This window comes from Aulonocara stuartgranti (genome assembly GCF_965226115.1).
Source record: "Aulonocara stuartgranti genome assembly, chromosome: 14".
Taxonomy (NCBI): Eukaryota; Metazoa; Chordata; class Actinopteri; order Cichliformes; family Cichlidae; genus Aulonocara; species Aulonocara stuartgranti.
This window is the reverse complement of record NC_138950.1, coordinates 4,631,213-4,775,391: the sequence shown is the minus strand read 5'-3', so window position 1 is coordinate 4,775,391 and position 144,179 is coordinate 4,631,213. Positions and strand designations below refer to the sequence as shown.

Here is a 144,179-nt window from a genome sequence, read left to right as displayed (position 1 = left end):
TTTATTACATACTGACACACATTACATCCTCTCTTCAAGGCTTTGTTGTGTTGCCACAGTATTTAACTGTCTTCTCACATACATTGCACACAGCATAATTTCTATGCTGAGCACCTCCAGTTTCTCATTGGCTCTTGCGGAGCCTTAGCACGCACATGAATGAGAGGTGGAAGGCGATTGTGGTTTCTATTAACAGCAACAGTGGAGGTACGATGTGAGGGAGCAAATAAGAATCTGCTGGTCCAGTGGATCAAATACGAGGGGGATACACGGCAAAGAAATTCTTTTACAACGACAACAATTGTGAAGGTGAAAAGTTTAAAAGAAAGTTTCTTGGAGGTGAAAAAAAACACCACTTCTGCATGTATTCAACACATCACAAACATCTTACATCTGTCTGGAGATGAACCAACAGCAGTGTGTGACCACTCACTTTATAGATGTGACCAAAGCAATAATGTTCATCTATCACACAGTGGGAGAGACAGCTGTGCTGCAGTGTCCCTTCAGTCATGGCCAACCACCGGTTTGGGAGAAGGTGGACCTTTACTTTGGATCAAAGAAAGCCGGGCAAAACTACTCGCATGTGTTTCCATCACGATGTTAAATTATTCAGGTTGGTACATCTGTGGAGGTCAAACCATAAAACAATTGTGCCGGCTTGTAGTGTGCCACAGATTTGGTCCACCTGCAGTGGACGTCTTCTCAGAGGGAGATGAAGTCACTGTGAGATGTTCACAAAAAAGTGAATGGCTCACAAGGTGGTTCATGAAGTCAATCCAGGCACAAGGAAAAATCACTGAGTTTACTGAGATTATTGAAAATCAAAGCAGAATCCTTCTTTCTGATGACAAACTGATAATCTCTAATATCTCACAGAAAGATGCAGGAGAGTACTGGTGTGCAGGTTTAGACTTTTTTGAAGAGTGCAAGTTCACAGAAAAAACAGTTCTGATCTACAGAGAGCCCTTTGGGGTTTACTCGACCTTCTACAGAGTCAGGTGGATACTGCTCAGCGGTCTGCAGGTGATGCTTTGTGTTGTTGTGGTCTGTGTGATACAGAAAACCAGGAGAGGAGAGCAGCTTTCAGCGCAGACACACACTTAATGTGCTCATCAGCATTTATAATGATAATAATAATGATAATAATAATAATGATAATAATAACAAACAAAAATATTATTGTAGATATGAATCTGTGCTCTGAGCTGACTGGATGGCTCACTCTCTTATATAAGTTATAAATGATTATTATTATTATATTTTGCCTTTTTTTTTAAATTCTTTGATGTACATCTTGATGATCTCTTTTCATATATTCTCATTTAATGTCAGCTAAAGTGATTATGTGCTTTTTTCTTTTATGTAATTTGATGTTTATCCATATCTCATTCATGTATCTCTCAGAGTATCATTTTGAATATTCTTCTGTTTCTATCAGTGATCAGTTCGATCTATAAGAAATGTTAGAAACCAGTTGTAAATGTATTCGTTCTTCACTCTGATGTGAATCATTATCATCTCTCTTGGAAAATGTATTTTGTTATTGTGTTTAAGAGCAGATTCATTACAGCACCATGTTTATCTGCACTATATTGTTTTCATTGTTGTGAATCATTTATATTTGCATTTCGATTGTTGTGATGCAGCAGACTGGAAACATGATTGTCTGATACAGCAAACACTTCATAATATGGACTTGACTGCTTTGATTGTGTTTTTATATTCTCCATTTTTGTTAGGAATCATTTCTGAAATAAAAATATCTAAATCTAATTTAACAGGCTGAATGTTGATGTTCTTCTGTCAATGACTCCATGATGATTTTAAATTTTAATAAACACACAATCCTCATATTTCAGTGCAGGATTTAATTAACCGGATCAGAGCTCCCAAACTTTGATGTAAAATGAGTAATCAGTGTGTGTGCGTGTGTGTTCTGAGGCAAGATTAGAAAATTGCATAACTGCCTCAGTGCTTGTGGACCTTATAGTCCTTACAAACTCTGTCTTTTGCTACTGTAGGCCCCGGTCTGGATGGACCTGGGCTCCCTTGCCTTGGTGGGTACCAGAGGACGGGGGTGCCTACTGGGGTCAGCGGGGGAGCTGGCCCTAGGGAGGGGCATCCTCCCCTCCCTCCTTTTCCTCCCCATCCCCGGCTACCTCCCTCTTCCCGCTCCACCACACTCACCCACACAGGTAGGGCCTTGGGGTGCGGGTGTGTCACAAGGGTGCATGGGAGACATCCCCCCCCCGTCCCCTTCTGGCCACCTGTGCCTCAATTTTATCTCACAACTTAGACATCCACATTACTTACACTCTCATAACACACACATATATATAGGGCCTTGAGGGTGGGCACGTTAACGGCGTCCAGTGGACGGTCTGTGTACTCAAACCTACCTCTGGCGCTGGTGCCCACCTCCCAATTTTAAATCCATGTAGACACTGAGGGTTCTCGGGAGGGGCCGTGCTAACACCTGCTGCTCTCTGGCAGCAGCACCATGCTCTCCCTTGTTTTAAATGCACTTTAGACTTTAGAACAACACGCAGCAACACTACACATGAGCGGGAGGAGGGAGGTATGGGGTCTTCACACACCCCCGTTCTCTGCTAGCCATTGGGGCGGGGGGGCTGGGAGGAGATGTTAGCTGTCCGATTGGCCTCCCTGCTGCTGCGGAGCCTGGGACGGTCTGCTTGCCTCCACCCCGGGGGGAAGGGTAACATCTCTTGGGTCTGGGTTCTGTTTCCCCCTCTGGAGGCGAGGGTACCTGGACCCGGGGTATAGAATATGTTTGGGGAGTGCGATTGTGTGTACATGTCCATTTATGTCAATCCTTACGTTGGGTGAGTGCTGAGTGTTTGTATATGTGTGCATGAGGGTGGGAATGCATGTTTGTGTCTGTGTGTGCCTGTTTTTCTGTGTCTATGTCAGGTCGGGTCTTACACTCCACCTCTCTGGGAACTCCCAGGCCCTCCAAGGCCTATCTCCCCTCACCACACTCCCTGCCGGTGACTGATGCCTTTAGGGGTCGGTGCATTGGTGGTTCTTGGTGTCCGGGGCTGGGCACTCAGGTATGTACCGGCTCACTCCCGGTGGCTACCTGGCGGGGCCTGGCGCCTGTTGCTCGGTCGGGCCTCCTCCGGGGTGCGGGGGGCCCTCGGGCCTCTGGGCCTGCCGCTCGGTTCACTCTGGCACAGCTGGCTGCCGGCAGAGCCGGCGGGCACGCCGGTGCAGCCCCCTCTAGCTTCTGCTCGGTGGCTACTGGGTGACGCCTCGTCTGGGGATCCTCAGCCCTTCCCATGAGGGTGGCACGGATGCCCCTCCGGTGGTCCTCTTTGGGCTCTCGTGCTTTGGGAGCCTCTGGATGTCTGGGGCCTGGATCTCCTCCATGCCTACTTCATGCCCTGGGGGACGGGGCTATGGCTTGCTACATCCTCTTGCAGACCATTACATGTGGAAACCATTTGAATACAAGCGCGCTGATCCACACAGGTATGCACACGGGTGTTCACTGCTCGTAGACTTAAATTACACCTTTCTTGGCTGCTACTTCAAAGCACATTGTGCGCTGTCTGTCCTGCGTGCTGCACAACAACATTGAATATTCAGTATTTACTGCTGTTTACACTTAGCTAGATTAATGCAATGGTGTTGTGTTTAGTATGTTGCTTTGGTTTTTTTTTTTTTTTGCTTGTTTTCTATTCTTCTTCTCTCAACAGGTGACCCAGGAGATTTTTTTCTCCCCCCTTTCTCACTGTCCCTCTCCCCTTCTGTTTTTCTTTTCCTTCCTCTTTCTTTCTCCCTTTCCTATCCCTCACTCATGTCTGTCCCGTCTGTAACATCTGAAAATAAAATATAATAAACAATAAAAACAAAGGTCGATCAAATGGACCAATACGGCAATGCCACGATGATCCATTTGGCAAAGTAAATCCATTGGGTATCCTTGTTGGTCTTCAGACAACAATTCTGACGGCTAAAGAACCAAATGGGACAGGCAAAAAAACAAACAAACAAAAAAAACAACAAAAACAAACAAACTCTGTCTTTATTCTGTTTCCAAACTATTTTTCAAGAAACTGATATAACGAGGATCAATTATCCAAACGTAATGAGTTACTATTTTGAATATTAATGATTCTTTTTTATTAAGTCAGTGTTTAAATCAGTTTATAAAGCCCTTAAGTTAATGTCTTTACCAACAAGTGAAAAAAAGAAGGAAAAAAATCTTATAAAATCAGTGGTGTTTACTCAGTGTGTCCTTTCCCTTTTTTACCTTGTTGATTTGTGCTTGTTTATTTAAAAAATCGTGTTTGTTTTGTCTATATGCTCAGTCTTTGTTAGAATGTTATTTTTTTTTACTTTTTGGGGGGGGGGGGGGGGGGTAAATAATGTAAGAATTTATGTTTCTACATCTTTAGGAATAAAAGATTACGAAACAGCTCCATCTCGCGACAGCTTTTTAAACTGCCAATCTGGAGTATGTGAATTCTCGTTGGGAGTTCTGCGTTGTCGCGATACTTTAGCGTGACGTCACCCTGAACAAGCACTTTGTAACCTGTGTTTTCAGTTTTTGTCACGCCTGTTCTCGCACTCAAAGCTTTCTGTCCCGGATCTGCTAATCCAAGGGAAGAGGCGTTATAGCACGGCTGACGTTTACTCGCCTCCAGCTGTCGGACTTTGATTTAGCACTGAGAAGTTACCCCGGGTAAAATTAGCCAGCTTTAGCCAGCACAAAATTTGTCACGCAGCTGCGCGTTTTCACCGGTTTCTGTTCTTTTCCGTCCGAGCGGACCGAGGACTATGGTATTACTGAAAAACCTCCACCCTCCCACCGAGGGAGTGAGACACGAACAAGCCGAGACCACGGCGGTTCTGGACGGCCAGCGGCTCGGCTGCGGCACCCTCTACGTCGCAGAAACGTAAGTGGTGCACGTGGCGCGTGTTTTGCTCTTTGGCTCGTGGGTCTGGGGTTCAGGCTCGTGTTTATTGAGGTTCTTATCGGGATTTCACGCGCACTTCATTGGAAATCACACCAGTTTACATTATAGACATAAAATAAAGGTCTGCTCCGCGCGCTGAAATCACTTCCGGAGCGCACTCTTTCAAAATAATACATTGCAGAACAAAATGTGGATGTCTTCTTTTAAATCCAGTATTAGAAATATGTCTACTTATTATTTATATTACATTTTTTTTCTGGTACCTCTCCGTAAACATGATATATTTTGTGTGTGTTTTGGTATTACTTGGACTCTCGGTAATGTTAAAAGGCGGGTTTCTTTTTCCTTTTTTTCATGTTTTTTTTTTTTTTTATGTATTTTTTATTTTAATTTTTTTGGAATTTGTTTCTGTGCTATCATTGTATTTCTTTCCTTTTTTACATTGTCTTTGCGTTCTTTTTCTTCTTGTTGTCTTCGTGTTGTTATATTATTTCAGTTATTCAATTCTTAATTTAATTTCATATTTATTTTTCTTAAGCTAGTAAAAAATTTTGGAAAAGCACAAAACAGCAATAAACTGGGAAGGAAACATTGTGTGTGTGTGTGTGTGTGTGTGTAAATTCAGATTTTACAGCTGTGTTATGTTTCTCACAGACCCTCGCTGTTGCATTACAATTACATATTTTCTTATTACATATTTTTTTACAAAGCACTTTTTTACTTTTAGGAAGTAGAAGCAAACAATGTTAAAGTAATTTAGTTGGCATTTTGTAACATTTTTTTAAAATATCATATGATAAATTAATAGTCAGTTGAGACCGTAATTAGTCGTTGCCAGAAAAGTCAGATAATAAGCTTGGCAGACATTTAAAAGCATCTAAAAGTTGTTTAGTGCTGTTGTTTAAAGCAGTTTGTTTTCTTTTTATCAGGCGCCTGTCGTGGTTTGACAGCTCAGGCCTGGGTTTCTCTCTGGAGTATCCCTCCATCGGTCTGCACGCCATCTCCAGAGACGTCAGCGCTTACCCACAGGAACACCTCTACGTCATGGTCAACGGCAAACTCAACAGTGAGGCGAAGTTTACATCTGAACTTTATATCTCTTTTTACTTGTTTAGGCCCCCAAAAATATGTAGTTTTTGGGGGGTGAGGGGAGTCCAGTCTTCAGGGTTGTTAAAGCGTGTTTGACCTGTTGTGTACAAATAGTTTCTTTACAGTTTCTGAAGGAGTTTTTGGGTCACTGCTGACTTCTCCTGTTTCCTTACAGAAGAGAACGAGGCAGAAATGGCAGAGAAAGCAGCTGATGATGATGATGACGGCAGCAGTGATGGTGGTGACGATGATGAAGACGAAGGGGCGATCACAGAGATTCGATTTGTTCCCAGCGACAAAGCGGCATGTGAGTGACCTCGCTGAGGATGAGCAGCAGGCTGCACATCCTGTATAAACGACAGTTGGAGATGGCGCAGCATCACACTTATACCTTTGTGTGCCTTACTTGCAGTGGAGTCCATGTTCTCAGCCATGTGCGAGTGCCAGGCGCTCCACCCCGATCCCGAGGATGACGACTCGGACAACGACTTTGAAGGAGAGGAGTACGACGTGGAGGAAGCCGGTGAGGCAAAACTCAAACGCATAGATGCAGAATGCACCTGGCTCAACGTTACAATGGAGTGGCCTGTAAAAATGGGTCTGATTTCAGTCTGGATGATTTAGGATCCTCTTTTCATGCACTTCTTTGTCTCTTTAGCAGACACAAAGAAGACAACAGCTCCTCGCATTCCAACAAACAGTGATATAAATCCTCAAATTAATTCAGAAACACAAAACAAGCAGAAAATCTTTCCAGAAAAAAAAGTTTTCTTTTTAAGCATTTTATTGTATTTGAGAATACAGAGTAGAAATGGCTTTGTGCCTAATTGTATTTCTATTGAAGTGAATTTCTTACATCACCAATGGCTGTTCTTGTAAAGTTGATCTGTTCTGCTCATTTCCAACCTAAAGTTTTATTCTTGGACACTAAATTATCTTTAAACACATTTCATATTTACTTTATTCCTCCTTCCGACAGCACCACAGTTCATCCTCGATCCTCCTTTGTCTGACACAAACCCCTCCCATTTATCTCCTTTAGCTCCTCCCATTTAAGTAAGCTTCCTTCTGATGGATGGATGGATGGATGGATGGATGGATGGATACTTTATTAATCCCACAAGGGAAATTGTTGCTGATTAGCTTTGTCTAGCAAAGAGAAGGTCTGATTAGCCACATTATGGATGTCCCCGTGTTTGAGATTAGACAGATCCAGGTTATAAACTAATCCTCATTAATAAGCGCTTAAAAGCTCATAATGATTACTTGTTAGTATGGTGATCTCATGATTTGTTATGGTGGCTGTTTTACTCTGAGCACGCACCATTGTAGCTGCATATATGACAGAAAATAAGGATTACCAAATAGCTCCAGTTTAAATAGTTTACTGTAAAGAACATTTGATAAAATAGTTCTTTTGTCTGAATGTAAAAGTCTTTTCATTTTTCTCCTTCTGTCTTTTCTCTTTCCACTTCACGGACTGGTGACTCGGACTGCTTGCTTGCAGAGGCTGGTAAGTTTAAATGAGATGAGCACAGAGTAACTGATGTTTATGGCAGTGCAGTGTGGACAGGTGGATTAAACAGTACTCTTTGTAAATCTGTCTTTAAATCACTGAAGAAGCAGCAGGACTGAGAATAGATGGTTATCAGCAGCTGAACTTTCAAAATAAGAGCGAGGGGATTGTGCTATCCTGTTGTTAAGTGATGATGTGTGAACCCTGCATCCAGGTCCAATTTGTCTTTAAATTGTTGCTGCTGAATCACCATCTCTCTCCTCCACCTGCTTAGAGCACGGTCACGCTGACATCCCAACCTTCTACACCTGCGACGAGGGCCTGTCGGCGCTAACGCAGGAGGGTCAGGCCACGCTGGAGAGGCTAGAGGGGATGCTGGCTGAGTCAGTCGCTCAGCAGTACCACATGGCTGGAGTCCGGACGGAAGAAACAAAAGCAGAGTTTGAAGGTCAGAGTCGCACAAACCTCGACCTGTCGCTCTTTGTGTTTTAGTCTTAATAAGTAATGGCATGACACACGGAGCACGATGAGACCGATGTGAGGGACACAATAACACAAAGTTAGACTAAAACTAAACAAAATGGCACCGTAGATACAAAAAAGGTCAACTCATGTTCGACGTTGCTCTGATGCGTATCGGGAAGGCGGATGGTTGATCAGCATGCAGCCTGGCTGTCATCCATTGCTATCTGAACTTTGCAGCATTAGTGTTTTGGTTGCCACCATGTTGGTTTATTCAACGAACTGTATTTGTCAGATAAGTTCATTAAAATGCTTCAGGAGGCACCAGCAGCATGGACAGAGTGGAGGTGAAGCTTAGCAGGCAGCTAGCAGCTACACCTGTGGTGACACACCTGTGAATCAAAGCAGCCAGTCCCTAACTTTAAGCTCTGGTATGAGTTATCATCACCTGTACAGTTGTTACTAAAAATGAAACTATCCTATGTTTTTCTTGCTTTAACCAGTCAATGAGAGACTAATAAATATACTGTTCAGTTTATAATGTAGAGCAAATATAAATTACTTGCATTTCCTCAAAAATCTTTTCTGTGCAGTGAAAATTAAAGTATTTCTGGATGATTTGCAAGATGAGGATCAATTATTTTAAGATTTATTTCTGGTGTGTACATTTATGTTGACAGATGGGATGGAGGTGGACACAGCAGCGATGGAGGCGGGTCAGTTCGAGGATGCTGACGTAGAGCACTGGTAGGTCTCAGTGTGTCGGTCAGCATTTGCAGGAATTGGCCTTTAGAAGCAGGAACAGGCAGTCTGGCCAAAGAGCAGACGTTATGAAGAGAAAGAGAAAGCTCTGTGAAAAATGTGGTGGTAAAACAGTAGCTTGAGGGTGGAAATCTTTTTAAAACTTCATTTTGGGGCAAAGGCGGCACACTTTTAAGCATTTTAATCTGATTTAACAGGTGATGCTATAAGTGCTGATTTTAATTAGCACTGAAATAAGAATTCATTTACGTCATGCTTCAAAAATAAGTACAATTACATTTATAATGGCTGCAAAAGATCATGTGATGATCTTTTGGGTCCAGATCCACCGTCTGAATCTCACCATGCCGGTGAAATGTAACTACACTCACACTACACTACCACTTGTTTAACTAAAAATGTGTGAATGGGTGGATGACTGGATGTGTAAAACGCTTTGGGGTCCTTAGGGGCCATTTACCATTTAAAAAAGGCAGTGATAATATATACAGAATATCATATGCAGAATAAAATGTAAAATGTGTGCTGAGATGAGAAACATACTGCACACGGCCCACTGAGCTAATCATCAATCAGTGTTTGCATTGATTAACCGTGTCGTGAACTTGCGACCACAGAAAAGTTGCCCGTTTGCAGTTTGGTTCATTCGTGTGCGTTCTGACTCTTTCTGTAGATGGAAATCGTGTCTGCAGCCGGTCAAAGCATCAGTGTTGCATCGTGGGATTGAAGACAAGGACAACAGCACTTCTTTAAAGCTCTTACTCTCTTTTCTGTGAAACCTTTTACCGCTGAGCTTCCGACATCTGCTCTGCCGCATCGTGTGGTTTCTGTTAATTCGATAACGGTCACATCGACATACTGTCAGGCACTTCTGTAACAAAGCTACTCTGGACTTTTGAGATGCAGTCCTGAACGTGTTTGTAAAACCAACTAACGCTGAGTTTTTGTTTGTTTTGTACCTAATGACCAATTGAATATTTGATGTTTTTGCTGAGGACAGTGGATCTTTGTATGTGATTGTCAATAAACAAGTAGTTTTTGTATCAGCTTGTTTATTTCAGTGTTAGTGCAGATAACAGTGAAACTCAATGTGGATGGGAGCACCAAAGTTTGTCCGTCTGGAGCTGCTCATTAATTCGTATATCACAGAATTTCAAACACCACAACAGTTTGAGGTGTTTGTCTTCAGTCCTGTTTTTGAGCATCAACAGTTCATTTGTAAGGCGCTGTTCTCAGGCCAGCAGCTCTAGCGGTCCTGGTTAAAGTCGGTGTCAGCTGTGTGAGTCATAGATGTGATTTATTTCCTACAAACTAAAAAAGCTGAACCATCGTCCTCCAAGTGTTGATTACATCAGCGGTCCCCAACCCCCGGGCCTCGGACCGGTACCGGTCCGTGAGTCGTTTGGTACCGGGCTGCGAGAGTTGAGGCTCAGGTGTGAAATGTATAGTTTTTATCGGTTTTCAGCGTTATTTTGTTATCGTTTTTATCGTTTACTCGGTTTTCCTGGGTCTTTTCACGTGTGTTATGAATAAATCTTCTTTGTTTTGGTACCGGTACTAGTTTCATTTTGTTGTATTTATCCGCGACACCTTAAAGGCCGGTCCGTGAAAATATTGTCGGGCATAAACCGGTCCGTGGCGCAAAAAAGGTTGGGGACCGCTGGATTGCATCATTTTTTACATGGTTTGTAAATGGAACAGTTCCATAGCATTATATTCTATAGACCATACTGGTGGATCTGGAGAAGCTGACCATTAAACCACCAGCCTTCCAATAATGGTAAACAGCCTGCACTTCCTCCTCAGCCGTCATTGAACAGGCAGTGAATGCCTACTCATTTGGATATGCGAGGAGCAGCGCCAGGAGCCTCTGGTGGCAATTTTTTAAGGATTTTATATATGATAGAAGCTTCTGAGTAATTTTCAGCTTTGCATGGTCTCACTAAGGTCAGTCAAAAGAGGAAGTGTAATCTCACAAAATTATATTTTCTTGATGGCATCTTGACACTGGATTGAGTCTTGAATTTTGCAAATGTTTAATGGACTTTATCAAAAAACGGTAATCATAAAATAGTGAATGAGCCAATTATTGCATCAGCTTGTAAAAGTTTTCCATCTTGCAGATTATCTGCACAGAAGAAATCAAAAATATCTTTATTTAACTTATTTGAGCAGCCATGTATCCCACACGGTGAAATGAAAACGCCCTTTTCGAAGTTTCCTTCAGTTAATCTTCAGAAAACGGATCAAACTTTACTGCAGGCGTCTCAAACTCGCGGCCCACGTCACACCTATTTGCGGCCCATATATTGACGTGAAGAAATACAATGGAATTTGGTCCTTGAAGTTACTTTTTTTTGTTAGGGAGGATGTTAAAGTGAGTTCTTTAAAAAGCAAAAAGTTTTTTAATATGAAGGCAACAAGAGCGGAGAGCACAAACATGCTGAGGGATTGGCTGTTAGTCCAGTGAGAGAGTCAAAAACTGATGTGCACACTTATGTCTGCGTTTTTATTTTGTTAAATACAAACACAATTATGCGATGTTTCTTGTTTTTCTGGTACTACTTGAACACTAAAGTGGCCCTCCAACAAGATGGCAGCGCAGCAGTGGCCCACAGCTCATTTAAGTTTGAGACCCCTGCTTTATGGTATCAACATAAAACTGATGCATATTTAACAGCAACAGATGTGTTCAGACTGACACTTGGATTTGGCTGAAATGTGTTTTTCAGCCCTGAAATGTGCAAAATTTCATGAAGCTAATATGAAGTATGAAGCTAATAACTTTTCGTGGCTTCTTTGGAAACACTAATGTTTTTGCTGAACCCTTCCCAGGATCAAAGAAACAACCAATCAGCACTGATTACACTGTTTATTTATGTTTGCATGTACAGTATTTACAAAGAGCTCAAAGGCACTAATTGCATTTGTGCAAAAACTAACAGACATGTGCATGTACACTCCTACACTGTGCATGGCTCAGGAATGTTGCATTAGGTAAAAATATGACTAAAATACACAGATCATTCACTCAAAGACAGACTAATGAGGTTGTTGCAATATTATGCTACATCACATTTTCAGTTTGCAGTTGTCAGATTAGTTTAGTAGCTTAAAAAGTGATTGAAACATAAAATAGGGGCTAAGTGTATGTTACTGTATAACATTTGTTTGCAGGGTTACAACACATCTGTGTCCTTTATATCAGCTCTGTGGTTCCAGTCTTTTAAAAAAAACAAAAAAAAACTCATGCAAACATTATTTTAGTAACCCTAAAAAAGGTCAGTGTGTTGACTCAGGATTAAATACAAAAAGTTCTACAGGTTTGATTGAAAGTAAAATGTTGGCGTTGCCCTGTTCACAAATTTAAAAGCTAATTTTGTGTTGAACTTCTCAGATGTGCTTCTGGTATCCCTTAAAAAGAAGTGCATTCGTGCGGTTCTTCTTCTTCCTTCTTTCTCAGCAGCAGGTTGACAGTCCGTCACAAACAGCTTCACCTGAAAATCGCCGTCCAGCAATGCTCACGCCTTCTTCTTGCTCTCCGTGGGAAGATGGCGAGGTGACGGTTTTGTTGAGAGCGCAGGGACGAGTTTGTCGAACAGCAGCACCGAGCTCATCATCCCTGAAAGAACCACGATGCAGAAGAAGAGGAAAAAAATTAAACTTTTAAGACAAAAGTTGTTTTCTGTATGTCAACCATGAAACTTCTGAATAAAACATTTAAGGTGTTACTGTGAAGCGACGCACACCGCTCAGATAAATGAAACAACTCCCAAACAACAGTCACCTCGAGGTGCTTTGTACCCAAAGCTGTCTTATTTTTTAACTACACAACAAATGTCAGTTAAAAACTGGAATATTTCATCGACCAAAATCTGATGTGTGCTCTCTCACGTTTTTGAGTTTTGCTGTTGCATCAAATTAAATGTGCCTGAATCCTGAAACGGCAATCATGGGATTTATTCCATTAAACAAACGATGTCATTCCTGAAGCACCGAGAGATATTTTTAGACGCTCGTCGCTCTGCCAGTGAAGGTAAATTACACACATCTTTGCTTCAAACAAATGAGTCATGAGATTTTAATATTTAAGCAGCTTATCAGATTTGTGTCAACACTTTGAACACAACTGGCTCGCTGGCTGCCAGAGACACAGGCACTAAAACGTAGCAGTGCTCATCGCTAATGTGGTTTCTTCTGTCTAACAGTTCAACTAAAACCTTTACTGGTGATCCACGTGGCAAAGAGGGGTCATTTATGACCACAGCTCTTTATTTCTGTGTACCGTCGTGTAAAAATATTTTCTATCTTGAATCTGTCCTGGAAATATAAAGACGAAACTGTCTTTAAGGCTGCACCACGTTTTGGACTCAACTTGAAAGAAAGGCAGATGTGAAGGGTAAAAGTGAGGTCAGAGGTCAAATGTATATGTATGTATATATGTATATGTAAATATATATGTAAACTCCACGGTGTGTGCATACAAAAATTGAAACAGAAACATTGTGGGGCAGTATACAAGGACAGTTATACAATATAATTAATAAATAAATAAATAAATAAATAAATGAATAAGGGAGGGGCTATGGTCATTTAGGGTGGGGATGGTAATTTCACTGAGACCAAAATATTGCACAGAACATGGAAAGACTGAGAAGGTCAGAAAGAAGGTCCAAAATAAGGTGATATTCAGGAACCCCATTTATCATTCCCTATACGCCGACACGATGAAAATACAATGACAGTAAGAAACATAGTTTTAAATAGCTCTATTATTATCCCTTTGACATTCAGAGCAATCAACTGACCTTGAAGGAAAGGTCGGAGGTCAAATGTGATATGATATTTTAAACCTTTATATGGTATTTTCTATATGTTGACGATACACACCACACTTGTAAGAATCATAGTTTCTTAGTTAAAAGGCTTTTTGTCTGTTTTCAAATAGCATGTAAGGCAAATGTTACTGGATTGTTAACATGACTCCACGCTACACCCCCTCAAAGTTTTATCAGAATTCATTCAGGACTTTTTGAGCTGTTGTGTTTATAAACAAAATGAAAAGCCAGAAGAAATTTCACTTATCCTTATTAAAAGTCAAAGACCTGAATTTATAGCACTGAGGATTTTCCAGCCAGTTTGTGCAAAAATCCCATTAAAAACTATTTTCAAACTGATGTTACTGGCTTCAGTCGGCAGCAGGAAAAATACTTGTGATCTCTTTAAGTTGAGATTTTTCTAGCGTCTCTGTCAGGTGTGTTAGTCTCACCGAGCAGCGGGCCCAGCCAGTAGACCACACAGTACTCGAGGAAGGAGTGTCCACCGCAGGGGAACTGTGTGGAGAAGGCCAGCGCTGGGTTAAAGACAGCTCCGGTCACGCTGCCACCTGGACACACATGCACAGTTTTATTAGTGAACTCACATTTGTTCATCATTTAAATCTGCTATACAGCACAAAGCAGCTGAATGCATTCCTGAATCTGCCTTAGAAAGTTAAAGTCTGTGAAGCTTCTCAGTCATCCAGGTCATATTTGCATCTGGACTCCAGACGCTTTTCTTCTCCATAAAGGTATAAAAAGAGAGCAGAAAATGATAATATTCCAGCGGATGTGTGACTTTAAAGGTTACTGGCTGAAAAAAGGTCATTGATCAAACAGATTCTTGCTTAGATTTTAATTCGATTCTCTGCAGGAAAATTTGAAAATATTTCCTCCTAAATTCTCAGTATTCACTCATCAGCATTCAGTCAAACGTTCATTTACGGGTGTAGTTAAAAATCTGCTAATAACTGACTTTACACGGGAGTTGGTTGGTCGGACACAGTGAGAGATGTAATCTGTTACTCTTCATGTGAGAAAGAAGGTGTCTCTGAGATGTACTAATAGTGTGTTAGTTCCAAATAGTAAATTAGTGAATGTATTTCATGGCAGTTTGATTATTCTGGGACAAACAGTGCAGTCTTCCTCAAAGCATCACTGTGAATATAATCATATAATGTTAAAAATATAATAACAGTCTTTTTATTATTGGTCAATGAAATAAATAAATCCTCTTTATTATCAGAGTGAAAACAGACTTCCACAAACGAACGTCAACTGATGACTCCATAAATATTCACCTCTTTAAAGATGACTAACCTCATTCAACAGCCAAATGACTTATAAAATCCTAAAATCACATATTTCTGGAAGGTCCACTCACTGGTTATTCAGCATGCCAGGCTGCAGTTACACCATGCAGACAAAGGAGCACTCGGAGCAAGTTAAAGGAAAGTTTATTCAAAAGTAGAAGTCTGGGAATGGAGACAGAGGAGTTCACTTAAATCTGTCATGATGAAACGGAAGCAATCAAATCTGCCTAAATCTGACACTCAAAGGTAAACTGGATACCTGGCTGACCATCACGTTCACGACCAGGTGAGGACGGATCAAAGATCAGGAGTCGATTTTAAGCGTTGAGTTTGGCTTGATCATAATTGTCCCTGTCTGCTTGTTCTATATAAACACACAGTGAACATGTGTCCCTCTACACACACTCAGAGTAAAGGTTCACCGGTCACGCTGCCACCTGATTGGCTCCCATTCTTAACACTTTAGGACTGAGGCTTTTCCAAGCCCCAGTGTTTGTGAAGAGAGACCGTTATCATGGCTCTCCCGCAGGGTAACGTGTCACTGCCTTTTGATGCCTGCACTACCCTGAGGTGGGACACGTTGCCACATAACTATAAGCTGCACACTTTTGTGTGTAATATGATGAAAACTACACAACCAATGCGGCTCCGACCCTCACACCGCTAATGCGTGTTTATGAGAGCAGGAGGTCTGAGCCACTGTTCAGCCACATTTAGGTGATTTTTATGTATTCGTGGCTGAAGTGTATGATTGGTGCCCGGTTCGTGTCTCCCCCAACAGACCCCGGCACCATGTAAATACTCTGATGTGCTCGTGATTTCCGATCACGTGATTAATTAGCGGTGGAGCCGGATTTGATTCCCTGCAGCAGTCATATAGAGTTATCATACCTGCATAAACCGCTGTGGTGATGACCGCAGCCACGGCGTGCACGCGGAATTTCTCCTGCACCGATTGCGTGTGCGTGATAACAGTCTGAACCGCAAAGGCGCACGCGAGCTCAACCGCAGCGGCCTCGTGCAGGGGCGCGTGGATGGGGCTGGTGCATCGGAACCCGAACAGCTTGTGTCGCGCGTGCAGTCTCGACAGCCCGACCCCCCACAGCCTCGGCACCGCAGCGCGTGCAGCGGCGGCCGCCGCGAACTGGCACGCGATCCTCCGCAGGGCGCGGGAGCCCGACAACTTGGCGTGGTAGGCGCGCTCGAGCGCACCGGAGGGGTTCCCGATCGCCCCGCTGAAGGTGAGCCCGTGGACCACCGACGCCAAATACGTGAAGGTGAGCGCGAGACCAGGCTCGATGCCGCCCACCTCGGACAGCAGCTTGAGCTCGTGGGTGCAGCAGCACAGCTGGAAGGTGGACACGAGCTCCACCACGTACTCGGAGAGCCCGGTGTCTGCTAGGGCCCGAGCCAGCAACCTGCGGGTCACGTCGCTCAGCACGACGATCCCCGCGAGCACCGCCAAAGACACCGCCACGTCCGCAGACATGCTGCCGGCCGGTCCGTGCTCCCAGCCGGGGACAATCCCTGTGCGTGGCCGCTGCGTGCACTGAGCTGCGGGCCTCCTTTCTCCCACTAGAGCGCCCTGATGATGGGGTGCGGAAGTCTTTGCTGTGCCGGGGTGCTGTTTCTCTATACCGGAGGATGTGGAGTTCATGCGGGAGCAAATGAGCTCCAGTCCCGGTGGCTCACATGGTGCGGAAGTGACTGAGCTCCGCAGTCCTCCTCCTGCTGGTTGTCTGCTCACAGTACGGACTAGTGATGTGTCGGTCGCGAACGAAATGTAAAAGGAAAAGGCTGAAAATTTAAATAGTTAAGAGTTGAAATGTGAATAGTTGGTTTTTGTATTATATGAGTTATTTCTTACATTTTATGTGGAGTGAATAAATAAAAGTATATTTACGGTGGCCCCTACAGACAAAGCATGTGCAAACTCCAAAACACATAAAAACTCAGAAACACACGAAAACTCAAAACACATACAAAAGACAACAGAAGTGCTCCAGGATGCTGGGCGCAGTGTTGAGCTTTTGTTATCTTGTGGCTACACAAGCCAGCAAGTACCAACGACCGGATTTGGTGTGTGGTAATAACAGGTAAATGAACTTTTTTTTTTAAATTATTTGAATATATATGAGTGCTTGTGTATAAATACACAGAAAATACACAAATGCTTTCAATTGTGTAATTTAAGTGATCTAGTAGCTCTGATTTGGAAGTTCAGTTAATGCTAGAAATGTGCTTTGTCTCTAGGGGCCACCGCATATTTATATATAAACATATATAAATAAAACCATTTTTTTTACATTAGTAATTCCTTTTGTGCATAATGTTATATTATTGTTAACAATAAATTAAAGCAACAAAACAACCTGAAGAGCCGGCTCTTTTTAGTGAGCTGAGCCGAAAGACCCGGTTCTCTAAAAAGAGCCGGGAATCCCATCACTAGTACGGACTCAGATCAGTATAACGATGTAGGGAAAGGAGGGCTGATTCACTGCGTTTCTTCTCCTTCTTCCGCTTTCTTCCATGTTTTTTCTCCCACTCGCGGCCCTGTGACATCACACACAAACATTTTAAAATTTACTCAAACAGAAGCAATAATCATATTTACAGTACAAAAGAGTTACTATCAAATTATATTTAATGTCAATAATACTTTTATATTGTGCAGAATCATGAAGTATGATCATGAGTACTGGTTCATTAAAGTATTCTTCACTATTTTGTTGCAGTAGATTATTTCAATTAACCTACTTCATATTCTGCAGTGAAATCTAAATTAGTGAAGAAATAAAGCAGACACCATAAACCATCCCTTAAATTATTTAAATCAATAAGGTGTTGGCCGGCATTCTGTTTTTGGCTGCATGTTAAGGTCAAAATGCTGATGAGGTCTGATCCAGTTTACTGATATACTCTGTTCTACATCCTGCACTGTAATATGAGGATTGTGTGTTTATTAAAATTAAAAATCATCATGGAGTCATTGACAAAAGAACATCAACATTCAGCCTGTTGTTTAGATATTTTTATTTCAGAAATGATTCCTAACAAAAATGGAGAATATAAAAACACAATCAAAGCAGTAAAGTCCATATTATGAAGTGTTTGCTGTATCAGACAATCATGTTTCCAGTCTGCTGCATCACAACAATTGAAATGCAAATATAAATGATTCACAACAATGAAAACAATATAGTGCAGATAAACATGGTGCTGTAATGAATCTGCTCTTAAACACAATAACAAAATACATTTTCCAAGAGAGATGATAATGATTCACATCAGAGTGAAGAACGAATACATTTACAACTGGTTTCTAACATTTCTTATAGATCGAACTGATCACTGATAGAAACAGAAGAATATTCAAAATGATACTCTGAGAGATACATGAATGAGATATGGATAAACATCAAATCACATAAAACAAAAAAGCACATAATCATTATAACTGGGGCCACCGTGGCTCAGGGGGTTGGGAAGCGTATCTTGTCTGGGCAAGACACTTTACCCTACCGCCTACTGCTGTTAGCCAGAGGGGGCCGATGGCGCATTCCACCAGTGTGTGAATGCGAGAGTGAATGAATTGTGGCATTGTAAAGCGCTATATAAATCCAATCCATTATGAAATAAAATATGAGCAGAAATATAGAAGAATTAAGTGTGTGTCTGAGCTGAAAGCTGCTCTCCTCTCCTGGTTTTCTGTATCACACAGACCACAACAACACAAAGCATCACCTGCAGACCGCTGAGCAGTATCCACCTGACTCTGTAGAAGGTCGATTAAACCCCAAAGGGCTCTCTGTGGATCAGAACAAATGCTTCTGCTGACACACACTCATCCTCTGACTTAAAACCTGTACACACATACTCTCCTGCATCTTCCAGTGCGACATTAGAGATTATCAGGCTGTCACGGGAACAAGTGATTCTTTTGTCACTGCAGAACTTATCATCGTACACAATTTTGCCTTCTGTTTGGATCGACTTCATGAACATAAAGCCCGAAGTACTAGTTTTCCAATCATCAGAGCATCTCATAGTGACTTCATCTCCCTCTGAGAAAACCTTTACTGCAGGTGGACCAAATTTAGGGCACACCAAAAGCCAGTACTGATGTATTACTTTTTCACCTTCACAGTAGTAGATACCTGAATCATTTAACGTTAATGATGGAAGTACCAGTGAGAAGTTTCGACCAATTTCTTGATCAGCATCGTAGGAAATTGCTACCTTCATCCAAACTGGGGGCTGGTCATGAATGGGGTCCATGAAGGGACACTCCAGCACAGCTGTGTCTCCCTCTGAAGCATAACGTAGCTTTGTTTGTTTGGTCAAACGTACAGAGTAAGTGCTCACACACTGCTGTTGGTTCATCACCAGGCAGATGTAAGACGTTGGTCGTGTGTTGACATGAAGAAGTGATGCGTTTGTCACCTGCAGGAAACTTTCTTGGACTTTATTCACCTTCAAAATTGTTCTGTCTTCGAAACTACTCAGCCCGGCTTGTTGCCACTCCCCGTAATGTCTGATCCAACGCACCGTCAGATTCTCACCTGCTCCTTTACATTGTACGTCTACAGTAGAATCAGAAGCTAAGATAGATTCAACCCACCTTACTGTCTTGCACACAGTCAGGCTGATGTTTCTCTCATATGTCACGCTGCCCTGAGTCCAGCACACATCTTGGTACAGTCCAGAGTCTGAGTGGGCCAGGTTGTTGAGAGTAAATGAAGGAGAACCATGAAATGTCTCAGGAAATGAGAGTCGTCCTGTCAGGTCTTCATGTACTGTGAAGTTTCTGTTCCGGGGGTCAGAGATGTTCCACAGGACCAGAGTATCTTCACCAACACGTCTGGAGGTGATGCAGAAGCTGTTTTGATCTGGGAGCTTGAACTGTAAAGAGCCTCCTTCTTTTCTTATGGCGATAAATTCTTCTGCATGAATGTTGCTGATGAGAGTGAACAGCAGGGAGAAGCAGAGCTGTGCGACTGCAGCCATCCTGCTCAGAGGTCTCCTGGTGAGTGTCGTACAAGCACTGACACTGCTCGCTTCATGAGCTTCCTGTTTGTGGTTGGAGGAGGAACGTCACTTCTTTATCACATCATCAAGGAACACTTTGAAGCATTTGGCTCGATATCACGCCGTATATCTGCTTTCACTCTTCACAGGCCAAAGTGTGGACACGTTTTTTTTATACTTCGTTGCATGGGTCCAGGGGTATCAAACATGTGGTCTGGAGCACAGAACCGGCCAGTCACAGTGTCCAATCTGAACCATTACAAGTGAGATAATGTCAGCTTTACCACACAGCCATGAATATTTATGAAAATGTAAAAGTCCTTTCTAAACTATTTAAAACTTTTTGAATCGTTTTGTTCACAAAAAAGACAGAAAGATGGCGGGGCGCTAGGTCGCTGCGGAACTATGGCATTACACATGTGACAATTATATTATCTTGGCAGCATTTAGAAGAAATACATAGTTAATATGTTTTAGGCTGTCCCGAATTCTGTGATGTTGGGCTGAGAACAAACAACCAATACTCAGAGCAGGTTCAGTCAATCAACAATTATTTATTATCATACATGTATGGGAGAAGTACAAAATACCAGTCTCTGTGTCGCTCTCAAAGAAAAACACATGAAATCTACTGTTTTATTTTTCAGGGTGCACGCCCCTTCATGAGTAAGCAGATAACATAACATGCGTCAGTTACAGTTCGTGGCGGCTAGATAGAATTCCTTTTTTGGCACTCTTCTATAACACTTAGGATCTCAACTGCCTTTCACTCCAGGTGTTTCCTGTTGTTCTCACTATGAGGCCCAGGATCAGATGTGGCACATACTGAATACATCCTGTTCCTGTATCTGTAGGGATTTATACCAAATCTACACAAGTGGAAAAAATTAAGGTCATTTGTTGCAGAGAAAGGATTGATGGACAATGTGGAGGATATGTGGGAGGAAACGGACGTCAAACCACTGAAGTAAACATGTTTTCAGAGATAATGAAGAACTGCATGTGGGAAAGTGTACGAAACAGATAAAAGCCACGTGAGTGTGTGTGTGTGTGTGTGTGAGAGGGTCATTTTCTAAAGTATCAGATTATAAAGTCAAAGAGAAAACAACTTTACCATAAAAAACAGGCTGCGGAGCATCCACACTTCTTAAATCAGTAGTATATAACTGTCACATGTAAATGTGTAACAGCAGCAGTTATAACAGTCGTGATTGTGTTTTTGAATGCATGTCCAAGGTGTAGTTTATACCCTTGAGTAAGTATCTTGTTTGCATTTTATAGATATGATATTAATGTCATAGACGATGTTATAGAAGCACTCGCTTCTCTCTCTTTCTCGGCAGCTGTCGGAGGGGCTTTTTCAACCCAGGTACGTGATCCATGGTCCAATCAGCAGCCCACTGCACTTCAGTAGAGGAACAACCTGCAGAAATTCTTAAAACACAGGACAAAACACAAGCAGCTAACACAGACTTCTTATGGCAACTGTTGGGAGAAAGAAGTGATGAAACAGATGTCGGCTTTCTCACCCAACGGCGCGTACATGGACATGCCGTCGGGATGGAAAGCTGACAGCTCACAGATTCTGATGACGGGTCTACACTTTGTGTTTACGTCTTTTTTTGTGCTAGATTCTGAAGCTGCAGGTCTTATCACTCTCCAACCAAAATTAACTGAACCAGCAGCAAAAGAAGATCCCAACTACATTTCACAATTCGCGTCACATAAACACCGTCATGAATTCCCTACGTTAAGAAGTGGCTCGGCCTTCCAAAATGCCTCCGCAGCGCTAGACTCTACAGCGACGGGATACTGTCATTGCCTATTGCTAGTCTGGTAGAGGAGTTTAAATGTGCAAAAGTGAGGCTTGAGATGTCACTCATGGACTCCCGGGACCCCATAGTGAGAGGCACTGCTCCCACCTTGGAAAGGGGAGGAAGTGGACTCCAGCCACATCTGTGCTACAGGCCAAATCTGCTCTTCGCCATCGTGACGTGGTGGGTCACATCCAACAGGGCAGAGGAGGATTTGGTCTTGGAACAGTAACACCTCTGTGGCAACAGGCATCCGTAACCAAACGTCGGAAAATGGTGATGGTGGAGGTGCGTCAACAGGAGGAAACAGCCAGACATGCCAGAGCCGTAGCGCTGGCCAAGCAGGGTCACTGGATGAATTGGGAGAGTGTTGAAAAGAGGAACTCTCATGGAGTGAAATCTGAGGAATGGAGTCTAATAGACTAAGTTTCATCATCTGAGCGACATACGATGTGCTACCTTCCCCAATAAATCTGCAGCTGTGGTTTGGAAAGGACCCATCCTGCCCCCTGTGTACAGTCCCAGCAATACTCAAGCACATCTTGGTTGGTTGTAGGACTAGCCTTACTCAGGGCAGAGACACATGGAGACACAACCAGGTCCTCAGGTGTCTAGCCAAGAAAGTTGAGTGCAAGAGAAAATCCATCAACACTCAACCTTTCACAAACCAAGAGGATCGTCGGCCTTCATCAACATTTGTCCAGGAGGGAGACAAGCCGAGGACAAGCCCCTCAACCCCGGACCTGGGCCCGCTGAAGGTTGCCAGGGATTGGTAGATGCAAGTGGACTTGGATCAGAGGCTAATGTTTCCCTCAGACATCATAACAACTACTCTGAGACCAGACCTCATCCTTTGGTCCAACTCCCGAAAACTTGCGTACGTCATTGAGCTGATGGTACCATGGGAGGAAGCAATTGAGCGTAAGAAGCTGCGGTATGCCAACTTGGCAGCTGAGGCAGAGGACAGAGGCTGGAAGATCAAGGTGCGCCAAGTGGAAGTGGGGTGCAGGGGCTTTGTTGCCAGTACAACAGCAAAACTGCTTAGAGAGATTGGGATCAGAGGACAGCGCAATGGCAGGCTATAAGAGAATTAGCTAACACTGCTGAAAGGACCAGTCACTGGCTATGGTTAAAAAGGGCTGACATCACTTTGGCAGCTAAGGCAGTCAGCTAACCGCGACACACATGCCCAGGATGGATCATCCAGTGGAGGGCATGCCTCAGTAGAGGGCTCTTCTTCTCTTTCCTGGGAGGCAGTGGGGAGGTAGAGTGTACAGCCTGATCTGGCGGAGAGGTATGGGAAGCCAGATTGGGCGCCCCCCTTCCGGCTCTCCTCTCTGCTCTCTACTATCTTGTCTCTTTTGTTTTACTTCTCTCCATCACCTTTTCTATCCCTTTAAAGAAGTGAGCCTCCATAAATGTTAAAGAGGTAAGTATTACTTGTCAGTAGCAGGGAATTGATAGAAGAAAATAAATTGTAGAAAACTAAACAGAAGAAAGAAGAGAAAAAACAATTTAACATAAACCAGTGACACACTCCAGGGCCTGATCAACCCTGGCAGAGCCTCCTTGGATGAGGGTGTCTAGTGATAAAGGCCGAAACACCTGATGATTCCAAGGTCCACTACTGACGATGTGTCCCAAAATTGAATATGATAATCTAGATCAGATCTCTAATCCCTACACATAACCAAGGAAGGTTAAAAAATGGCAGATTAGCCTGGGTAAAAGACCAAAACACCCTGTTAAGTTCAGGCATACAACGATGTGTCCTGCTGGTAAAGTTTATGGGCTGCCTTTCCTCATAACAGCCATCCCTCAAGACTTTCTCTATTCGAAGCAGTGCATTATCAGGGATTGTAACATCTAGTCCTTTTACTGAACCACCACGATAAAATCCCACTTCCTGCTGAGCTCTCTCTCTCTCAGTGTACTTCAAGAACAGTTTCCCATCTAAACATCTCTCTTTTCTGCATTATTCGCTTGCTTATTCCACACCAGTCTACCTTTGTGTACAGCACTGTTGGCCGCTGTTTTTTTAATTTTTATTTAACCGTCTTCTTCTACTGCAGAATAGTTTTTAGGTTATCTGCTTTAAAAAGCCAGGCCAGGAAAATCTCCTTCATCTTTGTCTGTGTTTTATGTTCAGTTACTTTGACGCAAAGGCATCTGCTGTGATGCTTACACCTCTGATGAAGTGTCACAAGTGTCAGCTTTCTTTTTATAGATGTAAAAATATGGATATGTACTGATAAATGATCAGAATTATAATAATTTCTGACTGTCTGAGGCACAATTTCCCCAATCCAAATCAAATCGTGGATCGAATCGAATCAGGACCTTGTGAATTAGAATCGAATCGATTCTAGAAATCAGTGACGATACCCAGCCCTGGCGGAGCACTCACAGGCTTTGTGTATTAGTTGCTGTTTCCTAAAAACAATCAAGTATTTGAGTGAAATCCCTTTTCTCATTAAATGTCAAAGACCTAAATTTATAGTACTGAGGATTTTCCAGCCAGTTTGTGCAAAAATAACATTAAAAACTATAGTGGAACCCCCGACTTAGGAAATTAATTCATTCCCGAGGGTCTTTCGTAAGTCGAAAATTTTCGTAAGTCGAAGCACCCATCGCGTGTTTTGACTGAGGCGATGCTGAACGATAGACTATAGGCTAACTAGAACAACAATACGTCGTTCAAGTGGAACAATGAAGCGCAAGTACGGAAGCCAAGGGGTTGTCAAATGATTCGGAAGTCATTGTGGGCATTGTAGGCTCAGCCAATCAGAGCCAGCGGGTTTCATTACTTGGGCATTTTGCCGTAACACGGGCAAAGATATTGCCGTTCAGTGCCTTCGTAACTTTAATTTTTCGTGAAACGGGGTATTCATAAGTCGGGGTTCCACTGTATTTTCAAACTGATGTTACTGGCTTCAGTCGGCAGCAGGAAAAATACTTGTGATCTCTTTAAGTTGAGATTTTCCTAACATCTCTGTCAGGTGTGTTAGTCTCACCGAGCAGCGGGCCCAGCCAGTAGACCACGAAGTACTCGAGGAAGGAGTGTCCACTGCAGGGGAACTGTGTGGAGAAGGCCAGCGCTGGGTTAAAGACAGCTCCGGTCACGCTGCCACCTGGACACACATGCGCAGTTTTATTAGTGAACTCACATTTGTTCATCATTTAAATCTGCTATACAGCACAAAGCAGCTGAATGCATTCCTGAATCTGCCTTAGAAAGTTAAAGTCTGTGAAGGTTCATCAGAGACTCTGTTCATCCCAGTGTGGAGTCCATGCAACTCTGGCCCACAATAAATGAAAAACATAAAAATGACAGTTTCCCTCAACAGCCACTTCAAAATCATACGTAATAGTGGGGTAAAACTGAAAGTATGAAGCAAAGTAAACTACTGATAATTACTCAAAATATTTAAATCTTCACTAAGATGGGTCAATTACAAAACACATATTCATAAAAAAGTAACTTTTCCCAGGATAGCTGAAAACACTATTTAACGTGCCGCCTTAGGTGACGAACTCATTATAAACATAACACAAAATCTCTAACATTTACACGTACCTAAAAGACAAAATGCAGCAGCAGGCCTCTCTGCTGTGGAGGGTGAGGAGTGACAAAATGAATTAATTAAATACACCATTAAATAATTAAATGCCCATTTGTTTCATTTACAACATTTAATAAATTATTTATTTCAATTTTTAAAATGTAAGTAAAGTTTTAAAATACCGCGTTTTTCTGTCACCAACTACATTTTTAATAATTTTTTAGCCACAAATGTAGTAATGTAATCTTCACGTTTGGTCAGGTTGTGAAAAGTCAGCACAGGCGATGTTTTCGGTGATGTCGCTAGCTCTGCTAACAGTCAGCTGACAGAGTGTACTGAGCTCACAGCCCCGGTGTTCCAGCGTAGCTGATTTTGACAATAACTGGGAAGATTAACATAAAGTGACTGACCTGGGTTAAAGATGACAAACAGGATTTAAAAGACAGTTAGAAAACTACAGAGCACTTTATCAGTGGCTGATTATCCAATCACTGGCACACAGCTTTAAAACCTCCACTGAGTTTTAGCTCTCAGTGGTTAAACATTGGACTCAATTCACTCAGGTTCTGTCTGTCAGGTTGTGCTTACTTCGCTGTTTTATTTACAGCTGAGCAAATCGGTTTGGCACAGATTAAAGTTAAGTTTCATGACTGCGTAGTTTTACTGAAGTTTATTGTCTCACTGGCACACATGTTAGACTGAAACATTCGGTTTTCTTTATCTGGTGTTCGTATGTGTTACGTTTTTTTCTTTTTAATCGTGAATTTTGAATTAAAACTAACATTAAAAATCTTTTTTATACGAGGATGTCAATGGAAAATTGTACTTAGTAGTCAGTATAAGCTTTTAATGATATAAGTTTACATGTGATAGAACACTGATGACCTTTGTATGACTTAGACTGTTGTCCACTATAAGATTTGTTTCTGTTTTATAAATTCTTTCCCACAGCGATAATAGCTGAACAAGCAGTTTATCTCCTACCAGGAAGAGGAGAGCTGGACACTTTTATCAGCGCTTCCTAACAAGAAGAGGGGCCGCGTCCTTCAGAAACACACACACACACACACACACACACACACACACACACACACACACACACACACACACACACACACACACACACGGTATTCTGTGTGTATGTAGACGTCATATGTTAATGAACCTATGTATATTCATGTAACCTCAATAAAAGAGCAGTGTTACGGGGGAGTGGACGAGAGCGACTGGGGTCAAGCGAAGGAACGGCGCTTGTCGTGGTTCTCTCCCTCATGCATGAGTAACATGAAGAACTTTGCCTACTTGGTGTTTAATGCTTTTTGCTGTGTAGTTGAATTGTCCTTAACGTTCCAGCGAATGGGTTTATGCTACAAACCTATCACGCCCGCTGAAGGAATGGCCACCAGCCTGAAGCAATGGTTTTGACTCAAACAGCATTAACCCCGCCCCTGAGTTTGAATGTGAGTGAAGTTGGCCCCCCCCCACCTTCTTCAAATCCAACAAAAGTGGTATCAAACATTTGTGCTACGTTTGTGCTGCAAAAATTGTCGTTTGTGCTGCTATCATTTTAAAGATATTCAAGAAAATTTCTAGAGGTCATCAGAGGTCAACCAGCCCCCCCACATTAATGGAATCAAACAAAACTGGTGTCAATCAACTGTGTTACGTTTGTGCTGGTTTGTGCTGCTAAAATTGTTGTTTGTGCTGCCTCTGTTTTAAAGATATTAATGAAAATGCAAACGACAAAAGGTCAACCAGTCCCCCACATCACCCAAATCAAACAAAAGTTGATGTCACAGGTTTGTGCTGCAAAAAATTTTGTTTGTGGTGCTATTATTTTAAAGATATTAATGAAATTCCATCCATTTGCTTATCCTTTTCAGGGTTGCAGGGGGTGCTGGAATCTCTCCCAGCTGTCATAGGGCAAGAGGCAGGGTACATCCTGGACAGGTTGCCAGTCTGTCACAGGGCCAACACACAGGGACAGACAACCATTCACACTCACATTCACACCAATGGGCAATTAGGATTAACCAATTAACCTATCACCACAAGCTGCATGTCTTTGGAGAGAGCCCACGCAAACACGGGGAGAGAACCTGCAAACTCCACACAGAAAGACCCTGGCGTGATGGTGGAATTGAACTCAGGACCTTCTTGCTGTGCGGCAACAGTGCTAACCACCGTGCTGCCGTAATAATAACAACATTAAATAACATTTATGAAGAAATTTAAAGGGGCATGCCAGTAGGTGCGTATCAGTTTATAATTAGATAAGGTGTTTTGAGCCGATAAGCTGGTTGTGGATCACTGACTACCATGTTTCTTAACATTACCTTACTCCATCTAGTGTGCTACCAGCAGGGTATATGCTAAAATGCTAATGGTTGTTAAAACATTAACCTAATTAATATGTGAACTGTAGCTTTTAAGTCAAATGCTAATATTAACAAAAGTGCTGTCATTTGTATGTGGGCTGTCATGAGCAAGTTGTATAAAATTAACATACACAGGAGTGCACTTCAGTGATTCAGCAAATCTGAACTCAAAGGCTCCAAACAGCCTGCAGAACTGTGAATCTCAGATAACTGTCAATGTTACCTGAAAGGGCCGACCTATATTTTTTGCAAGAGTCAAACTTCTGTAGCCATGGTCACAAAGGGCTATTAAATGAGTGGGCTATTAAACACGTGTGGGATTGACACAGACACAGATTTATCTCAACAGAGTCTGGATTTATCTACAAGTATTTTAATGATGAGCTTTGAACATTGACTAAATTCATTTTTATACCAATCAAATGAATTTTGAACTAGATCGTGTTAAGGATAAACTGATAAACTCTGCCAAAAAAACCAAACATAGCGACCTGTGTTTGGTTTGTGATCACCAGGGGGTGTTATCATACACATTCTTCTTCTGAGAGAAAAAAACAAGAGTTGAAGAAAACATGTGCTAGCTATCTTATTTGCATTTTTAAGCTATCCCATGAGCAACAGCAATCATCAACACTTCAATTTACTACGTCAAAACAGTGTATCAAAGTAAGTAATTTAATGTCCACTTAAAGATGTAGAATTAAAGTTATAATCAAATTATAGCAGTAATATATCACATTTTTAATTTTTGCTTGACAGATGCAAAAGAAATCAGTGGTGGACAAAATTGCAGTATTTGAAGTCCTTCATGCTTCTAAAGAAGCAGTCATAAAAAAATGGAAAAGTTTCAACTCCAAGTGATGACATATGGCAAAATCTATGCAAACAACTTGGTGAAAAGATGACACCAAAAGCTCTTTACACTTTTGTTAAATTAAACAGACACAATGTATGGGCTGCTCTGGATTACAGTGACGAAGAGAGACTGACTGACACAGACAGCAGTGACAATGATAATGATTTTGAACAAAGCAGCTCTCCTTTTCAAAACAAAGACTACAAGACTTTCAATGTGGAGCTCCCATTTGAACAGTGGATACATATGATTCCACATAAAGTCACATACAAAAAGAATACTTTCAATAAAAGGGAATACACAATTTTGAAGCCAGGTACATGGACTCATGTTGTAAACCAGGGAATCTGGAAAGAGGTTAAAAGTACATGTACCATTACTTTTAAACGAGCCAAGGTGTACCCCAGAACTGTATCTTGTTTTATTAAAATCAGAGGCTTTTACAAAGAGTGTAGTGGCCAGCTGTACATTACACGTGAAAAGGAACCTGAAAATCACTGCCCAATGGTGCTGAAGTGTGTAATGGCAAACACGGATGAATCCATACACACTGGCTTTTCTAAGAGAGCCATGTCTGGAAGTCTGAGGGCACAAGTAACAAAAGAACTTTGTGAAGGCAGACTGCAGCCCCATGTGTGGAGAGCATCAGAGGCAGCAAAGCTGATGGACTTTGGTGATCCAGAGCCAAGCCATCTACCAAATTTAAAAACTCTGCACAAAGCCAAACACGAACAAAATCAACTAGAAGTTGCTCATAAAACCCAATACTGTCTCTCCACTCATTAAAATACAGTTCCCCTTACATGGAAGCATTTGGGACATTGGATTAGACAAGTTCTTCTGTCACTACTGGAGTCAAACTCAAATGCTGATGTACAAGACTGAAAAGCACCCCATAGTCGCCTTTGATGCGACTGGCTCAGTTGTAAAAAAGCTTCTCAGGCCTAATGGTTTGTCTGGAAATATCTTCCTGTATCAAGGTGTGTTAATAGGAAGGGACAACTCTCACGTTCCAGTGGTGCAAATGTTGTCAGAGAGACATAATGTCCAGGTGTTGGGACAAAGTGTTGCAGGTTACCTTTGTGGTGGCCATCTTGTTTTCCCAGTAAAGAGGAAGCCTGCCTCAATTGCAGCTCTTTTATAGGCCAGTCTGTATTAAGAAGGTGTGTCTTTAGAGTATTTAAAGGGAGCAGGAAATGGATTGGGGGCCATTTTGAAAAGTTGCTGTCTGCATGTGTATGATGTTGGCAAGAGATAATAAAACAATTACTTTAATTAAGATAGAGTGAAGTCTGATGTTTCCCTCACCGCCCCTCACTGCGTAACACCAGGCAATCACAAGATGGTTATCGGAATGGATTCGTGCTGGAGCACCAATCCCAAAGGAGGCCATCTGTGATTTTTCCTTAGCTTGAGTTGGTGCTTTAGTTAAGGCTTTAACGCATCATTCAGATTTGAAGAGCTACATTAATGAATGCTTTTGTATCTTGCTTCGGAAAAAATCCTACAAACTACCACCATGTTTCATCAGTGGATGTGGCACACTTAATCAAAATGATTTGCCAGTGGGACTGTTTGAGAATAAAGCCTCATCGGGTGAAGGATTTCTACGTGCGATCAATGGCACAACTTGTCAAGTCCCAATCCTTGGAAGAAGCAAAGGTCCTAATACGCAGCATTGCTATTGTGGCATTAAGTGAGACAGAAGGCTGTGACAGTTTTGGAAACCCCATTATGTCAGAAGTGTCCAAATCAAATCTGAAAAGAAAAATTGCAGATGAGACTATGTCTGTTTCTGATGACAAGGAAGAAGAAGACATTAGACTGGATCCATGCACAGAAATAAACACTGACTTAAGGCAGTGGGTGGCAGATATTTGTGAGGGGAGCAGGTGCCATGCTGAAGATCATGGTGATCGAGACAATATGCACTATCTACCTGAGCTCGTCCCACACCTAATTAGATTGGGAGGATACCTACCACTCTGGACTGGAGTAATGGTTCCCCTATTTCAGAGCGAAAAGCTCACTGCAACTTCAGCTAATGTTGAAAGCAGAGTTCAAGAACATTAAACATGGTCTGTTCAAGCATGAAAATCTCCCTATAAGGATAGATAAATTCATTGCACGTCATCTTGGTTTTATTGAAGGGAACATGCGGATCTGCTCTGCAAAACAAATACGAAAAGAAGCAGAGGTTGCCAGACAGGATGGTACAAAATTGACACAGACATGGACATTGAAGAAACAGCAGCTTTGGAAAACTGGAGAGGCCTTGCAGTTCCACCAAAGAAGAGGAAATTGGCCTCATACCTCTCCCCTTGTCCTGAATGGCTCCACTCAGATCCAGCTGTGAAAAAGAAAAAAGTAAAGCTAGGGCTGTTAAAAAATGGAAATAATCAACAACCAGTAAAACTTGGCAAAGGACAATACTGTGTCATGAACACCTGTGCCTTTGATGCCTTCTGTCAAAGTCTGTGCTGCTCTTACTGTGACAGTCGTACTGCTCAAAACATGTTGAATAGTTCAGAGGAGAACAAAGTATTCCAGCTTGTGAAATCCCTTGCTTCAAAGGGTGTCACTCAACATGCCTATTCATTGAGGGCAGAGGTGCTGAGCTCAATATTCTGCCCTGTTCAGTTGAAGACTGGTGTTCATCGTGTTGATGCACAGTGCCATATGTCCACAGTAATTCAAAAAACAATGACGCAAAATCCAAGTGTTCACTTCACAAGACAGTGTTCCTCCCAGTACTGCTTTAGAACTTTACACACCAAACACAAGGCAAATACCTTTTGTTTCCATTGATCTGTCAGTCCTCTCAGCTTCTGGCATAGCTCACCTTCAGTCTGCTGTTGAACAAGGATCGCCATGCCTAAGACCAATCGAAAGTTCTGATGCATCTCCAACAGCATTTAAAACAGATTCATCAGGAAAGCAACTTTGCACAGGGACTGCTTGTCACAGTTTCACCCTGAGAGAGCTTGTATGGATTGACACAGACCTTGGAAAATGCTCTACAGAAACTCTGGAGCACAGTTACCACAGTCCAAAAAGGTTTTTGCTTACTGAATTTCCATCCACTCTGCTACTTCAGGGAGAGAAATTCACACTGAAAGCAGTCATTACATTTCAGGAGGGCCCAACACCAGAAACACTCGGGCATTATATGACATTCTGTAACAGGACCCCGTACATCTGGGAGATGTATGATGACCTAAGAAAGGATGTAACTATAGCATCTGAAAACACCAGCGTATGTCCGCACGCTGTGCTCTACACAAAGGAATGATGGCAAGATCTCATGAAAGAAAGTCCTTTTCTAGTTTGTGAGTTAGATAATGGAAATAGCTGTTATTTTTCAGTTATTGTATTAGACTTGTGAGGCTCAGACAGTTCCATGTATTTACCTTTTCTAACAGGAAACATATATACTACATTGTTCTCGTAGTTTTGTATTTTGTTACCAGCAAATAAAGTTTTTTCTCCAACCGAATGCATTAATTATTTAAAATGCTATATTTAACCTAGTTTTTAAATAAGTTATAGCAGTTTGATTACTAGGTTTAAGAGTGTGATCATAAGAAAAAAATATCCAATGCTGGTTAATATCTCTCAATTTCTTTACAGTAAAGAAAGTGGCTGGTTGAACTTTAGAAACTTTTGGTAATATCTTTAAAATGAAAGCGGCACAAACGACAATTTTAGCAGCACAAACCAGCACAAACGTAGCACAAACGTTTGACACCAGTTTTGTTCGATTCCATTACTGTGGGGGGGCTGGTTGACCTCTGATGACCTCTAGAAATTTTTATCAATATCTTTAAAATGAAAGCGGCACAAACGACAATTTTAACAGCACAAACGTAGCACAAACGTTTAATTTAAAAATTAAATCCTTAAATATATTAAATATTAAAACTAGTGCTGTCAGTGTTAATCTTGTTAAAATGACGCTGCAAATCTCCGTTAGTGAATTAACGCAGATTGTGTGGTTGTTTGCTGACAACAGAAAAAAGTTGCATCTAAGAACGCGTTTTTTTCTTACTGATGCTCATTAGTGAAACACAAAGACATTAGACTAGTGATGGTGAATTTGATTCCTTTTACTGAATCGAGTTTTAATGAGTCACTCACCAAAGTGAATCGGGTTTTTGAGTCATTTGATTCACTGAGTCAGTTGACCAGAGTGTGCAAAAAATGTACATTTTCACTCAAACTTAATTTGTTTCTCTTTTCATGTAAATCCCACTGCTGAGATGAATGATTAAAAAAAAACCCCAACTATTTTATAGAGCAAAAAAAGAGCAAAAATATTTCTAAAATTAAGCAATTTCCTATCAAAATTGCTTAATAAACATTTATTTTGTTTATCTTTATTTTATTAGTATTTTCCTTAAATGTGTCATATATATTTTCTCATCTAAATGTCCACTGAAATGTGAGCCAGGGGGCGGTAATGCGCCTTAACATTGGTTGCCAACCAAAAAGAAGAAGCTGTGAGCCAGGAGGGAGGGGGTGAGCGAGTCCTGAGCAGTGTTGCCAACTTAGTGACTTTGTCACTATATTTAGCGAGTTTTCAGACCCCTTAGAGACTTTTTAGTCTCTAAAAAAAGACGTGAAAGCGCATATCACTTTTACTCTCAACAAGCAGCGGGTGCTGTAACGCAGTCAGTTCTTCTTTTACTCTTATGCTGTTTTGTGGATCACAAGGTTTAAAACGACTTATAAACACACACACAAAATAACTCCAGAGTGTCTATTTCGGGTCACTTTTGCCGGTCCAAGGAAGGAGCAGGGTTGGAATTGTGACATTAAAAAAATCAATAATTGCTAAAAGAAATTTAATTTGTAGTTCTACATAAACTCTAAATGCATTTAGGACGTTTTTTACTGACTTTATGTCTCTTCCACGATGTTATTTCTCTCTCCAACAAATTAGGTTACAATTAGATTAGCATGACCAATTATGCAAATTAGGCGATGACGTCATTTAGCGACTTCTAGCGACTTTTAGGACAACCAATAGCGATTTTCCTTACTGAGGAGTTGGCAACACTGGTCTTGAGTGATTCACTTATGCTTATGATTCAGCACAGCTAGGGAGGGGGTGAGTAGCTCAAATGTGCTGTTAGCATGTTAGCAGAGCGATGCTACTGTGAACCGAGGAGCTATTCTTGATGTGAGCTTCTACTCAGGGTTTTTTCTTCCAGTTCAGAGCAGAAATGTTTTTGTTAAGATACTGGATGTTGTCTTTTTCTCCACAATTTTAATTATAAGCTAGATACATTGCTGCTAACAGCAACAGGGATGAGTCAGTGAGTCAGTTGGACTTGTGAATCATGATTCATGAGTCAGTAAAGTGATTCTCGAGTATTGAACGATTCGTTCATGATTCGCGCGTCACTACATTAGACAAAAATGAAACTTTAGACCCTCTCTTCCCCCCCAACAGAAGTCAAAAGGATCTTCCAGGAATAGTGACACTATTTTCTGGAGAATTGATTGGTCAGTACGTCGTGATTTCATACCTGCTGATCTCTAATCTGGAACCTAACCGGCACCAGCAGAGTAACAGACACTTAACAGATAAATTGAATCAAGCATAAAAACATTTTAGGCATCAAGACAAGTCATATTATCTGTGAATTTCCCTTTTTTTGATTGGTCAGATGCTGCCAACACCTCCCTTTCCTTGTGAAGGTGCATGAGAAACCCTGGATTAACTTTGCTAACCAGCGGACAGCCCAGTGTGCCCAGCAGAGCTGACATGAGGGCTGTTTCAACTGAATCACACACTCTGCTTGCCAGAGGTGAGTGAGTGGAGTCATGTGGGGTCCCTTTAGGGAAGTCAGGTCCTGGGTTTTAATTGCACCTTAGAACACATATGCATCAACACTACAATGAGCGGGTGGAGGGAGGTTTGGAGTCTTCTCCCACCCCCATTCTCTGCGGCCTGCTGGAGCGGGAGGGCTAGTAGGAGGAGTTGGCCGTCCGACTGCGGTCTGGGGTGTGGGGCCTCCCTGCTCCACCGCAGGGAAAAGGGTAACACCACCTGGGTCTGGGTGCAATTCCCCCCTCCAGGGGCAAGGGTACCTAGACCCGGTTTGTAGAGTACGCTTGGGGAGTGTGATTGTGTGTACAGCGTCTCTTTATGTCTGTCTCCACGTTGGTTGAGTGTGGAGTGAGTGCATATGAGAGCATGAGGGTGGGAATGGATGTTTGTGTCTGTGTGTGCCCGTATGTCTGTGTCTATATGTCAGGTTGGGTATCAGACGCCACCTCTCTGGGGACACCTCAGGCCCTCCAAGGTTTGGAGGCCTATCTCCACCCACCACCACTTCCCCTGCCGGTGGCGGACTCCCTCAGGTGTCGGTGTGTTGGTGGTTCTTTGTGTCTGGGGGTGGGCGTCCGGGTACACACCGGCTCACTCCTTGGCGGCCGCTTGTCGGGGCCTGGGGCCTGGGGCTCGCTCGGGCCCCTTTGGAGGTGGGGTGCCCCCGGCCTCTCGGCCTAGGGCTCGGTCACTCAGGCGCAGCTGGGGGCCGGCGGAGCTCACGGGCGCGTCACTGCAACTCCCCCTGACTTCTGCTCCGCGGCTGCTGGGCGAGCCCTCATCTGGGACTCTCCTCAGCTCTTACTGGGACAGTGGCGCGGCTGCCCCTCTGTTGGTCTTCCATGGTCTCTTGTGTTCTGGGGGCCTCTGGATGTCTGGAGTTTTGATCTCCTCCATACCCGCTTCACACCCTGGAGGACGGGGCTGTGGCCCCCCCACACTCCCTAGCAGATCATTACATGGAGAAACCTTTGGAATGCAAGCATGCTGATCCACACAGGTATGCACACATGGGTATTCACAGACGCGGACTAAAGCTTTCTTGGCTGCTGCCTCAAAGCACACTGTGCGCTGTCTATCTTGCGTGCTGCACAATATCGTTTATTACTTAGTAAATACTGATATCTATGACTAGCTAGTTTATTGTGATGGTGCTTTGTTCTCTCTATTATTATGTTGCTCTTTGTTGTTTGCTGTCTCCTCTGTTTGTTTTTGTTTGTTTGTTTGTTTGTTTTTTTTCTCCATACAGGTGACCCAGGAGTTTTTTTTTTTTTTTTTTGTCTCTCTTCCCCCCCCTTCTCACCGTCTCTTCTCCCCTTTGGTTTTCTTTCTTTCTCTCCCCCTCTCTCTCTCATTCATTCCCCCTGTCCTATTTATTAAAAAAAAAAAAAAAAAAAAAAAAAATGACAAAGGATGAACTGAAGCTCTGCCATCACGTAATGTCGCATACTGCTGTTTCTGATGTCATTTAGAAAAAAAAAAAAAAAAAAAAAAAAAAAAAGGGAAGTCAGGTCCAGCGTACCGCCACTGCAGACTCTGCACATTATCGCTGCTGTAGTCTCAAATTTGTGCTAACAGTGCATTGTGGGTTGTGTTGTATCCGAATCTGCTGGCAGGCATCTTTTTCTCAATCCTGCCAAACTCCGCCCCTTTCATGTAAGCGTGCAGGGAAGACCCTGTGTTAGAGAACTGATAACAAACTCTGTGTGACAGTTTATCCTGATTACAAACGTTAGGGTACGTGAATCCAGATGATGGAAAGATAGCCCGGGTCTGTTGATGAGTCTCCACTTAAACACTGACTTTGTTTGTGTTTCCTGGAGTCCCATCCCATAAATAAAACCAGTACCGCTGCCAAAAAAAGAAGAGTTATTCAAAACACATGGGAAAAGACCCAGGGAAACAGAGTTAACAATTGAAAAGATTTTAAAAATAACGCTAAAACCCCTGAAGAGCATCAGTTTCACACCCGAACCTCAACTCTCGCGGCCTGGTACCAAACGACCGGTGCCGGTCCGTGGCCCGGGGGTTGGGGACCGCTGCTGTGAATAAAAGGAATCTGTTTGAAGGCTGTGCAGAGCAGCGGGACCACACATTGTCACGTAACGTTTTTCATCATATTAATATTTATTTGTAAAATAGTAAATTTTAGTTTTAATGTTCAGTAAATAAAATTACATTATTCAATACTACATGCTACGCAATAATAGTAATAATATTACTTCTAATAGTCGTAATAGCAGTTGTTGTTGTTGTTTTTGTCATCATGCTGTTAAAATTGTGACTTTTTACATTCAGTTTTTGATTAAAACATTTTAATTCATTAAAATAAAATATTAATTTTTTTTTAACTCTACCACCAAAAACCGAATACTAAAAAATAATAATAAATGATGTTAACATGTATTTATTATGTTGCTCTTTGTTTGATTTCTCTTCTGTTTTTTTTCTCCATACAGGTGATCCAGGTGTTTTGTTTGTTTTTCTTTTTGTTCCTTCCCCCCTTTCTCATCATCTCTTCTCCCCTCTGTTTTTCTTTCTCTCCCTCTTTCTTTCATTCTTTCCTTCTCCCTGTCCTTTCCCCCAGTCATGTCTGTCCCGTCTGTAACAATCGATAATAAAATAAAATAAATACACAATTATAATAAAGGTCAATCAAGTGGACCAACATGGCATCTTTCTTGGCCTTCAAACAACAATTCTGATGGCTAAAGATCCAAATGGGACAGGCAAATAAATAAATAAATGATGATAACCATGTGCAGCTTCTCTCGTCTTCCATGTTTCACTGATATGTTTCACTCTAAATCAGACACGTGTTAAAGTGTGTTGGCTGCATATTAAGTTCAAAATGCTGATGAGCTCTGATCCAGCTGACTGATATACTCTGCTCTACATCCTGCACTGAAATATGAGGATTGTGTGTTTATTAAAATTAAAAATCATCATGGAGTCATTGACAGAAGAGCATCAACATTCAGCCTGTTAAATTAGATTTAGATATTTTTATTTCAGAAATGATTCCTAACAAAAATGGAGAATATAAAAACACAATCAAAGCAGTAAAGTCCATATTATGAAGTGTTTGCTGTATCAGACAATCATGTTTCCAGTCTGCTGCATCACAACAATTGAAATGCAAATATAAATGATTCACAACAATGAAAACAATATAGTGCAGATAAACATGGTGCTGTAATGAATCTGCTCTTAAACACAATAACAAAATACATTTTCCAAGAGAGATGATAATGATTCACATCAGAGTGAAGAACGAATACATTTACAACTGGTTTCTAACATTTCTTATAGATCGAACTGATCACTGATAGAAACAGAAGAATATTCAAAATGATACTCTGAGAGATACATGAATGAGATATGGATAAACATCAAATTACATAAAACAAAAAAGCACAAAATCACTATAACTGAAATAAAATATGAGCAGAAATAAACAAGAATTAAGTCGAAAGATAGAAAAAGGCAAAATGTTTAAAATATATAATCACATAAGAGACTGAACCGTCCAGTCAGGTCACAGATTCATATCTACAATAATATTTTTGTTTTGATTTCTTCACTTCTATGTATTATTATTATTATTATTATTATTATTATTATTATTATTATAAGCATATTAAGTGTGTGTCTGAGCTGAAAGCTGCTCTCCTCTCCTGGTTTTCTGTGTCACACAGACCACAACAACACAAAGCATCACCTGCAGACCGCTGAGCAGTATCCACCTGACTCTGTAGAAGGTCGAGTAAACCCCAAAGGGCTCTCTGTGGATCAGAACAAATTTTTCTGCTGACACACACTCATCCTGTGACTCAGAACCTGTACACACATACTCTCCTGCATCTTCCAGTGAGACATTAGAGATTATCAGGCTGTCACGGGAACAAGTGATTCTTTTGTCACTGCAGATCTCCTCACCGTACACAATTTTGCCTTCTGTTTGGATCGACTTCATGAGCCAAAAGCCCGAAGTACTTTTTTCCCAATCATCAGAGCATCTCATAGTGACTTCATCTCCCTCTGAGAAAACCTTTACTGCAGGTGGACCAAATTTAGGGCACACCAAAAGCCAGTACCCCTGTTTTACTGTTTCACCTTCACAGCTGTAGATACCTGAATCATTTAACATTAGTGATGGAAGTACCAGCGAGAAGTTTCGACCAATTTCTTGATCAGCATCGTAGGAAATTGCTACCTTCATCCAAACTGGGGGCTGGTCATGAATGGGGTCCATGAAGGGACACTCCAGCACAGCTGTGTCTCCCTCTGAAGCATAACATAGCTTTGTTTGTTTGGCCAAACTTACAGAGTAAGTGCTCACACACTGCTGTTGGTTCATCACCAGGCAGATGTAAGACGTTGGTTGTGGGTTGACATGAAGAAGTGATGCGTTTGTCACCTGCAGGAAACTTTCTTGGACTTTATTCACCTTCCAAATTGTTCTGTCTTCGAAACTACTCAGCCCGGCTTGTTGTTGCCACTCCCCATAATGTCTGATCCAACGCACCGTCAGATTCTCACCTGCTCCTTTACATTGTACGTCTACAGTGTCTTTACGACTTTCGATATATTCTTCCCCCCTTACTGTCTTACACACAGTCAGGCTGATGTTTCTCTCATATGTCACGCTGCCCTGAGTCCAGCACACATCTTGGTACAGTCCAGAGTCTGAGTGGGTCAGGTTGTTGAGAGTAAATGAAGAACCATGAAATGTCTCAGGAAATGAGAGTCGTCCTGTCAGGTCTTCATGTACTGTGAAGTTTCTGTTCCAGGGGTCAGAGATGTTCCACAGGACCAGAGTATCTTCACCAACACGTCTGGAGGTGATGCAGGAGCTGTTTTGATCTGGGAGCTTGAACTGTAAAGAGCCTCCTTCTTCACTTATGGCGATAAATTCTTCTGCATGAATGATGCTGATGAGAGTGAACAGCAGGGAGAAGCAGAGCTGTGCGACTGCAGCCATCCTGCTCAGAGGTCTCCTGGTGAGTGTCGTACAAGCACTGACACTGCTCGCTTCATGAGCTTCCTGTTTGTGGTTGGAGGAGGAACGCCACTTCTTTATCACATCATCAAGGAACACTTTGAAGCATTTGGCTCAATATCACGCCGTATATCTGCTTTCACTCTTCACAGGCCAAAGTGTGGACACGTTTTCTTTATACTTCGTTGCATGGGTCCAGGTGTCACGGTCCTGGGTTTCCTGACCCAGCGTTTTTAGTTCTTTGTGATGTTTGTATTATTGTACTTGTTTGAGTTATTCTATGGTTTCTAGTTTTGATCCCTTGCCCTTCATGTTGCTCTGTGTCCCCTCTGTTCTGTGTAAGTCTGTGTCTGCATGTTTGAGTTCCCCTCTGTGTTTCTCGGTTCTTAGTGTCCTCTACCTTATGGTTTATGGCTCTGTGTTTCTTAGTTGCTGTCTCCACTGTGTCAAGTTCGCGTCTCTGTGTGATCCTTCCTGTTTTACTTTGAAGGTCTGTGTCTTATGTGAATGTGTCCTGCTTTGCTTGTCTCGTCAGTCCTGATTTCTCCCAGCTGTGCCCTCCTTCTGTGTCTCATTCCCCTCGTTACTCCCCAGTGTATTTAAACCCTGTGTTTCTCTGAGTCAGTGTTGTGTCGTCCCTCATGCTGTGTGCATCTCCCTGTGTCTCCTGTGGGTTTAGTTTGTGAGTTTCCAGTTAGTTTGCTTCGTATGACTTTCTCCTGCCAGCGAATAAAGTTGAGTTCTTTGTGTTTAAACCTCGTGCCTGCATTTTGGGTCCAACTCCTGCCCGCCGCACAGCGATTCATGACAGTATGACGCGATCAGACATGCACCCAGCAGCACTCAACCCACCAGAAGAACTGCTTCTGGACATAATTTACTCCGTGGAAAGACTCCTGCATCTCTGGCTTGAACATGAGGGGAGGGAATTTCGCCGTGCTGTGGAAACCAGACTACAGCGTTTAATCTTTGGTCTTCCTTGGCTACTCAGTGCGCTCCACCCACTCGAACAGGATTTAATCCGAAATGAGCTCCACCTTCATCCCCCAGCTGCTACTGCCCACCTGCCTGCCTGAAGGGCTGGACGTGGAGCTGCTCGGCCTGTCGGAGCCATCATCAAAAAAGAAGCGGCGATCACGCCGCCGGCGTCCATCACCACAGCCGGACCCTGAGTCCTCTGAGTTACCAGCTGTGGTAAAAGAAAGAGACAATATTCAAGAGTTTCCTGGATTTGGGACTGTTTATTCCGGAGCCGTTTGTTTTCACTCAGCTGCCCAGCCAGAAGCTCTCTTTGCTGCCCAGCTACAAGCTGCATCTCCTGTGTCCCTGCTAGCACCGTCATTAACTCCACCACAAGCTCCATTTTCACCTCTACCATCGCTTCAGTCATCAGTTCGGTCTGCCACTCAGTCGCCCTTAGCTCCATCATCCACACTACCACCTGTTTCCCTTCCACCACAACCATCACTACACCCAGCCATTCAGGCTGCTACTCAGTCAGTCATTCAACCCATAGCCCTGCCATTAATACACTCTATAGCTGAGCCATTAGCCGCCCGACCCGCAACCAATTCAGCCACTCCTCCACCCGTTACACCTCCACTACAACCGTCACTGCAGTCTCCAGCTCAGTCCCCTGCAGCTCAGCTTTCCCCAGTGCAGCCTCCCTTAGCACAGTCATCCACTCAATCACCAGCTCCACTTTCCCCCCAACTATCACTACTACCTCTAGTTCAGTCTCCTGTGCACTCACCTCTGGCTCAGTCTCCTGTGAAGTCATCAACTCCACCGCCTACTCCACTCTCACCACCACCGTTATAACAGACATCAGTTCAGTCTCCCGTGCAGTTATCTACTTCACCACCATTAGTAGCTCAGCTCCCCATGTCTCCAGTAGCTCAGCTCCCACTCTCACCCGTGTCTCCAGTAGCTCAGCTCGCACCTGAGCCATTGGCCCAGTTCCCCGTAGCAGTGCAGTTTTCTAGCCAGCTTAACATTGAGCCAGGGGTCCCAATCCTCTCTGGCTCTTTATCAGCTCCTGCTGGAAGCTCTAATGAGCTCATCCAGGACTCCGCGGCTCCCGCGCCGCCATCTACCTTGTCCGCTGGGGGTTCCAGTGAGCCCGGCCAGCACCTCCTCGTCTCCGCTGGAGGGTCCGAGGGGCCCGTTCAGCCACCCATCTCCGCTGGAGGGTCCGAGGGGCCCGTTCAGCTGCCTGCTGCTCCACCAGCGTCACCCATGCCGTCGCCTGGTCCAGCTTCGCCCACGCCGTCGCCTGGTCCAGCCTCCGCTTCAGCCTCCGCTTCAGCCTCATCTGGTCCAGCTTCAGCATCCTCAGCGTCGTCTGGTTCGGCCTCATCCGAGTCTTCACCCCTGTCTGGTCCTGCCTCGCCTGGTCCTGTGCCCTCCAAGCCTCGGCCGGTACGCCTGACACTTGGGAGCCGCCGCTGCCTTCCGCGCGGCCGGCCCCCTGAACTGCTCCGTCGTCTCCTTCGCTGCTGCCTTCCGCGCGGCCGGCCCCCGGATTGCCATCGCCTGAGTCGCCGCCGTTGCCTTTTATACAAAATAAAGTTAATACATTTCAATATTGCTTCTGTTCTGATTCAGTTACATGTCGAAAGGGAGAGAGAAGTGTCATGGTTCTGGGTCAGTTTGACCCAGTATTTTGAGTTGTCATCTTTTTGCAGGTTTAGTTTAGTTCCATGTGTCATTTTCTGTCTGTCTCTCTATGTCGAGTCTGCATCTTAGTGTGATGGTTTCTTGTTCCTGTTTTATTGTGAAGGTCTGCGTCTCATGTGAGTGTTCAGTTTTACCTCTGTCTCGTCTTGTTGATTATTCCCAGCTGTGTCCACCACCTGTGTGTAATTCCCCTGTGTTTCTCTGTGTATTTAAGTCGTGTCCTCTGTCATTGTAGTTGCTGGTCCGTCTGCGTATTCACCATGTTTCATCTGTGTGTTCCCTGCTATCTACCATCGTCTGCCTCTGCTCGCCCTCCTTCATGTTCGTGTTCTGGTTTCTGCGCTGTAGTTCAGTTGTTTTCCAGTATAGTTTAGTTTGTCTTCGTTTGCCATTTATTCAATAAACCACCTTCACAACTGCCTGCGCTTGGATCCTCCTTGATTTCTTCCACACGGCTCTTCTCACTCACCGTGACATGAAGAAGTACACACTTATTTAATCGCACCCCTTTGCCATAAGTTATCCATCAATATTTAGTCAGCTTCCTTACTGATATAATCTGTAATAAAAATAGTGAACAGATTTCTGATATAATACATACTATAATATCACATCAGGAAATTTTCTAAATAGCGACATTCACTTAATTTCATCAGATGCCCGAACCACCTCAGCTGGCTCCTTTCGATTAAAGGGTTAGGGTATCAACACCATTTAGTTTAATCTTAGCATTGTATTTAAAGTACTATTTCCAAATAACACAATTTTAGTTTTATTCAAATTTAATGATAATTTGTTTTTATCAAGCCAGAACTTCACTTTACTTATTTCATTAGTCATATCATCCAATAAATTCTGCAGATCATGCAGAAGATGTTTGTATCGTCAGCAAAGAGAACCATTTTTAATACTTTGGACACTTTTGGTTGTTAAACAGTTTTTCAAGAATTTCTGAGAATTGAGGTAGTAAAGAGACCGGCCTGTAGTTTATGAAATGGTGTTTGTTGCCAGATTTGTATAGAGGTATAACTTTTGCTATTTTCATTCTGTCTTGAAATCGACCAGTTTGAAATGATAAATTACAGATGTACGTAAACGGTTTTATAATAGCCTTACTATATCTTTTAACCACTATCATATCAATATCAATTGGGTTCCGGCTTGAGTGAACGCTGGTGCGCCTGGCTGAGCTACTCACCGGTACATTTTTGATTATTTAGATTATTTGGATTCAGATTTGAATGAACAGGGACATTCACACTCAGGACCAGATCGATCTCTGCCAGGGATTGATTTGCAACGCTTGTCCTCAACATCTGCTGTTTCAGCTGAATGTGCTCTTATGTCTTCTTCTCAGTGAGCTGCACTAGCTTAACTGTTTGAGCTATTTTAGTCTACCTGTTCGTCGCTCCGGCTGGCTCGGCTCTTTTTCCTCCACATAATCGAAGATGTGGCCCAAGATGTTCCTGAGCTGGTCGGCACTATTATGGATTCTCCTGACACTCGTCTACCATCCTATGGCTGGACTGCTCCGCTATACAGCCGCTGAGCTCCTGCGCCTTCGTGGGCAGCTGTTGCTCCCGTCGCCGGCGGAGCTCCACTACCACCCAGACATCACTTTCCAGCCTCGCCGGAGATACATCCATCGCGGGTCCCGCAGGATTTTCCATAACTCCAATGGAACTAAATCGTTTTGGTCTGTTACTTGCCGCCCTCGCGGGAACCCTGATCGGGTTGTCAACCACCGATCTCTAGCCCACCTGCCCAGGGCGCCGACTGCGATTAGCAAAAAAGAAAATACTCCACTCAGTTTCGATCTTCTAAACATTCGCTCAATGACAAATAAAGGGACCTCTCATCCAAGAGCTCCTATCTGACCGTAAATTTGACTTTTTCTGCTAAACTGAAACCTGGCAACAACCTGATGACTTTTCTCAGCTAAATGAATCTACTCCTCTGGGGTTTGTTTACCTTTCTAAACCTCGCTGCATAGGTCGTGGGGGTGGTCTCGCGATCTTCTTTCGCCAGCACTTGAAAGTCCTGCCAGTTAATGTTGATACCTTTAGTTCCCTTGAGTGCCTTGCATGTGAGCTGACTGGACCCATTCCCACCATCATAGCTACTGTATACTGCCCCCCCCCAAACCTAACCCTGTCTTCCTCAGTGACTTTGCTAATCTACTAACCCATCTTTCATCTCTCTCCCCAGATGTGTCCTTGATTCTCTGGCTCCTGTAAAAACCCACTCTGTTTCCTTTGCTCGCTCTGCTGCCTATGTGACGCCCACAAGTGTATGGTCACAATTGTAATTTTGTTGTGAATTGTTTTTGATGTAAAAGACCTGATTTTATGGTGGTATTGCACTTTTCGTTTAGCGTTATGGACAATGTAATTGCGTGGCATTGCCACAAGGGGGAGATAGTGGTGAGTGCGATAGGCCGTTGCAACGCGTCTCTGCCTCAGACGAGGAAGAGCCTGCAGACCGAACGCAACTGATGTCTCCTGTCTCTGCTTTTCTGTTAAAAAAACAGGTTAGTGGTTCAAGTTTGCTCACTGCAATGTACATATAAAGGCAAGAAACCTTTTTCTGTCTTTGTTTAAAGACCACGAATGTTGTGAGAGAGTGTGTTTTCACTGACTGAGAGAAAGCTAACTATACCGCCATTTGTAATGGAAGCCGCCATTTCACTCGTAGTCTAAATAGGCAGCTGGTCTTATTACCTGTTCTATTTTGTGACAAATGCAGCTCTTAAGACACTTCTTTTATCCTGACATTATTGGAAGTTACAGTTGAATAGGACCTACCCAGTTCTTATGTGTCAAATGTAAATAGTCTGATGTATACTGTTTGTGGATGATTGTGAACTGTTTGTGAGCAATGGAAGAATATTTTTGTTTATTGGTTACAAATGTAATATATTGTTTGGATCTGTTAAAGTATAAGAAAAGTATAAAGGCGACATAAGCGGGTTAATTGCAGTGTTAGTGGTGCTGCACAGAAATGTTTTTGATGCTGAACAGCAGCAGAATTGGTTACAGATTTATTGTAAATAAGGACGTTCATATACGATGATTATTTTGTAAGTTTATTCTTGTGAGAGTGCAAGGTAACAAAAAGGGTTTGAGCTATGGACCTAATTGAATGTTTGTGTTGTTAAAAGAGAAATGTGTGTGTAAATGAAAAGAAAAGGACATTGTTAAACTCTGTTAATAAATCAGACGAGGAAGAGCCTGCAGACCGAACCCAACTGATGTCTCCTGTCTCTGCTTTTCTGTTAAAAAAACAGTTTAAAAACAGACCCCATCGAAGGCCTGTAACACCTAGTTTACCTCTGACCTCCGAGTTTTGAAGGCCAAAGCTCGGCAGCTAGAGCGTAGTTATAAGAAATCTGCTTTAACTGTTGACGCAGAAATCTATAAATACCATGTACTTAAAAGACTCCATCAGCAAGGCCAAACAAAGTTTCTACTCTGGTATTATCAGGTCTTATTAGGGTAATGCAAGGACTCTGTTTTCAGTTCCCAACAAACTAATTCAACCCCCCAACGCTTTACCACCACACTTCTATTCCTCTGAAACCTGCAACTCCTTGATGCTGTTCTGGACTACGAAAATGAATAACATCCACCAGCAACTCAGATCAAATGTTGTGTCTACGCCCTCTCCAGAACCTTTTCTCCTTTTTGAGCCGTTTTCCACTTTTCATCTTCCCGATTTATCCGATATTTCCGAGTTCATATGTAAATCAAAACCTGCCACATGTCATCTTGACCCCATGCCCACAGGGCTTGTGAAATCCTGCCTCTGTTCCTTACTCCCACTCATCTCTGCTATCATTCACTCTTCACTCACCACCGGCATCGTTCACTCAAGATTGCTTCAGCCACTCCAGTACTGAAAAAACCCTCCTTAGATCCTAGCAACTTTAACAACCTCTGTTCGGTTTCTAATCTACCTTTCATCTCTAAAATACTTGAAAAAGTGGTTGCAGCTCAACTTTATTTACACCTGGTTAACAATAAGACCTATGAGAGATTTCAATCTGGTTTTTGCTCATGTCATCACCAATGGTGATGAGACGGCTTACAGGGAGGAGGTCAGCGCCCTGACCCACTGGTGTCAAGACAACCATCTCACCCTCAACGTTGCAAAGACAAAGGAGTTGATAGTGGACTTCCGGAGGTGCAGAGAAGTACACACCCCCATCACCATCAACGGCGCTGCTGTGGAGAGAGTGAGCAGCTTCCGTTTCCTTGGAGTACATCTGGCTGAGGATCTTACGTGGTCAGTACACACAAACAAAACAGTGAAGAAGGCCCAGCAGCGCCTCTTCTTTCTCAGGAGACTGAAAAGATTCGGCATGAGCCCCCGCATCCTCAGGACCTTCTATCACTGTGCCATTGAGAGCATCCTCACTGGATGCATCACCACCTGGTATGGCAACAGCACCGCCTACAACTGCGAAGCTCTCCAGCGAGTAGTGCGGTGCTCTGAACGGATAATTGGAGGTGAGCTTCCCTCCCTCCAAGACATCTACAGGAAGCGGTGCCTGAGGAAAGCGGGGAGGATCATCAAGGACTCCAGTCACCCCAGCCATAAACTGTTCAGACTGCTTCCATCAGGAAGGAGGTTCTGCAGCATCCGGTCCCGTACCTGCAGACTGAGAGACAGCTTTTTCCATCAGGCCATCAGACTGCTGAACACGTCATAGACACCTCAGCTTCACTACGGGAACTGCAACACTATGCACTCCACACACTGTACATAAATGCCACTTGTTTTGCACATATCCAACTCTGTATATTTTTATATATTTTATTTATTATTATTATTTTATTTTTTTTACTATTTAATTTGTAAAACTGTGTATACACACACACACACACACACACACACACACAGACACACACGTAGGATAATATTTAGTATACACATCCAGAAATGCATACACTATTATATATTGTACATATATTTATTAGTTTCAGATGTAGCCATTCTTGTATTTTGCTCGTTTATGTTGTTGTGTTTGTCTGTTGCTTGTGGGGCTCGCACACAAGAATTTCACTCGCTTGTGCTGTGCCAGTGTGCCTGCACATGCGATGTGACAATAAAAGTGATTTGATTTGATGTCACAGTACAGAAACTGCTTTACTTAAAGTCACTAATGATCTTTTAGTCAGAGCTGACTCTGGTGTTCTCAACATTCTCATCCTTTTGGATCTGAGCTCAGCCTTCGACACCATCTCTCACTCTGTACTTCTAAGCAGACTTTCCTCTCTCGGCATCTCTGACACACCCCTCGCCTGGTTTCAATCATATCTCCTTGACCGCTCCCAGTTTATTCAACTAAGATCATTCCGCTCTCGTCTATTCCCCGTCACCTCTGGTGTACCCCAAGGCTCAGTTTTTGGCCCTCTTCTCTTCATAATATACATCCTCCCTCTAGGTACCATTTCCCGCAAATTTGATCTTCAGTTTCACTGTTTTGCTGATAACACCCAGTTATATCTCTCTTGCAGACCTGATTCCTCCGTCCCACCTTCCTCACTTTCAGAATGTCTATCCGAGTTAAAATCCTGGTTTATCTCTAATTTTTTCAAGCTCAACGAGGATAAAAGTGAAATTCTTCTTATTGGTACCAAATCCAACCTTTTGAAGGTGAACCATTTCTCTCTCACTATCGATAACTCCACAGTTTTCCCTTCTCCTCAGGTTAAGAGCCTTGGTGTCATCCTAGACAGTTCACTATCCTATAAATCTCACATCAATAATCTCACCCATTCTGCCTACTTCCATCTACGTAACATTAACAGATTACGTTCTTCTCTTTCCACCCAGTCTACGTCCATTCTTGCCCACAGTCTTGTTACCTCCCGTATTGACTACTGCAATTCTCTTTTGCATGGTCTCCCCCAAAAATCCCTCCATAAGCTTCAACTGGTTCCGAACTCTTCTGCCCGCATTATCACTAGAACCCCCTCCTACCAGCACATCACCCCTGTTCTTCAGGAACTTCACTGACTCCCTGTGAAATTCCAGATAATATTCAAACTTCTTCTGCTCATCTTCAAGGCCATTCATAACCTCGCTCCTCCTTACCTTTCTGACCTGTTAAGCAGTACCTGTTCTGCCCGTTTACTTCGATCTTCTTCTATCCAGCTTGCTGTACCTTCTTTCTGCCTCACCACCATGGGAAGCAGAGCTTTCAGCTGCTCTGCTCCCAGACTGTGGAGCTCTCTACCCCCATATATAAGAAACATTGGTTCTCTCCTCCAGTGTAAATCCCAACTCAAAACCCATCTGTTCAAATCTGCATATTCACTGTGAATCCACTGTTAGTTAATTTAATCTTGTGCTTTTTGTTTTATTGTTCTTATTTTGACATTGTTTTATTATGTTTTGATCCTATTGTAAAGTGTCCTTGGGTGACTTGAAAGGCGCTCATAAATAAAATGTATTATTATCATTATTGTTAATATCAGTACAATCCAAAGATTGCCACAACATCCATATTATATTCTTCACGGTCATTACAAATTAAATACTTGGGATGGTTCTCTTGTCCAGCTCCACGTTTTATAACACTGTTCAGTATTTCCCATAAACTTTTAATATTATTTCTATTTATATCTAATTGCTTCTTATAGTATTCCTTTTTACTATATTTAAGTATATTAATTAACTTATTTTTTATATCTTTTGTATCTGATTTCAGCATCTTCAGTTCTCTTTCTTAAGACATTTTTCTTTATAGATGCATTTTGCAGACCTTTTCTTATCCATGGACAGCCCATATATTTATGTTTCCTACTATATTGCTTTATTGGACAGTTGGTATTATACAATAATGTAAACATTCTAAGGAATTCATTATACGCACTATGAACGTCTTGTTTCTGATATATTTCACCCTAGTTCTGTTTCATTAAATCTTTTTTTCAATGCATTCACTCTTTCTTCTGTTCTTGCTTGTCTGTACTGTTTTTTACTGTCCACTTTATTGATCTTGTAATTCCTATCATAGATGGTAAAAATTGGAAGATGGTCACTTATGTCTTTAATCAGGAGTCCACTTACAGTCTTATTTTTAATGTCATTTGTAAAAATGTTGTCTATGAGAGTTGCACAATGTGATGTGATCCTGGTAGTCTAGTAATTTTTCTGCATTTTGGATGTGAAGGAACTTTACCTCCACAATTTCAAGGATATTTTTCTGCTGCAACCTGATAGTGGAAATTTCCTCCATTAAGAAGTAAAGAGATCTTTTAATGTCCCCGACTTCCTCAGCTGATGGAGTCTTCTTCAGCCCCATTGTATCTGGTTCCACTGGTAGCAGGTTCAGTCAGCTGTTTCCTCGGTCAGCTGTTAGCTTTCTCAGCTGTTAGCCTGGTAGCTTGTTGGCTAGCCTGCAATTACCTCTTTAACTTTGATAATCCAGTCCAATATCCTGTATCAGAGTCATACAGTTATAACAGTCATGATTGTGTTTTTGAATGGATGTCCAAGGTGTAGTTTATACACTGGAGTAAGTATCTTGTTTGCACTAAAGAGGTTTGATATTAATGTTATAGACGGCTGTAATGCAGGCACCCAAAATGCAGACGGAGACGGGAAACTCAAAAACACTGAAAGGCAAATAATGCAAAACTTTACTGGGACATATATAAACTAAACATACAAAGAGGCACACGGAGGAAACGCACAGCCATGAGGAAGAATGCGACACTATACTTAGAGAGACAGCGGCAAACACAAAGTACAATGACGAGGGAACAGAAGACACATAAGGAACGCAAGACTGACACATGAGTTTGACAGAGAAGTGGAGGAAAGGTAGATTAGAGGGAGCGAGGGAACGAGAGGAGACATGAGAAACATAACAGGCAGGGGGGAAGAGAATGAAACATGAGGAGGGAAGCAAGACACAATAACTCACAACATATATAAACAGACACACAGAGAGACACAGAGGCCAAACACACAAGAGGGAATCTGATAATCAAGACGCTAAACAGGGAATATAAGAAACTCAAAACAGAATAACTAAGACTACAAATGAACCAGAGTATGAACTATGATACAAAGTAACACTAAAACACAAGACATGCAGCACTATTAGTTCTAACAGTCTCAGAGTAGCATTTCTAATTTTGATTGAAACTGTCAAAGAAAACGGCAGCCTCGAGCAAGCCAGGATATTAGTTTATAGACGCTGTTAAAATTATATGTCTAACGTTAAAATGTTGGTGACACAATAATTTCATCCTAATGGTACTGACATATTCATAGGGTTAATTTTTGAGACAAAATAGTTTGCACAAATTGTTTTAAAAATGCACTCAGCCTGCAAACATTACTGATGAGTCAAGATCTGCACAAAGTGACAGAAACACTGAAGTAGCTACACATTTTATTCTTATTGTCATGTATGTCCTATTTATCAGGTGACAGAAGAACCAACACAAAGCTCAGAGAGTAATGGTAATACAAGATCACAGGTGAAATTGGATGATGACTTGGTGGTTCATGTCCGTTACGTTACTCAATGAGAGTAACATATTCTGAATACTTTGGATTACTTAATATATTATCACGCTATTTACAACTACATGAATGTACTATTGCTGTGTGATTTGTTACTATTACTGTAGGTTCTTGCCATACCAATACCAACTAGATTTTTAAATCTTAATAAAAAATGAGTAACAGTAGGTGGACATTAGGTAAAGCTGCACTTTTAGCAGCGATCTCGTATAGAAAACTATTCCGCAGGTATATAAAACAGGTCCGCGGCTCCGAACCGTAGTAAAGGGACCTCTGGCTAATACATCGGGTTCGTGTCGGGCTTGTCGCCCAAAACTAGCTTTACTTTGTTGTCTGGGTCAACTTTGCTAGCGAGGGACAGAGAGAGGCGTTGAAAGGCTGCTCCAACGGAACTTATTGTTTCGGAGGAAAACACAAACACAGTGTACAGTCGACTCTTAATAGCTTACTTACAACTGAGGCTACATTCTTTAGGGCTATGCCTGGAACAGTCTGCCTGTTGCTTTTATATTAAATAATTTTTGAACAATAATTGAAAAAAAGAATTTCTCTACGTCATTATGTGGGCTGCAAGTAGGGTGACATGGGCCGCGCGATTGAGACACCGCCATTAGAGCCTCTTAATGCGTGTTTTTTTGGGGGGTTTCTGTCGGTATGGAATTGCCAAAAACAGAGAGGGCATAGCCGAACATATGAAACAGGAAAAGACCGCCGTGTAATCCCTTTATTTCAAAAAAGTAACTGTATTCTGAATACCACCATTTTAAATGGTAACTGTATACAGTTACTCATATTTTGTATTTTAATACGTAACTTCGGTACATGTATTCCGTTACTCCCCAACACTGAAAATAAATAAAAGAACATTGAAGTTCTTGAGATGTTCAGTGCAATGACACACAAACTAATCCAAAAGTTAACAGCTCACATCATGACTTATGACCTCAAAGTCTGCCTGGATCTAAATGATGGAACCATGCGGACCTCATCAACAGGGCCTGCTGCAGCACACAAACAAATTTATATATATACACACACACACACAAATATATATACATATAAAAATATAAATTTGTTTTATTTTTTTTTAATTACCTCTTCATCTGCTTTCAGCTGCACAAACTCAAGTCTCACATATCAGTGACAAACCACAGTTGTGCTGTTGGAGCATCCACAGCCTCTATGTGAGTGCACTGCAACATCATGACATGAAGAACACTGGACACTTAAACCCACTTTCAGTCTAACTTTAACTTTTTATCGCCAATAGACAAGTTGGCAAAATGTAACACTCAGAACATGGAGTCAAAAAATAATACTAAAATGTTTAATTATTACTACATTACCTTTGACTACAACTCTTGTTTGCGAGCAGCTTATTGATCTTGATAAATATGTGCTGCTTACTTGTGTAAAAACAGTGAAATATAAAAAGTGTTTACTAATTTGTACCAACGTGAGAGAGAAATGGAGCTGAAACCACTGAAACCAGAGTGTTTGCAGACACACAGATAATGAAGACATGCTGCTCGGAAATGCTAGATACAGATAAAAATGGTGTGTGTGTGTGTGTGTGTGTGTGTGTGTGTGTGTGTGTGTGTGTGTGTGTGTGTGTATTGAGCCAAGATTGCCAAACTGCCTAACTGCCTTAGTCTTCCTCCCATTAGGGCCTACATGGATGACATGACCATCATTACAACAACAAAACCATGTACTAGGCCAAGGGCGTAGATTTGGCATGGACAGAGGGGACATGTCCCCACCAATAATTTGATCTCTTCAAGTAAAGAAAAACAAACGCGATAGAAAGAAAAAAACGATCTGTCAACGTCTCATTCAACCAGCGGTGAAGAAAGATTTAAATTACGTTCTCTACCTCATGTGACAAATATGGCCAATGTGATTGGCTGTGCCTTTCAGGGAGCTCTTGTTGGGTCTGTGTTTCCACAAACCCCGCTAATTCTAGAGACTTATTCATCATGAAGAAAACAAGACAGTCGATCGATCCATTACTTGCACAAAGGGAGGCCTCGTCTGTGTCCAGCACGACAAAGAACCCCAAAATGGTGGCCTCCTCTCGCTGCCTTTTATTGACAAACTTCAAACAATAGTTTACAAAGCACCTCCCCTTGCAACCCCCCTTTGGTTACAAAGACAAGGCACTGTATGTAAATGTATACACTGAGTGTGTGTGTGTGTGTGTGTGAGAATGTGTGTGTGTGTGTGTGTGTGTGTGTGTTTGTTGGTTGGTCAAAGGGTCATAAAACCTAAAAGCAGGAACAACATCCTTGGTCATAAAGAGGGTAGTCTTCCCCCACACCCAATGTATGGTTTACCAAAGATAACACAGTGAAACCATACAAAGGGTAGGAAGCTCTACCAAACATCAAACAGATCTTCAAGTTAGGATGTATCTACAATAAAACCTCCCCCAGCACAGAGTGGCTGGAGAGGTGGTCAGGATCAAAGGAATGGCTTTGATCCTACTGCTTAAACTAAGACTATACAAATTTAAGAAACACAATGGCGACATTCAACAATTAGACTTAACACTCTGTTTAGTTTTAGCAGCAGCAAGCCTGCACTGTGAGGACCTGCAAGTAGGAGAGGAGGATGGCAGCAAAAAGGAAGAACCTGGATATAAGAAAGTATTTTTCAAAGAAACCTGTAAGTCACTTAAAGCCAAGTTCACTCATAAAATGTGTCCGTCATAATAACGTTACAGGCTATGCTAGGCTTTGGCCCACATCAGTCTAAAACTGTATGTAACCATGAATAACGTGTTTTGGAAACTAACTGCACAACAGGCAGCACTATTAGTTCTCTCAGTCTCAGAGCAGCATTTCTAATTTTGATTAAAACTGTCAGAGAAAACAGCAGCCTCGAGCAAGCCAGGATAATAATACTAAAATGTTTAATTATTACTACATTACCTTTGACTACAACTCTTGTTTGCGAGCAGCTTATTGATCTTGATAAATATGTGCTGCTTACTTGTGTAAAAACAGTGAAATATAAAAAGTGTTTACTAATTTGTACCAACGTGAGAGAGAAATGGATCTGAAACCACTGAAACCAGAGTGTTTGCAGACACAACACACAGATAATGAAGACATGCTGCTCGGAAATGCTAGATACAGATAAAAATGGAGTGTGTGTGTGTGTGTGTGTGTGTGTGTGTGTGTGTGTGTGTGTGTGTGTGTGTGTATTGAGCCAAGATTGCAAAACTGCCTAACTGCCTCAGTAATTATGGACCTTATAGTCCTTACAAACACTGTTTCACTAACTTCAGTAAACATTTTGCATACATATGTCACACCGTGAACTCAGCGGTGCACGAGCCACTGCAGTGGTTCAGACTGTTATCACACACAAACAATCAATGCAGGAGAAGTACCGCGTGCACGTGGTAGATGCGGTCATTTACACAGTGCTTCATGCAGGTGTGATAACGAGACTGTTTGACTGCTGCAGGAGAAGATTGTTGATTTATGTATCTGTGCATTTTCAGATTTTTGTGTTCCAGCTGTTGTATGTTTGTTTTTTCTTACAGGTGCAGCAGTTGGTGATTGTGCATTTCTATTTGGACTCTATTCTTTTATTACATCTTGCACTACAACCCCCATGCACCAATGCCGTGCACCGGGTGTGGTAGGCCTTTGTGTTGCTCAGTGAACGGAGTTGATTCAGCACAGTCCTCCAAGCTATGTGCAGTAAATGTACTATCGTCAAGTACTGATTATTATCCACTTTTTATACTTTTTCTATTTTTTTGCCTTTTTGTGTCATTTCAGATATTGTGTCAGTCACTGTTCCCTCTGAGCACTTGAGCAATCGTGCACTGCTAACACAGTCTCCGCGCACTGTAAATCAGCGAAATAAAATAACTACATGTATTTACTTTTATTCCAATTCAGGCTTGATTTTTTTTGTGCGCAGAGCAGATTTTCTGTGTGGGGAGACCGTGTCAGCAGTGCGCGACTGCTCACGCGCATAGCTTTATTACTTCTGCTGGATTACTGCAATTCATTATTATTAGGATGTCCTAAAAACTCGGGTTCATTATGACATCTATAAAGAGAAACTTCACAATTATAATTTACAACTGAGGAGTGCAAGGAGGTCCTACTTCTCTGACATCATCACCAAAAACAGCCATAATGCTCGGGTCTTATTTTCTACAGTTGACAGGCTAACAAACCCTCCTGTGTCAGTGGCAGCTGAACTTCATTTGACCATGGCCTGCAATGACTTTGCCAAATTCTTCACAGACAAAATCCAAAAGATTAAACAAGCAATTGGTACATCAACAGCAGATTCAGGATATGTACTGTGTCCACCGAAAAACTGTTTAAACACCATGAAACAGTTTCACCCGATTAACAGCAAAGACCTGGAGGACATCTTAGGTCAACTGAACTCCTCCTCCTGCTGTTTAGATGTCCTGTTTTTCAAAAAGGTCTCAAAGACTTTAGAGTCAGACCTGTTACAGATCTTCAACTTTTCTTTAATGTCATTTGTGTTTCCAGAACCACTAAAAACTGCTGTAATTAAACCTATATGAAAAAAGGACAATCTTGACAAGATACAAATGAAGAACTACAGGCCGATCTCAAATCTCAAATCTCCCTGCTTGTTTGTTTGTTTGTGTGTATTGCTAAATTAAAGTACCTTTTTATAAAAGAGCTTATGAGGTTCTCAGTGGCAGAATATAATCTGCAATAAGACGTTATTTTTTAGCAAAGTCAAAGGAAAATAAGAAGGTACAATCTGCACAGAAATGAACATTTGTGAGATATAGAATGAATTTTGATTTTACAAACTTTTCCCTTCCTATTTTTTTCTGTTTCCATATCAAAGCTGAATGATACAGGGCTGGCGGTCCATAAAGATGACTGAGGCTCAAATTTTGTATCTCTATATGTAATCATGGGAAATGAGGGATTTGTGTCTGGTCAGAACATACCATGAGAGTGAAGCGATGATCATGAGTTGTTTGTTTGGTTTTTTTACTGTTTTTGTTTTTTTTTTCATGTGGATGACTGTCATAATTACAAAACTTTCAATAAAAAAAAAAGAAAAGAAAAAGAAATGTGCAATTCACTTGTATTTTTACTTGTATTTTTATTCCTATTTATTCTATTTATCCCCTTCGTATATTTTATTTATATATGTCTCTGTATTTATGTGTGTGTGTGTGTGTGTGTGTGTGTGTGTGTGTGTGTGTGTGTGTAATATTCTGTAACTCTGTAACTTCTGTCAGTGCTGTGCTTTTGGAAACCGAATTTCCCAGAGGAACCCACCTGAGGGATTAATAAAGTTTTATCTTATCTTATCTAAATGCTTCAGTGTTCCTTGATGATGTAATAAAGATTTGGCGTTCCTCCTCCAACCACAAACAGGAAGCTCATGAAGCGAGCAGTGTCAGTGTTTGTACGACACTCACCAGGAGACCTCTGAGCAGGATGGCTGCATTCGCACAGCTCTGCTTCTCCCTGCTGTTCACTCTCATCAGCAACATTCATGCAGAAGAACTCATGGTCATAATCAAGGAAGGAAGCTCTTTTGAATTCAAGCTCCTAGGTGAGGGTGACTTCTGGATAACCTCCAACATGTTGGTGGTACATTTCTCACTTTGGGAAGAGAGTCCCCACATTACATGAAGATGTGACAGGACGAGTCTTTCATTCAGCATTAAATGGTTCTTCTTCATTTACTCTCCATAAGCTGACCCACTCGGACTCTGGACTGTACCAAGATGTGTGCTGGACTCAGGGCAGCGTGACATATGAGAGAAACATCAGCCTGACTGTGTGCAGGACAGTAAGTAAGGAAACAAGTTATATTAAAACTCTTGAAGCAACAGTGGACGTACGATGTGAGGGAGCAGGTGAGAATCTGACAGTCCAATGGATCAAATATGAAAAGATGCTTGGGGACGATTTATGGACTGGAGGTTTCAGGTCGCTTTACAGCTGTGAAGGTCAAACAATGATACAACGGTACAAACTTTTGGTGTGCCCCAAATTTGGTCCTCCTGCAGTAGAGGTCTTCTCAGAGGGAGATGATGTCACTGTCAGATGTTCAGCAAAAAGTCTATTATTCATGAGGTGGATCATGAAGCCGATACAAACAAAAGGAAAGATTGTGCACTTTGATATTCATTCTGATTGGCTTATTAAACAACTTGGCAGGACAACTCTTTCTAAAGACAGACTGATATTCTCTAATGTCTCACTGAAACATGCAGGAGAGTATTGGTGTGCAAAGATAAATTCAGATGATGAGTGTGTGTCAGGACAAAACATTTGTTCTGATCCACAGAGAGCCCTTTGGGGTTTACTCGACCTTCTACAGAGTCAGGTGGATACTGCTCAGCGGTCTGCAGGTGATGCTTTGTGTTGGTTTGGTCTGTGTGATACAGAAAACCAGGAGAGGAGAGCAGCTTTCAGCTCAGACACACACTTAGTATGCTCATCAGCATTTAGAAGAAGAAGAAGAAATCCTTATCACCATTTATTATTATTATTATTATTATTATTATTATTATTATTATTATACATAAAAGTAACAACATGAAAAAAACTGGACTTCTTTAAGTTGCTTGAAGACGTTTCACCTCTCATCCGAGAAGCTTCTTCAGTTCTAAGGTCAAATGGTGGGGAGTCCCAGATTTAAGCCTAGTGGGAGATGGCTAGTGGACCCCACAGAGGGACAAAAGGACCCCCTGATGATCCTCTAATGGCGTTCTTAAAGTCAGCAAAGAGGCACAGAAAAGAAGACCAGACACCAGCGAGGGAGGATAAGAAGGACAGACGCAACAACATTGTCATCCCCTATGTAGCCGGTGTATCAGAGAAACTCAGGAGAGTTTTCTCCAAGCATGACATCCTGGTTCCCCATCCCATTTCAGACCCAGCAACACGCTCAGACAAAAACTGGTTCACCCGAAAGACAAAACTCCAAAACACAGACTTAACAATGTGGTGTTTGCTGTACAGTGCAGCGAGGAATGCCCAAACCTCTACATCGGAGAGACCAAACAGCCACTTCACAAGCGCATGGCACAACACAGAAGAGCCACCTCCACAGAACAAGACTCGGCAATCCATCTGCATCTTAAGGATAAAGGTCACTCTTTGAGGATGCCAATGTTCACATTTTGAACAGAGAGGACAGATGGTTTGAAAGAGGAGTGAAAGAAGCCATCTATGTCCACTGTGAGCGACCATCTTTGAACAGAGGCGGTGGTTTACGACACCAACTGTCTGCCATCTATAATCCAGTTTTGAGTTCCCGTCCCAGACGCCTTAACGCCCACTCACATCCTGGGCCATCTGACCTCAGGAATTCGCATGATAAGGTGGGGCCAGGTTTCACAATGAGCTCACCCGAAACTCTGGCTGATTGGGACCCACACCCAGTTTCACACCTTGGCTCATGTGATTAGAGGATCATCAGGGGGTCCTTTTGTCCCTCTGTGGGGGGAAACTCCCACTAGGTTTATATCTGGGACTCTCCACCATTTGACCTTAGAACTGAAGAAGCTTCTCGAATGAGAGGTGAAACGTCTTCAAGCAACTTAAAGAAGTCCAGACGCTTTTCTTTGCAAGCTCCTTTGACTACGATGACCTGGATGACTGAGAACCTTCACAGACAACGTGAAAACAAAAATATTATTGTAGAAATGAATATATAATATCATAATATTTAGACTTTAGAAACTTTATTGTCATTGTCACGAGAACAACGAAATGAAGAATGGTCCCCGATCATTGCATCATCCCTAGCAATATCAAAATATAAATAAAACAATAAAATTCAATAAATAAATTAGATAGAATACTTAAAATACTAATAAGATGTAACAGTAAAACATTCACATACATTCCCACACACATGCTTCAGGCCGTGCATAGATTAACACAAGAGTGGCGTGATGGACATTTTTTTGTAGTATTCAGATGTGTTATTGCAGTTGGATAACAGCTGTGTTTGAGTCTATTAGTCCTTGCTCTGATTGCCCTGTACCGTCTGCCTGAGGGCAACAGTTCGAACAGGGAGTGGCCAGGATGTGAGGTGTCTTTTATGATGTTTTGGGCCTTTTTAAAACAGTGGGCATTGTGTAGAACTTCCAGTGTGGGGAGAGGGCAGCCAGTGATCTTTTGGGCGGTGTTAATGATCCCTTGGAGTGCTTTCCTCTGAGCCCCTGTGCAGCTAGTGTACCAAATACATATGCAGTAAGTTAGAACACTCTCAATGGTGGCTCTGTAGAAGGACACCAGCAGTTTCTGTGTGATGTTATTCCTCCTGAGAATTCTCAGGAAGTACAGTCTCTGTTGGGCCTTTTTCAGCAGCTCGGAGGTGTTCACACTCCAGGAAAGGTTCTCCTCTATATTGACTCCCAGGAAGCGGAAGCTTGCCACCCTTTCTACACAGTCCCCATTTATGAATAGTGGTTGGATCTCTGCCTTTTTCCTTCTGAAATCTATTATGAGTTCTTTGGTTTTTGAAGTGTTGAGGAGGAGGTTATTGGCCTTACACCATGACGTCAGCTGCTCCACCTCGTCTCTGTACGTAGACTCGTCTCCCTTGGAAATGAGCCCCACCACTGTGGTGTCATCTGCAAATTTCACAAAGATGTTGCTGTGGTGGCGAGGAGTGCAGTCGTGTGTGTAGAGAGAGTAGAGCAGTGGACTGAGCACACAGCCCTGGGGTGAGCCAGTGCTGAGACTCAGGGCTGAGGATGTGTGATATGGACTTTACTGCTTTGATTGTGTTTTTATATTCTCCATTTTTGTTAGGAATCATTTCTGAAATAAAATAATATCAAAATATAATTTAACAGAAGATGAAAAAATGCTGTTCCATATTTCACTGCAGCGGGCCTTCATTCATGATAACCATTAACACAGTAAATAAAGTGACACAGATCATGCAAATGTTCATTCTAACTGTATTTTCCTATTCATGCCAAAACCTGCTGTCATATTTGGAGTTTTAACAGTTTCTAAGCTCACTGTTGAACTCTGAACATCACACTGCTGGAATAAAAACTGCTTCTTGTTGAGTTGTTGCTTTGCATGAAAAACGCACATTTATATAAAGTCAAGTGTGTTTAAGGCTCGATATAATCAGTTTGCAGTAATAATGCCCTTTGCTTAATTCCAAACAAGAAAAATGAGGAGGCTGAAGAAAAATCAACATGCTGTTTATATCACAAATAACTCTTTGGGTAGAAATTGCTGAGCAAAGGGTCTGAGAATTAGGACTCAGGTGCAGATTCATCAAGAGGAGCGTGGCGTTATTACAAACTGTTCCACCCTATAAACACTAAATGCATGTGAACAGGTGACCGGCACAATGAGCTGAAGAGCACAAAACATTATTTACCTTCAGATCACGAGCCGTCGCAGTCGGACATTTTTGAAAAGCAATAAATTGTGTGCCAAAGACTTCTTATTCACATTTATTTGTGACATATAAGTGTAACTACAAACTCACAGGCTAAGCCATAAATTTAGCTGCAAAAATATTCCTGTTCACAACTTTCAGTTACAAAACTGACACTGTGCCTCTTCAGTAAATCCAGCAGCTTTTTAACATTAAACACTTTTTGCTGCAGATGTTAGTAAATTTGACCCAAAGTGTAACTTTTCTTTAAATTTCCGGTGTTTGTACTGAACGGATATTTTTCACACATGCGTCTCATTTAAATGACCTGCATGAAACAACAAGGTTAGATCATGTTCTGGTGAAGTAAGATGGGCTTTTTTTTGTCCATCTTTTGTCTGGATCTAGCACATGCTGAGACTTGGCCCCTGTGGGAAAGGGGGGGTGACAAGCGGTTCTTGGGTGCCTGGGGCCCTGGGACCTCATTCTTACTTCTTGTACCAGGGTGGCTGGCCTTTAGCGGCATCGTGGGGACCCTATCTGGGGCCTCCTTCCTTCTCCTTCTGGGATGCATGCGCCGATGTCACTGTTTTGTGCGCTCTCAGGTCTTCAGTACTCTTCGGGACTACGGATGGTCCGGTGGTCCTGGTTCCATCTCTCTCTCCCTGTGGCTCCTGGGCAACGATTTCAAGTACATTTCATGTCAAAGACACACTCTCTTCCTCTCCCTCTCAGGCTACAAAAGGATTGTGGGTTTATGTATCTGTGCATTTTCTAATTTTTGTGTTCCAGGTGTTGTATCTTTAATTTTTCTTACAGGTGCAGTAACTGGTAGTGACACATTCTGCATGTGTATTTGTACTCTATCCTTTTAATATATTTTCTCGCCCTCCTTTTTTCCCCTCCTGCCTCAGACACTGAAACTGAAATAACACAAGTGGAAATTAAGAAATAAAGATAAAAGATTCACATGAACAAGAGGAGCCTACAGAGATCTTATACAGCTGTTCTTGGATGAACTCGAACTGGCAACCTTCCGATTACAAGACAAACTGCCAACTCTTGAGCGACGATCACCCCCTAACTTTCAAATATGAATGTTATTGTATTTCACTGGTAGTCTAAGTCTAAAAAACAAACAAACTAATATGTAGTTGTGTTTTTCTCGACGTTATTGTGTTTTACTTGCACTTTTCAGTTGTGGTTGCTGACGATAAATAATATTGATTTGAATAATTAATGATTTTAGTACGAGATACTGATGAGTATAGATAACTATTTCTCAAATATTTTGATTCAATTTTAAACTAAAATGTAAAGTACATGCAAAGGTATTCTGTGAACCACATACTGAATTTTTTGTCTGAGATAAATGTAAATAAATACCTTATTTTAACACAAACGTTAAAATTTGAGAAATTTATTTCAACTTACCAAACTCAAATAATTACTAAAAGGATATTCATAGATTTTATCAGGCTCATCTAGCTTATATTTATAGTGATATTTACCAAGCCTCTGAATTACTTTTTAGAGTGTATATGGAATATGGCTGAAGTAAACTAAAGCCTAAAATACTTAGTAATTTGTTTAATAGTAATTTAACATTACATAATTCACATATAAAACTATGAATTGTAATTTTAAATAATTTAAAAGCATGTAGAATAGCATATGCAGGCAAGTATATTTCTCCTTTTTTTTATTATTATCAAAAAGCAAAGACAGAAAGGAAAAAAAAAGAAACAGGGTAGGGTTCGGTGGTTGAATCATCCGTCCCCACTAATGCCAAAACCAAATCTACGCCATTGTACTAGGTGACTGCTACAGAAGCTCCAGGAAAACATAGAATGGGCAAGAATGGAGTTTAAGCCAAGTAAATCTCGCAGCATCTCCATCATAAAAGGAAAACTGACAGCCGAGCAACTCTATATCAGTGGAGAACAAATTCCAACAGTCTTAGAGAAGCCAATAAAGAGCCTGCGACGGTGCTACAATGCAGACCTCAAGGATACGTGGCAACTAGAACTAAGGCAGAACCTGGCTGATGACCTAAGGCGGATTAACAACACTGCACTCCCAGGGAAACTGAAGCTATTATTACCCAGACTAATGTAATGGTAAATGTTCTGTATTTGTATAGCGCTTTATAGTCCTAAGGACCCCAAAACACTTTACACTATACACAATAATCCACCCATTCACACACTGGTGATGGCAAGCTACATGTAGCCACACTGACAGAGGCGAGTCTGCTGGACACTGGCGCCACCAGTAGGCAACCGGTAAAGTCTCTTGCCCAAGGACACAACGACCGAGACTGTCAGAGCCGGGGCTCGAACCGGCAACCTTCCGATTACAAAACGAACGCCCAACTCTTGAGCCACGATCGCCTTTGACAATGTACAAGATCTCACTCAATCTTGCCAATCGACTAGAGAGGCTATTGAGCTCCTACGTTAAGAAGTGGCTCAAACTTCCCAAATGCCTCAGCAGTGTCGGACTCTATAGCGATGGGATACTGCCATTGCCCATCCCTAGTCTGGTAGAGGAGTTTAAATGTGCAAAAGTGAGGCTCACGTACTCCCAGGGCCCAATAGTGAGAGGCACTGCTCCCACCCTAACAAAGGGGAGGAAGTGGACAGCCACATCTATGCTAACGTTGGGATCCTCGAAAGAGTGACCTTTGTCTTTTAGATGCAGATGAAAACAAGATAAAAAATACAGTCATGACATACATATGTGCAGCATAATATGCATTTATATACCACCCTGCTACTACATAGCATATGTCTAATTGTCTAATTAATGTCTAATTATGTGAACTTGTACTATCGATGCTATCCCAGACAACCTCCAAAATCGCGGGTAACTAGCTTAACAAAAGGATTAGCTTTACAGCCAAATACTGCATTGGTGGGCAACATATTGCACAAAAACAAAGTTACAACTTATACTTTAAGTACATACCAGCGATACAACCACAAACAGAAGATGCAGACACTATTTTCTCCGACAGGACACCATAAACTGCGTGCCGATATGTTTCACTTCTTTTGCTCACTCGCTTTTCTTGACTGAGCTGACTTCCTGTTCAATAAAGTTTTTTCTAAATAAAGCCGTTTCTGAAGTGCATTACTTGGAGCAACCACAGAGGGCGCTGTAAACACATAATGAATAACAACTGACTGAGAATGATATTTTGGTGATACAACATTTCACAACTTTTAGTGATAACAGAACAGCTGGTAAGTTATTGCAGTGCCAGCTGTTTAATTCACAGTAAGCTTATGCAGTAGGATGATCTGATTTCCTCGTGTTGGTGTTGTTCCCAGACCATCATGAAAATGTTGTTCCAGGTTCAACATTGCAAGTGACCAATCACATTGTTGTGACGTTATTCTTTTGCGCGCCAAGCCATTCGTGCATTTATGAAATTCCAATGTTGCAAGGACAATATCAATTCTGCTTACTGTTTATTAAAGGGTTACGGTTAGGGTTAGGGTCAGGGTCCGTTGATCGGCGGACAGAGGCGGTTTCACGCAGCTTTAGTACAGTTTTTTGTTTTACGCCGTTTTTTCCCGAAGTCGCAAAAGTATGACGTCACAACATTCTGATTGGTCACTTGCAATGTTGATCCTGGAACAACATTTAGTATGATGATCTGGGAACAACACCAACACGAGGAAATCAGATCAACCTATGCAGTAACCACGCTAACTACGGCTGGATCGACGCAGGTCAGACTTTGGGAAATACTCCTCATGTCTCTGAAACTAAAAAGTGGTCGTTCATCAGCTGTGTAGAGAGTTTTCCAGCAGGGTATTGCAAACGGAAACGTGTTGATGATGAAAATAGCGGGTCTGCCTTTACAGTCTTTAAGTTTCCCGGATGAGTATCAGTAACAAAGTCACAGACACAACTTTATTTAACTTTCTCATGTTGGTAAAAACGAATCTGCAGCTGAGAGAATAACAAACTCAAACTGTCGGAGCTGGTTTGATTTTTGGATTATAAATCAGCAGGACGTTTTCACTCAGTCTTTATTTACAGCATGTTTTAAAGCGTTTAAAATGGGGGAATGATGGGGGAATATGTTTTAAATGAACAGCAGTTGTAAAGCCTGCTGTGCGAAAATCACTGAATGAAGAGCAAACAGTGGCACAGCAACATGTGTGAATTAATTTGGTGATTTATTAAATGTATAAATGTTTTTATACTTGATTTTAATCTGCTGCTGAGTCTTTTACACTGATGGAAATGCCAATATCACAGAACATGCAGGAACACCTGTTCAACCAATCACATTCCACTTTGATCTGCGACAAACTGAAGCATTCACCTCTTTTACGACAGTGTTGTGTTTGACTGCTATATTGTTATTTTCTTTATACTGTAGATTTTCATGTCTCTGGAATAGTTGGCAGTAATAAGGATTATTGTCTGTAAAAGAATATCGACATGTGAATTCGATTAGTTTGATGCTGCCAACACTTTCATGTAACTGCGCTGCTGGTTTAAATCAACTAACGGAAAGATATCCTGGATATGCTGACTTTGCTCCGTGGTGTACAGGACTCTGAGACAGCATCTGGACTGCCTGTTTAGCCTCATGATTAATGTCCACAATGAAAATATTAGTCGAACATCGTGAAGTCTGTATAGGTTTCACAGTGTCGAACAAGCCTGGTACAGTTAAACCTGAGAGTTACTATATGGCGGGAACACCAATATTATCTCTTTTAAAAAAGTGTATACACAGGTCACACTGATTATTGGACAGAAAACACAAAGATCAGGTGTTAATCTGATTTATTTAATCTCTCTCCTCCTTTTTAATATTAGTTATAATTCAGAAATGGCGACTGAAACGAGTAGATATAACCCTAGTAAATGAAGCCGGTGTACAGCCAGCTGGGGTTATGACAGTTGTGTACTGGGTCTATCACACGCTTTGCTGTGAGACAGACATCCTGGAAATCCACAAAATCAGCACTTCTTCAAAGAGGCTCTATCTTAACAAACCGCTACATCCTCGGCTAAAAAAATATTAAAAGTTTATTTGGTGACACACAAACAGAGTACTTCAAATCACAGTTCAGTTATTTTCTGCATGTTCATAGTTGTTGTTGAGAAACGCCCACTGAAGGAATGGCCACCAGCCCAAAGCAATGGTTTTGACTCAAACAGCGTTAACCCCGCCCCCTGAGTTTGATGGGTGATGCTGACAGATAAAAATAAATCAAGAACACAGCTGCAGGGTCAGGAGTGCCAAAATGAATAAAAAAAAAAATACATAATTAAATAATGAATTAAATGTTTTGTATAATTAATTAAAAATGGAAAATGAAATTAATGGGCATCTATTAATTACTGCCACATTTAATTAATTATTTATGGTGTATTAATTAATTAATTTTGTCACTCCTGACCCTCCATACTCTTGATCCCTGCATCCCTTCATCAGCACATTGGGGGCATTTAGCCCTAAGAACTAATACTTAGTAAAGCAAAATACACCAAACTTATAATTTAGTAAAGGGGGAGGAGCTACGGAGAATGAGCCTTATCAGTGTGGAGTCCATGCAGTTCTGGCTGGGAAACCCCACACATGTACTATCGGTGTCCCACTGATGCCCCACTACAACAGTGACATGTGGAACCTTAGTATTACAAAAATTCCATCTGAATAATAAAAAAATTAAATATATACAATGCACATTTGAGAAAGTTCACTATGACTCACTCAGTACATTATAGCTCAGTAAGGAGCTTGGAAAGAAAAACATCTGGCATCAGGAAATCTAGATGTTTTTCTTCTCTACAAAGGTGTATTAAAAAAAGAACAGCAAATTATAATATTACAGCGGATGTGTGACCTTAAAGGTTTCTGGCTGAAAAAAAGGTCATTGATCAAACTGATTCTTGCTCGCTGAGTGCAAAAAAACATTTTAATCAGATTCTCTGGAGGAAAATTTGAAAACATTTCCTCCTAACTTCTCAGTATTCACTTATCAGCATTCAGTCAAATGTTCATTTACGGGTGTAGTTAAAAAAATGCTAATAACTGACTTTTCACAGCAGTTGTTTGGTCGGACACAGTGAGAGATGTAATCTGTTACTCTTCATGTGAGAAAGAAGGTGTCTCTGAGATGTACTAATAGTGTGTTAGTTCCAAATAGTAAATTAGTGAATGTATTTCATGGCAGTTTGATTATTCTTGGACAAACAGTGCAGTCTTCCTCAAAGCATCACTGTGAATATAATCATATAATGTTAAAAATATAATAACAGTCTTTTTATTATTGGTCAATGAAATAAATAAATCCTCTTTATTATCAGAGTGAAAACACTTCCACAAACGAACGTCAACTTATGACTCCATAAATATTCAGCCATTCAAAGGTGACTGACCTACTTCAACAGCCAAAATCACATATTTCTGGAAGGTCCACTCACTGGTTATTCAGCATGCCAGGCTACAGTTACACCATGCAGACAAAAGAGCACTCGGAGCAAGTTAAAGGAAAGTTTATTCAAAAGTAGAAGTCTGGGAATGGAGACAGAGGAGTTCACTTAAATCTGTCATTATGAAACGGAAGCAATCAAATCTGCCTAAATCTGACACTCAAAGGTAAACTGGATACCTGGCTGACCATCACGTTCACGACCAGGTGAGGACGGATCAAAGATCAGGAGTCGATTTCAGGCTTGGGCTTGCTTTCATCATATTAGTCCAATCCAACTTTATTTATAGAGTACGTTAAAACCAACATGGTTGAACAAAGTGCTTTCCATCACAAAAACTGAGATAAAAGTAAAAAAAACCATAAACAGACAAAGAAAGTGAAATAACAATAAAATAAATACATAAATGAAAAAAAGATTTCAAAATTAAATCCTTAAATATATTAAATATTAAAACTAGTGCTGTCAGTGTTAATCTCATTAAAATGACGTTAACGCCACGCGGCAAATCTCCGTTAGTGAATTAACGCAGATCGTGTGGTTGTTTGCTGACAACAGAAAAAAAACATCAAAGGAGAAAAGTTGCATCTAAGAACATGGCAACATGGCATCTTTCTTGGCCTTCAAACAACAATTCTGGGCCCTGTTTCAGGAAGCCGGTTTAGAAAAGTCAGAGTGAAAAACGATACTCAGGGTTGAGTAACCCCGAACTGTCCAACTCGGAATATTCGGTTTCAGAAAGGCTGATAACAAGTAGTTCAATCAACGCGGAGTTGCATTAACCCCAAGTCAAGCGCGCGCACGAGGATACATAAAGCCCTGATCAGTGGAGCACAGATTACGCGAGTCACCATGGAGACGGAGGGAAAGAAGGTGCGGTCGACGTATTTCACAGCGCTTGAGGCCGAAACCCTGATGGCAGCATATGCCGACAGCATGCACATCTTGCAGAAAAAAAGTAACACAGCCGCAGCTGCAAAAGAAAGGGAGCATGCATGGCAAAACATAGCCGACAGAGTCAATGCGTGAGTGTCAATTTAAACATTGATCTAGGGATTTCCACCCATTTAACACGTTATCTTAGTATATGTTATTTCATTTTTTATGTCATACAGCGCAGGTGCAACCCAACAGGCCCCAAACGTTCCTGGCAGCAAGTAAAAATGAAATATAAAAACATAGTCCAAACAGGTAAGGTGTAATTATAGTATGAGCCACAGTGCTTGGTCTGTTTGTCCCATGTAAACCAATTGCAGTTACAGGCTACATTAATTTACCTCCTGTATGCTCAAATGTGTGCCGTCACAACCAACAGAAAAAAAGCGGAGGCCCGAAAAACAGGTGGGGGTCCTCCACCACCACCACTCACAGAGGCTGAGCAGTTGGCCCTCAGCCAAAACAGTGGGCGCCCTGTGGCCGAAGGCATCTCTGCGGGGACATCCTCTGAGTCAATAACCCCGCAAGACACAAGTGCCTACATAGGGGGTAAATTCAAAATAATACATGATGTGCATACATCCATTCTTCACAGTCACCTTGACCAAAATGAACTATGTCGTAGTGAAGTTATTGTCCTACTGTCAGAGATTTACAGTTATCAAACAGTTAGGTGAATAAACAACACTGAGACACTTGGAGACTGTTAACGTGCTGCACGGGTGAGGGCTCAGGGAGAGACCCACTCACACCGAGCTGCAGGTAGTTCGTCTTTATTTATAGCATAGCAGTGTCCTTTAATTTTGCATACATGTGTGTGTGTGTGTGTGTGTTAATCTCTCACAGGGTGAGCTTCCTGTTTCTAGAGACAGAGCGAGTAGTACATTTTGTTCTTTCCCCATTAAGAGTAACATATGAACATATACTCTAATGCAACATAAAACTCATAAAAGCATTTCCACCTTAACACCTACTGATTTTGCCTTCCCTCAGTGTCGGTTGTCTCTGAGAGCATACTGACAATGAGGTGTATGGTGATTGGTATGTCTGGTAGTTGCCAGTTGTGCCCACATAAGTCATGAGTGACCTGTATGAACCCCATATTCTGCCAGTTGATGGTGATGGTGTACTGCATCTGGTGCAGCCCCCTGTTGAGCCAGACCAACATGCAGTTGTGAGTACTCGTAATACTCCACAGACTACATGTGTCAACAGTAGAACAGCAATGTTGTTAAATGTCTCCACCACAGGCATATGATGACGAAACAGTGACAGCTGTTACAGAGGAGGACGCAACAGAGCCACACTATGAGGTATACAGTGTACAGTGGAAAATATAACAACTGACTACAATGTGGTACTATGATAACACCATGGACTTACTATGTCCCTGGCAGAGTGATGCTGGAAATGAAGAGGAAGAGGGTCCAGCCACTCCTACAACAAACCTTTCCACAGTAGGATTTTCAGCACTGATTTACAACCAACCTAAGTAGGCATGTACTATGGATGCCAATGCTATGTCCTGTGTTGCAATAGCTCCCTGTGAAGCAGCTGTACAAGACATATCTGGTCAGGAAAATACAGAAGTGCGACATGGAAATGGTACACCTCAAGCTGCAGATCCAAAAGTCCAAGTTGGAGATTGTACTGCTGGAACAACAGTTAAGGGTGGGTGGAGTGATCAGAGATGGACGAATCATGTCAGTGTTTGTACAACATACTAATATACGCATTTATTCTTTGTGTACAGGACATACAGGGTGACCAATAAAGCCAGTTGACCACAGAATCTGTGTATTTGTCTTGTAACATGTTGGGTTGACGGGTCACAGGAAATGGTTGTGGCATATGGTGTCTCTGACTGCTCTTCCATCCTGTACGTTCGTGGGTGGGTCAGGATGTTCATCGTGTGGATCACTGCTGATGTCTGGTTCAGCTGGACAGTGTTCACCTCTAATCGTGGCAATGTTGTGAAGAATCACACATGCCACAATAATGTCACATGCCCTTTCTGGGGCGACCCTGAGTCTTTGAAGGCACTGGAACCGGGCCTTGAGCATTCCGATGGTCATTTCAACTCTGGCCCGTGTCCTGCAATGGGCCAGATTATAACGCTGCTGTGGGCCCGGTTCAGGGTCAGGGTAAGGGGTGAGCAAATAGGGTAGACATGGGTACCCCCTATCACCAAGCAGGTGGCCAGTGAACTCTCCTAGGACAGAAGAATACATGTCAGTGCAAACGTCCCTGTGGCAATTGGTCTCTGTATATTTCACAGTAACTTTGACCCACCATGTCCAAATTTGGTGCTCAGTGTACATTCCCGGAAGATTCGTGAGTCATGTACAGAGCCTGGCCACTTGGCTTCCACATTTGTGATGATGTTGGCAGCATCACATATGATCTACACAGTGCAGAGAACACAAATTAGCATCCATTACTATGATGCCATCACTTGTTAGTGTGAAATGCTACAGGGAACTATGTACCTGCACATTAATGCTGTGGAAAGACTTCCTGTTCACATAGTCTCCTTCATTTACTGAGGGTGCAATGATTGGAATGTGAGTGCCATCTGTACAGCCAATCACGCCTGGGAACCCTGGAAATTAATGTACCATTTAAGTAGTAGTCCAAGTATCACCACATCATGAATTAAGTTTTGGTCATCCTGATACCTGCAATTTTGTGGCATCCCTCTTTGATAAATCTTGTGGGTCTGTGACCGGGGAACACAGACGAGTACAGGAGACGTTTCAGTGCAACTGTAACATTCCTGACTGCCCGACAGACGGTAGCCTTGGAAACGTGCTCAGCGTCACCAATATTATACAGAAAGCTCCCGTTTGCAAAAAAACGGAGTGCAGTACAAAGAATATGTAATGAACTGAGAGCATGTCCGCGATGTGTCACATGCGTAATATATGGCCTGAGGATGTTATCCAAATAACTTATAGATTGTGCTGAGAAACGGTAACGTTCGCACAGAAAATCATCAGGTAATGATAAAATGTCCAAACGCGCTCTAATCACTCTCCCGGCGGAGAGCTCTGCGGAGAATTTGGGCTTCAACATCTACTGGCTCTTCGAGGTAGGGGCACGCCATGTCTGACACTTCCTACAGTCAGGTTTCTGACAAAGAGGCGGGGAAAGTCAGGGTTAGTTGAAGTAAACCTGCTGGGGAGCAGGTTAGCTTCACGGAGTGTGTCGTCATAGTAACTCACTCAGGATTAATCTGAACTCGCTTTGTGAAACCGAAAACCCAGAGTTTTCGTTAACTCAGGGTATACTTACTCAGAGTTTGCACTAAACCGGCTTCCTGAAATAGGGCTCTGATGACTAAAGATCCAAATGGGACAGGCAAAAAAATAAATAAATGATGATAACCATGTGCAGCTTCTCTCGTCTTCCATTTTTCCCTGATACGTTTCAGACACGTGTTAAAGTGTGTTGGCTGCATATTAAGTTCAAAATGCTGATGAATGCTGATGAGCTCTGATCCAGTTGACTGATATACTCTTCTCTACATCCTGCACTGAAATATGAGGATTGTTTGTTTATTAAAATTAAAAATCATCATGGAGTCATTGACAGAAGAGCATCAACGTTCAGCCTGTTAAATTAGATTTAGATATTTTTATTTCAGAAATGATTCCTAACAAAAATGGAGAATATAAAAACACAATCAAAGCAGTAAAGTCCATATTATGAAGTGTTTGCTGTATCAGACAATCATGTTTATTCACAACAATGAAAACAATATAGTGCAGATAAACATGGTGCTGTAATGAATCTGCTCTTAAACACAATAACAAAATACATTTTCCAAGAGAGATGATAATGATTCACATCAGAGTGAAGAACGAATACATTTACAACTGGTTTCTAACATTTATTATAGATCGAACTGATCACTGATAGAAACAGAAGAATATTCAAAATGATACTCTGAGAGATACATGAATGAGATATGGATAAACATCAAATCACATAAAACAAAAAAGCACAAAATCACTATAATTGAAATAAAATATGAGCAGAAATATAGAAGAATTAAGTAAAAAGATAGAAAAAGGCAAAATGTTTAAAATATATAATCACATAAGAGACTGAACCGTGCAGTCAGGTCACAGATTCATATCTACAATAATATTTTTCTTTGTTTTTGTTTTGATTTAATCACTTCTATGTATTATTATTATTATTATTATTATTATTATTATTATTATTATTATTATTATTATAAGCATATTAAGTGTGTGTCTGAGCTGAAAGCTGCTCTCCTCTCCTGGTTTTCTGTGTCACACAGACCACAACAACACAAAGCATCACCTGCAGACCACTGAGCAGTATCCACCTGACTCTGTAGAAGGTCGAGTAAACCCCAAAGGGCTCTCTGTAGATCAGAACAAATTTTTCTGCTGACACACACTCATCCTGTGACTCAGAACCTGTACACACATACTCTCCTGCATCTTCCAGTGAGACATTAGAGATTATCACCCTGCCATGGGAACAAGTGATTCTATTGTCACTGCATAACTCGTCGTACACAATTTTGCCTTCTGTTTGGATCAACTTAATGAACATAAAGCCCCAAGTACTTTTTTCCCAATCATCAGAGCATCTCATAGTGACTTCATCTCCCTCTGAGAAAACCTTTACTGCAGGTGGACCAAATTTAGGGCACACCAAAAGCCAGTACGCGTGCATTACTTTTTCACCTGAACAGCTGTAGATACCTGAATCATTTAACGTTAGTGATGGAAGTACCAGCGAGAAGTTTTGACCAACTTCTTGATCAATATTGTAGGCAAATGCCTCCCTCCACCAAACTGGGGGCTGGTCATGAATGGGGTCCATGAAGGGACACTCCAGCACAGCTATGTCTCCCTCTGAAGCATAACGTAGCTTTGTTTGTTTGGTCAAACGTACAGAGTAAGTGCTCACACACTGCTGTTGGTTCATCACCAGGCAGATGTAAGACGTTGGTCGTGTGTTGACATGAAGAAGTGATGCGTTTGTCACCTGCAGGAAACTTTCTTGGACTTTATTCACCTTCAAAATGTTGAGGTTGATATTCATCCAGGATAGTTGCCACTCCCCGTAATGTCTGATCCAACGCACCGTCAGATTCTCACCTGCTCCTTTACATTGTACGTCTTCAGTGTCTTCAAGACTTGTGATATATTCTTCCCCCTTTACTGTCTTGCACACAGTCAGGCTGATGTTTCTCTCATATGTCACGCTGCCCTGAGTCCAGCACACATCTCGGTACAGTCCAGAGTCTGAGTGGGTCAGGTTGTTGAGAGTAAATGAAGAACCATGAAATGTCTCAGGAAATGAGAGTCGTCCTGTCAGGTCTTCATGTACTGTGAAGTTTCTGTTCCAGGGGTCAGAGATGTTCCACAGGACCAGAGTATCTTCACCAACACGTCTGGAGGTGATGCAGGAGCTGTTTCGATCTGGGAGCTTGAACTGTAAAGAGCCTCCTTCTTCACTTATGGCGATAAATTCTTCTGCATGAATGTTGCTGATGAGAGTGAACAGCAGGGAGAAGCAGAGCTGTGCGACTGCAGCCATCCTGCTCAGAGGTCTCCTGGTGAGTGTCGTACAAGCACTGACACTGCTCGCTTCATGAGCTTCCTGTTTGTGGTTGGAGGAGGAACGCCACTTCTTTATCACATCATCAAGGAACACTTTGAAGCATTTGGCTCGATATCACGCCGTATATCTGCTTTCACTCTTCACAGGCCAAAGTGTGGACACGTTTTTTTTTATACTTCGTTGCATGGGTCCAGGGGTATCAAGCATGTGGCCTGAAGCACAGAACCGGCCAGTCACAGTGTCCAATCTGAACCATTACAAGTGAGATAAAGTCAGCTTTACCACACAGCCATGAATATTTATGAAAATCCTTTCTAAACTATTTAAAACTTTTTGAATAGTTTTTTAGTTTCAAAAACAACTAAAAAATGTGATCCTTCATAAAACATCACATATTTTGAAACATAATTCAGGGTTTGGTTTGGTCTAAGTAAGCAGAGAAGTCCAGGCATCCAGTTTCCATGCAGACGTTTACATGAAGCTCATCATCTGATGATGAAACTTACTTTGCACCCAAGCAGCCCAACCAGAAATTGAAAGTGTACATGCATCAAGGGACGGAGCGCATCCCGTCAATAGGTCCAAAGTGCAATCGAGGCTAATCCCATGATCTTCTTATTTTCTTGTAGACCGAAGTTGAAAATCTGGCAGTATTTATTTTTGTGATTTTTTTTTCCACTCTCAGCCGTCCTTCTCCTGTATTTGGGCCTGTTTGTTAATTTATTTCAATCATGTAAACAATATACAGGTGCATTTAGCAAAGAACCCGTTGCCTACTGGTGGTGGTCAGAGGGCCCGGTGGCGCCAGTGTCCGGCAGCCTCGCCTCTGTCAGTGCGCCCCAGGGCGGCTGTGGCTACAATGTAGCTGCCATCACCAGTGTGTGAATGTGTGGATGACTGGATATGTAAAGCGCTTTGGGGTCCTTAGGGACTAGTAAAGCGCTATATAAATACAGGCCATTTACCATATAATCTGTAATAAAAATAGTGAACAGATTTCTGATGTAATATATAATATAATATTACACCATGAAATTTTCTAAATAGCGACAATTCACTTAATTTCAACATTTTCCCTCTTCTTTATAGCTCAAGAAGATCATATCTCTATAACTCTTGTTGAACTGTTTTATGTTTGGATATTGCTTCAATTTCATATTCAAACTGTTCCACAGCTTCACTCCATGCACTGAAACACAAAAGCTTTTTCCTGTTGCACGTACCTTCCCTGTTTTGAGTTACAAAAACCCCTTAAATTATAACTTACTCCTTTAAAAAAATAACATACTCTGAATATAATCTGGCAGTTCCTTATTTTTTGCTTTGAATATAATTTGTGCTGTTTGGAATTTCACTAGATCAGCAAATTTCAATATTTCAGACTGCAAAAATAGTGAGTTTGTATGTTCCCTATAACCTGCATTGTGGATGATTCGAACTGCTTTTTTGTTGAAGAGTAAAAAGTGAAAGTAATGTGGTTTAATAGTTGTTGCCCCAGACCTCTGCACAAAAGCTTAAGTATGGTGAAACCAGTGAACAGTAGAGAATATGAAGTGATGTCCCGTGTGATACCTACTTTGCCTTGTTTAGTATTGCAATGCTTCGTGATACTTTGGAATGAATATATCTTACGTGAGCACTCCAGTTTTTCATCTATTATTACCCCCAGAAATTTATTTTCACTGACTCTTTCAATATCAACACCATCCATCCATCTTCATCCGCTTTATCCGAGGCCGGGTCGCGGGGGCAGCAGCCTAAGCAGAAAGGCCCAGACCTCCCTCTCCCCAGCCACCTCCTCCAGCTTATCCGGGGGAACACCAAAGCGTTCCCAGGCCAGCCGAGAGATATAATCTCTCCAGCGTGTCCTGGGTCTGCCTGCTGGGCGTTCCCAGTTATGTAAAAATAGAAAACAATGATCCACGCTGCAGTTTCACACCTTGCATTTCCATCCACTGGGACAAATTGGACCCTTTGCCATCCTACTTATGGGGGATTTTAATATTATTTAAATAAACTGCCAAACGTGTTTTGAATTTGCCCTAAAATAAAGTCATTAAAAAAATTTCCACTTGGAGTTAAAGTGGACATTAAACACCACGTGTATAAAGATTAATTTGCACCATGAAGCTCTGCTGTCACAAACTTGCATAGATGTAACATTGTCTGTGAAGTTAGATTTAAGAGAGAAGTCCTTGACGTTTTTACAACAGAACGTGACGTCATCAGGTTGGTGGGTTGGCTGCAGCTCATAGACTTACATTATATTAGAAAACCAGTGAACCTCAGTGGAAAACAAGATTAAAACTAACAAGTCTAAGGGGGGTCACTTTGGTGCTCCCCCTGGTTACAGCAAAGAGTTTCATGTTAAGAAACCAAAGATGTACTGTCCACTTTCACTCTGTGTCTCCTAAACAGTCAGTGTTTCCTCGTTGTTTGGCTAGCTGTGAAACGGGAAAATCCACCTGTTGGCTGTAATGTTCATGCAGGTGGCAGCAGGGAAAGTGGATATTTATTATTCAACATGCGTCTGAGCTTATATTGACATCATAGGAGGTAAACTCTGTCGTGGAAGTAGGTTTCCATCTAAGTTAATGCCAGCTGTGACAGTTCTAACAGTTGTCCTGCTTGTTGTAGATCAGAAATAAATATAAACAGCTTATATTAAGTTGTGCCCAGTAGCTCAGCAGATACTCTAAAACTCACGATGTAATGAGGAAAAGAAAACAGGCTGATATCCAGATTGACGTTTTGGAAACTGATTTTGCTTCTGCAGCATCCTGTGTGCAATCCTGTTAGAATATGTCTGATCAGGGCGATGGTTGGATCCTGTTAAATACCCCAATTCTTTGATCTTTGGGCTGAAAGAAGAACAACACTTGGTGTTTAATGCTCAATCAACAATCTCTTTAGACCATACAACCCTTTAGGCATAAACGTCCGGATGGGAGATTTGCACAGGAGGTGGAGTTTTCCATCTACCCAGCTCCCCAAGTGTCCACCGCTGTGCTTGAGCCATACAACTCCATCCTGACCACCCACACCACCCTAGAGCACTCTGACTGTGCCTTCATGGTAGATAACGAGATGACATCTGCCGTAGGAACCTCGATATTGAGCGTCCTACCTACACCAACCTGAACAGGTTGATCAGCCAGATTGTGTCCTCCATCACTGCTTCGCTCCGCTTTGATGGCGCCCTCAATGTTGATCTGACAGAGTTCCAGACCAACTTGGTGCCCTACCCTCGTATCCATTTCCCCCTGGCCACCTACGCCCCCGTCATCTCTGCAGAGAAAGCTTATCACGAGCAGTTAACTGTATCAGAAATCACAAACGCTTGCTTCGAGCCAGCCAATCAGATGGTGAAATGTGACCCTCGCCACGGCAAGTACATGGCCTGCTGCCTTTTGTACCGTGGCGATGTGGTGCCCAAAGATGTCAACGCTGCCATTGCTGCCATTAAAACCAAGCGCACCATCCAGTTCGTGGACTGGTGCCCCACCGGTTTCAAGGTCGGCATCAACTACCAGCCACCCACTGTGGTTCCTGGTGGAGACCTGGCCAACGTCCAGAGGGCTGTGTGTATGCTGAGCAACACCACCGCCATCGCTGAGGCCTGGGCATGACTTGACCACAAGTTTGACTTGATGTACGCCAAGCGTGCATTTGTTCACTGGTATGTGGGTGAGGGAATGGAGGAGGGTGAGTTTTCTGAGGCTAGAGAGGACATGGCAGCTCTAGAGAAGGATTATGAAGAGGTTGGAGTTGACTCTGTTGATGGGGAGGGAGATGAGGAAGGTGAGGAGTAGGTTTATTGCAATGAAATCATCAAAGTTATGCAAGTTCGCTCAGAAGCACTGTTACGTTCTACCAAATCTTGTTACACATTCCTGTGTATATTTTTCAACTTTAAATAAATGTGTTTGAAAATGTGTTTTAATGCTATGTGAGAGTGTAACATGGAGACATGACCACTTTGTTTTGTAGTTCTGTTCTTTCAGTATCAGCACTTTCTTTTATTAAGGTGCTTCTTAATAAAGAGTACATGAGCTGTTTAATCACTGCTATGCTTAATTTTAACCCTCCAAAATCTAGAAAAGAAAGTTAACCGCCAGGTTAATTCTGAATAAAGTAAAATAACGTAAATAAATTACAAATATAATAATTTAACATTATAATAACTAAAAGCGACATTTTTAGTGAATCTATATCTTTCTTAACCCCCCTAGTTCACAAAGCCTTAAAGTTTACTCTTCGGGCGCCCCTCATCCCCCGTTTTTTTCCGCCAAAATTATGCACACCCACTGCCGCGCTATGCATTCTGGGATATGTTGGGCCACGAAGTCTACACCGCCACATCCTTAAAATTCAGGGAAATGAAGGACGCATTTGAGGGCCGGATTTCGAGCAGCCTTCGAAGTGGGACAGCCTTCGTCGCGTCGCTGTGACGTAATCGGCCTTAAAATGCAGCCTTTAAGGCTGCAGACCCTGAATTAGGATACAGCCATAGCCTAACATATGAAACAGGAAAAGACGGCCATGTAATCCCTTTATTTCCCTTGAGAGAGAAATGGATCTGAAACCACAGAAATCAGAGTGTTTGCAGAGTGCAGACACACAGATAATGAAGACATGCTGCTCGGAAATGTTAGATACAGATAAAAATGGAGTGTGTGTGTGTGTGTGTGTGTGTGTGTGTGTGTGTGTGTGTGTGTGTGTGTGTGTGTGTACTGAGCCAAGATTGCAAAACAGCCTAACTGCCTCAGTAATTATGGACCTTATAGTCCTTACAAACACTGTTTCACTAACTTCAGTAAACATTTTACATACATATGTCAATGCTGTGTAATTTACAGCAAACGCCGTGAACGCAGCGGTGCACGAGCCACTGCAGTGGAGCTCACGTACAGCTTTGTGGGCTCAAAATGTGGTTAGAAATATTTTGTACTTGTACTTTTGTATGTGTAAAAAGAATTTGTGTGTGTGTAAAAAAGATTTGTATGTGGACTTAGCCAAAAAAAACCCGTGTGAATCTCTGCAAGTTACAAGTACGAATTTTGACCCTATTTTTCTTCCTTTCATCTGATTGGTCAATGTCATGTCAATCACAAATGTAACAATCCAATCAGAGAACAGATGGGTTTGGCTGTCGGAGGGGAGCTTTTTTGAACTGCGGGTTATTACTCTATAATATTACTTACTCTAATATTACTAATAATAATTATTAGTATTACTAATAATAATTATTAGTAATATTAATTATTAATTATCTAATAATATACTAATCTAATATTACTTACACCGCACTTTACAGTTATTTATTTGTAAAAAATGTTTGGAATCGTATGATTTTTGTTCCACTTCTCACATGTTTACCACTTTGTGTTGGTCTTTCACGTGGAATTCCAATAAAATTGATTCATGTTTGCGGCTGTAATGTGACAAAATGTGGAAGAGTTTAAGGGGGCCGAACACTTTTGCAAGCCACTGTAAAGAACTTGGAAAGAAAAGCATCTTGCATCAGGACATCCAGATGTTTTTCTTCTCTACAAAGGTGTATTAAAAAAAGAACAGCAAATTATAATATTAAAGCGGATGTGTGACCTTAAAGGTTTCTGGCTGAAAAAAGGTCACTGATCAAACTGATTCTTGCTCACAAAAAACATTTTAATCAGATTCTCTGCAGGAAAATTTGCAAACATTTCCTCCTAACTTCTCAGTATTCACTTATCAGCATTCAGTCAAACGTTCATTTACGGGTGTAGTTACTGCTAATAACTGACTTTCCACAAGAGTTGTTTGGTCGGACACAGTAAGAGATGTGATCTGTTACTCTTCATGTGAGAAAGAAGGTGTCTCTGAGATGTACTAATAGTGTGTTAGTTCCAAATAGTAAATTAGTGAATGTATTTCATGGCAGTTTGATTATTCTTGGACAAACAGTGCAGTCTTCCTCAAAGCATGACTGTGAATATAATCATATAATGTTAAAAATATAATAACAGTCTTTTTTATTATTGCTCAATGAAATAAATAAATCCTCTTTATTATCAGAGTGAAAACAGACTTCCACAAACGAACGTCAACTGATGACTCCATAATTATTCAGCCATTCAAAGGTGACTGACCTGCTTCAACAGCCAAAATCACATATTTCTGGAAGGTCCACTCACTGGTTATTCAGCATGCCAGGCTGCAGTTACACCATGCAGACAAAAGAGCACTCGGAGCAAGTTAAAGGAAAGTTTATTCAAAAGTAGAAGTCTGGGAATGGAGACAGAGGAGTTCACTTAAATCTGTCATTATGAAACGGAAGCAATCAAATCTGCCTAAATCTGACACTCAAAGGTAAACTGGATACCTGGCTGACCATCGCGTTCACGACCAGGTGAGGACGGATCAAAGATCAGGAGTCGATTTCAGGCTTGGGCTTGCTTTCATCATATTAGTCCAATCCAACTTGAATCCAGATGATGGAAAGATAGCCCGGGTCTGTTGATGAGTCTCCACTTAAACACTGACGTTGTTTGTGTTTCCTGGAGTCCCGTCAGTCCTGTAAACCAGCGTCCCCAACCTTTTTTGTGCCACGGACCGGTTTATGACCGACAATATTCTCAAGGACCGACCTTTAAGGTGTCGAGGATAAATACAACAAAATAAAACCAGTACCGCTGCCAAAACAAGAAGAGTTATTCAAAACACATGGGAAAAGACCCAGGGAAACAGAGTTAATGATTAAAAAGATTTTAAAAAATAACGCTAAAACCCCTGAAGAGCATCAGTTTCACACCCAAACCTCAACTCTCGCGGCCTGGTACCAAACGACCGGCGCCGGTCCGTGGCCCGGGGGTTGGGGACCGCTGCTGTGAATAAAAGGAATCTGTTTGAAGGCTGTGCAGAGCAGCGGGACCACACATTGTCACGTAACGTTTTTCATCATATTAATATTTATTTGTAAAATAGTAAATTTTAGTTTTAATGTTCAGTAAATAAAATTACATTATTGAATACTACGTGCTACGCAATAATAGTAATAATATTACTTCTAATAGTCGTAATAGCAGTTGTTGTTGTTGTCATCATGCTGTTAATATTGTGACTTTTAAAATTTTAATTAATTAAAATAAAATATTTAAAAAAATTTAAACTCTACCACCAAAAACCGAATACTAAAAAATAATAATAAATGATGATAACATGTATTTATTATGTTGCTCTTTGTTTGCTTTCTCTTCTGTTTTTTTTCTCCATACAGGTGATCCAGGTGTTTTGTTTGTTTTTCTTTTTGTTCCTTCCCCCCTTTCTCATCATCTCTTCTCCCCTCTGTTTTTCTTTCTCTCCCTCTTTCTTTCATTCTTTCCTTCTCCCTGTCCTTTCCCCCAGTCATGTCTGTCCCGTCTGTAACAACTGATAATAAAATAAAATAAATACACAATTATAATAAAGGTCAATCAAATGGACCAACATGGCATCTTTCTCGGCCTTCAAACAACAATTCTGATGGCTAAAGATCCAAATGGGACAGGCAAATAAATAAATAAATGATGATAACCATGTGCAGCTTCTCTCGTCTTCCATTTTTCCCTGATGTGTTTCACTCAACATCAGACACGTGTTAAAGTGTGTTGGCTGCATGTTAAGGTCAAAATGCTGATGAGCTCTGATCCAGTTGACTGATATACTCTGCTCTACATCCTGCACTGAAATATGAGGATTGTGTGTTTATTAAAATTAAAAATCATCATGGAGTCATTGACAGAAGAGCATCAACGTTCAGCCTGTTAAATTAGATTTAGATATTTTTATTTCAGAAATGATTCCTAACAAAAATGGAGAATATAAAAACACAATCAAAGCAGTAAAGTCCATATTATGAAGTGTTTGCTGTATCAGACAATCATGCTTATTCACAACAATGAAAACAATATAGTGCAGATAAACATGGTGCTGTAATGAATCTGCTCTTAAACACAATAACAAAATACATTTTCCAAGAGAGATGATAATGATTCACATCAGCGTGAAGAACGAATACATTTACAACTGGTTTCTAACATTTCTTATAGATCGAACTGATCACTGATAGAAACAGAAGAATATTCAAAATGATACTCTGAGAGATACATGAATGAGATATGGATAAACATCAAATTACATAAAACAAAAAAGCACAAAATCACTATAACTGAAATAAAATATGAGCAGAAATATAGAAGAATTAAGTCGAGAGATAGAAAAAGGCAAAATGTTTAAAATATATAATCACATAAGAGACTGAACCGTCCAGTCAGGTCACAGATTCATATCTACAATAATATTTTTGTTTATTTTTGTTTTGATTTCTTCACTTCTATGTATTATTATTATTATTATTATTATTATTATAAGCATATTAAGTGTGTGTCTGAGCTGAAAGCTGCTCTCCTCTCCTGGTTTTCTGTATCACACAGACCACAACAACACAAAGCATCACCTGCAGACCGCTGAGCAGTATCCACCTGACTCTGTAGAAGGTCGAGTAAACCCCAAAGGGCTCTCTGTGGATCAGAACAAATTTTTTTGCTGACACACACTCATACTGTGACTTAGAACCTGTACACACATACTCTCCTGCATCTTCCAGTGAGACATTAGAGATTATCAGGCTGTCACGGGAACAAGTGATTCTTTTGTCACTGCAGAACTCATCATCGTACACAATTTTGCCTTCTGTTTGGATCGACTTCATGAGCCAAAAGCCCCAAGTACTTTTTTCCAAATCATCAGAGCATCTCATAGTGAATTCATCTCCCTCTGAGAAAACCTTTACTGCAGGTGGACCAAATTTAGGGCACACGAAAAGCAAGTACGCGTGCATTACTTTTTCACCTACACAGCTGTATTTACCTGAATCATTTAACATTAGTGATGGAAGTACCAGCGAGAAGTTTCGACCAATTTCTTGATCAGTATCGTAACGTACTTCCTTCATCCAAACCGGGGGCTGGTCATGAATGGGGTCCATGAAGGGACACTCCAGCACAGCTGTGTCTCCCTCTGAAGCATAACGTAGCATTGTGTCTCTGGTCAAACGTACAGAGTAAGTGCTCACACACTGCTGTTGGTTCATCACCAGGCAGATGTAAGACGTTGGTCGTGTGTTGACATGAAGAAGTGATGCGTTTGTCACCTGCAGGAAACTTTCTTGGACTTTATTCACCTTCAAAATGTTGAGGTTGATATTCATCCAGGATAGTTGCCACTCCCCGTAATGTCTGATCCAACGCACCGTCAGATTCTCACCTGCTCCTTTACATTGTACGTCTTCAGTGTCTTCAAGACTTGTGATATATTCTTCCCCCTTTACTGTCTTGCACACAGTCAGGCTGATGTTTCTCTCATATGTCACGCTGCCCTGAGTCCAGCACACATCTCGGTACAGTCCAGAGTCTGAGTGGGTCAGGTTGTTGAGAGTAAATGAAGGAGAACCATGAAATGTCTCAGGAAATGAGAGTCGTCCTGTCAGGTCTTCATGTACTGTGAAGTTTCTGTTCCAGGGGTCAGAGATGTTCCACAGGACCAGAGTATCTTCACCAACACGTCTGGAGGTGATGCAGAAGCTGTTTTGATCTGGGAGCTTGAACTGTAAAGACTCTCCTTCTTCACTTATGGCGATAAATTCTTCTGCATGAATGTTGCTGATGAGAGCGAACAGCAGGGAGAAGCAGAGCTGTGCGACTGCAGCCATCCTGCTCAGAGGTCTCCTGGTGAGTGTCGTACAAGCACTGACACTGCTCGCTTCATGAGCTTCCTGTTTGTGGTTGGAGGAGGAACGCCACTTCTTTATCACATCATCAAGGAACACTTTGAAGCATTTGGCTCGATATCACGCCGTATATCTGCTTTCACTCTTCACAGGCCAAAGTGTGGACACGTTTTTTTACACTTCGTTGCATGGGTCCAGGGGTATCAAACATGTGGTCTGGAGCACAGAACCGGCCAGTCACAGTGTCCAATCTGAACAGTTACAAGTGAGATAAAGTCAGCTTTACCACACAGCCATGAATATTTATGAAAATCCTTTCTAAACTATTTAAAACTTTTTGAATCGTTTTTTAGTTTCAAAAACAACTAAAAAAAATGTTGTTTCCTATGTGATCCTTCATAAAACATCACATATTTTGAAACATAATTCAGGGTTTGGTTTGGTCTAAGTAAGCAGAGAAGTCCAGGCATCCAGTTTCCATACAGACGTTTACATAACGCTCATCATCTGATGATGAAACTTACTTTGCACCCAAGCAGCCCAACCAGAAATTGAAAGTGTACATGCATCAAGGGACGGAGCGCATCCCGTCAATAGGTCCAAAGTGCAATCGAGGCTAATCCCATGATCTTCTTATTTTCTTGTAGACCGAAGTTGAAAATCTGGCAGTATTTATTTTTGTGATTTTTTTTCCACTCTCAGCCGTCCTTCTCCTGTATTTGGGTCTGTTTGTTAATTTATTTCAATCATGTAAACAATATACAGGTACATTTAGCAAAGAAAATTAGAGAAAAAAATACTATACAAAATAAAGTTAATACATTTCAATATTGCTTCTGTTCTGATTCATTTACATGTCGAAAGGGAGAGGGAAGAAGTACACACTTATTTAATTGCACCCCTTTGCCATAAGTTATCCGTCAACATTTAGTCAGCTTCCTTACTGATATAATCTGTAATAAAAATAGTCAACAGATTTCTGATATAATATATACTATAATATCACATCAGGAAATTTTCTAAATAGCGACATTCACTTAATTTCAACATTTTCCCTTCATATCATATCAATATCAATTGGGTTCCAGCTTGAGTGAACGCTGGTGCGCCTGGCTGAGCTACTCACTGGTACATTTTTGATTATTTAGATTATTTGGATTCAGATTTGAATGAACAGGGACATTCACACTCAGGACCAGATCGATCTCTGCCAGGGATTGATTTGCAACGCTTGTCCTCAACATCTGCTGTTTCAGCTGAATGTGCTCTTACGTCTTCTTCTCAGTGAGCTGCACTAGCCTACCTGTTCGTCGCTCCGGCTGGCTCGGCTCTTTTCCCTCCACATAATCGAAGATGTGGCCCAAGATGTTCCTGAGCTGGTCGGCACTATTTTGGATTCTCCTGACGCTCGTCTACCATCCTATGGCTGGACTGCTCCGCTATACAGCCGCTGAGCTCCTGCACCTTCGTGGGCAGCTGTCGCTCCCGTCGCCAGCGGAGCTCCACTACCACCCAGACATCACTTTCCAGCCTCGCCGGAGATACATCTATCGCGGGTCCTGCAGGATTTTCCATAACTCCAATGGAACTAAATCGTTTTGGTCTGTTACTTGCCGCCCTCGCAGGAACCCTGATCGGGTTGTCAACCACCGATCTCTAGCCCACCTGCCCAGGGCGCCGACCGCGATTAGCAAAAAAGAAAATACTCCACTCAGTTTCGATCTTCTAAACATTCGCTCACTGACAAATAAAGGGGCCTCTCATCCAAGAGCTCCTATCTGACCGTAAATTTGACTTTTTCTGCTAAACTGAAGCCTGGCAACAACCTGATCACTTTTCTCAGCTAAATGAATCTACTCCTCTGGGGTTTGTTTACCTTTCTAAACCTCGCTGCATAGGTCGTGGGGGTGGTCTCACGATCTTCTTTCGCCAGCACTTGAAAGTCCTGCCAGTTAATGTTGATACCTTTAGTTCCCTTGAGTGCCTTGCATGTGAGCTGACTGGACCCATTCCCACCATCATAGCTACTGTATACTGCCCCCCCCCAAACCTAACCCTGTCTTCCTCAGTGACTTTGCTAATCTACTAACCCATCTTTTATCTCTCTCCCCAAATGTGATCTTGGTGGGAAATTTCAACATTCATATGGATAATAATGACCGTCTGCTCACCAGAGACCTTTCCTCTTGTCTCGAAGGCTCTGAATTTAAACAATTTACTGACTTTGCCACTCACTCTAAAGGACACACCCTGGACTTGGTCTGCTGTTCTGGTCTTACTCCCTCGAATCTTTCTGCTGCTGAAATCCCCATAACTGACCACTTCCTCCTTTCATTTAACCTCACTCTCTGTTGCGCTACTACCAAGCCAACCCGTCTCATCTCGTTCCGCAACATCAAGAACATTGATATGGACATTCTCGTTACCAGTTTGGACAATGTTCAGATTCCGGACTTCTAATCTACTCCTGATGATTTGTTGTTATATTATAATAATTGTCTACGCATTGTCCTTGATTCTCTGGCTCCTGTAGAAACCCACTCTGTTTCCTTTGCTTGCTCTGCTGCCTAGTTTACCTCTGACCTCCGAGTTTTGAAGGCCAAAGCTCGGCAGCTAGAGCGTAAATATAAGAAATCTGCTTTAACTGTTGACGCAGAAATCTATAAATACCATGTACTTAAAAGACTCCATCAGCAAGGCCAAACAAAGTTTCTACTCTGGTATTATCAGGTCTTATTAGGGTAATGCAAGGACTCTGTTTTCAGTTCCCAACAAACTAATTCAACCCCCCAATGCTTTACCACCACACTTCTATTCCTCTGAAACCTGCAACTCCTTGATGCTGTTCTGGACTACAAAAATGAATAACATCCACCAGCAACTCAGATCAAATGTTGTGTCTACGCCCTCTCCAGAACCTTTTCTCCTTTTTGAGCCGTTTTCCACTTTTCATCTTCCCAATTTATCCGATATTTCCGAGTTCATATGTAAATCAAAGCCTGCCACATGTCATCTTGACCCCATGCCCACAGGGCTTGTGAAATCCTGCCTCTGTTCCTTACGCCCACTCATCTGTGCTATCATTCACTCTTCTCTCACCACCGGTATTGTTCTCTTCTTATTCTGCTCTAGTCATTCCTATACTGAAAAAACCTTCTTTAGATCCTAACAACTTTAACAACCTCCGTCCGATTTCCAATCTACCTTTCATCTCTAAAATACTTGAAAAGTGGTTGCAGCTCAACTTCATTTACACCTGGTTAATAATAATATTTACGAGAGATTTCGATCTGGTTTTCGCTCATGTCACAGTACCGAAACTGCTCTACTTAAAGTCACTAACGATCTTTTAGTCAGAGCTGACTCTGGTGTTCTCAACATTCTCATCCTTTTGGATCTGAGCTCAGCCTTCGACACCATCTCTCACTCTGTACTTCTAAGCAGACTTTCCTCTCTCGGCATCTCTGACACACCCCTCGCCTGGTTTCAATCATATCTCCTTGACCGCTCCCAGTTTATTCAACTAAGATCATTCCGCTCTCGTCTATTCCCCGTCACCTCTGGTGTACCCCAAGGCTCAGTTTTAGGCCCTCTTCTCTTTATAATATACATCCTCCCTCTAGGTACCATCTTCCGCAAATTTGATCTTCAGTTTCACTGTTTTGCTGATAACACCCAGTTATATCTCTCTTGCAGACCTGATTCCTCCGTCCCACCTTCCTCCCTTTCAGAATGTCTATCCGAGTTAAAATCCTGGTTTATCTCTACTTTTTTCAAGCTCAACGAGGATAAAAGTGAAATTCTTCTTATTGGTACCAAATCCAACCTTTTGAAGGTGAACCATTTCTCTCTCACTATCGATAACTCCACAGTTTTCCCTTCTCCTCAGGTTAAGAGCCTTGGTGTCATCGTAGACAGTTCACTATCCTATAAATCTCACATCAATAATCTCACCCGTTCTGCCTATTTGCATCTATGTAACATTACAGTTTTTTCTGATTGCTTAAGCCCTTTTTTTGCAACTATTGGCTAATTTTGCAAAACTCTTCACACAAATAAGAAAACCTGTCACCCAATCATCAAAACATTGTAGTTCTCTTGCAAAAGCAAACACAGCTAGATTAACTCTTCACACCTTCGTAAAAATCGCGTTTCCGTATCAAACAGTACACACAAGCCATCATCTACTAAGCACACAATGCGCCAACTGCACACTGATGGTATGAATACAAAACACATCTGGCTTTTGCTTTCTCTGTGCACAAGGTAGGCCATGTCAGTTTGAGCTCATACTTCTGTCATAGATCCATAAGCATAGAGGGATCCAAACTTCAAGTACTGGTGTTTATTCAAACACATCAAAACAAACACAAGTGTTTATTTCCAAGTATAGGATTATTTGCAATCGCCATAATGACTATATGGGTTACGTGGTCTGCAGTGAACATGCTTCCTCTCCCCCCTCCTCGTCCTCCTCTTGCTCCTCCTTGTCCTTGTCGTCCTCTTCATCCTACTTCTTCACCTCCACGTCCTCTTCCTCGGCCTCCTCTACTTCTCACTCTTTCTTTTCCCTCCATTGTACTCCGCACACACAGCTTACCTGTATTATAGTGCTTAGGCTGATTGCAAAGTGAACTAATTATCTAAGAAAGTCTTCACATGTGAAAGTGTGCCAGACAGTTGGCAAATTAGTGTTAATGATAGCCATACATGTGTGTACTTTTGCTAGGAGTGTGTTGGAAATTTGGAAATTGAGTGTTGTGCAGTGAATTGTGCCTACAGTTTTGCAAAGTGTGTGTTACAAAATTGCAAACTGAGTGCAAAGCAGTTTTTGTGCTTTTAGTTTTGCAAACTCAGTGAGTGGTTTTGCTATAAGTCTGATTAGTTTTAGAAATTGTGCTACAGGAATCACAGTTTGGGTTTAAGCATTCAGAAAAAACTGTAACAGATTACGTTCTTCTCTTTCCACCCAGTCTACGTTCATTCTTGTACATAGTCTTGTTACCTCCCGTATTGACTACTGCAATTCTCTTTTGCATGGTCTCCCCCAAAAATCCCTCCATAAGCTTCAACTGGTTCCGAACTCTTCTGCCCGCATTATCACCAGAACCCCTCCTACCAGCACATCACCCCTGTTCTTCAGGAACTTCACTGACTCCCTGTGAAATTCCGGATAATATTCAAACTTCTTCTGCTCACCTTCAAGGCCATTCGTAACCTCGCTCCTCCTTACCTTTCTGACCTGTTAAGCAGTACCTGTTCTGCCCGTTCACTTCGATCTTCTTCTTCTATCCAGCTTGCTGTACCTTCTTTCTGCCTCACCACCATGGGAAGCAGAGCTTTCAGCTGCTCTGCTCCCAGACTGTGGAGCTCTCTACCCCCATATATAAGAAACATTGGTTCTCTCCTCCAGTGTAAATCCCAACTCAAAACCCATCTGTTCAAATCTGCATATTCACTGTGAATCCACTGTTAGTTAATTTAATCTTGTGCTTTTTGTTTTATTGTTCTTATTTTGACATTGTTTTATTATGTTTTGATCCTATTGTAAAGTGTCTTTGGGTGACTTGAAAGGCGCTCATAAATAAAATTTATTATTATCATTATTGTTAATATCAGTACAATCCAAAGATTGCCACAACATCCATATTATATTCTTCACGGTCATTACAAATTAAATACTTGGGATGGTTCTCTTGTCCAGCTCCACGTTTTATAACACTGTTCAGTATTTCCCATAAACTTTTAATATTATTTCTATTTATATCTAATTGCTTCTTATAGTATTCCTTTTTACTATATTTAAGTATATTAATTAACTTATTTTTATATCTTTTGTATCTGATTTCAGCATCTTCAGTTCTCTTTCTTAAGACATTTTTCTTTATAGATGCATTTTGCAGACCTTTTCTTATCCATGGACAGCCCATATATTTATGTTTCCTACTATATTGCTTTATTGGACAGTTGGTATTATACAATAATGTAAACATTCTAAGGAATTCATTATACGCACTATGAACGTCTTGTTTCTGATATATTTCACCCTAGTTCTGTTTCATTAAATCTTTTTTTCAATGCATTCACTCTTTCTTCTGTTCTTGCTTGTCTGTACTGTTTTTTACTGTCCACTTTATTGATCTTGTAATTATTATCATAGATGGTAAAAATTGGAAGATGGTCACTTATGTCTTTAATCAGGAGTCCACTTACAGTCTTATTTTTAATGTCATTTGTAAAAATGTTGTCTATGAGAGTTGCACAATGTGATGTGATCCTGGTAGTCTAGTAATTTTTCTGCATTTTGGATGTGAAGGAGCTTTACCTCCACAATTTCAAGGATATTTTTCTGCTGCAACCTGATAGTAGAAATTTCCTCCATTAAGAAGTAAAGAGACCTTTTAATGTCCTCAGCTGATGGAGTCTTCTTCAGCCCCATTGTATCTGGTTCCACTGGTAGCAGGTTCAGTCAGCTGTTTCCTCGGTCAGCTGTTAGCTTTCTCAGCTGTTAGCCTGGTAGCTTGTTGGCTAGCCTGCAATTACCTCTTTAACTTTGATAATCCAGTCCAATATCCTGTATCAGAGTCATACAGTTATAACAGTCATGATTGTGTTTTTGAATGGATGTCCAAGGTGTAGTTTATACACTGAAGTAAGTATCTTGTTTGCACTAAAGAGGTTTGATATTAATGTTATGACGGCTGTAATGCAGGCACCCAAAATGCAGACGGAGACGGGAAACTCAAAAACACTGAAAGGCAAATAATGCAAAACTTTACTGGGACATATATAAACTAAACATACGAAGAGGCACACGGAGGAAACGCACAGCCATGAGGGAGAATGCGACACTATACTTAGAGAGACAGCGGCAAACACAAAGTACAATGACAAGGGAACAGAAGACACATAAGGAACGCAAGACTGACACATGAGTTTGACAGAGAAGTGGAGGAAAGGTAGATTAGAAGGAGCGAGGGAACGAGAGGAGACATGAGAAACATAACAGGCAGGGGGGAAGAGAATGAAACATGAGGAGGGAAGCAAGACACAATAACTCACAACATATATAAACACAGACACACAGAGAGACACAGAGGCCAAAGACACAAGAGGGAATCTGATAATCAAGACGCTAAACAGGGAATATAAGAAACTCAAAACAGAATAACTAAGACTACAAATGAACCAGAGTATGAACTATGATACAAAGTAACACTAAAACACAAGACATGCAGCACCATTAGTTCTAACAGTCTCAGAGTAGCATTTCTAATTTTGATTGAAACTGTCAGAGAAAACGGCAGCCTCGAGCAAGCCAGGATATTAATTTATAGAAGCTGTTAAAATTATATGTCTAACGTTAAAATGTTGGTGACACAATAATTTCATCCTAATGGTACTGACATATTCATAGGGTTAATTTTTGAGACAAAATATCATGAGTTAGTCATGATTTTGCAAATATTCCACCTTGTAGTGCAGTTTGCACAAATTGTTTTAAAAATGCACTCAGCCTGCAAACATTACTGATGAGTCAAGATCTGCACAAAGTGACAGAAACACTGAAGTAGCTACACATTTTATTCTTATTGTCATGTATGTCCTATTTATCAGGTGACAGAAGAACCAACACAAAGCTCAGAGAGTAATGGTAATACAAGATCACAGGTGAAATTGGATGATGACTTGGTGGTTCATGTAGGCAAGTATATTTCTCCCTTTTTTAATCTTTTTTTTGTCTTTAGCAAAGACAAAAAGGGGGGAAAAAGAAACAGGGCAGTGTTCGGTGGTGGAATCATCCATCCCCACCAATGCCAAACCCAAATCTACGCCCTTGGATTACAGAATACATGCCCCAAAATGTATTTTGTAACATAATCCATTACGTTACTCAATGAGAGTAACATATTCTGAATACTTTGGATTACTTAATATATTATCATGCTATTTACAACTACATGAATGTACTATTGCTGTGTGATTTGTTACTATTACTGTAGGTTCTTGCCATACCAATACCAACTAGATTTTTAAATCTTAATAAAAAATGAGTAACAGTAGGTGGACATTAGGTAAAGCTGCACTTTTAGCAGCGATCTCGTATAGAAAACTATTCCGCAGGTATATAAAACAGGTCCGCGGCTCCGAACCGTAGTAAAGGGACCTCTGGCTAATACATCGGGTTCGTGTCGGGCTTGTCACCCAAAACTAGCTTTACTTTGTTGTCTGGGTCAACTTTGCTAGCGAGGGACAGAGAGAGGCGTTGAAAGGCTGCTCCAACGGAACTTATTGTTTCGGAGGAAAACACAAACACAGTGTACAGTCGACTCTTAATAGCTTACTTACAGCTGAGGCTACATTCTTTAGGGCTATGCCTGGAACAGTCTGCCTGTTGCTTTTATATTAAATAATTTTTGAACAATAATTGAAAAAAAGAATTTCTCCACGTCATTATGTGGGCTGCAAGTAGGGTGACATGGGCCGCGAGATTGAGACACCGCCATTAGAGCCTCTTAATGCGTGTTTTTTTGGGGGGTTTCTGTCGGTATGGAATTGCCAAAAACAGAGAGGGCATAGCCGAACATATGAAACAGGAAAAGACCGCCGTGTAATCCCTTTATTTCAAAAAAGTAACTGTATTCTGAATACCACCATTTTAAATGGTAACTGTATACAGTTACTCATATTTTGTATTTTAATACGTAACTTTGGTACATGTATTCCGTTACTCCCCAACACTGAAAATAAATAAAAGAACATTGAAGTTCTTGAGATGTTCAGTGCAATGACACACAAACTAATCCAAAAGTTAACAGCTCACATCATGACTTATGACCTCAAAGTCTGCCTGGATCTAAATGATGGAACCATGCGGACCTCATCAACAGGGCCTGCTGCAGCACACAAACAAATTTATATATATATACACACACACACAAATATATATACATATAAAAATATAAATTTGTTTTATTTTTTTTTAATTACCTCTTCATCTGCTTTCAGCTGCACAAACTCAAGTCTCACATATCAGTGACAAACCACAGTTGTGCTGTTGGAGCATCCACAGCCTCTATGTGAGTGCACTGCAACATCATGACATGAAGAACACTGGACACTTAAACCCACTTTCAGTCTAACTTTAACTTTTTATCGCCAATAGACAAGTTGGCAAAATGTAACACTCAGAACATGGAGTCAAAAAATAATACTAAAATGTTTAATTATTACTACATTACCTTTGACTACAACTCTTGTTTGCGAGCAGCTTATTGATCTTGATAAATATGTGCTGCTTACTTGTGTAAAAACAGTGAAATATAAAAAGTGTTTACTAATTTGTACCAACGTGAGAGAGAAATGGAGCTGAAACCACTGAAACCAGAGTGTTTGCAGACACACAGATAATGAAGACATGCTGCTCGGAGATGCTAGATACAGATAAAAATGGTGTGTGTGTGTGTGTGTGTGTGTGTGTGTGTGTGTGTGTGTGTGTGTGTGTGTGTGTGTGTGTATTGAGCCAAGATTGCCAAACTGCCTAACTGCCTTAGTCTTCCTCCCATTAGGGCCTACATGGATGACATGACCATCATTACAACAACAAAACCATGTACTAGGCCAAGGGCGTAGATTTGGCATGGACAGAGGGGACATGTCCCCACCAATAATTTGATCTCTTCAAGTAAAGAAAAACAAACGCGATAGAAAGAAAAAAACGATCTGTCAACGTCTCATTCAACCAGCGGTGAAGAAAGATTTAAATTACGTTCTCTACCTCATGTGACAAATATGGCCAATGTGATTGGCTGTGCCTTTCAGGGAGCTCTGTTTAGTTTTAGCAGCAGCAAGCCTGCACTGTGAGGACCTGCAAGTAGGAGAGGAGGACGGCAGCAAAAAGGAAGAACCTGGATATAAGAAAGTATTTTTCAAAGAAACCTGTAAGTCACTTAAAGCCAAGTTCACTCATAAAATGTGTCCGTCATAATAACGTTACAGGCTATGCTAGGCTTTGGCCCACATCAGTCTAAAACTGTATGTAACCATGAATAACGTGTTTTGGAAACTAACTGCACAACAGGCAGCACTATTAGTTCTCTCAGTCTCAGAGCAGCATTTCTAATTTTGATTAAAACTGTCAGAGAAAACAGCAGCCTCGAGCAAGCCAGGATAATAATACTAAAATGTTTAATTATTACTACATTACCTTTGACTACAACTCTTGTTTGCGAGCAGCTTATTGATCTTGATAAATATGTGCTGCTTACTTGTGTAAAAACAGTGAAATATAAAAAGTGTTTACTAATTTGTACCAACGTGAGAGAGAAATGGATCTGAAACCACTGAAACCAGAGTGTTTGCAGACACAACACACAGATAATGAAGACATGCTGCTCGGAAATGCTAGATACAGATAAAAATGGAGTGTGTGTGTGTGTGTGTGTGTGTGTGTGTGTGTGTGTGTATTGAGCCAAGATTGCAAAACTGCCTAACTGCCTCAGTAATTATGGACCTTATAGTCCTTACAAACACTGTTTCACTAACTTCAGTAAACATTTTGCATACATATGTCACACCGTGAACTCAGCGGTGCACGAGCCACTGCAGTGGTTCAGACTGTTATCACACACAAACAATCAATGCAGGAGAAGTACCGCGTGCACGTGGTAGATGCGGTCATTTACACAGTGCTTCATGCAGGTGTGATAACGAGACTGTTTGACTGCTGCAGGAGAAGATTGTTGATTTATGTATCTGTGCATTTTCAGATTTTTGTGTTCCAGCTGTTGTATGTTTGTTTTTTCTTACAGGTGCAGCAGTTGGTGATTGTGCATTTCTATTTGGACTCTATTCTTTTATTACATCTTGCACTACAACCCCCATGCACCAATGCCGTGCACCGGGTGTGGTAGGCCTTTGTGTTGCTCAGTGAACGGAGTTGATTCAGCACAGTCCTCCAAGCTATGTGCAGTAAATGTACTATCGTCAAGTACTGATTATTATCCACTTTTTATACTTTTTCTATTTTTTTGCCTTTTTGTGTCATTTCAGATATTGTGTCAGTCACTGTTCCCTCTGAGCACTTGAGCAATCGTGCACTGCTAACACAGTCTCCGCGCACTGTAAATCAGCGAAATAAAATAACTACATGTATTTACTTTTATTCCAATTCAGGCTTGATTTTTTTTGTGCGCAGCGCAGATTTTCTGTGTGGGGAGACCGTGTCAGCAGTGCGCGACTGCTCACGCGCATAGCTTTATTACTTCTGCTGGATTACTGCAATTCATTATTATTAGGATGTCCTAAAAACTCGGGTTCATTATGACATCTATAAAGAGAAACTTCACAATTATAATTTACAACTGAGGAGTGCAAGGAGGTCCTACTTCTCTGACATCATCACCAAAAACAGCCATAATGCTCGGGTCTTATTTTCTACAGTTGACAGGCTAACAAACCCTCCTGTGTCAGTGGCAGCTGAACTTCATTTGACCATGACCTGCAATGACTTTGCCAAATTCTTCACAGACAAAATCCAAAAGATTAAACAAGCAGTTGGTACATCAACAGCAGATCCAGAACATGTACTGTGTCCACCGAAAAACTGTTTAAACACCATGAAACAGTTTCACCCGATTAACAGCAAAGACCTGGAGGACATCTTAGGTCAACTGAACTCCTCCTCCTGCTGTTTAGATGTCCTGTTTTTCAAAAAGGTCTCAAAGACTTTAGAGTCAGACCTGTTACAGATCTTCAACTTTTCTTTAATGTCATTTGTGTTTCCAGAACCACTAAAAACTGCTGTAATTAAACCTATATGAAAAAAGGACAATCTTGACAAGATACAAATGAAGAACTACAGGCCGATCTCAAATCTCAAATCTCCCTGCTTGTTTGTTTGTTTGTGTGTATTGCTAAATTAAAGTACCTTTTTATAAAAGAGCTTATGAGGTTCTCAGTGGCAGAATATAATCTGCAATAAGACGTTATTTTTTAGCAAAGTCAAAGGAAAATAAGAAGGTACAATCTGCACAGAAATGAACATTTGTGAGATATAGAATGAATTTTGATTTTACAAACTTTTCCCTTCCTATTTTTTTCTGTTTCCATATCAAAGCTGAATGATACAGGGCTGGCGGTCCATAAAGATGACTGAGGCTCAAATTTTGTATCTCTATATGTAATCATGGGAAATGAGGGATTTGTGTCTGGTCACAACATACCATGAGAGTGAAGCGATGATCATGAGTTGTTTGTTTGGTTTTTTTACTGTTTTTGTTTTTTTTTTCATGTGGATGACTGTCATAATTACAAAACTTTCAATAAAAAAAAAAGAAAAGAAAAAGAAATGTGCAATTCACTTGTATTTTTACTTGTATTTTTATTCCTATTTATTCTATTTATCCCCTTCGTATATTTTATTTATATATGTCTCTGTATTTATGTGTGTGTGTGTGTGTGTGTGTGTGTGTGTGTGTGTGTGTGTGTGTGTGTGTAATATTCTGTAACTCTGTAACTTCTGTCAGTGCTGTGCTTTTGGAAACCGAATTTCCCAGAGGAACCCACCTGAGGGATTAATAAAGTTTTATCTTATCTTATCTAAATGCTTCAGTGTTCCTTGATGATGTAATAAAGATTTGGCGTTCCTCCTCCAACCACAAACAGGAAGCTCATGAAGCGAGCAGTGTCAGTGTTTGTACGACACTCACCAGGAGACCTCTGAGCAGGATGGCTGCAGTCGCACAGCTCTGCTTCTCCCTGCTGTTCACTCTCATCAGCAACATTCATGCAGAAGAACTCATGGTCATAATCAAGGAAGGAAGCTCTTTTGAATTCAAGCTCCTAGGTGAGGGTGACTTCTGGATAACCTCCAACATGTTGGTGGTACATTTCTCACTTTGGGAAGAGAGTCCCCACATTACATGAAGATGTGACAGGACGAGTCTTTCATTCAGCATTAAATGGTTCTTCTTCATTTACTCTCCATAAGCTGACCCACTCGGACTCTGGACTGTACCAAGATGTGTGCTGGACTCAGGGCAGCGTGACATATGAGAGAAACATCAGCCTGACTGTGTGCAGGACAGTAAGTAAGGAAACAAGTTATATTAAAACTCTTGAAGCAACAGTGGACGTACGATGTGAGGGAGCAGGTGAGAATCTGACAGTCCAATGGATCAAATATGAAAAGATGCTTGGGGACGATTTATGGACTGGAGGTTTCAGGTCGCTTTACAGCTGTGAAGGTCAAACAATGATACAACGGTACAAACTTTTGGTGTGCCCCAAATTTGGTCCTCCTGCAGTAGAGGTCTTCTCAGAGGGAGATGATGTCACTGTCAGATGTTCAGCAAAAAGTCTATTATTCATGAGGTGGATCATGAAGCCGATACAAACAAAAGGAAAGATTGTGCACTTTGATATTCATTCTGATTGGCTTATTAAACAACTTGGCAGGACAACTCTTTCTAAAGACAGACTGATATTCTCTAATGTCTCACTGAAACATGCAGGAGAGTATTGGTGTGCAAAGATAAATTCAGATGATGAGTGTGTGTCAGGACAAAAAATTTGTTCTGATCCACAGAGAGCCCTTTGGGGTTTACTCGACCTTCTACAGAGTCAGGTGGATACTGCTCAGCGGTCTGCAGGTGATGCTTTGTGTTGTTGTGGTCTGTGTGACACAGAAAACCAGGAGAGGAGAGCAGCTTTCAGCTCAGACACACACTTAGTATGCTCATCAGCATTTAGAAGAAGAAGAAATCCTTATCACCATTTATTATTATTATTATTATTATACATAAAAGTAACAACATGAAAAAAACTGGACTTCTTTAAGTTGCTTGAAGACGTTTCACCTCTCATCCGAGAAGCTTCTTCAGTTCTAAGGTCAAATGGTGGGGAGTCCCAGATTTAAGCCTAGTGGGAGATGGCTAGTGGACCCCACAGAGGGACAAAAGGACCCCCTGATGATCCTCTAATGGCGTTCTTAAAGTCAGCAAAGAGGCACAGAAAAGAAGACCAGACACCAGCGAGGGAGGATAAGAAGGACAAACGCAACAACATTGTCATCCCCTATGTAGCCGGTGTATCAGAGAAACTCAGGAGAGTTTTCTCCAAGCATGACATCCTGGTTCCCCATCCCATTTCAGACCCAGCAACACGCTCAGACAAAAACTGGTTCACCCGAAAGACAAAACTCCAAAACACAGACTTAACAATGTGGTGTTTGCTGTACAGTGCAGCGAGGAATGCCCAGACCTCTACATTGGAGAGACCAAACAGCCACTTCACAAGCGCATGGCACAACACAGAAGAGCCACCTCCACAGGACAAGACTCAGCAGTCCATCTGCATCTTAAGGATAAAGGTCACTCTTTGAGGATGCCAATGTTCACATTTTGGACAGAGAGGACAGATGGTTTGAAAGAGGAGTGAAAGAAGCCATCTATGTCCACTGTGAGCGACCATCTTTGAACAGAGGCGGTGGTTTACGACACCAACTCTCTGCCATCTATAATCCAGTTTTGAGATCCCTTCCCAGACGCCTTAACGCCCACTCACATCCTGGGCCATCTGACCTCAGGAATTCGCATGATAAGGTGGGGCCAGGTTTCACAATGAGCTCACCCGAAACTCTGGCTGATTGGGACCCACACCCAGTTTCACACCTTGGCTCATGTGATTAGAGGATCATCAGGGGGTCCTTTTGTCCCTCTGTGGGGGGAAACTCCCACTAGGTTTATATCTGGGACTCTCCACCATTTGACCTTAGAACTGAAGAAGCTTCTCGAATGAGAGGTGAAACGTCTTCAAGCAACTTAAAGAAGTCCAGACGCTTTTCTTTGCAAGCTCCTTTGACTACGATGACCTGGATGACTGAGAACCTTCACAGACAACGTGAAAACAAAAATATTATTGTAGAAATGAATATATAATATCATAATATTTAGACTTTAGAAACTTTATTGTCATTGTCACGAGAACAACGAAATGAAGAATGGTCCCCGATCATTGCATCATCCCTAGCAATATCAAAATATAAATAAAACAATAAAATTCAATAAATAAAATAGATAGAATACTTAAAATACTAATAAGATGTAACAGTAAAACATTCACATACATTCCCACACACATGCTTCAGACCGTGCATAGATTAACACAAGAGTGGCGTGATGGACATTTTTTTGTAGTATTCAGATGTGTTATTGCAGTTGGATAACAGCTGTGTTTGAGTCTATTAGTCCTTGCTCTGATTGCCCTGTACCGTCTGCCTGAGGGCAACAGTTCGAACAGGGAGTGGCCAGGATGTGAGGTGTCTTTTATGATGTTTTGGGCCTTTTTAAAACAGTGGGCGTTGTGTAGAACTTCCAGTGTGGGGAGAGGGCAGCCAGTGATCTTTTGGGCGGTGTTAATGATCCCTTGGAGTGCTTTCCTCTGAGCCCCTGTGCAGCTAGTGTACCAGATGCATATGCAGTAAGTTAGAACACTCTCAATGGTGGCTCTGTAGAAGGACACCAGCAGTCTCTGTGTGATGTTATTCCTCCTGAGAATTCTCAGGAAGTACAGTCTCTGTTGGGCCTTTTTCAGCAGCTCGGAGGTGTTCACACTCCAGGAAAGGTTCTCCTCTATATTGACTCCCAGGAAGCGGAAGCTTGCCACCCTTTCTACACAGTCCCCATTTATGAATAGTGGTTGGATCTCTGCCTTTTTCCTTCTGAAGTCTATTATGAGTTCTTTGGTTTTTGAAGTGTTGAGGAGGAGGTTATTGGCCTTACACCATGACGTCAGCTGCTCCACCTCGTCTCTGTACGTAGACTCGTCTCCCTTGGAAATGAGCCCCACCACTGTGGTGTCATCTGCAAATTTCACAAAGATGTTGCTGTGGTGGCGAGGAGTGCAGTCGTGTGTGTAGAGAGAGTAGAGCAGTGGACTGAGCACACAGCCCTGGGGTGAGCCAGTGCTGAGACTCAGGGCTGAGGATGTGTGATATGGACTTTACTGCTTTGATTGTGTTTTTATATTCTCCATTTTTGTTAGGAATCATTTCTGAAATAAAATAATATCAAAATATAATTTAACAGAAGATGAGAAAATGCTGTTCCATATTTCACTGCAACGGGCCTTCATTCATGATAACCATTAACACAGTAAATAAAGTGACACAGATCATGCAAATGTTCATTCTAACTGTATTTTCCTATTCATGCCAAAACCTGCTGTCATATTTGGAGTTTTAACAGTTTCTAAGCTCACTGTTGAACTCTGAAGATCACACTGCTGGAATAAAAACTGCTTCTTGTTGAGTTGTTGCTTTGCATGAAAAACACACATTTATATAAAGTCAAGTGTGTTTAAGGCTCGATATAATCAGTTTGCAGTAATAATGCCCTTTGCTTAATTCCAAACAAGAAAAATGAGGAGGCTGAAGAAAAATCAACATGCTGTTTATATCACAAATAACTCTTTGGGTAGAAATTGCTGAGCAAAGGGTCTGAGAATTAGGACTCAGGTGCAGATTCATCAAGAGGAGCGTGGCGTTATTACAAACTGTTCCACCCTATAAACACTAAATGCATGTGAACAGGTGACCGGCACAATGAGCTGAAGAGCACAAAACATTATTTACCTTCAGATCACGAGCCGTCGCAGTCGGACATTTTTGAAAAGCAATAAATTGTGTGCCAAAGACTTCTTATTCACATTTATTTGACACATATAAGTGTAACTACAAACTCACAGGCTAAGCCATAAATTTAGCTGCAAAAATATTCCTGTTCACAACTTTCAGTTACAAAACTGACACTGTGCCTCTTCAGTAAATCCAGCAGCTTTTTAACATTAAACACTTTTTGCTGCAGATGTTAGTAAATTTGACCCAAAGTGTAACTTTTCTTTAAATTTCCGGTGTTTGTACTGAACGGATATTTTTCACACATGCGTCTCATTTAAATGACCTGCATGAAACAACAAGGTTAGCTCATGTTCTGGTGAAGTAAGATGGGCTTTTTTTTGTCCATCTTTTGTCTGGATCTAGCACATGCTGAGACTTGGCCCCTGTGGGAAAGGGGGGGTGACAAGCGGTTCTTGGGTGCCTGGGGCCCTGGGACCTCATTCTTACTTCTTGTACCAGGGTGGCTGGCCTTTAGCGGCATCGTGGGGACCCTATCTGGGGCCTCCTTCCTTCTCCTTCTGGGATGCATGCGCCGATGTCACTGTTTTGTGCGCTCTCAGGTCTTCAGTACTCTTCGGGACTACGGATGGTCCGGTGGTCCTGGTTCCATCTCTCTCTCCCTGTGGCTTCTGGGCAACGATTTCAAGTACATTTCATGTCAAAGACACACTCTCTTCCTCTCCCTCTCAGGCTACAAAAGGATTGTGGGTTTATGTATCTGTGCATTTTCTAATTTTTGTGTTCCAGGTGTTGTATCTTTAATTTTTCTTACAGGTGCAGTAACTGGTAGTGACACATTCTGCATGTGTATTTGTACTCTATCCTTTTAATATATTTTCTCGCCCTCCTTTTTTCCCCTCCTGCCTCAGACACTGAAACTGAAATAACACAAGTGGAAATTAAGAAATAAAGATAAAAGATTCACATGAACAAGAGGAGCCTACAGAGATCTTATACAGCTGTTCTTGGATGAACTCGAACTGGCAACCTTCCGATTACAAGACAAACTGCCAACTCTTGAGCGACGATCACCCCCTAACTTTCAAATATGAATGTTATTGTATTTCACTGGTAGTCTAAGTCTAAAAAACAAACAAACTAATATGTAGTTGTGTTTTTCTCGACGTTATTGTGTTTTACTTGCACTTTTCAGTTGTGGTTGCTGACGATAAATAATATTGATTTGAATAATTAATGATTTTAGTACGAGATACTGATGAGTATAGATAACTATTTCTCAAATATTTTGATTCAATTTTAAACTAAAATGTAAAGTACATGCAAAGGTATTCTGTGAACCACATACTGAATTTTTTGTCTGATATAAATGTAAATAAATACCTTATTTTAACACAAACGTTAAAATTTGAGAAATTTATTTCAACTTACCAAACTCAAATAATTACTAAAAGGATATTCATAGATTTTATCAGGCTCATCTAGCTTATATTTATAGTGATATTTACCAAGCCTCTGAATTACTTTTTAGAGTGTATATGGAATATGGCTGAAGTAAACTAAAGCCTAAAATACTTAGTAATTTGTTTAATAGTAATTTAACATTACATAATTCACATATAAAACTATGAGTTGTAATTTTAAATAATTTAAAAGCATGTAGAATAGCATATGCAGGCAAGTATATTTCTCCTTTTTTTTATTATCAAAAAGCAAAGACAGAAAGGAAAAAAAAAGAAACAGGGTAGGGTTCGGTGGTTGAATCATCCGTCCCCACTAATGCCAAAACCAAATCTACGCCATTGTACTAGGTGACTGCTACAGAAGCTCCAGGAAAACATAGAATGGGCAAGAATGGAGTTTAAGCCAAGTAAATCTCGCAGCATCTCCATCATTAAAGGAAAACTGACAGCCGAGCAACTCTATATCAGTGGAGAACAAATTCCAACAGTCTTAGAGAAGCCAATAAAGAGCCTGCGACGGTGCTACAATGCAGACCTCAAGGATACGTGGCAACTAGAACTAAGGCAGAACCTGGCTGATGACCTAAGGCGGATTAACAACACTGCACTCCCAGGGAAACTGAAGCTATTATTACCCAGACTAATGTAATGGTAAATGTTCTGTATTTGTATAACGCTTTATAGTCCTAAGGACCCCAAAACACTTTACACTATACACAATAATCCACCCATTCACACACTGGTGATGGCAAGCTACATGTAGCCACACTGACAGAGGCGAGTCTGCTGGACACTGGCGCCACCAGTAGGCAACCGGTAAAGTCTCTTGCCCAAGGACACAACGACCGAGACTGTCAGAGCCGGGGCTCGAACCGGCAACCTTCCGATTACAAAACGAACGCCCAACTCTTGAGCCACGATCGCCTTTGACAATGTACAAGATCTCACTCAATCTTGCCAATCGACTAGAGAGGCTATTGAGCTCCTACGTTAAGAAGTGGCTCAAACTTCCCAAATGCCTCAGCAGTGTCGGACTCTATAGCGATGGGATACTGCCATTGCCCATCCCTAGTCTGGTAGAGGAGTTTAAATGTGCAAAAGTGAGGCTCACGTACTCCCAGGGCCCAATAGTGAGAGGCACTGCTCCCACCCTAACAAAGGGGAGGAAGTGGACAGCCACATCTATGCTAACGTTGGGATCCTCGAAAGAGTGACCTTTGTCTTTTAGATGCAGATGAAAACAAGATAAAAAATACAGTCATGACATACATATGTGCAGCATAATATGCATTTATATACCACCCTGCTACTACATAGCATATGTCTAATTGTCTAATTAATGTCTAATTATGTGAACTTGTACTATCGATGCTATCCCAGACAACCTCCAAAATCGCGGGTAACTAGCTTAACAAAAGGATTAGCTTTACAGCCAAATACTGCATTGGTGGGCAACATATTGCACAAAAACAAAGTTACAACTTATACTTTAAGTACATACCAGCGATACAACCACAAACAGAAGATGCAGACAGTATTTTCTCCGACAGGACACCATAAACTGCGTGCCGATATGTTTCACTTCTTTTGCTCACTCGCTTTTCTTGTCTGAGCTGACTTCCTGTTCAATAAAGTTTTTTCTAAATAAAGCCGTTTCTGAAGTGCATTACTTGGAGCAACCACAGAGGGCGCTGTAAACACATAATGAATAACAACTGACTGAGAATGATATTTTGGTGATACAACATTTCACAACTTTTAGTGATAACAGAACAGCTGGTAAGTTATTGCAGTGCCAGCTGTTTAATTCACAGTAAGCTTATGCAGTAGGATGATCTGATTTCCTCGTGTTGGTGTTGTTCCCAGACCATCATGAAAATGTTGTTCCAGGTTCAACATTGCAAGTGACCAATCACATTGTTGTGACGTTATTCTTTTGCGCGCCAAGCCATTCGTGCATTTATGAAATTCCAATGTTGCAAGGACAATATCAATTCTGCTTACTGTTTATTAAAGGGTTACGGTTAGGGTTAGGGTCAGGGTCCGTTGATCGGCGGACAGAGGCGGTTTCACGCAGCTTTAGTACAGTTTTTTGTTTTACGCCGTTTTTTCCCGACGTCGCAAAAGTATGACGTCACAACATTCTGATTGGTCACTTGCAATGTTGATCCTGGAACAACATTTAGTATGATGATCTGGGAACAACACCAACACGAGGAAATCAGATCAACCTATGCAGTAACCACGCTAACTACGGCTGGATCGACGCAGGTCAGACTTTGGGAAATACTCCTCATGTCTCTGAAACTAAAAAGTGGTCGTTCATCAGCTGTGTAGAGAGTTTTCCAGCAGGGTATTGCAAACGGAAACGTGTTGATGATGAAAATAGCGGGTCTGCCTTTACAGTCTTTAAGTTTCCCGGATGAGTATCAGTAACAAAGTCACAGACACAACTTTATTTAACTTTCTCATGTTGGTAAAAACGAATCTGCAGCTGAGAGAATAACAAACTCAAACTGTCGGAGCTGGTTTGATTTTTGGATTATAAATCAGCAGGACGTTTTCACTCAGTCTTTATTTACAGCATGTTTTAAAGCGTTTAAAATGGGGGAATGATGGGGGAATATGTTTTAAATGAACAGCAGTTGTAAAGCCTGCAGTGCGAAAATCACTGAATGAAGAGCAAACAGTGGCACAGCAACATGTGTGAATTAATTTGGTGATTTATTAAATGTATAAATGTTTTTATACTTGATTTTAATCTGCTGCTGAGTCTTTTACACTGATGGAAATGCCAATATCACAGAACATGCAGGAACACCTGTTCAACCAATCACATTCCACTTTGATCTGCGACAAACTGAAGCATTCACCTCTTTTACAACAGTGTTGTGTTTGACTGCTATATTGTTATTTTCTTTATACTGTAGATTTTCATGTCTCTGGAATAGTTGGCAGTAATAAGGATTATTGTCTGTAAAAGAATATCGACATGTGAATTCGATTAGTTTGATGCTGCCAACACTTTCATGTAACTGCGCTGCTGGTTTAAATCAACTAACGGAAAGATATCCTGGATATGCTGACTTTGCTCCGTGGTGTACAGGACTCTGAGACAGCATCTGGACTGCCTGTTTAGCCTCATGATTAATGTCCACAATGAAAATATTAGTCGAACATCGTGAAGTCTGTATAGGTTTCACAGTGTCGAACAAGCCTGGTACAGTTAAACCTGAGAGTTACTATATGGCGGGAACACCAATATTATCTCTTTTAAAAAAGTGTATACACAGGTCACACTGATTATTGGACAGAAAACACAAAGATCAGGTGTTAATCTGATTTATTTAATCTCTCTCCTCCTTTTTAATATTAGTTATAATTCAGAAATGGCGACTGAAACGAGTAGATATAACCCTAGTAAATGAAGCCGGTGTACAGCCAGCTGGGGTTATGACAGTTGTGTACTGGGTCTATCACACGCTTTGCTGTGAGACAGACATCCTGGAAATCCACAAAATCAGCACTTCTTCAAAGAGGCTCTATCTTAACAAACCGCTACATCCTCGGCTAAAAAAATATTAAAAGTTTATTTGGTGACACACAAACAGAGTACTTCAAATCACAGTTCAGTTATTTTCTGCATGTTCATAGTTGTTGTTGTTGAGAAACGCCCACTGAAGGAATGGCCACCAGCCCAAAGCAATGGTTTTGACTCAAACAGCGTTAACCCCGCCCCCTGAGTTTGATGGGTGATGCTGACAGATAAAAATAAATCAAGAACACAGCTGCAGGGTCAGGAGTGCCAAAATGAATAAAAAAAAAATACATAATTAAATAATGAATTAAATGTTTTGTATAATTAATTAAAAATGGAAAATGAAATTAATGGGCATCTATTAATTACTGCCACATTTAATTAATTATTTATGGTGTATTAATTAATTAATTTTGTCACTCCTGACCCTCCATACTCTTGATCCCTGCATCCCTTCATCAGCACATTGGGGGCATTTAGCCCTAAGAACTAATACTTAGTAAAGCAAAATACACCAAACTTATAATTTAGTAAAGGGGGAGGAGCTACGGAGAATGAGCCTTATCAGTGTGGAGTCCATGCAGTTCTGGCTGGGAAACCCCACACATGTACTATCGGTGTCCCACTGATGCCCCACTACAACAGTGACATGTGGAACCTTAGTATTACAAAAATTCCATCTGAATAATAAAAAAATTAAATATATACAATGCACATTTGAGAAAGTTCACTATGACTCACTCAGTACATTATAGCTCAGTAAGGAGCTTGGAAAGAAAAACATCTGGCATCAGGAAATCTAGATGTTTTTCTTCTCTACAAAGGTGTATTAAAAAAAGAACAGCAAATTATAATATTACAGCGGATGTGTGACCTTAAAGGTTTCTGGCTGAAAAAAAGGTCATTGATCAAACTGATTCTTGCTCGCTGAGTGCAAAAAAACATTTTAATCAGATTCTCTGGAGGAAAATTTGAAAACATTTCCTCCTAACTTCTCAGTATTCACTTATCAGCATTCAGTCAAATGTTCATTTACGGGTGTAGTTAAAAAAATGCTAATAACTGACTTTCCACAGCAGTTGTTTGGTCGGACACAGTGAGAGATGTAATCTGTTACTCTTCATGTGAGAAAGAAGGTGTCTCTGAGATGTACTAATAGTGTGTTAGTTCCAAATAGTAAATTAGTGAATGTATTTCATGGCAGTTTGATTATTCTTGGACAAACAGTGCAGTCTTCCTCAAAGCATCACTGTGAATATAATCATATAATGTTAAAAATATAATAACAGTCTTTTTATTATTGGTCAATGAAATAAATAAATCCTCTTTATTATCAGAGTGAAAACACTTCCACAAACGAACGTCAACTTATGACTCCATAAATATTCAGCCATTCAAAGGTGACTGACCTACTTCAACAGCCAAAATCACATATTTCTGGAAGGTCCACTCACTGGTTATTCAGCATGCCAGGCTGCAGTTACACCATGCAGACAAAAGAGCACTCGGAGCAAGTTAAAGGAAAGTTTATTCAAAAGTAGAAGTCTGGGAATGGAGACAGAGGAGTTCACTTAAATCTGTCACTATGAAACGGAAGCAATCAAATCTGCCTAAATCTGACACTCAAAGGTAAACTGGATACCTGGCTGACCATCGCGTTCACGACCAGGTGAGGACGGATCAAAGATCAGGAGTCGATTTCAGGCTTGGGCTTGCTTTCATCATATTAGTCCAATCCAACTTTATTTATAGAGTACGTTAAAACCAACATGGTTGAATAAAGTGCTTTCCATCACAAAAACTGAGATAATAGTAAAAAAAACATAAACAGACAAAGAAAGTTAAATAACAATAAAATAAATACATAAATGAAAAAAAGATTTCAAAATTAAATCCTTAAATATATTAAATATTAAAACTAGTGCTGTCAGTGTTAATCTCATTAAAATGACGTTAACGCCACGCGGCAAATCTCCGTTAGTGAATTAACGCAGATCGTGTGGTTGTTTGCTGACAACAGAAAAAAAACATCAAAGGAGAAAAGTTGCATCTAAGAACACGTTTTTTTCTTACTGATGCTCATTAGTGAAACACAAAGACATTAGACAAAAATGAAACTTTAGACCCTCTCTTCCCCCAACAGAAGTCAAAGGGATCTTCCAGGAATAGTGACACTATTTTCTGGAGAAGTGATTGGTCAGTACGTCGTGATTTCATACCTGCTGATCTCTAATCTGGAACCTAACCGGCACCAGCAGAGTAAAAGACACTTAACAGCTAAATTGAATCAAGCATAAAAACATTTTAGGCATCAAGACAAGTCATATTATCTGTGAATTTCCCTTTTTGTGATTGGTCAGATGCTGCCAACACCTCCCTTTCCTTGTGAAGGTGCATGAGAAACCCTGAATTAACTTTGCTAACCAGCGGTTATCCTGATCACGACTGTTAGTGTAAGTGAATCCAGATGATGGAAAGAAAACCTGGGCATGCTGAAATCACTTCGTAGTATGTGCCCCAGGGTTCAAAGGCCATCCAGTCGCACCATAACAAGAACATGGGAACACTAATGTTGTTTCTCCTTTTACAGTCATAATCTGCATTCATGAATGTTAAAAATGATTTTATTAGAAATATATTTTGAAACAGAAGAGGTATTTCAGTTAAGATAACACAGAACCACTTCAGTGACAGTGGACGAGATCTTTCCACTGCTGTGCAGTCCAGATGTACAGCTCACAGACTGATGGCAACCTCTCAGAAAACACGAGTTACAGTAGTAGTGATAAACAGTGAGACAAAGATCCTCTGCTGAAGCAGAAAAGGTTTAATATATTTCCTATGTAACCTGCAGGGGTGATTCTCAAGTCTGTTGGAGCCCAGGCAAAAAGGGACAAGGACACCTGACAGCCCAGTGTGCCCAGCAGAGCTGACATGAGGGCTGTTTCAACTGAATCACACACTCTGCTTGCCAGAGGTGAGTGAGTGGAGTCATGTGGGGTCCCTTTAGGGACGTCAGGTCCAGCGTACTGCCACTGCAGATTCTGCACATTATCGCTGCTGTAGACTCAAATTGTGCTAACAGTGCATTGTGGGTTGTGTTGTATCCGAATCTGCTGGCAGGCATCTTTTTCTCAATCCTGCCAAACTCCGCCCCTTTCATGTAAGCGTGCAGGGAAGACCCTGTGTTAGAGAACTGATAACAAACTCTGTGTGACAGTTTATCCTGATTACAAACGTTAGGGTACGTGAATCCAGATGATGGAAAGATAGCCCGGGTCTGTTGATGAGTCTCCACTTAAACACTGACGTTGTTTGTGTTTCCTGGAGTCCCGTCAGTCCTGTAAACCAGCGTCCCCAACCTTTTTTGTGCCACGGACCTACAATATTCTCAAGGACCGGCCTTTAAGGTGTCGAGGATAAATACAACAAAATAAAACCAGTACCGCTGCCAAAACAAGAAGAGTTATTCAAAACACATGGGAAAAGACCCAGGGAAACAGAGTTAATGATTAAAAAAGATTTTAAAAATAATGCTAAAACCCCTGAAGAGCATCAGTTTCACACCCAAACCTCAACTCTCGCGGCTTGGTACCAAACGACCGGTGCCGGTCCGTGGCCCGGGGGTTGGGGACCGCTGCTGTGAATAAAAGGAATCTGTTTGAAGGCTGTGCAGAGCAGCGGGACCACACATTGTCACGTAACGTTTTTCATCATATTAATATTTATTTGTAAAATAGTAAATTTTAGTTTTAATGTTCAGTAAATAAAATTACATTATTGAATACTACGTGCTACGCAATAATAGTAATAATAGTACTTCTAATAGTCGTAATAGCAGTTGTTGTTGTTGTCATCATGCTGTTAATATTGTGACTTTTTACATTCAGTTTTTGATTAAAACATTTTAATTAATTAAAATAAAATATTAAATTTTTTTTAACTCTACCACCAAAAACCGAATACTAAAAACTAATAATAAATGATGATAACATGTATTGATTATGTTGCTCTTTGTTTGCTTTCTCTTCTGTTTTTTTTCTCCATACAGGTGATCCAGGTGTTTTGTTTGTTTTTCTTTTTGTTCCTTCCCCCCTTTCTCATCATCTCTTCTCCCCTCTGTTTTTCTTTCTCTCCCTCTTTCTTTCATTCTTTCCTTCTCCCTGTCCTTTCCCCCAGTCATGTCTGTCCCGTCTGTAACAACTGATAATAAAATAAAATAAATACACAATTATAATAAAGGTCAATCAAATGGACCAACATGGCATCTTTCTTGGCCTTCAAACAACAATTCTGGGCCCTATTTCAGGAAGCCGGTTTAGAAAAGTCAGAGTGAAAAACGATACTCAGGGTTGAGTAACCCCGAACTGTCCAACTCGGAATATTCGGTTTCAGAAAGGCTGATAACAAGTAGTTCAATCAACGCAGAGTTGCATTAACCCCAAGTCAAGCGCGCGCACGAGGATACATAAAGCCCTGATCAGTGGAGCACAGATTACGCGAGTCACCATGGAGACGGAGGGAAAGAAGGTGCGGTCGACGTATTTCACAGCGCTTGAGGCCGAAACCCTGATGGCAGCATATGCCGACAGCATGCACATCTTGCAGAAAAAAAATAACACAGCCGCAGCTGCAAAAGAAAGGGAGCATGCATGGCAAAACATAGCCGACAGAGTCAATGCGTGAGTGTCAATTTAAACATTGATCTAGGGATTTCCACCCATTTAACACGTTATCTTAGTATATGTTATTTCATTTTTTATGTCATACAGCGCAGGTGCAACCCAACAGGCCCCAAACGTTCCTGGCAGCAAGTAAAAATGAAATATAAAAACATAGTCCAAACAGGTGAGGTGTAATTATAGTATGAGCCACAGTGCTTGGTCTGTTTGTCCCATGTAAACCAATTGCAGTTACAGACTACATTAATTTACCTCCTGTAAGCACTTATTGAAATTACCTGAGCACATTACAAGTACACATTTGCCTACTCTGTATGCTCAAATGTGTGCCGTCACAACCAACAGAAAAAAAGCGGAGGCCCGAAAAACAGGTGGGGGTCCTCCACCACCACCACTCACAGAGGCTGAGCAGTTGGCCCTCAGCCAAAACAGTGGGCGCCCTGTGGCCGAAGGCATCTCTGCGGGGACATCCTCTGAGTCAATAACCCCGCAAGACACAAGTGCCTACATAGGGGGTAAATTCTAAATAATACATGATGTGCATACATCCTTTCTTCACAGTCACCTTGACCAAAATGAACTATGTCGTAGTGAAGTTATTGTCCTACTGTCAGAGATTTACAGTTATCAAACAGTTAGGTGAATAAACGACACTGAGACACTTGGAGACTGTTAACGTGCTGCACGGGTGAGGGCTCAGGGAGAGACCCACTCACACCGAGCTGCAGGTAGTTCGTCTTTATTTATAGCATAGCAGTGTCCTTTAATTTTGCATACATGTGTGTGTGTGTGTGTGTGTGTGTTAATCTCTCACAGGGTGAGCTTCCTGTTTCTAGAGACAGAGCGAGTAGTACATTTTGTTCTTTCCCCATTAAGAGTAACATATGAACATATACTCTAATGCAACATAAAACTCATAAAAGCATTTCCACCTTAACACCTACTGATTTTGCCTTCCCTCAGTGTCGGTTGTCTCTGAGAGCATACTGACAATGAGGTGTATGGTGATTGGTATGTCTGGTAGTTGCCAGTTGTGCCCACATAAGTCATGAGTGACCTGTATGAACCCCATATTCTGCCAGTTGATGGTGATGGTGTACTGCATCTGGTGCAGCCCCCTGTTGAGCCAGACCAACATGCAGTTGTGAGTACTCGTAATACTCCACAGACTACATGTGTCAACAGTAGAACAGCAATGTTGTTAAATGTCTCCACCACAGGCATATGATGACGAAACAGTGACAGCTGTTACAGAGGAGGACGCAACAGAGCCACACTATGAGGTATACAGTGTACAGTGGAAAATATAACAACTGACGACAATGTGGTACTATGATAACACCATGGACTTACTATGTCCCCGGCAGAGTGATGCTGGAAATGAAGAGGAAGAGGGTCCAGCCACTCCTACAACAAACCTTTCCACAGTAGGATTTTCAGCACTGATTTACAACCAACCTAAGTAGGCATGTACTATGGATGCCAATGCTATGTCCTGTGTTGCAATAGCTCCCTGTGAAGCAGCTGTACAAGACATATCTGGTCAGGAAAATACAGAAGTGCGACATGGAAATGGTACACCTCAAGCTGCAGATCCAAAAGTCCAAGTTGGAGATTGTACTGCTGGAACAACAGTTAAGGGTGGGTGGAGTGATCAGAGATGGACGAATCATGTCAGTGTTTGTACAACATACTAATATACGCATTTATTCTTTGTGTACAGGACATACAGGGTGACCAATAAAGCCAGTTGACCACAGAATCTGTGTATTTGTCTTGTAACATGTTGGGTTGACGGGTCACAGGAAATGGTTGTGGCATATGGTGTCTCTGACTGCTCTTCCATCCTGTACGTTCGTGGGTGGGTCAGGATGTTCATCGTGTGGATCACTGCTGATGTCTGGTTCAGCTGGACAGTGTTCACCTCTAATCGTGGCAATGTTGTGAAGAATCACACATGCCACAATAATGTCACATGCCCTTTCTGGGGTGACCCTGAGTCTTTGAAGGCACTGGAACCGGGCCTTGAGCATTCCGATAGTCATTTCAACTCTGGCCCGTGTCCTGCAATGGGCCAGATTATAACGCTGCTGTGGGCCCGGTTCAGGGTCAGGGTAAGGGGTGAGCAAATAGGGTAGACATGGGTACCCCCTATCACCAAGCAGGTGGCCAGTGAACTCTCCTAGGACAGAAGAATACATGTCAGTGCAAACGTCCCTGTGGCAATTGGTCTCTGTATATTTCACAGTAACTTTGACCCACCATGTCCAAATTTGGTGCTCAGTGTACATTCCCAGAAGATTCGTGAGTCATGGACAGAGCCTGGCCACTTGGCTTCCACATTTGTGATGATGTTGGCAGCATCACATATGATCTACACAGTGCAGAGAACACAAATTAGCATCCATTACTATGATGCCATCACTTGTTAGTGTGAAATGCTACAGGGAACTATGTACCTGCACATTAATGCTGTGGAAAGACTTCCTGTTCACATAGTCTCCTTCATTTACTGAGGGTGCAATGATTGGAATGTGAGTGCCATCTGTACAGCCAATCACGCCTGGGAACCCTGGAAATTAATGTACCATTTAAGTAGTAGTCCAAGTATCACCACATCATGAATTAAGTTTTGTTCATCCTGATACCTGCAATTTTGTGGCATCCCTCTTTGATAAATCTTGTGGGTCTGTGACCGGGGAACACCACAGACGAGTGCAGGAGACGTTTCAGTGCAACTGTAACATTCCTGACTGCCCGACAGACGGTAGCCTTGGAAACGTGCTCAGCGTCACCAATATTATACAGAAAGCTCCCGTTTGCAAAAAAACGGAGTGCAGTACAAAGAATATGTAATGAACTGAGAGCATGTCCGCGATGTGTCACATGCGTAATATATGGCCTGAGGATGTTATCCAAATAAATTATAGATTGTGTTGAGAAACGGTAACGTTCGCACAGAAAATCATCAGGTAATGATAAAATGTCCAAACGCGCTCTAATCACTCTCTCCCGGCGGAGAGCTCTGCGGAGAATTTGGGCTTCAACATCTACTGGCTCTTCGAGGTAGGGGCACGCCATGTCTGACACTTCCTACAGTCAGGTTTCTGACAAAGAGGCGGGGAAAGTCAGGGTTAGTTGAAGTAAACCTGCTGGGGAGCAGGTTAGCTTCACGGAGTGTGTCGTCATAGTAACTCACTCAGGATTAATCTGAACTCGCTTTGTGAAACCGAAAACCCAGAGTTTTCGTTAACTCAGGGTATACTTACTCAGAGTTTGCACTAAACCGGCTTCCTGAAATAGGGCTCTGATGACTAAAGATCCAAATGGGACAGGCAAAAAAAAAAAAAAATGATGATAACCATGTGCAGCTTCTCTCGTCTTCCATTTTTCCCTGATATGTTTCAGACACGTGTTAAAGTGTGTTGGCTGCATATTAAGTTCAAAATGCTGATGAATGCTGATGAGCTCTGATCCAGTTGACTGATATACTCTTCTCTACATCCTGCACTGAAATATGAGGATTGTTTGTTTATTAAAATTAAAAATCATCGTGCAGTCATTGACAGAAGAGCATCAACATTCAGCCTGTTAAATTAGATTTAGATATTTTTATTTCAGAAATGATTCCTAACAAAAATGGAGAATATAAAAACACAATCAAAGCAGTAAAGTCCATATTATGACGTGTTTGCTGTATCAGACAATCATGTTTATTCACAACAATGAAAACAATATAGTGCAGATAAACATGGTGCTGTAATGAATCTGCTCTTAAACACAATAACAAAATACATTTTCCAAGAGAGATGATAATGATTCACATCAGAGTGAAGAACGAATACATTTACAACTGGTTTCTAACATTTCTTATAGATCGAACTGATCACTGATAGAAACAGAAGAATATTCAAAATGATACTCTGAGAGATACATGAATGAGATATGGATAAACATCAAATCACATAAAACAAAAAAGCACAAAATCACTATGACTGAAATAAAATATGAGCAGAAATATAGAAGAATTAAGTCAAAAGATAGAAAAAGGCAAAATGTTTAAAATATGAAATCACATAAGAGACTGAACCGTCCACTCAGGTCACAGATTCATATCTACAATAATAATTTTGTTTGTTTTTATTTTGATTTCATCACTTCTATGTATTATTATTATTATTATTATTGTTATTATTATTATAAGCATATTAAGTGTGTGTCTGAGCTGAAAGCTGCTCTCCTCTCCTGGTTTTCTGTGTCACACAGACCACAACAACACAAAGCATCACCTGCAGACCGCTGAGCAGTATCCACCTGACTCTGTAGAAGGTCGAGTAAACCCCAAAGGGCTCTCTGTGGATCAGAACAAATTTTTCTGCTGACACACACTCATTCAGTAACTTTGAATGTGTACACACATACTCTCCTGCATCTTCCAGTGAGACATTAGAGATTATCAGGCTGTCACGGGAACAAGTGATTCTATTGTCACTGCAGAACTCATCGTCGTACACAATTTTGCCTTCTGTTTGGATCAACTTAATGAACATAAAGTCCGAAGTACTATTTTCCCAATCATCAGAGCATCTCATAGTGACTTCATCTCCCTCTGAGAAAACCTTTACTGCAGGTGGACCAAATTTAGGGCACACGAAAAGCCAGTACGAATGTATTACTTTTTCACCTTCACAGTAGTAGATACCTGAATCATTTAACGTTAATGATGGAAGTACCAGTGAGAAGTTTCGACCAATTTCTTGATCAGCATCGTAGGAAATTTCCTTCATCCAAACTGGGGGCTGGTCATGAATGGGGTCCATGAAGGGACACTCCAGCACAGCTGTGTCTCCCTCTGAAGCATAACGTAGCTTTGTTTCTCTGATCAAACGTACAGAGTAAGTGCTCACACACTGCTGTTGGTTCATCAACAGGCAGATGTAAAACGTTGGTTGTGTGTTGACATGAAGAAGTGATGCGTTTGTCACCTGCAGGAAACTTTCTTGGACTTTATTCACCTTCAAAATTGTTCTGTCTTCGAAACTACTCAGCCCGGCTTGTTGCCACTCCCCGTAATGTCTGATCCAACGCACCGTCAGATTCTCACCTGCTCCTTTACATTGTACATCTACAGTAGAATCAGAAGCTATGATATATTCTTTCCCCCTTTACTGTCTTGCACACAGTCAGGCTGATGTTTCTCTCATATGTCACGCTGCCCTGAGTCCAGCACACATCTTGGTACAGTCCAGAGTCTGAGTGGGTCAGGTTGTTGAGAGTAAATGAAGGAGAACCATGAAATGTCTCAGGAAATGAGAGTCGTCCTGTCAGGTCTTCATGTACTGTGAAGTTTCTGTTCCAGGGGTCAGAGATGTTCCACAGGACCAGAGTATCTTCACCAACACGTCTGGAGGTGATGCAGGAGCTGTTTTGATCTGGGAGCTTGAACTGTAAAGAGTCTCCTTCTTTTCTTATGGTGATAAATTCTTCTGCATGAATGTTGCTGATGAGAGTGAACAGCAGGGAGAAGCAGAGCTGTGCGACTGCAGCCATCCTGCTCAGAGGTCTCGTGGTGAGTGTCGTACAAGCACTGACTCTGCTCGCTTCATGAGCTTCCTGTTTGTGGTTGGAGGAGGAACGCCACTTCTTTATCACATCATCAAGGAACACTTTGAAGCATTTAGCTCGATATCACGCCGTATATCTGCTTTCACTCTTCACAGGCCAAAGTGTGGACACGTTTTTTTTATACTTCATTGCATGGGTCCAGGGGTATCAAACATGTGGTCTGGAGCACAGAACCGGCCAGTCACAGTGTCCAATCTGAACAGTTACAAGTGAGATAATGTCAGCTTTACCACACAGCCATGAATATTTCTAAAAATGTAAAAGTCCTTTCTAAACTATTTAAAACTTTTTGAATAGTTTTTTAATTTCAAAAACAACTAAAAGAATGTTGTTTCCTATGTGATCCTTCATAAAACATCACATATTTTCCAACATAATTCAGGGTTTGGTTTGGTCTAAGTAAGCAGAGAAGTCCAGGCATCCAGTTTCCATGCAGATGTTTACATAACGCTCATCATCTGATGATGAAACTTACTTTGTACCCAAGCAGCCCAACCAGAAATTGAAAGTGTACATGCATCAAGGGACGGAGCGCATCCCGTCAATAGGTCCAAAGTGCAATCGAGGCTAATCCCATGATCTTCTTATTTTCTTGTAGACCGAAGTTGAAAATCTGGCAGTATTTATTTTTGTGATTTTTTTTTCCACTCTCAGCCGTCCTTCTCCTGTATTTGGGCCTGTTTGTTAATTTATTTCAATCATGTAAACAATATACAGGTACATTTAGCAAAGAAAATTAGAGAAAAAAATACTATACAAAATAAAGTTAATACATTTCAATATTGCTTCTGTTCTGATTCAGTTACATGTCGAAAGGGAGAGGGAAGAAGTACACACTTATTTAATCGCACCCCTTTGCCATAAGTTATCCGTCAATATTTAGTCAGCTTCCTTACTGATAAGGAAGGACGATCGTGGCTCAAGAGTTGGGAGTTCGCCTTGTAATCAGAAGGTTGCCGGTTTGAGCCCCGGCTTGGACAGTCTCGGTCGTTGTGTCCTTGGGCGAGACACTTCACCCGTTGCCTACTGGTGGTGGTCAGAGGGCCCGGTGGCGCTAGTGTCCGGCAGCCTCGCCTCTGTCAGTGCGCCCCAGGGTGGCTGTGGCTACAATGTAGCTGCCATCACCAGTGTGTGAATGGGTGGATGACTGGATATGTAAAGCGCTTTGGGGTACTTAGGGACTAGTAAAGCGCTATATAAATACAGGCCATTTACCATATAATCTGTAATAAAAATAGTGAACAGATTTCTGATGTAATATATAATATAATATTACACCATGAAATTTTCTAAATAGCGACATTCACTTAATTTCAACATTTTCCCTCCTCTTTATAGCTCAAGAAGATCATATCTCTATAACTCTTGTTGAACTGTTTTATGTTTGGATATTGCTTCAATTCCATATTCAAACTGTTCCACAGCTTCACTCCATGCACTGAAACACAAACGCTTTTTTCTGTTGCACGTACCTTCCCTGTTTTGAGTTACAAAAACCCTTAAATTATAACTTACTCCTTTAAAAAAAACATACTCTGAATATAATCTGGCAGTTCCTTACTTTTTTGCTTTGAATAGAATTTGTGCTGTTTGGAATTTCACTAGATCAGCAAATTTCAATATTTCAGACTGCAAAAATAGTGAGTTTGTATGTTCCCTATAACCTGCATTGTGGATGATTCGAACTGCTTTTTTGTTGAAGAGTAAAAAGTGAAAGTAATGTGGTTTAATAGTTGTTGCCCCAGACCTCTGCACAAAAGCTTAAGTATGGTGAAACCAGTGAACAGTAGAGAATATGAAGTGATGTCCAGTGTGATACCTGCTTTGCCTTGTTTAGTATTGCAATGCTTCGTGATACTTTGGAATGAATATATCTTACGTGAGCACTCCAGTTTTTCATCTATTATTACCCCCAGAAATTTATTTTCACTGACTCTTTCAATATCAACACCATCCATCCATCTTCATCCGCTTTATCCGAGGCCGGGTCGCGGGGGCAGCAGCCTAAGCAGAAAGGCCCAGACCTCCCTCTCCCCAGCCACCTCCTCCAGCTTATCCGGGGGAACACCAAAGCGTTCCCAGGCCAGCCGAGAGATATAATCTCTCCAGCGTGTCCTGGGTCTGCCTGCTGGGCATTCCCAGTTATGTAAAAATAGAAAACAATGATCCACGCTGCAGTTTCACACCTTGCATTTCCATCCACTGGGACAAATTGGACCCTTTGCCATCCTACTTATGGGGGATTTTAATATTATTTAAATAAACTGCCAAACGTGTTTTGAATTTGCCCTAAAATAAAGTCATTAAAAAAATTTCCACTTGGAGTTAAAGTGGACATTAAACACCACATGTATAAAGATTAATTTGCACCATGAAGCCCTGCTGTCACAAACTTGCATAGATGTAACATTGTCTCTGAAGTTAGATTTAAGAAAGAAGCGCTTGAAGTTTTTACAACAGAACGTGACGTCATCAGGTTCAAGTCAAGTCAAGTCAAGTCAACTTTATTTGTCAATTCTGCCACATGTACAGGACATACACAGAATAGAAATTGCGTTACTCTCAAACCCTAGTGATTAGAAAAATGCAAATAAAATAATTAAAAAGTAAAAATTTAAATAAATACAATACAATTTTACGTATAACAAAAAAAAGCTATGCAATATACAATATACAATGTTCAAGTAAGAAGGCATAGTGGTGCAAAATAGGCAAATAGTGCAAATGGGGATTTAGTAGTGTACGGTAAGAGATAGTGTAACAACAAAGTCTTATGAGGTCCAATGCTTAAGCAGTCCAATGCTCCACAAAGTGACTGGTGCAGGCCAGTGAGTGAGTCAGAGAGTGTGTGTGTTTGTGTGTGTGTGACAGAGTTCAGTGAGACCGTGGTGGAGAAGAGGGGAGAGGGGGGCAGAATCGGGAGGGAGTTTAGCTTCCTGACAGCCTGATGGATGAAGCTGTCCTTCAGTCTGCTGGTCCTGGCCTGGAGACTCCGCAGTCTCCTCCCTGACGGCAGCAGCTTGAAGAAGCTTTGCATTGGGTGCGTGGGATCAGCCGCTATGCAAAGGGCTTTTTTAGTGAGACGGGTGCTGTAAATGTCCTGGAGGGAGGGGAGAGAGACACCAATGATCCTCTCTGCAGCTCTCACTATGCGTTGGAGGGTTCTATGGCAGGACGCATTGCAGGCTCCAAACCACACAGTGATGCAGCTCGACAGGATGCTCTCGATGGTGCCTCTGTAGAAAGTGTACATGATAGGGGCTGGAGCTCCTGCTCTTCTTAGTTTGCGGAGAAAGAAGAGACGCTGCTGTGATTTCTTGGCCAGTGCTGTGGTGTTGTACGTCCAGGAGAGATCCTCTGTGATGTGCACACCCAAGAACTTGGTGCTGCTCACTCTCTCCACAGACGCTCCGTCAATGGTCAGAGGAGCATGTTGGGTGTGCATTCTCCTGAAGTCCACAACAATCTCCTTCGTCTTGGTGGGTTGGCTGCGGCTCATAGACTTACATTATATTAGAAAACCAGTGAACCTCAGTGGAAAACAAGATTAAAACTAACAAGTCTAAGGGGGTCACTTTGGTGCTCCCCCTGGTTACAGCAAAGAGTTTCATGTTAAGAAACCAAAGATGTACTGTCCACTTTCACTCTGTGTCTCCTAAACAGTCAGTGTTTCCTCGTTGTTTGGCTAGCTGTGAAACGGGAAAATCCACCTGTTGGCTGTAATGTTCATGCAGGTGGCAGCAGGGAAAGTGGATATTTGTTATTCAACATGCGTCTGAGCTTATATTGACATCATAGGAGGTCAATTCTGTCGTGGAAGTAGGTTTCCATCTAAGTTAATGTCAGCTGTGACAGTTCTAACAGTTGTGCTGCTTGTTGTAGATCAGAAATAAATATAAACAGCTTATATTAAGTTGTGCCCAGTAGCTCAGCAGATACTCTAAAGCTCATGATGTAATGAGGAAAAGAAAACAGGCTGATATCCAGATTGACGTTTTGGAAACTGATTTTGCTCCTGCAGCATCCTGTGTGCAATCCTGTTAGAATATGTCTGATCAGGGCGATGGTTGGATCCTGTTAAATACCCCAATTCTTTGATCTTTGGGCTGAAAGAAGAACAACACTTGGTGTTTAATGCTCAATCAACAATCTCTTTAGACCATACAACCCTTTAGGCATAAACGTCTGGATGGGAGATTTGCACAGGAGGTGGAGTTTTCCATCTACCCAGCTCCCCAAGTGTCCACTGCTGTGGTTGAGCCATACAACTCCATCCTGACCACCCACTCCGCCCTAGAGCACTCTGACTGTGCCTTCATGGTAGATAACGAGGTGACATCTGCCGTAGGAACCTCGATATCGAGCGTCCTACCTACACCAACCTGAACAGGTTGATCAGCCAGATTGTGTCCTCCATCACTGCTTCGCTCCGCTTCGATGGCGCCCTCAATGTTGATCTGACAGAGTTCCAGACCAACTTGGTGCCCTACCCTCGTATCCATTTCCCCCTGGCCACCTACGCCCCCGTCATCTCTGCAGAGAAAGCTTATCACGAGCAGTTAACTGTATCAGAAATCACAAACGCTTGCTTCGAGCCAGCCAATCAGATGGTGAAATGTGACCCTCGCCACGGCAAGTACCGGCCTGCTGCCTTTTGTACCGTGGCGATGTGGTGCCCAAAGATGTCAACGCTGCCATTGCTACCATCAAAACCAAGCGCACCATCCAGTTCTTGGACTGGTGCCCCACCGGTTTCAAGGTCGGCATCAACTACCAGCCACCCACTGTGGTTCCTGGTGGAGACCTGGCCAAGGTCCAGAGGGCTGTGTGTATGCTGAGCAACACCACCGCCATCGCTGAGGCCTGGGCATGACTTGACCACAAGTTTGACTTGATGTACGCCAAGCGTGCATTTGTTCACTGGTATGTGGGTGAGGGAATGGAGGAGGGTGAGTTTTCTGAGGCTAGAGAGGACATGGCAGCTCTAGAGAAGGATTATGAAGAGGTTGGAGTTGACTCTGTTGATGGGGAGGGAGATGAGGAAGGTGAGGAGTAGGTTCATTGCAATGAAATCATCAAAGTTATGCAAGTTCACTCAGAAGCAGTGTTACGTTCTACCAAATCTTGTTACACATTCCTGTGTATATTTTTCAACTTTAAATAAATGTGTTTGAAAATGTGTTTTAATGCTATGTGAGAGTGTAACATGGAGACATGACCACTTTGTTTTGTAGTTCTGTTCTTTCAATATCAGCACTTTCTTTTATTAAGGTGCTGCTTAATAAAGAGTACATGAGCTGTTTAATCACTGGTGTGCTTAATTTTAACCCTCCAAAATCTAGAAAAGAAAGTTAACCGCTAGGTTAATTCTGAATAAAGTAAAATAACGTAAATAAATTACAAATATAATAATTTAACATTATAATAACTAAAAGCGACATTTTTAGTGAATCTATATCTTTCTTAACCCCCCTAGTTCACAAAGCCTTTACTCTTCGGGCTCCCCTCATCCGCCGTTTTTTCCGCCAAAATTATCCACACTCACTGCCGCGCTATGCATTCTGGGATATGTTGGGCCACGAAGTCTACACCGCCACATCCTTAAAATTCAGGAAAATGAAGGACGCATTTGAGGGCCGGATTTCGAGCAGCCTTCGAAGTGGGACAGCCTTCGTCGCGTCGCTGTGACGTAATCGGCCTTAAAATGCGGCCTTTAAGGCTGCAGACCCTGAATTGGGATACAGCCATAGCCTAACATATGAAACAGGAAAAGACGGCCGTGTAATCCCTTTATTTCCCTTGAGAGAGAAATGGATCTGAAACCACAGAAATCAGAGTGTTTGCAGAGTGCAGACACACAGATAATGAAGACATGCTGCTCGGAAATGTTAGATACAGATAAAAATGGTGTGTGTGTGTGTGTGTGTGTGTGTGTACTGAGCCAAGATTGCAAAACAGCCCAACTGCCTCAGTAATTATGGACCTTATAGTCCTTACAAACACTGTTTCACTAACTTCAGTAAACATTTTACATACATATGTCACTGCTGTATAATTTACAGCAAACGCCGTGAACGCAGCGGTGCACGAGCCACTGCAGTGGAGCTCACGTACAGCTTTGTGGGCTCAAAATGTGGTTAGAAATATTTTGTACTTGTACTTTTGTATGTGTAAAAAGAATTTGTGTGTGTGTAAAAAAGATTTGTATGTGGACTTAGCCAAAAAAAAAAAACCCGTGTGAATCTCTGCAAGTTACAAGTACGAATTTTGACCCTATTTTTCTTCCTTTCATCTGATTGGTCAATGTCATGTCAATCACAAATGTAACAATCCAATCAGAGAACAGATGGGTTTGGCTGTCGGAGGGGAGCTTTTTTGAACTGCGGGTTATTACTCTATAATATTACGTACTCTAATATTACTAATAATTATTATTAGTAATATTAATTATTAATTATCTAATAATATACTAATCTAATATTACTTACACCGCACTTTACAGTTATTTATTTGTAAAAAATGTTTGGAATCGTATGATTTTTGTTCCACTTCTCACATGTTTACCACTTTGTGTTGGTCTTTCACGTGGAATTCCAATAAAATTGATTCATGTTTGCGGCTGTAATGTGACAAAATGTGGAAGAGTTTAAGGGGGCCGAACACTTTTGCAAGCCACTGTAAAGAACTTGGAAAGAAAAGCATCTTGCATCAGGACATCCAGATGTTTTTCTTCTCCATAAAGGTGTATTAAAAAAAAGAGCAGCAAATTATAATATTAAAGCGGATGTGTGACCTTAAAGGTTTCTGGCTGAAAAAAGGTCACTGATCAAACTGATTCTTGCTCACAAAAAACATTTTAATCAGATTCTCTGCAGGAAAATTTGAAAACATTTCCTCCTAACTTCTCAGTATTCACTTATCAGCATTCAGTCAAACGTTCATTTACGGGTGTAGTTAAAAAAATGCTAATAACTGACTTTCCACAGCAGTTGTTTGGTCGGACACAGTGAGAGATGTAATCTGTTACTCTTCATGTGAGAAAGAAGGTGTCTCTGAGATGTACTAATAGTGTGTTAGTTCCAAATAATAAATTAGTGAATGTATTTCATGGCAGTTTGATTATTCTGGGACAAACAGTGCAGTCTTCCTCAAAGCATCACTGTGAATATAATCATATAATGTTAAAAATATAATAACAGTCTTTTTATTATTGGTCAATGAAATAAATAAATCCTCTTTATTATCAGAGTGAAAACACTTCCACAAACGAACGTCAACTGATGAGTCCATAAATATTCAGCCATTCAAAGGTGACTGACCTACTTCAACAGCCAAAATCACATATTTCTGGAAGGTCCACTCACTGGTTATTCAGCATGCCAGGCTGCAGTTACACCATGCAGACAAAAGAGCACTCGGAGCAAGTTAAAGGAAAGTTTATTCAAAAGTAGAAGTCTGGGAATGGAGACAGAGGAGTTCACTTAAATCTGTCATTATGAAACGGAAGCAATCAAATCTGCCTAAATCTGACACTCAAAGGTAAACTGGATACCTGGCTGACCATCACGTTCACGACCAGGTGAGGACGGATCAAAGATCAGGAGTCGATTTCAGGCTTGGGCTTGCTTTCATCATATTAGTCCAATCCAATCCAACTTGAATCCAGATGATGGAAAGATAGCCCGGGTCTGTTGATGAGTCTCCACTTAAACACTGACGTTGTTTGTGTTTCCTGGAGTCCCGTCAGTCCTGTAAACCAGCGTCCCCAACCTTTTTTGTGCCATGGACCAGTTTATGACCGACAATATTCTCAATGACCGACCTTTAAGGTGTCGAGGATAAATACAACAAAATAAAACCAGTACCGCTGCCAAAACAAGAAGAGTTATTCAAAACACATGAGAAAAGACCCAGGGAAACAGAGTTAATGATTAAAAAGATTTTAAAAAATAACGCTAAAACCCCTGAAGAGCATCAGTTTCACACCCAAACCTCAACTCTCGCGGCCTGGTACCAAACGACCGGTGCCGGTCCGTGGCCCGGGGGTTGGGGACCGCTGCTGTGAATAAAAGGAATCTGTTTGAAGGCTGTGCAGAGCAGCTGGACCACACATTGTCACGTAACGTTTTTCATCATATTAATATTTATTTGTAAAATAGTAAATTTTAGTTTTAATGTTCAGTAAATAAAATTACATTATTGAATACTACGTGCTACGCAATAATAGTAATAATATTACTTCTAATAGTCGTAATAGCAGTTGTTGTTTTTGTTGTTGTCATCATGCTGTTAAAATTGTGACTTTTAAAATTTTAATTAATTAAAATAAAATATTTAAAAAAATTTTTTAAACTCTACCACCAAAAACCGAATACTAAAAAATAATAATAAATGATGATAACATGTATTTATTATGTTGCTCTTTGTTTGATTTCTCTTCTGTTTTTTTTCTCCATACAGGTGATCCAGGTGTTTTGTTTGTTTTTCTTTTTGTTCCTTCCCCCCTTTCTCATCATCTCTTCTCCCCTCTGTTTTTCTTTCTCTCCCTCTTTCTTTCATTCTTTCCTTCTCCCTGTCCTTTCCCCCAGTCATGTCTGTCCCGTCTGTAACAACTGATAATAAAATAAAATAAATACACAATTATAATAAAGGTCAATCAAATGGACCAACATGGCATCTTTCTTGGCCTTCAAACAACAATTCTGATGGCTAAAGATCCAAATGGGACAGGCAAATAAATAAATAAATAAATGATGATAACCATGTGCAGCTTCTCTCGTCTTCCATTTTTCCCTGATGTGTTTCACTCAACATCAGACATGTGTTAAAGTGTGTTGGCTGCATATTAAGTTCAAAATGCTGATGAGCTCTGATCCAGTTGACTGATATACTCTGCTCTACATCCTGCACTGAAATATGAGGATTGTGTGTTTATTAAAATTAAAAATCATCGTGGAGTCATTGACAGAAGAGCATCAACGTTCAGCCTGTTAGATTAGATTTAGATATTTTTATTTCAGAAATGATTCCTAACAAAAATGGAGAATATAAAAACACAATCAAAGCAGTAAAGTCCATATTATGAAGTGTTTGCTGTATCAGACAATCATGTTTATTCACAACAATGAAAACAATATAGTGCAGATAAACATGGTGCTGTAATGAATCTGCTCTTAAACACAATAACAAAATACATTTTCCAAGAGAGATGATAATGATTCACATCAGCGTGAAGAACGAATACATTTACAACTGGTTTCTAACATTTCTTATAGATCGAACTGATCACTGATAGAAACAGAAGAATATTCAAAATGATACTCTGAGAGATACATGAATGAGATATGGATAAACATCAAATTACATAAAACAAAAAAGCACAAAATCACTATGACTGAAATAAAATATGAGCAGAAATATAGAAGAATTAAGTCAAAAGATAGAAAAAGGCAAAATGTTTAAAATATATAATCACATAAGAGACTGAACCGTCCAGTCAGGTCACAGATTCATATCTACAATAATATTTTTCTTTGTTTTTGTTTTGATTTAATCACTTCTATGTATTATTATTATCATCATCATCAGCATATTAAGTGTGTGTCTGAGCTGAAAGCTGCTCTCCTCTCCTGGTTTTCTGTATCACACAGACCACAACAACACAAAGCATCACCTGCAGACCGCTGAGCAGTATCCACCTGACTCTGTAGAAGGTCGAGTAAACCCCAAAAGGCTCTCTGTAGATCAGAACAAATGTTTCTCTTGACACACACTCATACCGTGACTTATAACCTGCACACATATACTCTCCTGCATCTTCCAGTGAGACATTAGAGATTATCAGGCTGTCACGGGAACAAGTGATTCTTTTGTCACTGCAGAACTCAGCACTGTACACAATTTTGCCTTCTGTTTGGATCGACTTCATGAGCCAAAAGCCCCAAGTACTTTTTTCCAAATCATCAGAGCATCTCATAGTGACTTCATCTCCCTCTGAGAAAACCTTTACTGCAGGTGGACCAAATTTAGGGCACACGAAAAGCCAGTACGCGTGCATTACTTTTTCACCTACACAGCTGTAGATACCTGAATCATTTAACATTAGTGATGGAAGTACCAGCGAGAAGTTTCGACCAATTTCTTGATCAGTATCGTAACGTACTTCCTTCATCCAAACCGGGGGCTGGTCATGAATGGGGTCCATGAAGGGACACTCCAGCACAGCTGTGTCTCCCTCTGAAGCATAACGTAGCTTTGTTTGTTTGGTCAAACGTACAGAGTGAGTGCTCACACACTGCTGTTGGTTCATCACCAGGCAGATGTAAGACGTTGGTCGTGTGTTGACATGAAGAAGTGATGCGTTTGTCACCTGCAGGAAACTTTCTTGGACTTTATTCACGTTCAAAATTCTGTCTTTATATAATTGATTCCACTCCCCGTAATGTCTGATCCAACGCACCGTCAGATTCTCACCTGCTCCTTTACATTGTACGTCTTCAGTGTCTTCAAGACTTGCGATAGATTCTTCCCCCTTTACTGTCTTGCACACAGTCAGGCTGATGTTTCTCTCATATGTCACGCTGCCCTGAGTCCAGCACACATCTCGGTACAGTCCAGAGTCTGAGTGGGTCAGGTTGTTGAGAGTAAATGAAGGAGAACCATGAAATGTCTCAGGAAATGAGAGTCGTCCTGTCAGGTCTTCATGTACTGTGAAGGTTCTGTTCCAGGGGTCAGAGATGTTCCACAGGACCAGAGTATCTTCACCAACACGTCTGGAGGTGATGCAGGAGCTGTTTCGATCTGGGAGCTTGAACTGTAAAGAGCCTCCTTCTTCACTTATGGCGATAAATTCTTCTGCATGAATGTTGCTGATGAGAGTGAACAGCAGGGAGAAGCAGAGCTGTGCGACTGCAGCCATCCTGCTCAGAGGTCTCCTGGTGAGTGTCGTACAAGCACTGACACTGCTCGCTTCATGAGCTTCCTGTTTGTGGTTGGAGGAGGAACGCCACTTCTTCATCACATCATCAAGGAACACTTTGAAGCATTTGGCTCGATATCACGCCGTATATCTGCTTTCACTCTTCACAGGCCAAAGTGTGGACACGTTTTTTTTACACTTCGTTGCATGGGTCCAGGGGTATCAAACATGTGGTCTGGAGCACAGAACCGGCCAGTCACAGTGTCCAATCTGAACAGTTACAAGTGAGATAAAGTCAGCTTTACCACACAGCCATGAATATTTATGAAAATCCTTTCTAAACTATTTTAAACTTTTTGAATCGTTTTTTAGTTTCAAAAACAACTAAAAAAATGTTGTTTCCTATGTGATCCTTCATAAAACATCACATATTTTCCAACATAATTCAGGGTTTGGTTTGGTCTAAGTAAGCAGAGAAGTCCAGGCATCCAGTTTCCATGCAGATGTCAATAGGTCCAAAGTGCAATCGAGGCTAATCCCATGATCTTCTTATTTTCTTGTAGACCGAAGTTGAAAATCTGGCAGTATTTATTTTTGTGTTTTTTTTTTCACTCTCAGCCGTCCTTCTCCTGTATTTGGGCCTGTTTGTTAATTTATTTCAATCATGTAAACAATATACAGGTACATTTAGCAAAGAAAATTAGAGAAAAAAATACTATACAAAATAAAGTTAATACATTTCAATATTGCTTCTGTTCTGATTCATTTACATGTCGAAAGGGAGAGAGAAGAAGTACACACTTATTTAATTGCACCCCTTTGCCATAAATTATCCGTCAATATTTAGTCAGCTTCCTTACTGATATAATCTGTAATAAAAATAGTCAACAGATTTCTGATATAATATATACTATAATATCACATCAGGAAATTTTCTAAATAGCGACATTCACTTAATTTCAACATTTTCCCTTCATATCATATCAATATCAATTGGGTTCCGGCTTGAGTGAACGCTGGTGCGCCTGGCTGAGCTACTCACCGGTACATTTTTGATTATTTAGATTATTTGGATTCAGATTTGAATGAACAGGGACATTCACACTCAGGACCAGATCGATCTCTGCCAGGGATTGATTTGCAACGCTTGTCCTCAACATCTGCTGTTTCAGCTGAATGTGCTCTTACGTCTTCTTCTCAGTGAGCTGCACTAGCCTACCTGTTCGTCGCTCCGGCTGGCTCGTCTCCTTTTCCTCCACATAATCGAAGATGTGGCCCAAGATGTTCCTGAGCTGGTCGGCACTATTTTGGATTCTCCTGACGCTCGTCTACCATCCTATGGCTGGACTGCTCCGCTATACAGCCGCTGAGCTCCTGCACCTTCGTGGGCAGCTGTCGCTCCCGTCGCCAGCGGAGCTCCACTACCACCCAGACATCACTTTCCAGCCTCGCCGGAGATACATCTATCGCGGGTCCTGCAGGATTTTCCATAACTCCAATGGAACTAAATCGTTTTGGTCTGTTACTTGCCGCCCTCGCAGGAACCCTGATCGGGTTGTCAACCACCGATCTCTAGCCCACCTGCCCAGGGCGCCGACCGCGATTAGCAAAAAAGAAAATACTCCACTCAGTTTCGATCTTCTAAACATTCGCTCACTGACAAATAAAGGGGCCTCTCATCCAAGAGCTCCTATCTGACCGTAAATTTGACTTTTTCTGCTAAACTGAAGCCTGGCAACAACCTGATCACTTTTCTCAGCTAAATGAATCTACTCCTCTGGGGTTTGTTTACCTTTCTAAACCTCGCTGCATAGGTCGTGGGGGTGGTCTCACGATCTTCTTTCGCCAGCACTTGAAAGTCCTGCCAGTTAATGTTGATACCTTTAGTTCCCTTGAGTGCCTTGCATGTGAGCTGACTGGACCCATTCCCACCATCATAGCTACTGTATACTGCCCCCCCCCCCAAACCTAACCCTGTCTTCCTCAGTGACTTTGCTAATCTACTAACCCATCTTTTATCTCTCTCCCCAAATGTGATCTTGGTGGGAAATTTCAACATTCATATGGATAATAATGACCGTCTGCTCACCAGAGACCTTTCCTCTTGTCTCGAAGGCTCTGAATTTAAACAATTTACTGACTTTGCCACTCACTCTAAAGGACACACCCTGGACTTGGTCTGCTGTTCTGGTCTTACTCCCTCGAATCTTTCTGCTGCTGAAATCCCCATAACTGACCACTTCCTCCTTTCATTTAACCTCACTCTCTGTTGCGCTTCTACCAAGCCAACCCGTCTCATCTCGTTCCGCAACATCAAGAACATTGATATGGACATTCTCGTTACCAGTTTGGACAATGTTCAGATTCCGGACTTCTAATCTACTCCTGATGATTTGTTGTTATATTATAATAATTGTCTACGCATTGTCCTTGATTCTCTGGCTCCTGTAAAAACCCACTCTGTTTCCTTTGCTTGCTCTGCTGCCTAGTTTACCTCTGACCTCCGAGTTTTGAAGGCCAAAGCTCGGCAGCTAGAGCGTAAATATAAGAAATCTGCTTTAACTGTTGACGCAGAAATCTATAAATACCATGTACTTAAAAGACTCCATCAGCAAGGCCAAACAAAGTTTCTACTCTGGTATTATCAGGTCTTATTAGGGTAATGCAAGGACTCTGTTTTCAGTTCCCAACAAACTAATTCAACCCCCCAATGCTTTACCACCACACTTCTATTCCTCTGAAACCTGCAACTCCTTGATGCTGTTCTGGACTACAAAAATGAATAACATCCACCAGCAACTCAGATCAAATGTTGTGTCTACGCCCTCTCCAGAACCTTTTCTCCTTTTTGAGCCGTTTTCCACTTTTCATCTTCCCAATTTATCCGATATTTCCGAGTTCATATGTAAATCAAAGCCTGCCACATGTCATCTTGACCCCATGCCCACAGGGCTTGTGAAATCCTGCCTCTGTTCCTTACTCCCACTCATCTGTGCTATCATTCACTCTTCTCTCACCACCGGTATTGTTCTCTTCTTATTCTGCTCTAGTCATTCCTATACTGAAAAAACCTTCTTTAGATCCTAACAACTTTAACAACCTCCGTCCGATTTCCAATCTACCTTTCATCTCTAAAATACTTGAAAAGTGGTTGCAGCTCAACTTCATTTACACCTGGTTAATAATAATATTTACGAGAGATTTCGATCTGGTTTTCGCTCATGTCACAGTACAGAAACTGCTTTACTTAAAGTCACTAATGATCTTTTAGTCAGAGCTGACTCTGGTGTTCTCAACATTCTCATCCTTTTGGATCTGAGCTCAGCCTTCGACACCATCTCTCACTCTGTACTTCTAAGCAGACTTTCCTCTCTCGGCATCTCTGACACACCCCTCGCCTGGTTTCAATCATATCTCCTTGACCGCTCCCAGTTTATTCAACTAAGATCATTCCACTCTCGTCTCTTCCCCGTCACCTCTGGTGTACCCCAAGGCTCAGTTTTTGGCCCTCTTCTCTTCATAATATACATCCTCCCTCTAGGTACCATTTCCCGCAAATTTGATCTTCAGTTTCACTGTTTTGCTGATAACACCCAGTTATATCTCTCTTGCAGACCTGATTCCTCCGTCCCACCTTCCTCCCTTTCAGAATGTCTATCCGAGTTAAAATCCTGGTTTATCTCTAATTTTTTCAAGCTCAACGAGGATAAAAGTGAAATTCTTCTTATTGGTACCAAATCCAACCTTTTGAAGGTGAACCATTTCTCTCTCACTATCGATAACTCCACAGTTTTCCCTTCTCCTCAGGTTAAGAGCCTTGGTGTCATCGTAGACAGTTCACTATCCTATAAATCTCACATCAATAATCTCACCCGTTCTGCCTATTTGCATCTATGTAACATTAACAGATTACGTTCTTCTCTTTCCACCCAGTCTACGTCCATTCTTGCCCACAGTCTTGTTACCTCCCGTATTGACTACTGCAATTCTCTTTTGCATGGTCTCCCCCAAAAATCCCTCCATAAGCTTCAACTGGTTCCGAACTCTTCTGCCCGCATTATCACCAGAACCCCTCCTACCAGCACATCACCCCTGTTCTTCAGGAACTTCACTGACTCCCTGTGAAATTCCGGATAATATTCAAACTTCTTCTGCTCACCTTCAAGGCCATTCATAACCTCGCTCCTCCTTACCTTTCTGACCTGTTAAGCAGTACCTGTTCTGCCCGTTCACTTCGATCTTCTTCTTCTATCCAGCTTGCTGTACCTTCTTTCTGCCTCACCACCATGGGAAGCAGAGCTTTCAGCTGCTCTGCTCCCAGACTGTGGAGCTCTCTACCCCCATATATAAGAAACATTGGTTCTCTCCTCCAGTTTAAATCCCAACTCAAAACCCATCTGTTCAAATCTGCATATTCACTGTGAATCCACTGTTAGTTAATTTAATCTTGTGCTTTTTGTTTAATTGTTCTTATTTTGACATTGTTTTATTATGTTTTGATCCTATTGTAAAGTGTCCTTGGGTGACTTGAAAGGCGCTCATAAATAAAATTTATTATTATCATTATTGTTAATATCAGTACAATCCAAAGATTGCCACAACATCCATATTATATTCTTCACGGTCATTACAAATTAAATACTTGGGATGGTTCTCTTGTCCAGCTCCACGTTTTATAACACTGTTCAGTATTTCCCATAAACTTTTAATATTATTTCTATTTATATCTAATTGCTTCTTATAGTATTCCTTTTTACTATATTTAAGTATATTAATTAACTTATTTTTATATCTTTTGTATCTGATTTCAGCATCTTCAGTTCTCTTTCTTAAGACATTTTTCTTTATAGATGCATTTTGCAGACCTTTTCTTATCCATGGACAGCCCATATATTTATGTTTCCTACTATATTGCTTTATTGGACAGTTGGTATTATACAATAATGTAAACATTCTAAGGAATTCATTATACGCACTATGAACGTCTTGTTTCTGATATATTTCACCCTAGTTCTGTTTCATTAAATCTTTTTTTCAATGCATTCACTCTTTCTTCTGTTCTTGCTTGTCTGTACTGTTTTTTACTGTCCACTTTATTGATCTTGTAATTCCTATCATAGATGGTAAAAATTGGAAGATGGTCACTTATGTCTTTAATCAGGAGTCCACTTACAGTCTTATTTTTAATGTCATTTGTAAAAATGTTGTCTATGAGAGTTGCACAATGTGATGTGATCCTGGTAGTCTAGTAATTTTTCTGCATTTTGGATGTGAAGGAGCTTTACCTCCACAATTTCAAGGATATTTTTCTGCTGCAACCTGATAGTGGAAATTTCCTCCATTAAGAAGTAAAGAGACCTTTTAATGTCCTCAGCTGATGGAGTCTTCTTCAGCCCCATTGTATCTGGTTCCACTGGTAGCAGGTTCAGTCAGCTGTTTCCTCGGTCAGCTGTTAGCTTTCTCAGCTGTTAGCCTGGTAGCTTGTTGGCTAGCCTGCAATTACCTCTTTAACTTTGATAATCCAGTCCAATATCCTGTATCAGAGTCATACAGTTATAACAGTCATGATTGTGTTTTTGAATGGATGTCCAAGGTGTAGTTTATACACTGAAGTAAGTATCTTGTTTGCACTAAAGAGGTTTGATATTAATGTTATAGACGGCTGTAATGCAGGCACCCAAAATGCAGACGGAGACGGGAAACTCAAAAACACTGAAAGGCAAATAATGCAAAACTTTACTGGGACATATATAAACTAAACATACGAAGAGGCACACGGAGGAAACGCACAGCCATGAGGGAGAATGCGACACTATACTTAGAGAGACAGCGGCAAACACAAAGTACAATGACAAGGGAACAGAAGACACATAAGGAACGCAAGACTGACACATGAGTTTGACAGAGAAGTGGAGGAAAGGTAGATTAGAGGGAGTGAGGGAACGAGAGGAGACATGAGAAACATAACAGGCAGGGGGGAAGAGAATGAAACATGAGGAGGGAAGCAAGACACAATAACTCACAACATATATAAACACAGACACACAGAGAGACACAGAGGCCAAACACACAAGAGGGAATCTGATAATCAAGACGCTAAACAGGGAATATAAGAAACTCAAAACAGAATAACTAAGACTACAAATGAACCAGAGTATGAACTATGATACAAAGTAACACTAAAACACAAGACATGCAGCACTATTAGTTCTAACAGTCTCAGAGTAGCATTTCTAATTTTGATTGAATCTGTCAGAGAAAACGGCAGCCTCAAGCAAGCCAGGATATTAATTTATAGAAGCTGTTAAAATTATATGTCTAACATTAAAATGTTGGTGACACAATAATTTCATCCTAATGGTACTGACATATTCATAGGGTTAATTTTTGAGACAAAATATCATGAGGTAGTCATGATTTTGCAAATATTCCACCTTGTAGTGCAGTTTGCACAAATTGTTTTAAAAATGCACTCAGCCTGCAAACATTACTGATGAGTCAAGATCTGCACAAAGTGACAGAAACACTGAAGTAGCTACACATTTTATTCTTATTGTCATGTATGTCCTATTTATCAGGTGACAGAAGAACCAACACAAAGCTCAGAGAGTAATGGTAATACAAGATCACAGGTGAAATTGGATGATGACTTGGTGGTTCATGTAGGCAAGTATATTTCTCCCTTTTTTAATCTTTTTTTTGTCTTTAGCAAAGACAAAAAGGGGGGAAAAAGGGGGGAAAAAGAAACAGGGCAGTGTTCGGTGGTGGAATCATCCATCCCCACCAATGCCAAACCCAAATCTACGCCCTTGGATTACAGAATACATGCCCCAAAATGTATTTTGTAACATAATCCATTACGTTACTCAATGAGAGTAACATATTCTGAATACTTTGGATTACTTAATATATTATCATGCTATTTACAACTACATGAATGTACTATTGCTGTGTGATTTGTTACTATTACTGTAGGTTCCACAGTCATGTCTGTCCCGTTTGCAACTGAAAATAAAATAAATTCATAATTATAATAAAGGTCAATCAAATGGACCAATATGATGATCCACTTAAAATAAATCCTCTTGGCATCTTTCTTGGCCTCAAGACAACAATTCTGATGGCTATAGATCCAAACGGGACACAAAAAAAAAAAAAAAAAAAATTGAAAAAAATTGTATTGTTCGATACATATGCGTACCGAACCGAAAGCACTGTATCGAACGGTTCAATATCGATACGAATATCGTTGCACCCCTAATATATACATATATATATATACATATATATAGATACTGGACTGTATGTAGCGGAGATGAGTTTACTTTGACTTCAGCAGCGAGCAGGCGCACCGAGGGCTCTCGCGCTCACTTTTCACGTATAGAATTTCAAAAAAACATCGGTGCAAATTATAAGTCTGTATCATAATGTCTGGAGTTTTCGTGTTTCTTGACTTGTTTTTATTTTGTTTTATTTTGCGAGTTGGTTATTAGATGCTGCTCCAGCCAGCAAGAGAATCCCCCGCCACCCCGCCCTCTCCTCCCTGAGCCGCAAGCAGCAGGCTCACCTCGCAAATGGGGGATAGAAAACCGATCGGTGCCCATGCTGTTAGATTTGTATTGTTGATTGTCATTTATGCTTAGAAATATTTACTTATATATGCTTAGAAGTATATAATCATTTGTAGATTGAAAGAATGTCTCATCCTAAGAGGTCTGTAACAACTCTGTGTAGCACGAAGAGGGGGGTGAGTTCACTCCCCTACAGAGGAGAGGTCGTATCTCCTTTTGCTGATTTATGGTATAGCAAGCACACGTATATCTGTCTAAGTATAAGAGCCTTTTGTTAGACGGACCCAGACGTCCTGGTACAAGCTAGCGCCAGAGTCTTCACAGGGTCACATCTTGACCTCACACAGATCTCTCTCACACACACACACACACACACACACACACACACACACACACACACACACACACACACATACACAGGCAAGGTACTCTTTGTGTGTATGTAGACGTCATATGTTAATGAACCTATGCATATTCATGTAACCACAATAAAAGGAGTGCTATGGGGAGCCTGGCTGAGAGTCTCTGACGGAGGTCAAGTGGTGGGACGACACTTGGCTTCAGTCAGGCCTCCCTCATGCATGAGTAAATCAGAACCTTGTGTCTTGCTTTGCAGTGTAATTATATTGTCTTCAACGTTCCAGCGGATAGGTACAAGCTACAAACCTATCATTAATTGGTCCTTCGATGCCGGAGCCCTGGAATCGCATTCACCGAGGGGAGGAGAGGCACGCTGAAAGACTGACGTCAGCCAGGAAGTTCCTGTGGATTCGCTGTCTGTCTTTTCTCCTCGATGAATGGCGATCGGCGGGATTCGAGCCTGATATTACACGCTAAGCAACACCGAGTAAGTTTAGAGTCCACCTCTATAACTGTACGTCTTCGCTGCTCAGTGGGGCGTTGTCCGTGGCCACTCAGTGGGGCTAAAATTCGCTGTCTAAGTGGGGCGATGTACAAAGCCGCTCAGTGGGGTTTTTTTGTGCAGAAGCATTAAGTCGCAGAGTTGCGCAGTTCGAACTTTTTTGGTTCGCCGTCTTAGTGGGGCGAAATACAGACCGCTGTGTGGGGTACTGTAGTGAGTTCTCCACCGCTCAGTGGGGTGTTGAGAAGTTCCGCGGGGTCCAGATTGTGCTGGACAATAGGCCTATTTTGTGTTGTTGTCATTGTCATTGTCGTCGTCATTGTTGTTGTTGTGTGTGAGTGTGTGCGGAGCAGAACACATGGTCTGTGACACCGACTGTTGTTGTTATCATGGTTTCCTAAGCAGCCAGGAGTGTGTGGAAAAGGCCAGCCCACATCAGCAGCACTTGAGCTATGCTCTGGTGGATGGCTTTCCCCCACCCCCTTGCTGACACAAAATGTTAACTCTTTAGCTTGCCCTGATCAACAACAGCCTGTGTGCCAGACCATAGACGTAATTGAGGTGGATAGTTGCTAAAAGTAATCTACATTAAGCTTGTGGTTGCTCAAATCCAGTACAATGACATATGAGGTGAAGTGATATAGGCAAATATTTAAACTAATGAAGTGCATAGAGGCACTTGACCTGTGTGAAAGACTGTCGTCTTATTATGAGCCATTGTTGAGATATAGAGCGCACCTGTGAAAACAACTAATATGCTGAACCCTGTATGACACATCTAAAAGTACATGATGGAGAAGCTGTATTGAATATGAAAGTGTAAGACTTTGCCGCTGTGGGCAGAGCAACTACTGTGTGATGTTGCGTTGCAGTTTTTTTTCTGAGCTGATGAGCAAGCTACACATTATCAGATCAAGAGCTGTCTGAGAACTACTCAAAGAGAGGGAAACAGAGAGTGTGCAGCGTTTCCATGAGCAGTTTTTCTGCACCTTGACTCGTGTGTGTAGCATCAGCATCATGTTTTTGTTTATTTGTTTTGTTGGGTTAAAAATAATTAAATAAACGTGTGATCATGCTTATGGATTACCATGGCACATATCACCAGCCACGTGATTTATTTATGCAGATGAAAAAGTGAGTGTGAATGTGTTTGACATCACAGTGTTTCTGTGCGCTGTGTAAAAGTAATTGCCTCTGATTGAGAAGAGAATTTATATTGTAGATGAAAAATAATCATAGGGAAAAGGTTTTGTGTTGATCAGCCAAAAACAACTACAATTTCATTTTATGCTTTTAAGAAAGGATTGTTCATACAAACACACACAGAGAGAGAGAGATGTGTGTTGATTAAGCAGTGATGATAATAATGAAAATGTCTTAGTTTGTCACTTTCAGGTGAAAAGCAGACCTGAATCAATTTTCCACATGCAGCAGTCAGAAGAAAGTTATAGTTTAACATGATTGGAAACATGCAGGCCAAGTTTCTGGCTGACTTATTTACAGCGCAATGTGTATGTGTCTCTCAACCTCACAAGTAAGTGCTCACTCCTCCCTGAAGAATGCAGCTCCAAAGCAATAACATGGCAGATAAAGAGACAGCAGCAAGTCCTGAACAAAAAGTCCTAGCAAAGCAGCAGCAATGTGGACAAACAGCATCGGAGAAGAGCAAACCCATCATCCTGACTGATCGGATGAATGGCACTGGGTCTACAATAAGCTGCAACTTCACTATGCATGTGAAGAAAACTTTTGAGGAGAACTGAACAGTTGGAGTTTGACATTTGCCACCTGTGGAGTAAAATGGCAAGAAGAGACAGTGGAACACAGGACAAAGCTGAAGGAGAACTGCCGGGACTGTTGAAGTGGGAGAGGACAAAAGAGTGAGAGGACAACAGAGTGAGAAGACTAGGTGAGAACACATAGGAATTATTTAATGTGGGAAATCAAAATTTGGGTTAGCAAACCTGGGGAAAAGAAAACTGACTGCTTAAGTTGGAAAATTGTGAAGGAGTCTGAAACACTGCGAAAATAGAAACATACAAAATCACACAAACAAGCAGAACATGAATTAACCCTACTAACAATTCCAAACACAAAATAACTCATGAAGATTAGACAACATCTTAAGCGTGAGTCTGTTTATCATCTTGTCCAAGTCACCCCGTGTGATGCAAAGACCAGTGGACTCACAGCACATTAGTTAAGAAATGATCAAATCTTTCATCAGTGTTAAAATAGTGTCAATTTAGCAGACACTTGTTATTAAATACTGAATTTATCCAATGCAAAAAATTGACTCTCTAGGTTGCAGGACAACAGTTTAACTTTTGTGGGAAAAAAGATTCTGGTTTGACCAACCAGTGATCAGACAATAAATTTAGTTGTTAAAATGGTAAATTTGGGAGAAGCTTCCTGCTTGATTGAGCAGCACAAGCAATTTACTGTATGAGGGAAATTGTCTTTTGTGATACTATTTTGAACATGCTTTTCTGTCGTCCTGTCAACTTAGTGGGTCAATAGCTGATATGCAAATTAGTTGATCGTTCATAGATTAATGAAAGGTGATTGAATTCTAGCACGAGTGAATGAGATGTGTTGGAGTTTGTTGTGTGGAGACTCTAAAACACTGAGTTTCCTGCTTTGATGTGCGAGTGAATCTTGTATTTAGATACACAACTCTGAATACGTCAGAACAAACTCTTTTGTGAAGTGCATGACAGCATGTCACATGTTTTATGATGAAGGAACAAGGAAAATTGAATAAAATAGATCTGTGGCCTAAATGAGTGAAGAGTACAGACCTGGTGATTAAAATCATAGCTAATATGACATTAGGCTTATGTTGTGTGTTGTGCAGCTGATGGTTGGTTTGGAGTGAATCTAGCTGATGATTCTTCTCCTGTTGTGAAGTTGATGAGGAGTTTGTGTCATGACTTAACAAGGCCTTTTTATTTTGATACTTTCACAGTGCACTGAAAGTTTGGTTTGATAATCTCTGTTATTTTTCATTTTTATCTTTTGAACAGGCACTGATTTTGTTTGTCTATTTCTTTTCTTTAAGCAGATCTGCACGTCAGGAATTAAAAGTGCTATACGACCTGTCGAGAACGCCGTTACAAGTGAATTTTCTCCACATTAAAATGGGTTCTGGAGAAGGCCACTTATTTGGGACAATTGTTGAATGAGTGTCCCAGCCTAAAAAAGGATTCAGCGATGTAATCCAAACTAAAGTTCTTCTTTTTCTTTTTGAGATGACGTCATTTTGCTGGAAGTGGAAACTAAATGCGACGACAGGTTCCACTATCAGCAAAGAAAGGAAGAATGAATGAATGAATGCATGAATGGAAATAAAAAACAAACTGACTGACTGGTAAAAGCTGACAAGACTTGACCACGACTCAAAGTTAATCTCCACCTAGACAGGACAAAAGGGTGGATGAATTTATGTGTTTTTGTTACAGGAGCAGAAAGATGACAGCAACATTCGAGGTTGCATGACGATTTAATCTTTTAAATGCCATTTTCTCTGTCTGTGAATTTACTATGTGTGTGTCATCCACTAACTTGCGCAGCGCTAACTTTATGGTGTTTTTATGGCACCTCTGGAACCTGTTGACCTGTGTCTGACCTCCGTCTGACCACAGTCAATGTGTATTGCTAATGTTTGTTTCTTTGAGAATGCTGTGGAAGATTCAGCTGAAGCGGACAAGTGACATGAGGAAAATGTATAAGGGATTGTTTATGGAATAGTTTATTATGGGCTCATTTGCTGGCCACTTTTGTACCCATAATAATAATAATATATGAGTGGAGTGACTTTGCTTAAGAGAAGTCACTGATTACATTAATGTTAACTGAGCACATGGGATGATCCATGTCTGAGGCAAATTATGGTAATAATGGTGATTTAATGATTTGAGTAAACCTGCACATGACACTTGTCTTGCTGATGTTGAATGCTTTACTACCCTTATGGTACAATTGTTTATACGTGTGAAGTTTGATTTTATTTCCAGATCTTGTGTATGCAGGCTCCTGGTGGAGCCAGTTTTTAAGACAGGGATCCAGGTTTGGTGAGTTGACGCATGAGAGTGTCCATGCGTCAAGAGGTGGGGTCCAGAATTAACATTAAACAATGTTTACTATTATTGTTGCAGTGATTTGTGTGATTAGCCGTTTATTTACAAGTATTAAACCTATGCAAGTGGTGCACCCATGTTCAGATGAGGCTTTGATGGCCTATAAGTGAAGTTCACTGAACTAAAGAATGTGGTTTGATGATTGTTGACATGCTCTCCAAATAGAAGTTTTTCTGAAATACAGGTGCAGCAGTGAGAAGCAAGAAACATTCCAGGCATAGCCCAGGCAGTGGTTGAGGTCAAAGGTCAAGCTGGTTGGGGCCCATCATGAGATCAGACCTTGGAGCCACTGCAAAGAGGTCGAGGTCCCAGGAAACCCCGGCACCCCCAAGACAGCACAATAGAGAAATCTCACACTTGGTTGTTTCAGTGGTGAGGAGGGAGTGCTGATTGAGCCCCCGTAGGGTAAGCTCGCACTTCAACCTCCAGCCTCTGATCAACTCTAAGGCAACCAAGTGCGAGGCGTGACGGCTGAATCAGCTGAACCAGGAGGAAGGCGGAGAAGCTGAGTGTTTTGAGACAGATCCAGCAGGCCCAAAATCAGGACTATGCGTGACGAGAAGGAGTGCCTGAGAGGATCGTCCACAAGATGGGAGCTGAGGCCAGGAGAGAGGCTTCAGGAGGATCAGAGATCATCTTCAGCACAGCGGACATCACACAGAGAGCTGTGCTACTGAGCTTCCAGGAGATCAAGAGGAGACTTCCCACAGCAAGATTTTAAATAAAATGAAAGATTCAATATTGACGCTGAGGAAGACAACTAAGGTGTACGACGTGCTCTGCCTTAAACCTTCAGCAGCGTTGGAACATGAAAACTCGAGGGATGAGGGGAGCGTGCCAAGCTCCATCGACAGCGCAGAAGGAGTTCGAGGATGACATCATGATTCTGTGAAAGCACAGGAACCAGAAGCTATGGTGGTGATGACAGCAGTTGGGATCATAACAGCAGTAAGACAACCCTGCACCCTTTCCACAGAGGTGTTTTCTGCAGAGTATGGACAATGAAGGAGTCATAAATATCCCCCTCACAGGACGAAGGCCTGAAGTGAGGTAATGGGAGGCCATAAAACTAGAGTGCTGAGAGGTCTGCAGCTCTGGAAATAGCTGAGACCCATGTTGACAAACAACAAAACCAACTGGTATGTTTGAATGTCTCTTCTACATACATTTGGACTCTGGTCCTATGGACAATGATGGAAACATCTGGAAGAGACATTCATGACGCCCTGCAGAGCTCAAACCACCCTGCAGAGAGACATGTGATTTGCACACCCGGAGGAAGCATCACCAAGCTGAGATGTTTTTGAAAATGTTACTTTCTTATTTTCACTATTAAATTAACAATTTCTTTGTTTGCTCATAGGATGCAGTTTGCCATGAGATGAGATCAATGAGGAATGAGATAACTGCTAATACATTTGTTAAACTGTGTATTTTTTCAGTAATTTAGGGTGATTTGACATATGCTGAATATAACAATGTTTGCATTGAAACTGTCAGGCATGAGGTATTCATAACTGGGGACTTTTCAAGCATAAAGGTCAAAAAGGGGGGAAATGTTAGATTTGTATTGTTGATTGTCATTTATGCTTAGAAATATTTACTTATATATGCTTAGAAGTATATAATCATTTGTAGATTGAAAGAATGTCTCATCCTAAGTGAAGGAAACGGTTTCCAGGGCCTAATCTGTGGATCGACTTCCTTCGAGGCGTGGACGTCTATCAGCAGAGAATGTACCTTAGTCTGTAACACAGTCAAATATATTCTCAAGTAATATTCAAGCATGCCATTCAGCGTGTTAGTACGAGCTCGGGAGCAGCTTGGGAGAACAAGAAAACAGAGACTGCTTCAGGTTGTCTTCCCAAAGTGACTCAACTTTATTCACAAGTACAACAGTTTATATAGAGGGTAAAATTCATGAGACAGCAGATTATCAGTTTAAACCAGTACAGACCAAGATAAGGGAGCGTCTTCCTGCCCTTTGGTGAAGAAGCATCCTTTGTGTAGTTTATTAGTTCAGATACAATTGTGATTATCTCAGCGACATATTTTCAAGGCACAAAACAAAGAGTTCTTACATTAGTGAAATCTGAAACAAACCATTTGGCCTCAACAGGCGTCTCCTAAAAGATTAAGAAACTAATGTAGCTGAGGGAGTGATCTCTGTGGTATTTCAACCTTGTACCAGCCTGTGATTCTCACACATCAATTCTTGGGTCAAAGAGAAAAATAACTAAAACAAAGGGGCCTTATTGGATGACAGAGTTTTCCTGCATAATGTCACTATAAAACAATATCCAGTAAATGCTCCCATGGTACTAAAATACCTAACAGTTCCACTCTTTTTTTATTATTATTTTTTTTTAAATAATAACTCAAATAGAAAGGAAAAATCACAAATGTAATAACATAATATAAAAAGCAAATCATAAAATGTAATAGTTCACAACCTAATGTTCAATATACACATCAGGAACATCATTGGTAACATCTGGCACATCCTCAGGATCAATTTGTGCTAATTGCAAATACATTGAAGTAGCTGTACTGGTAGCTATATGGGTTATCATTGAGCGTACACAGGGTATCACACAACAGGCAATAATCATCAAAAACAAAATAATACATGCTACAACTGTTAGAAAGGCTATAATTAGTTCCTTCCATTTCCCAAACGTGTCCTGCATCCACTTGTCTAACCACTGACCGTGACCTGTATTGGCTCTTAGTTCTATCTGCAATGCTTCAAGTTTATTCATAGCTTGTGTGAATGAACCGTCAGGGGCGGTATTATTGGGAATAAAAGTACAACAAACATCTTCAAACATAGCACAAACACCTCCTTTCTCAGCTAACAGCATATCTAAGGCCATTCTATTTTGCATGGTCATTAAGGAGGTAGCAGACATCTGTTCTCCTAGGGCTTTAAGGGCCGTATTGGTCAGATTGGTGTGTCTTTGCTGATTGTAATAAACATAATTGATCCAGCCTACATTTTTGTTTACCTGTATCCACGGTAGTATTGAGGCGAACCCTGCTGATATTTCTCCTTGTGCCTTTAATTCATTTGGTATCCTGCGTGGAACTCCTATAGCATCTATGTAAACGTTATGTGAATAAGCGGAGGTTTGTTGTATCAGTAGTTCTTGAGCTAAAGTTACTAGACCACAGGTGCCGGTCCAATTAACAGGTAAGGCTAATCTAAGAGTATTATTGCACATCCAATAAGCATGTGGGATTGGTCTGGTCAGGCGCGAAGCTGTAAAGCCTTTTAATATGCCTCCCCAGTACGAGTCGTTCAGTGTGTTGGGCGAATGCAGGATTGTTGAGTTATCTGAATGCGTACTTATATATGCATATATATAAAAAGGCATATGTCTATATTGTGTCCTGTCGACACTCGCTGCTAGCCATGTTTCGTTACAGCGTGCTCCTGGAGAGTCAGAAAAGAATGTATAGTTTTGTGCGTCATAATTCATGTTTTCAAGTTTTGGTCGGTGTATGCATGTCATCAAGATATTTGGGTGATGGCGCACCTGTGTTGGGGGCGAAAGAGGTTCAGTGCGGTCTTCGGGGCGCTTCATTTGGTTGCAGGGGTGGGTAGAATCATTAATCATCCTAACATCCTTACTAGAGACTTGTCCTGTGTATATGAGTAAACAATCTAAAGGGCTTAGTTCTACTCGCACCGCTTCAATCAGGGTTACTGTTAAGGGCCCCTTTTTATCATTTTTGAATAGCATCTTTGTTAAGGGAAAACCTGAAATTGGATATCCCACTATTACCTGTTCTGGATTACCCTTTGAACAGACATAACAGTTACTGTTTCCTAAGTCACGAGCGGCTATTCTGGCATTTTCATACCAGGCGTTAGTTCCTGTTCTAGGGGGTGCATAAGATGGTTTATTGGTGGTGTCTGTGTTGCTTTCTACTGATTTTAGAGAACGTGACGAGTGTACTAGGTGGGTGTCTTGCCAAATGGAACATCAGGTATTGTCAGCAAAATGTGGCTTGCAGAAATGTGAACAGGGTTGCAGTTTACAATACGAAATAGTAAATAAAAATCCTAAGGTTAATGCAGTAGATATGATTAATAACCTAAATATATAAAAAAGACAGTTCTTTAGTCGTCTCCTGGCCTGGTCCCAGGTTCGAGAGACCCCGTATAAGCGTCGTGTGATGACAATGGGCATTTCATTTTCTCCATTATCAGGATGAAACGAGTCTATCTTTATCAGGTTAGACATTGTGCGGTACTTTCGGCTTTTTATTCCTGCTGGATGTTCGAGTACCTTGCTGTGGCTCTTTCAGGCGTTGTGTGTTAATCAGTGATTGTGTGTGTGTAGGTGGATTGGATCCGGGCGCTGGCTCGCCGGAGATGTCGTCTGCTTGATCCGACGCCTGAGGTGGTTTGGTGGGGCTGGTCTTAACCCTGCTGGCATGAATCCACTGAGGTTGTCCGTCTGTTAGGATGCTGGTTCTCGGCACTGCAAGTACAGTCTGGGGGCTGGAACACGCGGCCTCCCCGAGTGCCCTTGGTTTTAGCAACTTTACCAACACCGCATCTCCTGGTTTCCACGGATGGGTTGGATCTATGGAAGGGAGAGGCTGAGAGAGACAAACTTTCTGATAGTTATTATTCAGTGTTTCTACCAGGTTATGAACATAGTCAGACAATGCAGTGTCTATGTCCCCTTCCAATAGCGGTGCCCCTCTGGAGGCTGACCATGGTGTTGGAAACGGTCTTCCCATGATTATTTCAAATGGAGATAATTTGGTTGCTGCGGATGGAGTCATTCTAATCTCGCAGAGGATTTGAGGAAGTAGTTTGATCCAGGTCATTCCTGTTTCTATCATTGCTTTAGTCAGGCGATTTTTTATGGTCCTATTCATTCTTTCTACAACTCCTGAACTCTGAGGATGGTATGGCACATGATATTTCCAGTCTATTGCTAGAGTTTTAGCACACTTTTGAATTACTTCTGATGTGAATGAAGGTCCTCTATCACTGTTAATTTGGTGAGGTATTCCAAATCTGGGTATTATTTCATTGCACAACTTTTGACAGACTACTTCTGCAGTTTCTTTTGAGGTTGGATAAGCTTCTACCCATTTACTAAATTGGTCCACTATTACCAGTAAGTACTTGATGCTTCCTTGTGCTGGCATGTGTGTAAAATCAATTTGTAATGTATGAAATGGGAAATCTGATTGTGGTAAATGCTGATGTTTTGCTTTTGGTTTTCCTACATTAGTTCGTGCACATGTTAGACAGGTTGCTAATATGCGTTTTACTGCGTGTGATGTTTTCTCGATTACAAATCTTGATTTTATTGCTCCTATTACCCCTCTTTGTCCGACATGACTCACACCGTGAAAATGGCGGACAAGGATTGGCAGTAGTGAAGATGGGAGGGCAATCAAACCCTCAAGGTTTTTGTATAAGCCGTCTCTGTTATCTAAGGTGCAATCATTATTTTCCCAGTAAGTGTAATCTAAGGCAGAGGCCTGCTCTTGTATGAATTTTAGGTCAACATTTGTTTCTAAATAGTCTGGGAGTGTGACAAGTGGCAGCTGTAAAGGCAAAGATAATACTTCCTTTCTGGGTGGTTGCTGTGAGGCAGCAGCTGCTTTCGCGGTTACGTCTGCAAGAGCATTTCCCACTGCTTCGTCTGTGTCAGCCGTGCTGTGCCCCTTCGTTTTAACAACTGCAATTGCCGATGGCAGCTGTATAGCCTGCAAAAGTCTTTGAACAAGGTCAGAATTAGCGATCGGTTTTCCATCAGCAGATCTAAATCCTCTTTGTCTCCACAATGTGCCAAAGTCATGCACCACACCGAATGCATAACGGCTATCAGTGTAAATTGTTACCCGCTTATCCACATGTAACTCACAGGCGCATATTAAAGCCATGAGCTCTGCTTTTTGTGCTGAGTGAAATGGTAATGAGTGAGCCTCTAGTATGATGTCAGGCAATGTCACCAC

The 144,179-nt window shown here is 41.4% G+C and overlaps 3 protein-coding genes, 3 long non-coding RNA genes and 2 pseudogenes across 11 annotated transcripts in view; 5 read left to right on the top strand and 3 right to left on the bottom strand.

Annotated features, from left to right (window-relative positions):
* Nucleotides 1-4,521: 4,521 nt before the first annotated feature.
* Nucleotides 4,522-8,764, top strand: clns1a (chloride channel, nucleotide-sensitive, 1A; the record flags this gene model as incomplete). Its single annotated transcript, XM_082502938.1, has 6 exons — nt 4,522-4,925; nt 5,876-6,012; nt 6,211-6,342; nt 6,448-6,558; nt 7,826-7,999; nt 8,694-8,764. The coding sequence occupies exons 1-6, from the start codon at nt 4,807-4,809 to the stop codon at nt 8,762-8,764; spliced, it is 744 nt and encodes a 247-aa protein (XP_082359064.1). The 5' UTR covers nt 4,522-4,806.
* A 2,864-nt stretch (nt 8,765-11,628) lies between these two features.
* aqp11 (aquaporin 11) lies at nt 11,629-17,696 on the bottom strand. 3 transcript variants are annotated; one of them, XM_082502960.1, is made up of 3 exons: nt 15,797-17,686; nt 14,045-14,161; nt 11,629-12,397 (listed from the first exon to the last, which is right to left on the bottom strand). In XM_082502960.1, exons 1-3 carry the CDS (start codon nt 16,560-16,562, stop codon nt 12,297-12,299), a joined length of 984 nt encoding a protein of 327 aa, XP_082359086.1. In that variant the 5' UTR covers nt 16,563-17,686; the 3' UTR covers nt 11,629-12,296. The 3 variants fall into 3 exon arrangements, 1 of the variants encoding a protein (XP_082359086.1); XR_014270852.1 differs by lacking the exon at nt 11,629-12,397 and adding an exon at nt 14,977-15,067 and having other exon boundaries at nt 14,078-14,161; nt 15,165-17,696; XR_014270853.1 differs by lacking the exon at nt 11,629-12,397 and adding an exon at nt 14,977-15,342 and having other exon boundaries at nt 14,078-14,161; nt 15,797-17,694.
* Nucleotides 17,697-33,999: 16,303 nt separating this feature from the next.
* LOC309687783 lies at nt 34,000-37,654 on the top strand. Its single transcript, XR_014270859.1, has 4 exons — nt 34,000-34,052; nt 34,217-34,399; nt 35,892-36,036; nt 36,840-37,654. It is a non-coding gene; the product is annotated as an uncharacterized lncRNA (long non-coding RNA).
* A 111-nt stretch (nt 37,655-37,765) lies between these two features.
* LOC309687775 (uncharacterized protein) lies at nt 37,766-56,879 on the bottom strand. Its single transcript, XM_082502959.1, has 2 exons — nt 56,060-56,879; nt 37,766-39,776 (listed from the first exon to the last, which is right to left on the bottom strand). Exon 2 carries the CDS (start codon nt 39,362-39,364, stop codon nt 38,021-38,023), a length of 1,344 nt encoding a protein of 447 aa, XP_082359085.1. The 5' UTR covers nt 39,365-39,776; nt 56,060-56,879; the 3' UTR covers nt 37,766-38,020.
* A 9,617-nt stretch (nt 56,880-66,496) lies between these two features.
* LOC309687782 lies at nt 66,497-108,752 on the top strand. Its single transcript, XR_014270858.1, has 3 exons — nt 66,497-66,672; nt 107,249-107,371; nt 108,446-108,752. It is a non-coding gene; the product is annotated as an uncharacterized lncRNA (long non-coding RNA).
* LOC309721105 (tubulin alpha chain-like) lies at nt 72,930-77,045 on the top strand (annotated as a pseudogene). The gene is made up of 2 exons: nt 72,930-73,004; nt 75,923-77,045. The product of its transcript is annotated as a tubulin alpha chain-like (transcript).
* A 5,818-nt stretch (nt 108,753-114,570) lies between the features above and the next one.
* Nucleotides 114,571-120,006, top strand: LOC309686953 (tubulin alpha chain-like; annotated as a pseudogene). Its single transcript has 2 exons — nt 114,571-114,645; nt 118,860-120,006. The product of its transcript is annotated as a tubulin alpha chain-like (transcript).
* Nucleotides 120,007-141,610: 21,604 nt separating this feature from the next.
* Nucleotides 141,611-144,179, bottom strand: part of LOC309687780 — a 4,411-nt gene continuing 1,842 nt past the window's right edge. For both annotated transcript variants that reach the window (XR_014270854.1, XR_014270855.1), the window contains exon 3: nt 141,611-143,940. This is a non-coding gene — a long non-coding RNA (uncharacterized lncRNA). The remainder of the gene's footprint in view (nt 143,941-144,179) is intronic.

Excerpts from the sequence above, each read along its gene's own strand:
- aqp11 (XM_082502960.1), bottom strand. The coding sequence starts at position 16,562 with ATGAACTCCACATCCTCCGGTATAGAGAAACAGCACCCCGGCACAGCA. Across the intron at positions 14,162-15,796 it reads CACCACAGCGGTTTATGCAG|GTGGCAGCGTGACCGGAGCT; the intron begins GTATGATAACTC and ends ATGTGTGTCCAG. Across the intron at positions 12,398-14,044 it reads CTGGCTGGGCCCGCTGCTCG|GGATGATGAGCTCGGTGCTG; the intron begins GTGAGACTAACA and ends TGGTTCTTTCAG.
- LOC309687775 (XM_082502959.1), bottom strand. The coding sequence starts at position 39,364 with ATGGCTGCAGTCGCACAGCTCTGCTTCTCCCTGCTGTTCACTCTCATC.